Genomic DNA, 132112 nt, shown 5'->3' with positions numbered 1-132112 from the left:
ACTGGTAACAAGAGCAGTGGGATCATCCGTGGCTGTTTGCAAAACACCATGAGCATGGAATCATGGAAACACCAGTGCAATAGGCCTTGCCTATGGGCTATTGCCTCCCCTGCAACCTCCTGTTCTCTCCTTTCACAATGTAAACCTGCAAGCCTGCCCCAAAATTATGCTCAAATAGAAGGATAAAATGTCAGTTAGCAAGGACTACAGCTGATCTGGCAAGCTCACAAATGTCCCACTCCCAACCTCTCTCAGCTCTCTCTTTGGCAAACAGTGGGAAACCCATTAGGATCAGTGGATTGAGGAGGAAGCAAAAAAAAATTGTTAGTTCAAACGTTTAAGTACTTGTTCCATCCTCTCTGTTTCTCTTTTTGACTACCCACCATTTACATCCTTCTTTAGAAGCACTGCAGAATAACAGATCCTGAATAATGTAAAATTTCCTCTTGCACCCACTGGCCAGAACAAGCCCACCACTCCCAGGCCTGATGACAAGACAAAATGAGGGAGGAAAAAAAGGATTCCTGGCCTGAAGAAGAAACATAAAGAAATGGCAATTTTAGTGCTGAAATACATAACAGACATTGCAAAACCAAGGCATAAAGACTTGATTAGGAAAATAAGCTTTTTCACATAGGTCTACATGAGTAAAGGTGTGAGTTGTTACCAAAGAGCCATTCTGGTAAAACAGACCTCTCTCAGTTTGTCCACATCTTTCACAGTCCCACCAGCATGTGCCACTGCACAAAAACTTGTTCCACAGCTTCCAGGTGGTACCAAGCCTGCTCCTTGACACCTCACCAGGCTACAGCAATACTGAGAACACCCTCAATACCCTTAGTATTGACTGAGACCCATGGTCTTGTGCAGCAGCCTCCTAGAGGTGTAGTAATTAAGTAAACAGCCACAGGGAAAACACTGCTTGTCTCCTTGACCAGCCCAACTCCTCCTTTCTCCTGTAACACTGAGGAGAGTGGACCAAGGGCTGTTTGTCACTTGGTCATCACCAGATAAGACCCCTAGGTGCTACCACACAGCTTTCTTTGATACTTACAGAAACTTTCAGCATGAACCTCTGTCATAAATGCGACAAATTTACATGGCTGCTTTCCCTTGACTTCTCAGATGACAAGAGGAGGTTCAGGGATTTCCTGGCATGAGAGCTTCAGCAGAATGGCCACAGCCAAAGTCACAGCATCCATGCAACTGCCTGGTTTTGGGTACCACTGCTGCTCTGACCTGTGGCATCTGAAAAGGCAAGGCAAGCTCCAAACCACACAGAGGAATGAAAGTCAGCATCACCCACAGCCCTCCCACTCAGAGAACCAGCTGCATGTCCTTCACAGTGAGTGCTCTAAAACCAAGCTCAGTGATGCTTTATATTTCCCCAAGTGGTCCTCCATCTGCACCACATCCCCACACTCCCTTTCTGTCAGTGCCCTTCTCTGGGGACCTGCTTCCACTCTGACAACTGCTGGCTGCGACAAATGTTTCTGAGCTGCTGCAGCTGCGCACCAAGAGGCAGAACCCCTTCTGCAGGCCTTGTGAGGATCCAGAAGAGGGTGACAAAAAGGGAGGAAACCAGCAGCAATGCAAACCAGCCTGATCTGCAATGCAGGTTGGTGGATGCCTCACTCGGGCAGCTCTCCTCTCCCCTGTGGCTAATCCTACCCCTGAATGCCTACATGCCCTCCATACTGCCTTACACAGTACTCCCAGTGCCATCCACTGTTGGGAGCACCATGCTTTTCTCATTTGGCTCCCTCACTCTGCCAAACTTCCTTGTTAAGCAATTTCATGGAACTATAATAAACTATTCCAAATCAATTTCACAGCATTGCTAAGCTTGTGCCTTCATCAATTCAAACTTGAGCCTTCCATGAAAAATTGCTGGGAGAAAAAAATACAGTTCTGTAAAATGAGTAAACTTCTCACTCTAGACAGTCAAACTGGAGCCTTTTCCGGAACTCTCATCTTTCCACAGCCACCAGAGAAACTGTGGCTTGGTGCTACCTCCAAGGCACTTGTTGGAGTACCTCTTTCGTGAGGAAAGACTGAGAGAACTGGGATTGTTCAATCTGGAAAAGAGAAGCCTTTGGGGTGACCTAATTGGGGCCTTCCAATACCTGATGGGAACTTACAGGAAAGAGGAGGCAAGACTATTTACAAGAGCATGTACTGACCGGACAAGGGGGAATGGGCTCAAACTGAAAGAGAGTAGGTTTAGATTATGTATTAGGAAAAAATTCTTTACTGTGCAGATGGTGAGGCACTGGAACAGGTTGCCCAGAGAAGCTGTGGATGCCTCACCCCTGGGGGTGTTCAAAACCAAGTAAGATGTGACTCTGAACAATCTGGTCTAGCTGAAGATGTCCCCTCCCATGGCAGGGAGTTTGGAACCAGATGATCTTCAAGGTCCCCTTCCAACTCAGGCCATTCTGTGACTCATCTGACCTGTAGTCTCACATTTACAAAAAGCAAGACCTTCTCCATCTCAAAGCTACATTAAAACCAAAATAGATCTCCAAGTAAAGCCCCCTGGTATCTCAGCTACATGCCTGCAAGGAAAGGAAAAGGAAACTGAGACAAGGGCAGCAAAGCATGCACAACTCTGAAATAATGGTTCTGCTGCACTTCCTGAATCTGGGCAAGACAAATGCTGGGAAGCCCAATATCCCACGCTGCCCTGCAGAACAGCTTTCTGACATGAACACACACTAGGCATGCTGAAGAGCATTTGCTAGATGCTCAGATTTATTCAGAGGCTGTAAGCATCTGTGTTTTGCACCTCAAAGTCTTCACAGTCCCTTGGTGATGCTGAAGAGCGTTTTGTGATGGCTTAAGTACCAGCACTTGTACGCACTCACCATGCCATACGTCACCACTCAGATGCAGAAGGACAACATCAGCATCTTTGTGAAGAAGGTAGAAAGCACTGCTTGCAGCAATCCGTTTGAGGTACCTCATGTCACTCACAGGGCCTAATCTGTCAGTGACATATTATTTTAAGGGGGAAGAAAGCAATGAAAAGTATCCTTTTGGGAGGACCATCTGTTTTATATGACATCTATTACCCATGTGGCTAAAACCTCTCAGAGGTTCATTGCAGTCAACCCTTTTGCTCTCCATCCAGTTCTGGTTATCACTTGTCTGTAACCACAGCAGCCTTGCTGGATATCTCCCACTGCCCAGGGCTGTCTCCAGGGGAAATAAGCACATAATCAATGTAAAAATCTAGATCTATCAGCTCAAAACATGTCATTCTCTTGGGGATGAAGGAGGTCACTGAAATTAGATATCATTTGCTCTTGAAGTCTGCACACTGGAAAAGCAGCTAACCTCCTCTGTGACACCACTTCTGGAGCTGCTGGCTGCCTGCTGCATACAGGCATAAGAGAGGCATGTGTGGCACTGCCGCTAATATCTTGCGCTCATTAAACACCCCCAATGTCTTGGCGAAAATCCACCTCTAGTAAATTCATTCTGCCCGCTGAAATTCCTCGTGCAGCTCCAGTGAGGTGCAGTATTCATCTCCGATTCATACTACATTCTGTTAAACAGTTGCTCTATTTCACCCCAGAGATGGCTGCTTTTTTTTTTTTTTTTTTTTTTTTTTGGTGAATTAAGCCTTCCCCTTCTACTTTGTAAAGTGCTTTGGAACTGCAGATAAAAAATGCTAGAGCCTGTCATAAATAAATGTAAGTTGCTGACACTGCTACTGGAGGTAGCCATCTTGCTGAAAAATGATTTCATTTGTGACACTAATAATACAGGGAAGAATACTGGGCAAGACACTAAAAACTCATTTCCATCTCGTTTTAATACAGCTTCAAAAACCAAGAAAAGAGAGTCAGCTTCGAGTCAGCATTTGTGCACTTTTGACCACTGTCAGGTTACAGAGATTCGCAGGTTTTCAGTCCATTGTGGCAGCTCTCTTCCACCATGACCACGCCACCAAGAGGGTGAACTCTTCATCTGATTATCTTCTGTCTCTCCAGATCCTTCACAAAGACCAACACTGAGTTCACCAAAGCTGTTCTTCCAGCGTTTCTCACGGTACATTACTGCAGAGGGGAGGCCCAATCACCTTACCATCTTTATTCAATCAAGACAGTGCAGAGACCTGTTTGGTGCGATGCAACAAGATCAGAAATCTCTCCACAGCGGTGGAAAAGAGCTTTCTTTGTATGAAGATGGCTGGCAGCACTCAGTCTGATTGATCATTTCAAAGGCAACTATGGTTAGATTTTAATATTCATTTTATATTATATTAAGATGCTTGCAGGCTTGAGTTAGGACATTTTTATTACTTAAATCAGGAGAGATCATACTGCAGAAATGATAGAGCAGGGTGTGCTGAACAAGCTGACAGGTCTCTGCTATTTCTATTTTCTTTGTTATTATTTCACTCACATTCAAGCATTCTAAACACCACATTTCTAGATTCTATTCCATTCAAATACTTCAAGAAATATAGTGCACAGCGAATGTACAATAAAAAAAAATTACGCTAAGGTAACATACATCACCCTCAAATGTTTATATTCAATTCAAAATCACATTTTCTAACCTTAGCAAAGCAGGAATCCCTTGTCTAACACTGCAAACCAATTTCTGAAGTTTGAAGTGAAGCTGGCTTTGAGTTATTTGTCCACACTAACAGAAACCCCACTGCAGGCTAATTATTTGAAAGCAGAACAAATTCATCCATTTCACACTCTCTTAACTCAAAATTGGATGAACAGGGATTTTTTTGCTCAGATTTTTCAAAAAATGTTCACCTTTGGATTGTGAATGAAAATAAAATTTGCTAAGTAAAACAAAATGCAGTTTAAAAATTATTGCTACTTGAAAATAGGCCATGGAGAGATATGTAGACTGCAGAGGGAGGTCTGGATTCTGCACAGGTAACAGGTATGTAAAACCTGTTAGCTGTGCAAACTTTGGTAGAGTCCCTTTCAGATAAGTATTCAGCTGCCCCACAGATATGCAGATGTAGGACTCAAGTAACCCTTAAATCAATGATTTTGAGAGGGATTTCATCAGCAGCCTCTAGTCAGGAGTGCTCTAAGCCTCAATTCAGAAAAGCACTTAACCGCGCACAATCTCTTGGCCAAAGCCTAGATGACAAAAGCCACTGAAGAGCAGGTGCTTCTGCAGGAGAGCAGGCAGCTGTTTGACAGGGCTCAGCTCCATCACACAAGCGTGTAATACAGAAAGGGGAAAGGAGCACCCTTCTGAAAGTTAAACCACAGCAACAGCGTTAAATCTGCAGAACGTTAAAACATCTCATCCCAGACACACCAGGGTTAACACCTCCACTCTTTTCCAGGAGAGGTCACCTGACTTAACCTTTTTCCCTTTTTTCATGAACACAAAGGCTGTCATCGTCCATCCCCCCCTCCTCGCCTTCCAGGAGGGAGCACTAGGTGCAAGCAGCTCCTGTCAAACTGAATCGGGAACCCAAATTGCATCAAAGAGAAGAAAAAGCTGCTCCAGAGCTGTACAGGGAGCCATAGCAACGCGGCAGTTCCTATTTTTAAAAACTTGAAAGATAGTAAGAACATTAAGTCTGAGGGGAGGAGAGAGGGGAAAAAAAAAACCAAAAACCTACGTTTCTAACAGAAAGGAAAAAAAATGCACATGTTCCTGATAGGGACCAGTGATGAAACTACATATGGCCAGCCACCAGTGTGCAGGTGTGCAAGCCAGAAAATATCCATTTCCCCATCAAGCCAGTTCCTGAAGGAAAAAGGATATTTCTCACCTTCCCTCCACTGCTCTGCTAAAGCAGGTTTTGAAATTCCCTGCAGCACTTTTGAGCCCACAACACCCTAAATGCGTTTTGTGATCAGAGCAGGATCAGCAATGGCATAGCTGGTGCTAAACTGTGGCCCAGACTGGGTTTGTGGTTTCCAAGCTCCACCACAGAGGAGGATTTTGACTCACTTTCCATGAGGAGTGGAGAGAGTCTGAAGGCACACATTAAAACATATTGTCACCAGCAAGTGAAGCTGCCACAGTACTAGCACTAATTGGACTTGGCTACAGAGCAGAAGATGTCTCAGAGGGCTGGAAGCAGAACGCGGACATATTCCCATCTGGAAACTGATGGTGCATACCAAAATTCATTCCCAGCTGGTGGATTTTGGAGGCGTTTACGAAAGGGTATGTCCTTTAATCAAAAGATAACCCTTGCCAAAAACCCATTATTTTACTTGAACCCTTTTATTGGCTCAGTTGGTCAGAGCAAGGTACTAACATCAGCGAGGCTGTAGGTTCAATCTGTTTACAGGCCTTTCACTTAAGAGTTGGACTCGAAGATCCTTATGGGTCCCTTCCAACTCAGAATATTTTGTGATTCTGTGATCCTATTTTAATTGCAAAGAGGCTGAAATACCCAACTGTCCACAATGAGCAAGTACCTACTCTCCCCCTCTGACAAAGCCCAGCTATGCAGGACTAAGGCATCCTGTGGCGCCTGCTGAGGAACAAACACTTTTGCTGTGCCATCACACACTCCCACTGAGAAGCCAGGAATCTCCAGTATCCTACCAGCATACAAGTTAGTTTGAGGTTTGTCCTTCCACTGTAGACAGCTGCAAACTGCCCTCAGCACTCCTCTCCAGTGACAGGAAATAAAGGAGTCAGAAGAAGCCAACACTTCCTCCAAGATGTGGTGGCACACTACTGTTCACCTCCTGACCAGGCAACATGACTATCCAGTGGCCCCAAGCCAGCAAACCCAGCACCTTTCACCAGCACTGCACCCTGCAGAGCACACGGGGCAAACGAAATGCAAGATAGGGACAGAAAAATGTGATGGCAGTACACACAGAGAGCGAAGCGAGATGGCATACAGCAAGGGATGCAGGCAGGCAGAGAGACCCTGACAGAGGTAGGAGGTACAGGCCTGCCCCAGCCTCCAGCTGCTGCTGGAGCAGTGACAGGAACAAGCAGATTTCAGCAGCAGGGATGTCTAATCTGTCAGCAGTGCTCACGCCACGTGCTGCCACTCTGCACCAGCCTGACAGCAGCAGGACACACCAACCAGTGGGAACATAATGAGCTGCTAACTAGACACGGGCCTGAAGCCTCCAAAAAGGTCAAAAGTTACATGTGCTCCCTCACCCTCCGAGTCTCTGAAAAGGGCAATTTCTGCATCCTTGGGAACATGCCAGTTATACCTTCTCTCACCACCTCCCCAGCATTAAGAAGCAAGTCTCAGCGCTGTGCCTGCCACAGCTGGAGTGCCACCGGATTCAAGGGCTGGAGCAGGGCTTCCCAGCCAGCTGCCAAGCAGGTCGATGTAGCCCTGCAAAGTGAGAGAGACAGGGCTCCTGTCTCTTAGTACAAGGGTAACTTGACAAACCTGTGAATGGAGAAAGAACATGCAAATGGTCCATTGTCCAGTGCTGCTCTCAGCTCCCCTACTGCTCTCTGTGAAGTTGTGTGACCCACTCAACCAGGAGACAAGACAGAGTGGCTCCATGGCAATACCTGCACATGACATATGCTGTCCCCTGTGTCTGGTGTGGAAGGTGATGGCTGCCATTGTTAGAGAGGAGAGGGCAGGAGGGTAGGTTGAGAGAGACCAGAGAAACAAGGAAAGGTGTTGCCTGGGCACTGTCCTTGACACTGACCTGGGGAAAACAGGTCTGGGGTGCTATGGGTATGGTGCTGCCCACAAGTATCAGGGTGACACAATATCCTGAAAGGGCACTGCACTTTTTCACACATATGTACAGCCCATATAGCCTTGAGTTTCCAGGGAAGCAATTTGTTTGTACTACCCAATTTCAAGAACTTTCTCTGCTCACTGACTCACTGTTGAGGTATCTAAGCCCCAGCAATTCCTAGTTTCTATTAGGGAGATAAATTCATGAGAGAACAGAGCTTGCCCTGGTTGTTCCAGGAAAAAAACTAGTTGCCCAGCACTCATCAAAGGTTCTTCTGCATTTCTTATCTGTTTGGCAAGGTAAAACTACAGATGAATATTACTTCCCCCAGAGTGGAAGTGTCATGTCCAAACAAAGCACTGAGCAAGCTTGCCAGCTGTTTTCCCAGTTGAAGAACTGAGGTACAGAATTGAATCTAACTTTGTTTCCCTCTAAAAGAATTTCTTTGTAAAGGTGGTATAATTCCACATTTGTATTTTAATTCCAAAGCAAATGCTCCACTGCACTTTTTATTAAAATGAAATCTGCTGTGTGCAGCCTGGTGTTAAATGAGAGACTATTAAAGCCAATCAGTGGAGAACTCATTAGAAGCCCTACAACAACAAACTAGTAGTTATGGCCCGGCATTCACAAGCAGCCATGACAACAAGGAGAAAGAATCCAGGTCTCATTGAAGGCTACAATAAAACCACAGCTTATGTAGCCCAAAGACTGTGAATATCCATACAAAACAGCTGAGCTTCCATTCCTCAAATATGTGCCAGAAATTATGTTCTCTTCTCATGACTCATCTCTGAATTCCACTCCTAAGAATACTCCTGTCATTTAGTTATTTCTTCCCATTTCTAAAATGTAATGAGAAGCACCAATCCAGAGCTCAAGGAAATCTGTCCCATCAATTAAAATAACGAAATAAGCAGAAGGCTGCCTATAAACACATCCACCTCTGCCCACTCACTCCTCAGCAGCCATGGTGAAGGGAAAAAAGATGAGCTTTGCAGGATGCCTGGAAGCCTAGCAACTCTCCTGGGAAGGGCCAAGAGGTAAGAACTCCTCATCTGAGCATTTCCTTCCCAACCTTTGAGATCTTCTCATCCAGTAGAAAAGAGCAGAGCCCACTGTGGTTTTGCTGGGTGCCCAGAAGACCAGATACTGGGATAACTATAAACTTGGTAGACTGAAATATTCAGATCAGATTTTTTTCTGGGACAATGAAGGAATAAATTAATAGGTAATTATTACAAACAGAACAAAGAATTAAAGACTGTAATTGAACTGGGAAACAGTATTTGGATATTTGGACTCCAAATTACCACCTAAGCCTATTATCAGCATAAATTGAGATAAATCCCTCACTAGAGGAAAAATTCCTCAAAAATCATTCAAAAAGATAACTAACAAACCTTGTAGAACAAAACTCTCTCAAAATACCATTTTACTACTCTTTAATGGAGTTATCTCATCAGCAGGTTCACTTACTGGACAAAATCCAAAATGTTCAATGGTCGTGATCATACTTCTGCAGTTCCAGTCTAACACAAAAGAGAACCAGTTCCAAAACAGAAACAGTTGCTATGCGACCATTAGTGATACAAGAAGATGCAGACCAAACACCTACATTGTCAAGAAATGGCATTTAGATAACAGTCTGTCTTGTTTCTTTTTGTGCTTACAGCCATACTTCAAATAAAACTTTGTTTGCACAAGTTCTTGTGAAAATGAACAAGTGTTAGGGTAAAAAGGAGGAAAGAAATGGAGAATCTAAACAACATTCAGTTCATTTTCTCCTTACTCCATTATATACCCAGATCAACCACTGACACCATGTTGATCAAGATCATTTGATTTTAGCTGCATTCAGAACAACTGCTCTTTTAGAAAGACAAGGGGAAAAAGTAAGAAATGGTCAGAGTTCAAAGGAAGATCTTGGGAAATGACTAATTCACAGTCAGTGTACAGTGTGCCCCAGCTGAACTAAATTACACATTTTTTTAGTTTGAGGTGTCACTCTCCAAAGAATAAAATGGGAAAATTCCTTTATTGCTTTGCCTCCCCAGCTATGGATTTGAAGTAAATTGGACCCCTTTGGATTAGCTTCAAGGGTTTCTGAAAGAGTAGATACATGGTGATGCTTTATCTGAGGTCACATACACATACACTTTGTCTCCCCAGACATCAAGCCCACGTCCATGCATTTCTCTACTCTGTGTAGGCATGTGGAGGGGGAACTTTAAGTTACAGATGGCTGAATATAGTATTGCTGGGTCCAGAGCAAGGCTAAAATTAGCTTTCCAGAACTTGCAGTCCAGTCCAAAATGAGCCAAACCAGGTTCCAGACATGCAATTATTGCTGCTATCTGGTGTGCACAGTGCACAAGTACTGTGGGACCCTAATAGGTGGAAGGGGTTAGGGAAAGCATAAAGTAGCCAGGTCTGCAGAATCTGTAATATCCCAGACAGACAAAGCATATCATGAGAGTTTTAAAGCTTAGCACATAGTAAATTCCAGTAAATTCAATGGAATTTGAAGGCATGAACACAGATTACAGCTATTATTCTCTGTGGGTTTTGGCTCAGTGAGGCAAACTCACATCTTCATGATTGCCTCCTTCCACATGTGCTTCTCCTCTACCTTTTCTTCTCACAGACTTCAGGCACGAGGCTGAGCTTGAAGCCACCCAATTTCTATCGAACCCTTGGATTTGTAAAAGCAACGGCTTATTTCAGACACCGCTAGCTTTTAAACTTCAAAAGGTGCCTGGAAGTAATTTGACTTAAATAGAAAACTAAGCACCCAACTCACTGAGGTCAAACTTGTTAACCATCTCACTTGGAAATACAGAGAGTGTGGAAACATGGGGAAAGGATGCAAGGTCAGAGCCCCCTCACAGGCCAGCACCATGCGAGGCAAAGCGAATACTTGCACTGTGCTCACAAGTAACGACAAAAGTATAATTATTTCTGAGTTAGCTCAGGTGCCTGCAGCTATCTACACAGGGGCAGAACAGAGCCTGGCACTGACTAATTTGACTGTGCTTCTCAGTGAGACTGATGTCAGTACCCAAACTGAGCTGGGTGTATCTACACGTATTGGCACTCATTCCTGTGAATGCTGTACCCAAAGCAGACAAGGGAGCAGAAACAGCAAGATTTGGGCCATGAAGGTGAAAAGAAAGCTATGATCTTCACAAGTGACAGGAACTGCTTTCATGTGGGGTGGCGAGGCTTCAGGGCATTTCTACACAGCACAACAGTGCTGGCATATCTACACTCAAGAGTCTCTGAGCTGGTGACTTCTAAACAATGCAAAGAGGTGCTATGCAGAGAGATTATGCTGGGTCCTCGAAGCAGCATAGCTATATGGGTGTGATGTTATGCATAGGCAAACAGTGTCAACAGAACTCATTAGCAGAAGGTCTCTGCAGAGGGCTGCATCACATAGCAGGGAACGTTTTGTTTTCTAGATAACTGCTGAAAAGACACAATAGAGCTTCCCCCAGAATCCCTCTTCATTTGGAAAGGTAGAACAAAAGCCTGCCTCGATGTTACTTCTCATTACTTTGTATACACTATATATATTTTCCCTGCTTAATCATTTCAGTGATGACTCAAAAGAGCAGCAGAAAAAGCCCTTACTCCCAAGCCTAGCTGGGAAGGAAAGAGATAAAAGCTTTGGGCACCTTTGGTAGTTTCAAGGCCTGCATAGAGAAAAAAAACAGCATGGGGAGGTAAAGTAAAAGCAATGAGACCTGGCAATATGCCAAGAGATCATAAAGACAAAGAACAAATTGCAATATGGGTAATATATAGGGCCAAAGAATAAAGTTCTCTCACAGTCCCCAATGTTTAGGCAAAGCAAAAATCTGCTTCCTTGTCCCTTTGTCCCTCTCTCTGCTTAGTAAAGTTGACAGCGAGGGGTCACAGCATATGGACCAATCCATCACATCTGCACACTCAGTGATTCAACATGACAAATGATCAAAGACACTGAGCTCTGTGTGGCCTGATGGCTACTGCCTGGATTCTTCTTTTCTCACCACAAAGGATCTAACATGTCCAAAGATTTTATATGTAAAACATCGGACAACGACAGCTGAGCAGATCAGGGGGCACCTGGATTCCATGTCTAATTATCTGGGTTGCTTTGCTACATGCTAAAACTCCATCTGGGACAAAAAGGAACATTTAGTAATCAGAGTGTTGCTCTTGAGGTTGTTCTACCACAAGCTTCCTCTACACCCTTAAAGAGATACCTTAGCACTGTTTCTTAGGAAAATTTGAATTTGGATAAAAAGAAGATGTTTATTCAAACAGGTTTTCCCTGTGTTTAAATACCCTTTTCAATGTGGAAAAACGTGCTGTTCTAATTGAGGTACTAGGCTTTCTGCATAAGGTACACAAGAAAGAACAGCACCCAAAACACCCAGCAGACAACAGCCAGTGAAGTGCCGAAGAGCAGGGTGACAGCACAAGCCCTCCTCCGAGGTAAACCAGATTTTTAAAACATCCAAGGTCTTTAAAGGCTTTGAGTATGAAGCAGGATCTGAGCAGAGTTGATGGCTCTAACTCTTTTTGCAGCTCTAGTTCTCCACATCTCTCTGCACTTTCTTCTATCCTGTAATTCAGGGCTAATGAACAGCAAAAGGACACTTGGTGTTCAGACAACAGTTGCCATGAAACTATTCCAGGTAGGTTACACAACCACCACCTATAAGGGACACCTGTTCACATAGTGCCAGTGCCTGGAACAGAAGCTGGTGCCTTCTAGACTTCAACACAAACATTCCCATTGCTTGCAGCAAGAACCCACCTGAGAGCTGCAGACCCAGTCATGCAAAGACACCCCAAGAAGTTCAGTGCTGTTATGAAAGCCAAGATCTGTGCATTGAGGGGCACACTCAAATTGTTGCACTATGCTTTCGTTATTCCTTTTCTTCATGCTGACTTGCCCTCTGTGCTGCATGAAGGCTTTCTAAGGGGGTGACAACACTGGCACTCATGATGTACAGCAACACAGGTCCCACCCTCAGCTCACCTCCCCTTGCCCAGCTCTGGCCAACACCACCCGCTGGCCCAAAGCACCACACGCCGAGCAGGAATACTCTGGTACCAGAGGTCATCTTTGTCTGCCCTTTTGTATGGCTGGCCTAGCTCTTCCTCTTACCTGTTGAGCATGTTGGACTGGTAAATCCTTTTCTCCTGGGTGTTGTAACAGCTGCTCTTGGGCTCAGGGATGAAGCTGTGTTCAGACAGCATATCAGAAGCAGCCGTGGTGATTATGGCTATTCCATCCCTTACTCTGGCAGGAAGACCGTAGTCCCATTCATCATATGAGACAGAGATGAGCCCGGTGGGGAACTCGGATGGCACTGTGTCTGTATCCCCTGCCACCAGGCTGGGCACGATCCACGTGTAACCATAGCCTGTCAGACCCACTGAGTTGGCCACCTCAAAAATGTAGGTGGCCTCTTCCTTTGTGCAGTAGAGGAGGATAACAGGGCTTTGGAGCTTCTTGAGCTGGTTCTGGATCTTTGAGTCCCCGTCATCCAGGGACATGTCCAACAGAAGGACCTCCTCCAGTTCCCAGCCCACAAAGCTGTGCTCAATGGTACTGCGGATCTTGTTGACAAAGTCCTGGTAACCAGGGAAGTAAGTAGTGACAATGGAGAAGATGTACCAGTCGTATTCTTCCATGATGTTGAGCATGACAGAAGCTTGCTGTTCTATTGATGGGCCAAACTGGAAGAACATGGATGACTCATCCTAGAATAGGAAGTCAAAGGAAGAGAGAGAAAAAGAAAACAAGAATATGTCAAAGGAAATAAACAGAATTCCTAGCCAATCCATTGAGCATAAAGGGGTAGGCACACAGTCAGAATCTTACTTCATATCTTGGCCAGAGCTTAAAGATTTTTAACTTTTTAAAATTTAAGAGAAGCAAGTGAGAAGGAAGTAAAATCCTTTTTATGACCAGCTGTCCTTACTTTATTTTTAAAGGCAGGTTGCCAAAATTACTTAAAGGTTTCAACTGTTAGGCCTGATTCTAACAGACAGAGAACAAGTGGTACATAAGTGAGGACAGAAAAACAGAATGGGTACAAAATATTTCATGAAATTAAGAGCTTTAATCACAGGATTATCATAACCTTATATGTAGCATAAACAGGATACACAGCAGTTTTGGTATGGATTTTTGGGACAGTCACTTTGATACTGAGTTTGGGACAGTCACTCTGGTTTGAATATCCAGACAAAAGTACAAATAGAGTAGGCAAAATCATTGGATACAAATAGCTCTGACAATCTCTACTGCTAGCTCCTCCCAAAGCAAGCAGCAGCTCAGAGTTCTGTACAGTTCTCCTCAGTACAACCGTGAAGGCTCAGTCTCAGGATAACATAAAATACATTAAAATAAAACAGAGATTTCTAAACTATGATGAGGATTATTAACACCATGTTTTAGAGAAATATCAGCTCAGTATTTCTCTTGGTATTGCTCTCATATCCTTCTACCATACTAAGTTAATCTTTGCAAAAATTAGAACTTGTACCACTTTACAAAGACTCCAAGGAGTTTTATACAGATCTCAGCTCTCCAATGCCATAGTGTAAATCTCTTCTGTCCTGGGATTTCATCAGATACCAGGCTTTCAATTTATGACGTCCAGAAAAATGCAAATCCCTGCTTTTGCCCCATTCATGAAGGAAAGGAATGGAAAAAAGTAATTGCCAATATGCTCTCTTAGGGCTATATCTTCTATCTTTTAAAAGCAATTGCAAACTCCTCCTGACTTCTATAGAGTAGGATTAGATCATAAAAGAAAACCCAACCACAAATTAAAAAAAAAAAAAAACAAAAAACCATAATTAAATTATATCTCTATGTGCAGAGATTCCCATCATAAAAACAAAGTTCTCCAAACCCAAACACTGCCTTAAGGAATGAGAACAGCCCAACCTCCTTTTAATAAGCCTGGAAAACTGGACCAGAGATACAAAAGAATATACTCAGGAGTTTGAGACCTGGGAAAACTGATTGTGCCTCAAGACATTACCTCAAGATAGTCACATTTAGAACAGTTCTCTACCAAATTGAGTCTCCTACAGCCTGGCAGGTAAAGCTGTTTCTCAGCAGGGATGTAGTCAATCAATCATCCATTCATCCTTTAGTCATGGTTTTGATAACCTATAGCCACTTCCTATATTGACAAAATATGCTATAGCTCAGCAACTCCAGGAAAAAAAAAAAAAACAAAAAAAAAAGGCCTGATTCCATAGCCAGCCTTAAGCTTCTTGTTTCTCTTTCCTGAGCTCCCTAGGGGTCACATCCTATACAAAATGCCTCTCTTATGAGGTTTGGTGATTAAACTCTGTTTGCTTCCTCCATACAGCTCACCACCCACATGTGAAAGTTCTCTTAGGGCTGCTCTTTGCTTAGAGGAAAAATAAATGGATGCAAAAAGAAAAAGGAAAAGACAACAGCAACAAACTGAAGACAAGTTAAAAAAACAAAAGCCAAAAAAAAAAACCAAAAAAACCAGGAGCAGCAACTGGAGCCGCTCAATATTTGGAAAACAACTCAAATTTTTTATCATTGGAATTCACCCCCTTCTCTCTAAACTGTGCTTGGGAAAAGAACCTACTCTTCTAATAAAAAAGATACTTTATGTCTTTGAAGCTTATGCAGAACATTAGAAAAGACAGAGGGAAAAAAAAATCATCCCATTGTCACCGCTTGTGCCAGAATTTGAAAAAATCCTGAACAAGCATCTCCAACACCCTTCATTGCACAGTGCCTTTGAAAGCCACTTGTAGCAAACTGAATGCTAGAGTGCGAAGACTCAGCCTTACTGCAACACGAAAAGGCAAGACAGCTTGCCAATGACTAGTATTTATTTTTGTATTAAGTTCAACAAGAGCCTTTCTACACTTATGCATAAGAGCCTCTGAATTGACTGCAGTTTTTCACCATTTCTAGCAGAGAGTCCAAGATCTGAAGGGCCTGGTTATTGAATTACAGGAACATTTGACACACAGCGTCTGGAAGTCTTGTCTGGTTGCTTCCTCAGTGACAAATAGGGGACACTAGCTGGTAAATCCACTGCTATTTCCAGGCTACATACACACACTCTCAGGAGTTAGGAGGCACGATAGCAAGGTGCAGGAGGTAATGCCCTCCCAAGGATTTAAACAGGGTCAAGCTAAAATGCCTGCTGACAGTTCGTTTCACATGAGTGCACCGCCTAACTGTCAGAGAGAATTCAGCCCCAAAAGACTCAGGGACAAAACTCACAGCTCCTCACTAACAAGAATGTATGAACATCAAAAATCAATACACCAAATAGAGAGCTTTATCACAACCCAGCGAAACAATTCCCCTCCACTGAGAAATGGAAGTACCCCACTTTACCTCAAGCACAAGCCCCTTGGCTGCGCACGCAATAATTGCTCTTGAGCAACTGTTGGCATTTCTATTACAGAAGCAGCAAGAACAGGCAACTTATATTCAAAATGGAAGCATTAAGGAGGCACAAGCCAGTCCAGATTTTGGTTTGCCAAGATGTCTTTTGGCACTTAATCACCCCAGTAGTTGGGCTAGCCAAATGTCCTTCATTCCCTGAGCAACTCAGCACTCAGAGAGGGGTGAAGAAGGAAGGACAGACAATAGTAGACAAGAAAGTGTCCCTCTCATAATAAATCAGGAGAATTGCTGATAGAGTTGGATAGAAATCTCAGTCACTACCTTTTGAGGGGGACAAAAAGCAAACTAAGAAAAATGTCCAAAAGCCACAATTTTCTTCCCAACCTTTTGGGCATGCCTGATGAAAAGTCAAGGAAAAAGAGAAGGAGCTAAACTGATACAGAACAGTGAGGCTACCAGAGTATGAATTTGACCTCACTGTAGTGCTACAGTGAAAGTTTTTTAATCAGGAGACAGATCTAAGGTGGTTTTACCACCTTTACACACATATACCCTACAGAATCACTATTGCTTTATTACACTCTAAAAACAAAAAGGAGTATTTTGCCCTTCCAGACATTATGGGTTTTTACAGAACATTATAAGTTCCCGTTTTTTCCTGAAGAAATTCCACATTTTCCACCTTCCTATTTTACCTTGAAACAGCCAAAATATCTTTCAGCATTGCCACTGGGAGACAGTTTTAAGTTTGGGACAGGGATAGGTCAAGTTTTAATCAGAAGTCCCTTACATCACACATCATCCAGGTGAAATACAATCCCCTGGACACAGGAAAAAGCTTATCTTCCTCCTTCAGCCCTTTCACCTGCAAGCTCAGGCTTTCCACTACTACCTGATGCAAGAGACAGCAAGATGCTGCAAGGTGTCCCTCACACAGTCTGAAAGAGCAGAGGCTCCATTACAGGATCTCAAAGCTTCCAGAGATCCCAGTACTCCTCCACTGTCACCCTACAAGGTCAGGGATCCGTAGTTTGCAGAGCTGAGCTGGAGGTGGAGCTGATCAATTGACACAGCACCACTCCCCAGTTGACAGATGGCTTCCCACAGAAAATCTGCTCTGAGTTTACCAATGCTGGGACAAGTATTGCCTCCTCCTCCTGCACGTTTAACCCTTCAAATAAGAAGGCTGGATTGCACACAGTGACGGTACAAACACACTCACCATGAAGCCTCCTCTTGCAGACTGGTGGCTACTGAGTTCCTAGGTGGATGGAAGACAGTTTGCAGAGGTAGGACAAGGTTTAAAGTACTATCACCAATCCTCCTAAGTTCTTCAGACTTGCAGATAGGCCAGGTCTGACCCACACCTCACTGAAGATGTGAGCCCTTGGCAAGGCTGCAGGTCACTCTCCCAGGAGCCCTCCTCCAGCTGCACCATTTGAAACCAATCACTGCCATTTAACGAGCCATTTACTTCAGATGTGGAAGGAGAGGTCCTCAGAGAGCTTTTCTCACAAGTTCCTTCCTAACAGACACTCTAGATTCCCCAGGCAGGCAAATACAATTACTACCTTAAAAACAGGATCTTACAATCCAGAGCAAAACTGCTTCTCAGCATGGGGCAGACTGGGGAACATCCAAAAGCAGGGGAATGCAAGATCCCCAAAAACAGTTGCAGTGGTGCACTAATGCTGAGGAACTGGCTCAGCCTTGCACTGAGCCATGGCATTGACTGCTGCCCTGGCAGTGAGTGAGGAGATCAGCATGCTATGCTCCCTCTGTGCAGCCCACCTGAAAGTAACCTGGTTCTGTGCTCCACACACTGGTGGCTGGTCCATGAACACATTTTTGCTAGGGGTGGCAAGCTCCTTTAGCTTCAGTCAAAGTGCCAGACCCCACAAAGGCAAGATGTGTCAAGTTATGCACAAGGAATTCAAGTAAGGAGCAAGTCCAGAGCACTTGTTTGCTTCCAGGATTTTGAGAAATATACCATGTCACTGCCAAATGCTGTACTCTGCTGTCTCCACACAGGTGCAGGACAAACACAATTTGTACTGCTAAGCTAGTAGCCCCTTTTTATTAGGCTTTTGGGAACATCTGTATATTTAACCCCATTTGCTGCTTCACTAGGCTTCCTGTGCAGCCATAATTTAACAACTGGGGTCTTCCCTTCCTCTCCAGCTCACAGAGGGGATCCTAGCAGATCCTTATGACTCAGGCCACTATCACGTTCCAAAGCCCTCTTCTCACTTCCTGATTTAGAAGAAAAGCTGTTCATGTGTCTTTAGTACAGTCTTGATTTGTAAAATCACTCTATGACCAACAGCCAAACCACACAGGGCTGCCTCTTGTTTAGATTTCAGTCCTGTCTACCACATAATTTGGAGGGGGCAAAAAGGAGTGAGCAAGCACCAAATAACTTCTGGGAAAACACAGGCTTTCATTTGCCTACCTATGTATTTCTTTTCTTCAAAACTGAGACACCGCTGTGTAGCCTTTTGTCACAGTCCTGGTGGGGTGCTTGATTCACTGGGAGTTTTACTGCTCATGATGGGAAATGCCACTACAGTTCACCGTCTTATAATTTAGTTTCCTGTATGTCTGAGTCCTGTTTGTTATAACATATCTGACAGGAAATCAGGATCTTTGTTGCTTAAGTGTTCATTTACTTCTGTTTATCTTACCACAAATCCATTACTGCCTCAGGCTAGCCTACAGTCAGGATCCTCTGTCTGTTTGGTTTTTTCTGTCCAAATTTAATTTTTTTATTTAGTTTTCAACAACTCAATACAATATAACTCTGGCTTTTATGTTGTATCATGCTGTGTGAGCCCTTTCTTGAATGCTCGCAGTAGGGACCATGAGAACATGGTGACACTACAGACCTAATATTATGTCCTCCTGGTGGAATTGGCATCTAAAACAAAATCTCTGCCTCTCACACACATATACACACTCACACTTCCACAAATACATTCATAGCAAAACCTACTCAATGTAAAGTTGGAGCACGTTGAACTGTGTCATTTCCTAATGACTATGCCTAGTTTATACTATTTAATAAGATTTGAAAACTTTCCTGTTTTACTGAAATAGGTTCCCTGGGTTACTAATGATTTTGACTTGCATAGCACATGACCTCCTGCAATCCTTTTCCCACGTTCTGATTCACTGAGGAGTGAGTGAACTTCTTAGTGAAAATCCTCCAAGCTGCCCTGGGAACGTGCTATCAGTGGGAAGTTCAAATTTCTTAGATGAACAAATGTGGTTTATATAACCATATCATTTATCAGCTCCCCCCCTCGTTCTTGCAATAATTACTGAACACACTAGGCTTATTTGACAGAAGGATACATAGCCCAGAGTTGATAGTTACAGGAATTGGTGGATGAGAGACAGCAAGAGACCCACTTCAATGTCACCACTGATAGAAAGACAGGATACACTGTGATAAATTAATTAGGAGAATGGCTGTCGACTCTCTAGGTCCTCTCTGGAAGCCACAATCTCTGATGGCTACTAATTGCAATGAAGAATATAGAATTGTTAGCACAGTTCAATTGTTACCCTGGTAAATGATAACAAATATACTAAATTCACATGTATAATGACATTACCTACACATAAAAGTTTCACCATAAACACAGACCCCAGTCATGGATTGGACACTAATCTCTCTGTAGCAGTGGAAACAGGTCTGCTGCAGAGCCCTAACCCAGGGGCAACAGTCCAAGTGCTCCAGCACCAAGGAGCTCCTGAGAGCTGCAACAAAAAGGTCTCCAATTAAAGATGACTCAAGGGCTGAAAACAGCTAAGTGATTTCCACTTTCTACTTAAGGGTCTGCAGAAATAATTTGTTCAAAAGACTTTGCAACAGAAGAAACACAAGATAACCTAGATTCTATAATCTTGATCTTGGTGCTGTTCCACTCTATACCACATGCAGTTGATAAAAAAGATGAAGGAGTCAAACATACCAGAGCCATTGCCTGACATATACAATTCAGAAAAATTCAGTTATTTGGCTAAAGAGACAGTGAAAAAATTGTGACTTTTATAAACAATGACTGGTAAAAGCAGGCTAATGTATGATGGTATGTTGTACCAGCTTCCCAGAGCATCATGCATGGATACCAGCATTTTTCCACAGAGGAGAAACAGCAGTTAGCAAGCTGCCAGGATAAACAGTTTCCCACCAGGATTGTTACATTTCCATTTTCACCTCTGTAGGTGTGTATTTCCTTGTTAGATGAAGCACATGGACAGATTGGAGCACTGGCTACACTGAGCAGAGCCCACCCCCAGGTGACAGTACACCATGCAGGCAATTTGGGCAGCCCAGAACCAGTTTCCCTGTCCCAACTCAGGGAAGCCCACTAGGCTGGCCTATTATCTTGACATTGCCAGCCCAAAACAAATGAAAGTCAGACTGCCCCATTACTCATCCATCTGATTACATCATGGTGTTTGCCTGGCTCTTCTTTTCTGGCTGTCTTACCCTCCAGACTAAGGACTGAATTTTGACTGTAAGCTGAATGGGATGTCATTTGGTACAGCCCTATTAATCAAGAGCAGCCATAAAACTATCCAGCACTTTTAAAAAAGTCCAGTCACAGTATCTGGCAAGATGTCATTGAATAAATTTCTCAAATCAGCTATCCTGGGTGAAATACTATTTCTTTTTATAATTTCTAAATTAACTGCTCTCCCATTTCATCAAGTATACCTTTGGTCTCTTATTATGAACAAACCTTCATATGAGCTGAACCTCCAAAGGTTCACAGAGTCAATTTACATAAGTCCTGGAAGTTCAGCATTGCATTCAATGCCCCCTGAGCCTCTCAGGAGCTTAAGATCTTTTCTCACTATGGTCCAGCTGAGGACAGGTCAGAATGTGTCTGTTAAGTGCCTCTATTCCTCTTTTCTCATAAAGCAGTGATACCTCCTATCTCTCAAATTTTGCCTTGCTTATTTAATTTAATCATTAACCTTCTGCAGGCTAAGCTGTTTGTTGTTTTCTCTGTCCTAAGAGATGTCACCTGCAGTCCTCATGATGCCAAGTTCTAGTCAGCCTTTATGGGCAGAGTGAAGTTGGCTGTGCATATGCTCTAAGATAGACAGCTGAAGTAAGGCAGACAGTTTTAAGTAATATTGTGCCAGGATTTAATCTTTTCTCACAGGCTGGTATTATTAATGAGTTTAGGTAATTTTTAACACATCAATATAACTTTCATACCCTTTGGATCAGAGTTGGCTTGCCTTAGAGTACACATGAGTGAGCAGCTGCATGCAAAGTCTGTGTAGATGTGCCCTCTGCTTTCCTTAAGGCAAGGAGCAATAAAAGGCTTCAGCCTCATCCATCCTGGACAGCAGTAAATGGGCAATTCTGTCACTTGAAGAAAAAATAAAAACCACTCAAACTCGGAGAGCTCTCTAGCAGGTGGACAAAACCAAGAGCTGAGGTTTGACTAGATTGCACAGACTCCAGATTTCCCATTACCTCATACCTGGCTGCCTCTTCTCTAAGAGAGTCATAATTGATATTCTGAATATATCCCAAAGGAAAAATAAATTAAAAAAAAAAAAATAGAGAGAGAGAGAGACAGAGACACAGTGAGACAGAGAGGTAGGCACCCGTCCTGCCCCACCGCCCTGGTCCCAGTTCGGCAGCCAAGTTCCCTTGGCAACTGCGCACATGAAATGCAGCTGCGGCCGCAAGCTCCCGACCGCCGGCATCCCACCGGGAGGCGAGGCACGGCCCGGCACGGCACGGCACGGCACGGCACGGCACGGCACAGGAGCTGCGAAGGCTGGGGCTGGGCGTCACTACCCAAATCACAGCGCGGGTTTCATCCCCCGACAGCCTGCCGGGACTGCAGAGATGCTCGGGAAGGGGAGCGGGGCTGAGGGGCCACTCGGAAAGAAGAGAGGGCACTTTTATCCTCCTGAGCCCGGGAGTGAGCAGTCACCATTTCACACTCACAGCTTTCTGGGACAGTGAGTAGCCACAATTCCCTCCACCGCACCTTCCAGATCAGATTCCATCCCTTTGGATAGGGGGTGCTGCTTGCTCAGAGTACAATTCCTTGTTGCCTTGAGCTCTCCCAAACCTTACTCAGCTCACTTCAACCTGTGTTTTACAGCAAGGGCTGGGACAGGAGGAATGCCAAATCATTGTTCTGTATACGAGGCAAGAAGGCAGCTCTGTGTGGTTTTATTTTAAGAGAGATTTTACCCCCTGCCTTATACTTTCAGAAGAGGAGGAAATAATCTGGGCAAAAAAAATGAAGAAACAGTACCCTGGTCCATTTTTGTTTGGCCATGCTGCTGGCAAGCAGCTGTCTCATTAGCACAGAATGTGTATGTCTGCACCAGGCAACAGGAGGCACAGAAACCATGCACTGCCCCTAAGGCATCTGTTCATCAGCACTGTGTGGAAGCTCCAGCTCGTGTCCAGTGGAGCTGCCAAATCAGGAGAGCTAACTAGTTCAAATCCCAGCCTGTACCATCCTGGTGACCCTTATTCTGGTATTAGATCTAGCTGGGGACTCTCCAAGTCTGAGGAGAAGATGAATTCTTCTCCTGGCCCATTGGACCAGGCCTCTGGATTAAGTCGCTGCTTTGGAAAGCTACCGTATCACTGAGGTGGTGTGTTGTAAGAGTCCTTGGCTGAAACAAGGATTCCAGTGCTGTGGCCATAGTTAGTTACCTCTTGTGTTCCAGGATGAATGAAAACTGCACCTACCTTCTCTACCCAGCTCTCCTTCCTAACCAACCAGCGAGGAGTGCCCCTGTAGGGAAGCTGCTGTCATGTCTGTCTTGCTTATCAAATTGATTCACAAAGTTTTAAATGATTATTGATTCTCCTCATCCCCAGTGGAAACTCTGAGACCAATGAAGTTATTTACACATATTTTAGACAGGAAAGAAGCTCCCTTCTCAAATCTTCTTGAGCTCCCATCTATTAAGTCTTGAAAACTCAATAGGAGGTTTTTTGCAGCTTTACAGATAAAACCACTCACAAATACATGAAGTCTCCTGCATGCACAGATGCCCATCCAAACATATGCAGCATCTTCTGCCAAATCCACAGCTGCTGCATTATTTTTTTTCTATTATTTTTGTTTGGGATCATAGCTGTTTCATTTCTTTTCTTTGCCCTGATGATTAATAGCTGTATTTCACGGCTCTTGTTGTTATGAGACTGAGGCACAAGTTGTGGCAAACTCCCTATCGATGGAACAGCCATTTCTGAACTCCAAGGGATTGGAAACTGTTCTTGGTAAAAGACTGGAGACCACAGGAGACTTGTAGAACTAGAGTCTGAAATCATCCCCACCATTCCTGAAGTACCTAATATTTACAGTTGCAACAGTGATTGCTGCTGTAAGGACCTTTATATCCACTTCCATGATCTAAGAACATGAACATTTACACTCCTCAGGATTCGATGAAGAGGACCTGAAAGTGGGAGTTGGTCTGTCTGACTTTGCAATAAGGGTGATACAAGTTTCAGTTTTGTATATTTTTTTCTTGGACAAGGAAAGTCAAGAAGCCCATTTCCAGTCAGCTTAACTCTGTGCCGAAGCACACATAATTGAATTCAGGTTCTTTCTATACCTACCTGCACATTAATATATATCTATATATTCAATATGCCCTTGACATAACTTGAAAGCAGCAGCATAATAAATAAGATACTTTTTATACTTGAATACAAATTTTTCTATCTATATTAGGCTTTGTACTTTTTTAAACAAAACCCGAGGCTGAGACTGAACTGCCATATCTTTTTCAAGATCACACACGCTCATGAGAAACTGAGATTTCTGTCGAGGATCGACACAGCAGAGAAAGGGAATGATAGAGCAGCAAAAGAATTTGCCTCTGCTGGTCATTAATAATAAGAGTAACAAAAGCATCTAAGAGAAAAAAAACCAGAGTGAGATGTGTTAGGTATAGAAATAGCTCTTTGACTGACTCAAAGGCAAAGCTGGTGCATCTTGTTTTCCTGCATCTCCTTGTCCGTCCTCTTTCTTAACCACACGCTCTGGCACAATGGGGGAGTGGGAAGGAGATGGAAGCATCAGCAGGGACTGCAGCAAGCAGGGGAGAAACGAGCTATTCAGTCTGAACACTGCCTGGCCAGGGCCTGTGACAAAAGATAAACAAATGACCATATGAGGGGAGAAAAGAAAAAGTCGTGTCCAGCACTGCACTGGCTGCAAGGGAAGAACCATAGGCTGTGGTGTTTTGTCTTTCCTTCCCCTTTGTATCACTCCAAGTCATTCTCTGTCTTCCTGCACTCCTGGTTTCTCACTGCATGCAGGTGTGTGTCTATACAGACATAAACGTGTCCATGTGTACAAAGGCAATTACTTGCAGGATGCCTCAAAACAGGCAAAGTGTCTCATCCCCAGTATGGCAGCCACACTCCCATGCAGGCTGGCAGCACCTGAGTTGGCACCTGACAATGATCCCTATGAAATCAGGTGATGGTGCAGCCCAGACTTACTGAAGAGCAGTGTCTGCAACACCACACATGCATTCAGAGCTGATTAAGCCTCTGGTTTGTGTTCTCAGGGAGAAGCCAGGGTTCACACAGGCTGCTTCACTACACATCCCTGGCCACAGCCCAGAGGAAGACAGATGCCTTCAAATCATGGGTGAAAACACTCAAGATATAGTTTTAACAGACTTTATTCCTTCTGACAAAATACAGTCCTTCAGGACTTACCTTCCATGGAGGCAAGTAGTCATGTAAATAATATACATCAAGAAGATCTGAGTTAAAAAAAAAATACAAAAATGAAAAAAAAATCAAAATTGTTTTTTCTTTAGGTAGGTCACACGAGGGAATATTTGCGGGAAGGGTTTAGCCACAGGAAGGTTTATTTCAGGGTGCAGCTAAGCAATTCTGAAAGCTGATACAAAGACATCACTCTGGTCATCTAGCTTTAAGATAATTTTCTTTTTTTTGCTAGTAGGAAGTGTTTTTTCTCTTTTTTATATAAAACTTCTGAATATCTCCTCCTGAGAAGCACCAAGATGAAAAAATTTTCCTTCCACAGTGGTGGCTAGTGCAAGGAGCTCAACCTTTTCATTATCTCAGTGCCTTCAGGATGTGTACATTCCTACACTAGGCATTTGTCTGCACTGCGTAGGAGCCTGCAGCAGTAGCTGTGCACCCTTTATCTCAGAGGACATTCTCCTTTTCTGTGTGCTAAGAGTAGAAGGAGCAGTGTTGAAGAACGATGTACATTTATTATCTTGGTGTTGGTGCTCTTCAAGGCATGCAGCCTTGCAGACTGGGCAAGCTCAGTGAATGAAGCACACTGCATGGAAAACATCAACCCAGCGTTCTACAGCTCATTTGGTGTCCAACTGCTCCTGTTATGTCACCCAGCAGTTTCTAAGGGCTGACAGTAGATCTCTGTGCTTTTGCTCCTCAGGCTAATCCCACTAACTTCATAGTGTTAGCATGCTCTCTAAATGGAAGTGAAAATACGGTCAGGCTCCCTGTGCATTCTGCACTAGGCTATGGACAAACCTCTCTATTCATCAGTGGAAAAACATGGCCTTTCCTCACTGGCCTTCCTACTGAATCTCTCTTTACACTGTAACTCTAGGATATCCAAGGAAGAAAAAGTAAGCAATATTTTCACAGATTTTTCTGCTTTACAATGTACATATTCCATTCCTATATAAAGTGCTGAGGATGCTAAATCAAGGGCCATGCATTCCCCTTCAGCTATCTTTGGGGGTTGAGGGTGGGGGGCTGCACAGCCCATTGGTAATTTGTGTGTTTCATTGCTATGCATCAATTGTTGGGTCCCCAGAAGATTTCCATTTCACTCCATAAGCACCAGCATGTCTGTTTCAACAGAAATTAATCATACAAGACCTCCCAGTCTCGGACTCCGTCCTTCTCGGGGCAGTTTGCTTCCTTACACAAGGTCAGTTGTGTATCTTGGACTTGGGCAAAGAAAGTTCTCAGTTCTCTGGGAATTCTGACAGCAGCATTTTAACAGGGTACAGTGATGCTGAGCAAGTTTGCAGTCTAGACTTAACATGAACAGCATTTCAACAGAAGTGTCAGGAGGACATTAGGCAGGCTGATCATAATCCTTCCTGCTGGGATATGGACATATCACCATTGATAGTGAATCTTGGCAGGGGATTTTTCAGGACTGCAAGTGGGCAACATCTTCCATCCTACAGCTTCCAGCAAACCACCTCCTCAGAGTTTATCAATTATCTTGCATTCTTTACGGACTCTAAAGGCAGATTATTGCCTCTTGAGGTGTCAAGAGCTTTTGCTACAGCTTCTGGGTTTCCCTGAAATGCCTTCTTCTAGGTATTGATTGAGCTAGGTATTGCAACTGAAAAGATTTTCATTTAGCAAATTTTTCTTTGCACTCCTCACAGTGCAGAGGGAATACATTAAGTGAGATCTCTTTGCTCACCCATTTTTGCATAAGCTCGTTCTAAGTGCACTATGCAATTGCTTTAATTCCCCAGCAACAGCCTCCTCACATTTTCAGACCTCTCAAAACCATGTCTATGTTGTATAATGCCACATCCCTACCTCAGAAATGCCAGAGCTAACCTAGAAAGACCGTAAGGCACAGCAACAGCTTGCAGAAGTATTACCTGGGGTCCTTGAAGCTGCGGAGTGGTGTCAGTGCAGTCCCTGAGCTAAATTTGTTATGATACAATTGTGCCATTCTTCTAGGTAGCCTGTTGGGTGCTATCTAAAGGTCCACACATGATGCCATGTACCAATGACCTTCTCAAGACTCATTCCCTTCCTGCAGTGTCTAGGCACCCCAATATCTCACAGTGCTCCCCACCACAGCTGCCATACCCTTGCTGCCTGCTCCTCAGGCTCCCCTTGCCCCCAGCACCTCAGCAGAGGTGTTTTCCACTCCCAGGAACCAGGGAACAACTTTAACCTCTCTCCTTGGACCCTTCTCCTGCACCCTCAGCCCCACAGAGTCCCTCCACACCAGCTCCCCTCCCACCCACTTGGCACAGGACAGTCACAACCACGCTGGCACTGGGGCAGCAGGAGATGAGGCCAAAAGGCCAGCAGACGGTGGATTCACATCCACACGCATCCCGATTAAGGATCCAGCTTTGTTTCCATGGCAACGTGCAGAGCCACGGCAGCACGGTCCCTTCCCGCAGCGGCCGCGCTCCGTGCCCGACGCCGCTCAGCCCTCCCGCCGCTGCCCTCCACGGCCGGGGCTGCCGGCAGTGACCCTTCGTGCACCTTCCAAAGCCCGACAGATTAGGGCTCACAGATTTCCCACCCACCATGTGCCAGCCAGAAAGAGGCAAATAAAGATGCGCCAACTAATAGCAGTGACAGAAATAACACCTCCCATCGCAGCTGAGCTGTAAACCCCTTAGAACAGCATTACAGGGAAATAAATGCGTTTTCTTTCCTAGAAGCCAGCAAGCATAAGCAATGGGATGCAGTTCAGGGAATTAAAGTATTTTTTTTCTACGTTCAGGTAGCACACAGCTAAACAGCCCACACTCCTCTTGATCTCAGCCAAATGCTACTCACAAAGCCCACCCAAGCCCACCTTTCCGAGCAGGTGATCCCACAGAGCACACCTTCCCATGGGACAACACTAACACTCTTTCCAAACAAGGGTATCACCAGGCTGCTCTGCTTGGCCCCCACAGCAGGAAGGAAAAACACCAGAGAACAGCCAGGACACTGAGCCTGGGAGCTTGCACCCTCCTCAGCACCTCTCCAGGGAGAAGCATGACGTGGTCAGATGTTTCTTCAGGCCTTCTGCAGTCAGAAAATCTACTTTCCAGTTTAGAACCGAAACACAAGCAGGACTGCTCAAGATTTCTTTGCCATTTCTACAACATCTAAAGGGTCATCCGATGAGAAACGGTTGGGAAAATTAATCCAAATTAACTTAAGTTGTGAGTTTAGCATGAATTCATTAAATCACATTAGCCTTGAATGGACACAGTTCTTCCAAATTAAAGCAACCCTTAGAAGAAAATTGAACCAAACTGAATTAGGGTCCTTTCAAATCCAAAGAGCAGAGTGCCTACATGGGGTTTGATATCATTAAGAAACAGCAGTCTGGGAGGGATGTCCCAGAGAGTTTTTCCATATTACTCTTTTCAGGAAGCAATGATGCTCTCACTGGAAGGAAGCTAGGTTTCTCACTTTCCCATGTGATTTGAAAGTTGCTGTGCTGATGACTTTCTGCTGAAGCCCTTTCCTAGCCAGTCAATACCTTCAGCAGTAGCTCTTTACCTTGACGAGCACTATTGCTGCCAGGGTATTTTCACATCACTCGTTTTAGTGGAAGGCAGCCTTTTCTATTTTCTCAGACTGCATTTTGCCAGGTTAGGTAAGCTACACTGTCTTACTCTCCTCCTGTAAAATGTGTTCTTCCCTCTCTCTACCAACCAGATACTTTTCTGGCTCCACTTGCTTTAATTGGAATAACTGGAATTATACACAGAATTATACACAGAGGAAATTACAGTAGAGACTTTTACAATGATACTGACACGTCCCTGCCTTGGCAGGGAATATCCTGCCTGGCACCTAGGAATATAATTGCCTTTTATGCTGATGTCTCATATTGAAGACTCAGTTATCACATCAGTAAATAATACTCCCACTTTTTATCTTTTTCATTTGCTTATAACTGGTAGTCCTATTGTTTCTAGGATCAATTAGCAGGAGTAACAAAGAATCTTTCCATACAGACTAGCAGACTGTGCAAAGTCTTCCAGACCAGTTAGAAGAAATAGAAATATGTTAGTGCTGCACTCTCCAAAATATTTCTGCTGCTCGAGTCCTTAAGATCTAGTGTGGGTCCTACCCAAAGCAGGGCTCCAAACCAGGCACTGTAGTCACATGTCTATCTGCATGGTCCCTGACTTACACTGGTGCACTTCAGCCTTCTTCTACATTGTGGTCCTGCAGAATGTCCCGCTCTTCCTGTTTGCTCCCTGATACACTCTGTGTTGATCACACTACATTGCTTATTCCCACGTGTGCACAAATGTCCTTATGAAAATGATCTCTCACACTTCTACACCATAAATCAGAGCCAAACATTTCGAAACTTTTGTAATTCTGTTGTTTAGAAAGTTTCAGTTTAGCCACACTACATCTTTTTTAGATGGAAAGAGGGAGCTGGGGAGACAGGTTGGAAACAGGTAATTAATGGAAGTGAGAAAATCAGGTCTCCCATTCAGACAAATACTACCCATTGAAGGACACAAGCACATTTACAACAAGTGTCACATGAACACAGCCAGCTAAAAAAGAAACAGTCTTCATACAATAAATGTCCAATCTTTCCTTTTACTACAGGAAATCATTGCACTGATCAGCAGAAAGAGGCAAAGAGGAAAATTATCAGGTTCTGATTCAACATTCCATTATTGCCATTCAAGACGGTGTTTACCAAGGACTAGGTTACTTTGCAGAAAAATACAACTTTTTGTCCTGGTAATTTAGGCCCTTTAAAGATATTAATTTACTTTTTTAATGCAAAATTACTTAAGCCTAGCTTGTCTGTGTTTGTTTGCTGTCAGTGCTCCCATATAGGAGTTTTATCTGCATATTCATGTATGGAAATTTGCAAAAACTTGCAGAAGTGTACATCTACCACGTTCATATGCAAGTATTCAAGACAGAAGTGCTTGTGTGCTCATTCAACAAGGGAATAGAAACAATACCAAATAGATCTCTCTGACCAACCATAATTAAGTAAAGAAGCCTGTATCAATCCATAGAGTAAATATTTTCCAAGAAGTTCACTAAGTAAATTCAAATAAATTTGAGGAAATTATGATCTGCACAATTGATATTCCATAAGCAGAAAAAGCAGCTAAATTCACTGAATTAATTACGTGTTGTGAATTAGTCCCCCAGCTCAGCAATTACTATGGCTGGATTACTAGAATTAAGGAATAATTTAGCATCAATAATACTACTTTATTTTATAGGTACTGCTCAGCATCAATTAAAAGACAGATTTTTGTTTAATTTTCTTTGTTTGGCTTTTTTTTTTTTTTTTTTTTGGTAGGTTTGAGGGGTTGGATTGGTTAGGATTTGGTTTGATTTATCTCTATATTTTACAGAGGAGGAAAATAAAGAAACAACCTTTCTGGTGTCAGCGTGTGTCAAAGTTCCCAGTGTGCACCAGCTCAGTAGACTGGAGGAAATACAACCCACACCCCTGAACAGCCAGCTAGATCCTCCTTCCAGCAACAGCAGAAGAACTAGTTAGGACATGATCCCTCACACACATCCCTTGTCCCTCTGTAGGAGAAGATGGCAGCATTTGAGATGCAGGAGGAGCAGGGATCCTGTTAGCTTGAAGCAACAGGCAATAGTTCCTGTTTGAAAGTGTCTCACTACATTTAATGGACTAGTGAGCACTAGATTTGCTCTTTTAGAACAGGTCCTTTGGGAAAATCCATTATTAATTGTGATCTCTTCTGTAGTGTTCCCGAACTATGATGCTCAGCAAACACCGCTCCAGTCTGAGGGGTAAATTAGTTCATTCATCAACTAGAAATGATATTGAAATCAGTCTGTTACCACGAAATAATTTGGGAAGCAAGCTGCAGGGTCTCCCGCTGAAACACCGCGTTCAGCACCACTCACAGAGCTGCCGCAGGAACAGCAGCAAACGCTGTCGCAGGAAGGCAAAGGGTTTAGGAAGTCTGAGCTGCTCGCTGCCTCCTGGGGGACTTTCCTGGAGCAGGGCTGAGACACCGGCCCGAGGCAGGGCAAGTGGGAGGGCAGCTGCAGGGCAGCCTTCTCTTGCGATGTGCCTGGCATGGCAACTAAGAAAATAATTTTGTGCTGCAAAAATCATCAGTTTGGCACCGCGAACCAGCATCAGAACTCTTCTGGTTAAAATGAACGAGGCAATTTCCTGATAACTTCACTAAGCCCTCCCAGTTCTGATGTAAAGCCACGGGTTAGTGCTCGTCCATTCCTCCCTTCCCCAGGTGCTGTGCTGCTGCCACACGCGAGATTAACAAGGAGGTTATATTTAAACTTCCAAGAGGAGCTGCTGTGCGATTATGGGTCTATTTAAAATCCTCCGGGCAGCTGCAGTACATAATAACAAGTCAGCGGGAGGGAGGGAGGGCGGGAGGGAGGGATGGAGGGAGGGAGAGAGTGGAAGGAGAAGAGGGAAAGGAGGGGGGGTCAGGAAAACATCACGGATTGTCCCTGAAAAATCGATTGCCAGAAATGGCAGGGGGTGCAGCCCTGCTAAAATGCCCCCAGCGGGGAGCGAAAGGGAGAGGGACACGCGGGAGAGGTGGCAGCGGCCGAGGAGAGCGCCGACAGCGGCAGGGGGATCGGAGAGACCCGCATGGAAAGCTGCCAGCCCCGAAACCTCACTGCCTCGGGCAAGGACGTCATTCCCTTAAACCCACTCCGCTGGCTCTGGAGGGCTCTGTCACACGCCACTGGGTGCCCGTCCAGGCTTCCTCAGATCTCAGGCGTTTGAATGAGTAAATAGCTATTATTAGACTTCTCCTGCCTGCCCACGCACACACCTCAGCCTTAGGCCAGCATAAAACTACCCCCAAGAAAAACACCACCTCTACCTTCTCCAAAGGGCTTTACCCAGTCCTGAGTTCTGCTACAGCACTTGGAAATGTGTTCCCCTGCCAAAATTACAACTAAAGGAGGAGCGCTTTCTCATGACACCAGAGCGGGGTCTCAACTCTTCTTGCCTCACCATAAATCACATTTTCTGGGATTTCTTCCCCAACCCTCTCACCAGCTGACTCCACTCTCTTGTGTGATCAGGGCAAAATGGGCTAAGGCCCCCAGGGGATCACTGACCCACACGTTCTCAGCTTACAGTGATACCAGAGCTCAGTGACATCATGTCTGGTGAGGTTCCACAGGTAGACATGGGGCAGGTGGGATGGCAGCAGCAGTGGCCAAGCAGATAAGTGAGAACCATGCACAGCACTGCAAGAGGCACCAGCCCTGAACTGAGGAAAGAGGCCCTTGGCGCTCCGTATCGCTGAAGGATGAAGACTAATTCATTCTTCATTGCAGGGGTGAGACCTTTGAGCCACAGGTGTGTTTCAGAAAGGTTCCACACCATCACACAGTTTCACGTCTAATGATTTCCCTTTGGTGGTATCACAGCCTCCTGCCTGCCTTCTCCTAAGCAGCTGAATTTCCATGTCCTTTCAAAGACTTGCTGCAATCCAGCCAAGATGACTGCATTTCACTGCTGACTGGAGCCTTTGCGATGCAGTCTATAAAACACTCTGGGAGCTTTCCAGAGGAAAGATGCTCAAGAAACATCACTCATAGCAGTCCACACACATTCACTGACACTGTCCTATGTGACCCTTTCCTACTCTTCTTTCTTCCCCATCCTCCCATCCCTGCACAAGCATTTTCAGTACTGGAGGTTGTTGGTATCAGGCAGGGAAAGAGTGTTTCTCCAGAATGAGATTTGCCTCAATTTCCATCAGCAACACAGAAGAAGGGAAAAAAATGTCCAAATTAAGCTGCTTGATTACTGAAATTAATCTTGTCACTTAGCATCCCTGTTCCACAGAATGGGGCCTTTGATTAGCCTCCTTGTTTCAGAATATTACAAGCAGACGTTTATTAAGCAGAAGGCAATTCCTCTGCAGGGGGAGAGGGGCAGCTGATTCCAAAGGGAAGGCTGCTCTCTGGATAAGAGATGCCCACAGCTTTGCCTGCATCCCTGGCAAGAGAGGAGATGCTGCTCTGACAACACAGCCACGGCCCCCAAGGATTCTCCAAGATCCTCTCCCCAACATATGACTAAGGACCATCCTGTTATTACTGTCATAGGTTTGGTATTTATAAGGCTGACAGCTCTTGCAGCAACTTATCTCTTGTTATTACCATCATCCTGAGAGCCCTCAAAGGTTGTGAGGTGCTGTGTCCCCCTGTCTGGCTCCCTCAGGCTGCCAAGGAAACACAGAAGGATGGGGAGCATTCCCCAAGGCAGCCAATGGAGCACGTGGGACCTTCAACACCCACACTTCCCTCTCTGCTTCCTCTCCACCTCCAGGCAGCATCACCAAACACACAGTGGTGACTCTGCATGACCGTGCTGTCACAGGCAGCTTTGTGCTTTTCCACTCCACAGGGCACGTGCTCAGAAGCCAGTACCTCCCTGTAGGCATGGGCTGCCCTTGCTGAGCTGATGCAGCGTGCCCTGCTGGCTGGGATGGCAGAAGGGAGAGCTCTGGGAGATCGGTGGGGGACCCACGGATGCTCCTGCAGCTCCCTGGGAATTTAAGATGGACACACCTTAATACAGCCTCCTAGGAGGTGACATCCAAGAGCTCCAGGGTCCAAAACTGGCACTGCTGGTACAGAAGAGGGATGAGAAAGGGTAGAAGATTGCCTCTTGTGGCTTGTTCTGCCTCTGCCAACCAAAAGGTTTTTGGACTTTGTTACTGGCATAGGGATATACTCAGCGGCATTCCAGGCAAATTACTGACAAATTTTTAGTAGGCTAAACTGATTGCTGGGTTTCAAGCTACACTGGTCAAAGTCAGCCAGCACCGAAAGGTTGTAAAAATCAAAGATCAACCTTTATGCTATCTTCCTTTTTCTTTCTGTGCAAGGGATGTTTCTGGTATTGCAGACCTAATGATCCCAGTATTACTATTAAAATTGCTGTATTGCAGCCTCCATCCTGCAGCCAGTGCTCCATCCTGCAGGAGAAACACAGATCAGAGGGAACAAGAGGGTGAGGCCTGCATAAGCTTTATGCAATTTTTTTTTTACAGGCTGTTGTTCTGAAAGGGGGCAAAAATTGGTGTTATCACTCTCACCAGAGGGCCTCAAACTACTTTCCAAATATTAGCTAAACAACTTTCACAGTAGCCCAAATCCTGCAAGGACTTGCTTGCACTGACTGGTGAAGTCAATCTTGCCCAGCCTATGGGAAGGTATCATTATCTTCTCTGTTCTACAGATGGGGAAACTGAGGCACGGAGAACCAAAGTGATTCAGAGAAGGTCATGAAGATAAACCAAGAGCAGAAGAGAGCTTTCCTTGGTTTGGGTCTTCCTTATCCCTCTGCTTCCCCACTCTTTGCAATACACTCAGAATCACCAAATCAATTAGGTTGGAAAACACCTCTGAGATTACCATAAAGTTCAATCTATGAAAACCACCTCATCATCCAGCCCACGGCACTGAGTGCCACGTCCAGTCTTTCCTTAAACACCTCCAGGGACAGTGACTCCACCACCTACCTGGGCAGCCCAGTCCAATACCCAATCACCTCTTCTGTTTAGAAATTCCTCCTAATGTCCAACCTAAACCTCCCCAGCACAACCTGAGACTATGTCCTCTCATCCTGTCACTGGATGCTTGGGAGAAGAGGCCAACCACTACCTGGCTGCAGCCTCCTTTCAGGCAGCTGTAGAGAGTGATAAGGTCCTCCCTGAGCCTCTTTTTCTCTGGGCAAACAACCCCAGTTCCCTCAGCCATGCTGCATAGGACCTGCCCTCTCCCCCTTCACCAGCTTTGCCACCCTGCTCTGTCAAAAGCCATTCCTAAACTGAGGAGTCCAGCACTGGCCACAGCACTCAAGGTGCAGCCTCGCCACTGCTGAGTACAGGGGAACAATCACTCCCCTTGTCCTGCTGGCCACACTAATCCTGATACAAGCCAGGATGCCATTGGCCTTCTTGGCCACATGTTCAACCTGCTGTTGACCAACACCTCCGGGTCCTTTTCTGCTGGGTTGCTTTCCAGCCATTCTGCCTCCAGACTGTAGAGTTGCCTGAGGCTTCCAAACTGCATTCAGCAGCCTACATATAACAGCAGATCAAAGATTCTAGAGTTGGTCAAATTTATATGAACCTCCAGAACTATTCTGAGGGGCCCAGATGGAGGTGGGGGGGACAAGGGTGTAACAAGCTCTAATTTTAGCTGATTTGTGCTTGCTCGTCCTTTCCTCCCCCAGGGCAGCGGGTAGGGTGCACAGACTGAATGAGAAACTGTGCTCTAGTGAGGCATCTACAGGTTTGGTGGGGTTTTGTTTGTGGGTTTGCTGTTTCCTGGCTACCAGGGCTGTGTGAAGCATTGAAATTCCACCCTGAGCAGCAGCGAGCAGCAGAACCTGTTTCCATAGCACTGCCATGGAAACAGCACTCTGTGAATCTGTGCCTTCAGGCCCCTCTGCGGCTGAAGCATCTCACTGCTCCTCCCCAGCGCTCACCTCCACACTACAAGCCCCCAGACCTCCTTGTGTGCTTCTGGTGATTAAAGGGTGCAGTACACAAGAAAAACAGGACCTCCCGTTTGGCCTTTCACTGAATCATAATGTGTAAAAGTATCCTTTGAAGATAAATACTAAAAGCATGTTTCTTTCCCCCTCTTCCATGCATAAAAGTAGAAAAAGCTACAGTTAAAATTCAAGTTGAATTGCACCAGTAAAATTTCACCTGGCAATATATTAAGGTGAAAACACAGTAATCTCATGCAATGGGCTCTTTTCTCTTCCTTTGTCTGCCAGGAACACCAGCTTCCAAAAGTGAAGGGTTTAATTAACTGTTAGAATGTAGAACAGGCTCCCCTTAATCTTCTCCTCTGGTTTGGGGTTTCTTTTTGCTTCCCATCCCATGGTTCATACTAAAAAATACTCATGGCAAGGGCACCATAAAATGGAGGGATAAACCAAACAATGGATGTATGCAAGACACGTGTTGTTTCCTCCCTGCATCCACTGAGCGCCTGAGGAAGCACAGACCACAACGCACACGCTGCTGGTATTTCAGCATCTCAAAGACTTACAGCCCACGAGTGTTAGAAGCCATCTCCACTCGCTGGAAGACCACAGGTCCACCTAGCACCTTGATAAGTCAGTCCTTAACAGGCTTGGTAATCATGAGGAGTTTTAGTTGTAGTGGTTAGACTCCCTATCCCAGGAATGGGACAGGGAAACAGTCTAAATTTCAGAGGGACACCACCAGAGAAGCAAGGGAGAGTCAGGATCAAACTGACAGGCAGCAAAATGCTAAAACTTCTTACTAACCTCCATCATGGGTCCTGAGGGAGGGATCACACCCAGAGCAAGATACAAATCTAGCCTCTCTGCTCTACCAACACCCCATGCCTTCCACAGCTATGGCAAAAGACACTGCGTTACCAGGATAGACCAGAAAATTCTGTTCCAAGTGGGGTGGGTATCACCCACAACCAATGCTACAGAGATGCTCTCTATACTGTAAAAAATGGCAGCTGTCATCTGACAGGCGTGGAGCAAAGTTAGCCCCCAGATGGGAAAAGGATCGGTTTTAACTGGCTTAGGTCAGAGACCATCAAGGGCACAGACCCTCACCTCTTCCTTTCCCAAGCAATTATCAGAGTAACAGGAATCAACAAATATCAACATAATACCAAATTTTGCATATTTATAACCTGCCCACTGCCTACTCAAAGAAGTACCTTGAGTTACTCTCTGAGGCAACCTGTGCTATCACGTGAAGCAGCTCTTCTCCACGTGCAGAGCAGTGTTGAGTCTATCATCAGTCACATCGTGACCAGGGTCACATCTCTCACCTGCTGTGGCTGTAACTCATCTGAAGCCTTGCTGAGCAAAATGACTGATTTGCTGCATTCCCATGCGGAACGTGAAGATTGCCTGTCTTCCATGATATGCGTCCACCTGACCTGGCAGTCTCCTACAACAGAGTATTTTCCTGTGCTGCCAAGCCCACCCCTAGCTGTTCTTCTACAGCACATGTGAATAAAATAATTTCATGAAGAAATGAAGCTTCTCAGAGTGCAAATGCTTTGTGATTTTTGGTTTGCCTTACTTGTCCCTTCATATAACTAACCACAAATCCCAAGTCACTTTGACCCCAGTTTTTGACTCCAGTTTTCTGTTGAACAAAAAGCCTGCAGGAGGCATCTCACCCTGTAGATGCCATGCTGTGACTTAAAAGAGCTTAATACAGATCAAACTATAACCCACATCCCTTTCACTGTGTTCTTTATTATTTTGATGAGGTTTTCAACCCATCTCTTAAATCATGGATGAAGAAAACTAGCAGTTACACGTCAATATCCATGCAAACTACTTCAAATTCATGCCTACTTAGCTGGCCTATAGTCAGATGTTACTAAGTAAGTCAGGTGCATGGTGTCTGGTAAAACAAATTTCGTATGCGTGATCACCTACTTAGCTGGAGTGTCTTCTAATAAGGTTAACTCGAGGAAGTGAGACTAATAGCTTAGGACAAGTACATACTGAATTGTTTTATTTTTGTGTTGGTTGTTTTGCTGCCTTTTCCAGGCAGCGAGGGGACAGTTTTCCTTGTACCACTAACTCTTTCATTTGACGTGGCCTACATTTTACATTCTTGGTATGCGTGTGAAAAGCTTTGACAGCCTCTTCAATATCACTGCTCTTCTGAGTTCAGGATAAAACCTCTCTGGCCCCTCTCAAGTTCCTTTTAAATCCCTAAATTACCTTCACATAATCTTCAGTTTCTCATCTTGTATTCACTGGGCATCTTGCACAGAAGTGCTCTCAAGACCTGGGCTGCTGGAACTAAACGAGGCACTGAAATTTCTTACAAAGTTATGGTACTTTTTCCTTGTCTCTGGGGCAGTATTGGCAACACTATGATCTACCTGCATTAACAAATCTTCACAGTATGTAATTTACACTTCATTGGTACTAGTTCCTCACAAAGATCTGGTAATGGCTTAATGGAGTTTAAATGCAGCTCAAAATTTCCACTGCCTAAATGTTCATGCCCACTGTCTCAGCATTCTTCCTCTCACAGTAGCAGGAACTGATCTATTTTTAAACCTTTATTTACTCTTTAAGATTGTATGTGTCCAGCTTTACACGCTTCATCACCTGATGATTTCCAGAGGAATAAAATCTTTATTTACTCTCCACTGACAACCAAAACGGAATTTTCTAGGGTTATGAATCATGGGCTGACCTGACACCTACCACTCTACCCTATAGCTAGGCAGCTTCCCTCACCCCAGGAAAGTACCTTCAAATGGCTCCTTGGAGAGAAGGGTTAGCTGGTTTTGATCCTTACAGACCATTCCTTCTGAAGTTTGTTGGGCTTTTAGCCACTTCCCTTCAAAAGACCAACCATTCCCATACATCCTAATCTTCCCTGCTTTATCACTTCCTTCCATTATTTTTACTTTTAAGGCTAAGTCATTTTTTCTGGCATCAGACTAACATTCTCCTGTGCAAGTTCACTTCAAGAAGTATCCCACTTCCTTTGACGCCAACAACAAAATAATCTTCTATTGCAGAGCTCTTCTTTGCAGCTACAAAGAAATGCCCAGTTTTACTGATGCTGAGGGCATCTTCATTACTATATTGGGACTGCCTTTCCAGAGAAAGCACAGCGCTGCAGTTCTTACAGCATTTCTCAAATGTCGGCACTGTCTTGGTTATTGCTGTTTGCTGCAACATTAGCACATCTCTGTCATTTCTGGTGGACGCTGACTTTGAAAAGGGAAGGTGGCCAAATAGCTTTTTGCAGATTCCTTCTTTTGCAGCATATCAGGTTCCTTTCCAAACCCATGCTTTCGCCGGACTCAGTGATTTCTCCCATCAGGAAATTCAGAATACTTTTCTGAGGGATACCAGAGAAAATCTTGTGCTCACGTTCTCTCTCTGGTCACACTTGCTGAGTTTTGTTGCCTCCTAGCACCATCCAGTCTTCCATGAGGGACTGGTTTAACATCTCAGAATTGCCAGATATGGAGGACTTTGTCCTTTCCACCTTCACAAGCCCTCTTGAGTTTTTTGTCTTCTTTTTTTACTCTGGCTGAAAACCACAGGATGAACTTACACTAATTCCAGGATCATGGAATTTATGTACTCCCATTCCAAATGAAAGCTCATATGAACAAAAACCCTGAGAAAAGCCCATGCTTCCAGCTACCCATGTTTTTCATTTTGCTTGCAGGTTTAGGGTCAGTTACCATGCACGTGTTCTCTTGCATCACCTGCACTTCCAAAGCGACTCAGCTATGGCAAGGTTTTTGTCTGCTCTGTTCTTCTACTCAACATGTTTTCTTAGCTCATTTTATTCCTGGTGCTGTGTATTTTCCAATATTCCCTCAGAGTCAAGGGGCCACCTTCATCCAGCATCCATTCACAGGTTGCTTCACAGGAGTAAGGGAAGCATCCCTATAACACGACAGCTGGCTACAGCTGGGTCACGCCAAAGCATCCTGGAGAATGTGTCCTCTATGCAAGGGCTTCTCAGGCAGCTCAGAAATGACTAAGTAGGCAAAAGCCTACTAAAACGAAGCACACACTGCAAATCAACATTACCCTTATGTGTGGGATTTGACCATATACAGTCTGGTTTAGAATACATTTCTGGGGATGGACAAACCTTTCTTGGAACAGTATGGTGATCACTCTGTTTTTCAAGGGCTTCTGGTCATGCAGAAACAAAAAGAGGTGCTACTGAGAGTGACTAGCCATCCTCATTACAAACTGGAGGCAGATTTAGCCACCCCCACACAGCTTCAGGATGCACTCCCTCTAACAAACATGTTCAGCTCAGTTATTTTTTCAGCCATGCTCCTCACAGAGTTTTCACTTCTGCACGCCAGTAATCCCTGGATATTATCCATAGCAGTGTATTTTGGACTGGCATTGCTTTGCAGGATGACCAAGAAGATCTGCACCCGGCTTACAAACTGCAGATTAGTCCAATTGCAGAAGGTGAATTATAAGCATCCTGGACAATCATCACACGGAGTCCAAGCAAGGCACCTCTCCTACCCACCGTGCTACCCACCAGGACTTGGAGAGAAGAACATAGACCAACATGGGGAAAGGCTCTGACTCTTTCATTGGTGTGGTTTAGATATGCCAGGCCCTGGACAGCAGCGTGCTGCAGAAAGGTCAAAAAGCTCCTTTTTTCTTTATCTAGAGCCTCCTGGAGATGTATTTGCCTGCATAAGCGTGCAGACACGACATCCTGGACCCGCACAAGCTCCCACTTAACGCAACAGCTGAGGATGTTACACAAGAAGTCAGCACTGAGCACTGAGCACCGCCCCTCTGCACACAACGTGTATGTGTCCTCAGAATGGAAACCTCTTGCTTCTCAGCCTGTCCTGCCCCCCCATCCCATCTGCCTTCCCCAGATTTCTGACAGCTTCGGCTCAATGCCCCTTCACTGTTCCTAGTAAACACAGCCTTTCTTCTCCTCTCCTCAGAATTGCTGTTACAGACTGTGTCACCCTGCTCTTACAAGTCCCCACTGCCACAACTCCCTTCTCTGCCCCTACAAACCCCACAGGCCCCCACTGCCTCTCAGAAGAAGGGACATGTGTCCTCAGCAAGTGGGTGCAGTGGAGACTGAGATGGCTTACATGAGTCCCACACCACAGAGAGGACTCACAGAGGAGAAAGAAGCACTGGAGGAATCATCCATAAAAATCTCTTGCCTCTCTCCTCCATCCTCTATGATTTCTGTAGGGAGGTAGCTCTTCTCATTTGCCCCATCCCACCCTATACTCTGCACCTAAATATGTCTTCAGGATGGGGAAGCATCTGTGCAGTGGGTGGTGATGCGGGGGTGCAGCCAATAAGGCTGCAGCCTAAAAGGACTGAAAGAGAGATTTGGTAGAGATAGAACCTGCATGCCTTGAGCTTTGGCTGAGAAGGAAGGCACCAGAGCAGCATGAGGGGCAGGCTGGAAGTGGATTTTGTCTGAAGGGGTCCATTGGGTCTGAACGAGTTCATTTCTGCCTTAGCAGCCCTCACAGCGCTGTGCTTTGCACTGGTAGCTGGAAGGGTGCTGATAATTGTGCTGCATATCTTGAGCTGGCAAGAACAGGATTGCTGTTCTGTTCAGAGTCAGAGAGCAGAAAGTACTCTAACATGTATGAAAAATCAAATCTTTGAGAGAACTTACAGAAGACAAATACTTGAAAAACTTCAGTTTGGGAGATTGCATTTTTAGCTTGTCACCTACTCAGCTGGCAGGCAAGGGATCTGGAAGAGCTGCACAGACTCTCTGCAGACCAACCAACCTGCCTCATTTCCATCCACAGTTGTGACAGGCCTGACACATTCACAGTGGACTTTTCATACCGTAGAATCAACAATTTCCAGCAGAAAATTCTTCCACTGGAAAGCTTCCAGGTAGTTCTACTACACATTTAGAAACATTTTGTATATACCAGTATGTTTGGCGTATATTAATGTGCTATCCAGATATTCTATAATCTCCAGATACTTGAAGTGCCTGTCTGTAAAGAAAAGGTAGAACAAGCCCCTGAAAATGCCAAACACAGTTAAAATGATGAATGATCAGCACAAGGTTTTGCAAGAGAAGCTCATAGGTGGACTCTAATTTTCATTCTTGCTCTGATCATATGGTTGACTGAAAAGCAGCTTCTGCCATGCTTGTGAAGAGCCTCACTGGAGTCCATAAGGATCTGCTGACAAGCTGTAGACACAGGCATTCTATCAGCACACAGAACCCAAGTGTGCCATCCCTGTATGTTTTCTGTCACACAGAAAAGTGTGGATATTTTGCCTGTGCATACTGGATTGCAGACTAAACTTCATCTTTTTTTGAAAGCTCTCCTCAGCCCCATGAGCTCTCTTGTGTGTGATTCTGTGGCTGGAAAAATTAAAAATTTGTTTCCTTTAAGTGCTATAATTCTGCTTTTCCTAGAGGCAGCTACAATTCTTTCTCTGTGATCTGAAATTGCAGCAATAATTATATTTCCTACTTTGTTCACTGTAGTTGACTGTTTTGGCAGTCATCCTGTAGCAGTAATCCACACATAGTCATCTTGCATTTTTCAATCCAATTTAAAGGGAATTGTTTCTCAAGGAAAGCAAGAGGGTGAAAATGTTCCCCTCTGGCAAAAATTTCAAGCACTTTGGTATTACATGTGAGAATTTTACCTACCTGTCTTATTCATTGTTGCATTTTACAAGCACTAATTTAAATTCTTTGCACTTCTAGGAAGGCCTGACACTTTCTTCATGTGCTTTTTTGCTTAGTCCTCCCATACTTCTCCCAGACATTCAGAAAGAGAACTTCAGTTTCCTCTTTCCTGATGATGCTCAGAGCACCAAGTGCTCTTGTTTTGTTCTTATTTTCTTCTGGGGCTATTTGTTCATTCTAGAACAGGGGAAAGGATGCCATAGAAATTAATGCAAGGAGGCAAGGGAATAACTATTTATTCTTACCATCAGCTCATTCATTTGGCTTGATTTACACCAGTTGCCCCAAAGTTTTCCTTCCAATTTTTCTCTGAAATACCCAGAAGCCTTTAATAATGGCATTTACATGTATAATGTAGCATTATTAATGTTAAACAAAGCCTTTGAAGTCTCCTCTGTTCTGCACACCCCATACCTTTTCAGAACAAATTATTTTCACAGTAACCTCTGCCAGGTACAAACACACACACACACACCGCTGCTATTTTATTAATTTCAGATACTTCTTCCTTTTTCCAACACATTTTCAATCCCAATAATCTATAATCTATATGAGCAGCATAAGAATGAAGGTGCTGTACCATAAACAGTACAGTCGGGGCAGACAAAGCAAGGTGACTAGAGATTCAGCCTTTAAATCCAACAGGATTTATCAGGCAGGACAAGCAGCTGAAATAATAGAATAGCAGTACAAGAAAGAAAAGTTTCAGGATATCTTAGAACAACTAGAATAAGAGAGTACTGAAAGTTTAGAACTGTTGTTTGGGAAGCATCCTACCACCCATCCCAGCACATCTCATGTTTTCAGCCAGCTTACACCACCAAAACCTGCACTTCACCTGAGACAGCTTCAGACACATCTGTTGCAATTACAGGAACTCTTAGGAGCTTTGTTCTTCTTTTTTTTTTATTGTTGTTTTAATGGGCTTTTCCATCTCCCAGGCATACAATGATTCAGGCGTCAGTTGTTTCTACAAGACCTCTGCTGCATCCATCCCTGTGACCCAGCTGCTGCTCTGCTCAGCAAGCCAAGCTCACTCCAAGCCCTGTCCCAGCCTTTGTTCTCTGCTGCTGGGGCCTGTTTGAGCATCCCTGTGCAGCTGGGCAGGCGGGCTGGTGGAAACCCCAGGGCACTCCTACAGCAGTTACTCTGCCTGCTGCAGCTTCCCAGGGATACAATAACTGCTCCCAGCTGCTAAAAACCCACCTGCTCAGCACTGCAGCCCAAAATCTTGCTGTGTGCTTCCTGGAGGAATGCAGGAAAGGGAAAAAATCCTAATAGATCAATGCCAATTGAAAAAACTGAAATCAGAGGGGGAAAAAGGAGTCACAAAGAGCTTTCATACCATACAGGCAATCTTAGAAATTTTCTGCATCTTACACTCATGTATCATCACTGGGGCATCTCAATGTCACTTCATGGCATCCCACTGAAACATTGGCAGGACAGGGTTGGAAGAACCCCCTCACAACAAGGCCATCACCAGCAGTAGATCTGCTTGGCTGTAGCTGACTCAAGGCCCTTTCTCCAACACTGTACTACCTTACTATTGAAAATTTTTTCCTGTTGTCCAAGGACCTGCCATGGCCTTCCATGACACTATCTGGCACTACCAAGCACAGATTGGCTCCATCACCTTCATAACTACCCTTCAATCAGGGATGGATACCTGCACCTCTTACCCTGATCTCAGAGGGCAGAGCCAAAAACAGTCCCTCAGGACAGCACAGGACATGTTGTGTCTGTGTCAGGGCCAGCCCACTTAGACACTGCAAGTAATTCCCACAGCCTATAGATCTTCTCATTTCCAGTGGAGAGTCTCTACAAAATACCTGCCCACAGAGAGATGCAGAAAAGGCAAAAAAAAAGGTATGAGGATGGATGAAACAACTGGAAAACCCCTCCTGATATTCAACTAAATTACTGTTCTCCTGAAGGAAAGTGATAGCAAGGACTTCTAAGGTCAGGGCTGGATAGAGAAAGAGAAGAATGTGTAACTGTTAGGCTACTTTTTTTTCCTGTCAAAGAATGAGGGGACATAAAATGAGAGTACCAAGGAGCAAGTTTCCAACAAAGACCTTCTTCACCCTATGAGCAGTTAAGTGATGAAACTCCTTTGTCTCTTGGATGCTAAAAACATGCCTGGGTCCACAAATGCCAAGAATTTGTATGTTGGTAAGGATATGGAAGAAAAACCCATGAAGCAATACTAAATGCAGAGACACGCTGACTGTCTTAGAGACTTCCAAGTCACAACCCATGGGATGTCTGGAGAATATTCTGAGGAAGTATCTCCAACTGATCCTCTATCAATTGCTGTCGGATGTAAAATCCTGGACTAAATTACCTTTTGATATAAACAAGTTCACACATCATTACAAAAATGTTTCTAAAATAACATTTAACATTACTGGATAAGTTTTAAGTCTATCAGGACAGTGTAGAAAAGTTCCTACCACTATCAGTCAAACCAATATACAAGTTCACTCACCTCTTTTTATTTAAAGACTGCATCATTAAACAGAAAGAAGGCTTTTGGCTTCCTGGAGAAAAGGCAGGACATTACCTCTGTCCCAGGGCAGCCAAACATGCAGAGCACCTGGGTTTGAGCCCAAGGACTTCAGCCATGGAACATCACTCTGCTTTGCTCTTCACTTCACAGCCAACTGCCCCCAGCTTCAAAGCATCTTTCATGAAAAAACAGCAATGCTGTACCATGGCTAGGACAGAACATGCTCTGAGGCCAATCACTTTCTCAACCTACATTTGTATATTCATCTCCACACCAAATACTCACTATTATTTTTGTCCTCCCCTGATTTTCTACCCTCTGCTATATGTAATACTCCTAAAATAATCCACAGGGTTAAAAACTGGTCTTGGGATAGTAGCCCATTTGGCCAGGGGAGCAAAGAGCAAGGAAACCTCATCACCTTTTCATTTCTGTCCTGATGGGTAGAAAATGCTGGATTGTACTGCTCTGCCACATATCACCTCACACTGTCAGGATGACACTCCTCTGGGACAGCGCATCTGCTCCCAGTTCCTGACAATACTCAGCCACCCGATATGGGCATGCCTCAATTTCTGCAAATTTCTAGTGCTGCCTGTGCCAACTCTTTTCCTACTCCCTTGGGTCAGAGGCATAGCCCAGGGAAGTCAGTTTGGCTGGGGGCATCCATGTGTCAGACTACTCCCAGCTGCCACAGGGGCCCTGGGAGTCTGTCAGCAGCCAGAATAAATTGAGGTGGGTCTGACTCATGCCAAATCCAAAGCCAGCGAGGGGAATATACAGGTGCAGAAGTGGTACAAAGCCAATTGCCTGCTTCAGCACGCTGTCATGTACCAGGTACAGCTCAGTGTATCCAGGGGACAAGATCCAGCAATCACAATTCCCCAGTGAGACAAATTACTCCTATGGCCCTCCAGCTGCAGGTGCCAGCCCCGTGGAGGATGGGACCTTGGGGAGCCAAGGCTGTTTGAGAGATCTGTGCATGCAGATCTAGCACATTTACATTCACCCCAGGTTTATTTATTACACTAGCTTTTCTACTCCTAAGATATATTTTAAGCTAAGCAGCCCTCACCTCAGCACCCAGCTCCCCACAGCCCTGGCAGCAGCCAGGCAGAGATGAGGCAATGCTGTACCAAGCAGGGAATGAGCACGGCACGGTCACACGCTGCTGTCCCCTGCTAACCTCACCACCTTTACACCTTCCTACCCTTCCTCGCCCTGATCCTGATCCTGCAGCAGGTTCATTGTGGAGCACAATGTCGGTCCATGCCAAGCTGGCACAGGCTTCAGAGGAATTAATTTAGACGGGTAAAGTCTGATCCCTTTCAGGGAGCGTGCGAAAGAAGAGGCAGCACTCGGCACTTTAGACATCAAGGGAGAGTAAGAGAGAAAGAGATGAGAGAAAGCCTCGCACAGAAAAGGCAGCAGGAAAAATGTCCTAATTTGGAGAGACAGGGCTCATTGCCATGGCAACCCAGAATCGCCCCAGAGCGGCCAAATACGACTTTATATGTGGTGTTAAACGATTCAACCATTAAGAGAAAATACTAAGGGGAAAAAAATAATGGGACTGTGGAAGGGAAAGTATTTGGCAACAAAGAGCTTTCCTCTGGGGGTACTCTGGAAACAGAAGTGAGCCTTTTGAGTCTTAAGTTGTATTTTTTCCCCCCATCCTTAGGTGCAGACACATTTTTGTGCATTTGCTTGTTTGGGGAGAATGAGTCACTCCTTACTGCCTGCACTGCCTTCCCTCTCCAGCCTGGTGCTCATCAGCAGTGGGGCCAGATCCTGCCTACTGGGCAACAGAGGGAGGAAAGGCAACTGGAACCCCTGTTCCTTTCCTAAAGTTCCCTACCAAGACCTCCCAGGACAAGGCAGAACTGGCAACGCATGGCAAATCACACGGGGACACTGCAGGGTGGCAGCACATGTCACCAAAGAAGCAGCAATATGATACAGGGTGGCAGTGACCACCAGGAGCCCCAGCATCCGGTCCACAGCCTTGAGAAAGCACATATGGGATCTTTGTAAGAGATCTGGGATTGCTGAGCACATCTGGTCATGGGCTAAGTGAGAGAAGCTGCAGGAGTGATATGCTCACTCTAAGTCACACAATGCACATACTGCTGGCTGAGAGAGGTTGCAGTTGTCAATTAATTATCTGATCTCACCCTGAGTCCTTTCTATCTGCTTTACTCTATGAATTACTTTAAATATCAAACTTCCTCATCCCACACCCTCGCCTCCTTCCACCCTCACACTTGGGATACCCTTCCTCTGCACTGCGGCCCTTTGTCAAACACCCCTATTCAGCAGATCTTCCCCACTCTTTTCTTACCCCTGGCAAAGTTCTGTTACATTTTCTCAGTCTTTATATGAGGTTCCACCAAGGCTGCAGGGGCTACACCTCACAGGATGATGGCACGCGGAGGTGGAACAGTGTGAAGAACAGCAAGACCAGGTGAGTAGCAATGAAAATATTTTATCTTCTGGAGGTTATCTCCTTGTAACTGAAGGTACTAATCCCAGTGGATGAGTTCCCAGAGGACCATCCCCTACAGATTCCTAAGTGCAAAGCAATAATTTGATTGTCAAGGCAAGATCCTCGTCACTCATGTCTAACCTACTCATGTCACCTCATTTCCCTATCCAATTTATTCATCAAATGCAGCAAAACATTTGGCCAAAAGGATTCCTTGAGAGCAGAGATGGATTCAGTGTTAACGACAGGACATGCTTCTGCACAAGCATGGTTACACAGAGAAACCACCATGTCTCCTACTTACTGTTACCCATTCCTATACTAAACCATTTCTTCCTGGCCACAGAAACCTAAACAAATCAAGCAAGATAATCCTCTCCCTAGTATTTTAGTCTAGACTAGACCAGGAGAGGGAAAAATTGAAAAACTACACTCACTCCACTATTACCAAACAGAGAAAAGCCTTCAATGTATGATTCAAGAGATTTGTGTATTGGGTAGCAGCAGAACGGCATGAGCTGCTGGCTGGCTTCTGGCTCTCTGGCAGTAAAAAATGCTTCCCCACAGCTTGTACTGTGTATTACTGAGTTTTATTATAGGCACACCTCAAGACATAGAGCAACAGACTGCAGGACCAGCATAGTGACCAGTGAGTGACATTGTCAGACAAAAACCTGCTCCTAAGCACAGCAAGAGACAAATATCACTCACAACCTCTCTTTCTCCTCCCAGTGGTCAGTATCACAGCATGGTTTTTGCCAGCCTCCGGTGAGAAAGCTGCCAGCCACAGCTTCAGTTTATAACAACTAAGCAGTTGAAACCTCAAATCCACATGTGCACATAAAATCTACCAAGGGCGCTCAGACAAGGGCAGAGGGATCAAACAGAGAGAATGGCTGGGACAAGTCCTGGTGAAGATGAGCCCTGCGGTCTCACAGCAGGACGTGGAGACAGCAAAGGTTAATGGCAGCATGGCTCATTGGGGGAAAATGGACCATGGGCACCAGCACAGCCTGGTGAGGTTTCCAGCCATTGCCTAAATGAAGCTGTTCCACCATCTGCAGGCGAGCACACTTTGGCATTAAACATTTTGCATGAAGGCCTATTTAATGGAGCACAAAGTGACTTATTAAATCCAAATTAAAGAACCAATTGACTCTTAAAAAAAATTAAATCTCTGGGTAGGCAATGGCTGTGTCAAGTATTTGGATGCACCCAAAACACATCAAAACTAACCTCACAGTTATACAACAAAATAGAAGCTGGCCACATGGGTTTGGGGAGTCTCTCAGATGACCAAAATTCACAGAGATGACTGACTGGTTCATCCTCTGTCCAGTTCCACCTTATCTCCCTCCACTTCTGCAGTGCTGTCCCCTGCAGACATGCACACACTCCAAAACTTTGTCAGTCCCATTACAGACCATTTCAATGGCCAGACTGCAGCTGCAGAGATTAGCCCAGGGAGCCACAGAGGACTAACTGTTCAGAGGTACAGCCCAAGTTTGCTGGCCACTTCCCTGCCCTGCATTTCATCTCGTTATACTGTTCAGATCTCCCCAGCTCTCCCATTCCCAGGATTTCAGCCTGTTCAGCACACTCCCTCATTTAGATCAAGGTAGCCATCCTCCCTTATTTTCATCACCAGGCTGGCCCCTTCTCAGCCCACCCAAGGAACGCAATGATTAGAGCCAGGTGAGGAACTCAAACCACCGCAGTTTGCTGTAGGCTTGCCACAAGGCTAAGAATAAAGCTAGACAGAAATCTCAGCCAGTCAAAAGGAAGGGAAAAAAGTGGGGCAGAAAACAGATGTCTGCTTGACAGTTATGAAGGAAAAAAGGCAGAATTCACATTTTAAGTGCAAGTTTTAAGTCTGCATTGAGAATACAGTTAAAGGCATATGTCTTTCTCTTCCACAGAGGATACTAACGGAATAATCCAATTACTGCTGCTGTCATCAGGCTAATTTCTTTTCTCATGAGGTCTGTCGTGGGACAGAAATATTAAAATCTCCAAGCCTCGCGCCATGTTCCCCTTCAAAATCTCACCGATAGCAGCATGCGACACTGAGCCAGCGCGTGTCCGTGACCGTGCCTCCCTTGCTGCCGCAGCCCAGCGCGCAGCGTGAGTCACAGAGCACACACATGTGCGCCCCGTGCAAGTGCGAGCGAACGCCCGGCCCCGGGAGCCCGCAGCGCCCGCCCGGCCGAGCGCAGGGGCTGAACCCCAGTGAGTCACCGTGGGAGCGCCCGGAACCGGGGCAGAGCTGCGAGCGCGCTCGGGACACGCTCTGTGTGCTCGGGACACCCTGTGTGCGACACGGGACACCCTGTGTGCGACACGAGACACTCTGTGTGTGCACACGGGACACGCTGTGTGCGGCACAGGACAGACACCCTGTGTGTTCTCGGGACACGCTGTGTGCACACGGGACACGTTGAGTGCGGCACGGGACACGCTTTGTGCAGCAGGAGACACGCTGTGCGCGTTCGGGACACGCTGTGTGCAGCACGGGACACACTGTGCGTGCACACGGGACACCGTGTGTGCGGCACGGGACATGCTCTGTGCACATGGGACATGCTGTGTGTGCACACGGGACATCCTGTGAGTGCTCGGGACACGCTGTGTGTGCACACGGGACACCGTGTGTGCGGCACGGGACATGCTGTGTGCACCCGGGACACGTTGAGTGCGGCACGGGACACGCTTTGTGCAGCACGGGACACGCTGTGTGTGCTCGGGACACGCTGTGCACACGGGACACTTGTGTGCTCGGGACACGCTGTGCGCGCCCGGGACACTCGTGCCGAAAGTTCAACTCCCAAGACGCTCCGGCGCAGCACCGTGCCCACCTTCTTCTGTGTGCGTTTTTAGCTTGTTTCTTTAGGAAACAAGACTCCTGCAAACCTGGGGAGGTGTGTGTTTGTGGACAGGTGAGTCAGGCCTCCCAGTAACACTTGAACCTGCTGGCCAATTTCCACCTGATTTGACAAAGGGGCAGAGGACTCAAGGAGAATTAAATTCTTGGAGTGCTCTACAAAATACAGCCTGCAACTGCATGCAGTCCCAAAGCCTTGGTCTGACTCCACAGCAGTGCATATGATTCACCCACTCACAGTGAAAGGCTCGCTAGGCAATCAAATGGACTTCATCCCGAGCTGGCAGCATGCCTGTGGTGGACAGACCCTACACACAGAAGCCTCGGGCCACCACAGTACAGCTCTCTCGTAACTGTGCCAGCCAGTGACTACAAAAGGCACAGTGGAAACTGGGAGAAAAACAAAAGGAGATCTGGGGAGAATGGTATTTTTGTTGGGAGGAGGTGTAGACAGGTCCTGAAAAATGGAAGCTGCTGTGAATGCCCTTATTTGGACTGGTCATCTTCTAGTTGATAGGCAGTGGGTGAAGAAATGAGACCCTTTTAATGCCCCTAGTCTTCATCACTGGGGGAAGGATGAGTCCAGCTCTTCTGAAATATATTCACTCAGCTCAAGTTCTGACCTCTGTGGACACTCTGGTGTCTACCATGGACTAAGCTCACATTACTGCTTTAGTATATGATTCAGTTAAAGAGTCAATTAACTGTGAGATGTGAATCCAGTGAAAACAGGATTCATTCATTTGGGAGCTGACAAAATTACTTGTTCCACTGCCATTCCGCTCGCTGTCTTCTCAACAAGCTGTTCCAATGTTAGGTCATAAAATTCACTTTCAAGTGTTTCAAATAAGGGGAAAAAATAAATAAAAGCCTCTAGTGTGCATTTGCAAAAGCAATGAGGGAGAGACTCAGAGTGTCCATTCAGAGATACAACATGAAAGACTCAACTTGCAGAAGATGGAGACGCCCAGCATTTTCTCAAATGTAAGCTGCCTTAACCTGTCTCATGTTGGATGTTGAAAAAAAAGAAAGACCTATTTTCACTGTTCACACTTAAAACACTCCAGCCTACTTCTTTGATTGCCGTGGCTTCCTGGGAGGTGGGCAGAGCCCATTCAGATACCAGGTGTCCTGTGCCTTGCAGCTTGGCAGCCAGTGCCGCGTGGAAAAGGCGCCACACTCCAGCAGCCTCGGTGCCACCTGTTCCCAACCCTCCTGCCGCCCACCCAGCCCTGCCATGTCGAGGAACAGTCTGAACCTGGCCCACAGCCCAGGCCATGAAGGAGCCCAAATGGAGCCAGGCAATTTGGAGACATGGAAAGCAGGCACTTCTGAGAGATGCTCTCCCCATACACCGTTATCTGACAAATACCCCATTATCCAACAAAAGCCTCTCTCTCCACTTCCCAAGCAACTGTCTCCTCTGTTAAGAATTCACTGACCCCTCCTTTTTATCTACAGTGCTGTCAGAGAAGAATCTTTTTCATTACATTTCTCCTGAGCTCACAAGGTGGTTTGTGGGGCTTTTTTCAACAGTCTCTGGTAGATAACTAAAAGGTATTGGTAACCATCTGCTCAGTGCATGCCCTGAAGGAAAGCATGTACTCTCCTTGCTCAAACTCCTTCCATATTGCACCAGAAACAGGACATTCTCTGCTCTTCACAAGTCTTTGTGAACTGGAAGCGATGGAAACACCTCATTTCCAATGGCAGGAGTCTCAGCAAGATGAAGCCATCCCCTTCAGAGGGAAAGCTCATTTACCTAAAGAGGGTCAGACCCACACATAGCCACCAGCAAGAAAGAACATTTCTGGCAATGATGATTTTATCTCACACTCTGACCCCACGCAGAGCGTGTGAACAAACTCTACCTTCTGATCTGGCAGGCTTAAATAGAAGTTAAGAAAACAAAACCGTGCCAGATCTCTGACCTTTGATAAATGTGAAGAGCTGGTTAATGCAGCACACCAAATATTGAATCTTCAGCTTGAGCAGGTTTGTGTTGGAGGTAGCCCGTCAGCTGGGAGCCATGAACCATCACCGCACACCACTTCCTTGGGGGCAGCTCTGCCCCAGCTGAGGTGACACCACACACTGCCCCAGGCCAAGCCCCTGAGAGAGCAGCAGCCTCATCCCTTAGCCCGGGGGAGTGACCAGCAACACGCAGGGCTGTAACAAATCATTCCCCGAGCTTCGCCTCCCCTTACCCGCTCAACCATGACATGGACGCCAGTCTGCATGTTCAGCTGTGGTGAGAGGATCAGTAGCTTGTCAAGCTGGTGATGTGGAGAACAGTATTAACTGAGTAATTAAATCATTTCTGTAATTACTCTCACACAGCTATAAATAATGTAAACCCACACGTTCTCTCTGGAAGCCACAATAGCAAGAGAAGAGAGAGCGAGGGATGCTAATTAAAAAGAAGAAATAATAATAATACTTTACATTTATACAGCACTCTGCATTTTCAAAGCAGAGTGCAAACAAGAATAAAGAAATGGGTAGAGTGACAGGAGAGAGCGAGAGGAAGGGAAGCAGGAGAAGGGAAAAGATAGGAATGAGGATAGGTACAGAGCAGGATTTGAGACCCAGCAGGGCTGGTGACTGGGTGTATGCTCAGCCCAGCCCCGTGGCAGGGCCACGGGCTCTTCACAGCCCAGCTCAGTACTGCTGCAGGAGCCGGGGGGCAAGGACAGAGCTCTGCCTCTGCAGAGAGCCGAAGCGGGAGCGAGGACAAAGCGCTGCGCTGCAGGAGCTCACACATGGAGGAGCTGGCAGCTCCATCATGGAGCTGATCCCCTCCAGCACAGAGGCCTGACACTGACTGTGCTGGCCCCAAGCCAGGCAGCTGGTGGAGGCTGTGACAGCCTTGCCCCCTCCTCGCAGGAGTGTTTCCCCAGCCCATGAGGCCGGGGCCCTGGAACAAGGCGGGCTGGCTGAAGGAGTGCACGGCCGAGCCAGCCCCAGGCAGACTCTGAAAGACCCGCTGGCCTTGCCCCAGCAGGGAGCACTGATGCCAGTGTCCCAGTCACCCTGCAGAGTCATTTCTGCCTTCCTCTGTGGCTCAGGGCAGAATGGGAAGGGAATATTTCTGCCCAACTGGAGGGAAGCAGCACACTCAAGGAAAGTATCGCTGCCCAATCCCACTGTCCTGTGCCTGCTCCGGCCCAAATCTTCTCAACTACACTGTTTCCACCTGACAGGTTTTCCACTCCCATTTCATATTCCTCATCCCATTTGTTCAGCAGTTCTGCCACCCCCTGTGCTCCCTGGTTGTTGCTCCTGCAGCCAGCAAAGAAGCATAACTTAAGCAGGTTTCTCTTTCCCTCTCTGCATTTTCCCATCCACCATCTCCTGCTTTAACTTGAGCAGGTTTCTCTTTCCCTCTCTGCATTTTCCCATCCACCATCTCCTGCTTCCTACCTTTATCCAGTTCCCCTGCCCATTCTCTCCTTGTATCAGGATCTCTTCCATACTCTACTCACCCTCTCTAGTGGCTCCTAAGAACACCCTGCATGTCCCCCACCCCACCCACATTTCTGCCCAGATTCCCTGCTGCACAGCACATTCCTGCTGGCTGGATCCCACCAGGATCCCCCAGGAGAGCTCCAGCACAGTCTGTGCAGCCCCCAGGGCCAGGTGCAGTTTTGAAGCAGAGTTTGCAAGGGCAAGTTCTTTGCAAGAGAGGTGGCAAACATCTAAAAAGACTCCAGGCACATCTGCAGTTCCTTACTTGTATAACAAGGCCAAACTCAGAGCAGCCAAGCAGAGGTGGCAAAAGCACATCTCCGGTTACAAGTCCTTCCCTGCAAGACACTCCTGCTCCAGACCCTGCTCCAGACCCATGCCCTTGCTCTGAGAACATGTGGTGGTCAGGCAGAACCTTTGGAGGAAAATGTGACAGCATTGTGGTATAGATAAATCACATATAGTCTTGGGCCACATTTTCAGAGAGAGATGTTTTATTTTCCAAATAAATATCAAATTAAATCAATCAGCTTGAGGCATACACCTGGCATAGGAAACTTAGCTCAAACAGTCATAGTCTGGCAAAATTACAAGAAACCCCCAGGAGAATTTCATAATGGGGAATGCTGACCAAGCTTACAAGAGATGGTACTATCAGCTCTGCATAAAATGAGTTCTCCAGCATGATGCAGCTATTCAGCCACCACCTCTAATGGGGGGTTAAAGTTTCTCCTCCAGGAGTCCAGATTTTCATCTCAAGCATTGTATTTACTTCAGTTAGAAAAATCCAGTAATTGTTTCCTAGTAATTAGGTCACCTTTGTCTTTTATAGAGCTCAAACTTCACAAAAACACTGTTATGGTCTTCTTGTAAAGGGCAAATTGCTGTAGACAGCAGTTGAGCAAGTGTCTTACAGCCATGTTTTATAGCAGAGCTGCAGTGAGGACGAGGGTCTGTTAGAACTGCTGGATTCTGTTGGCACCTTTTAGATCAAATCTCCTCACTGCATGTACCTGCCTCCTTTACTTTTCTGCCCACTCACCCTTGGACTCTCCACGTCCTTCATTCCTGTCTTCCCCCTTCCTCTGAAACCTGCATTTATTGTTATTACACCAGGAACCTCACAGATACACAGCTAAAAGCTATTGCCAAGCACAGAGAAAAATTGCTTCCACAGAGCCTTTAAGGTATTTTTTTTCTTACTCTCAGAAGTTACTCTTTTTTTTCCCTTAATTTTCTCCCCATGATCCTAGGTTCAGGAGATGTTTTCCTAACTGTCTTTCATCTTCTTTATCCCTTTTCTCCTCTCCTTCATCTATATAGCATCTTCTCTAGCACTTATTTCAATCCTATTTGAAAACAGCTGAAGAAACATGGTTTCCACATTCTTCCCTATGAAGTCTGGAGCACTTCCTGAGAAAAGGCAGTGACTGAGCCTTTTTCTTGATACATATATACATATATATATAAATTAATATTATCATTTGATGTATCATAATACGCCATTTAATATATTTCCCTAACTTTATCCTGTCATTCCTATGTCTGCTTCTGGCAGCTACATTAAGCTTTTTTTCTCTAATCTTAGTCTACCTCTATTCATTGAGTATATAAATCACACCCTGACTCATTGTTCAACCAATCTACAGCACACACATACAGCTGTTTCACTCCTTCTCCATATATCAGCTCTTCCAGACTGTTAACAGGGTCACAGACTACAATTATGTCTTCTTCTTTACCCTGTTTCTTCCAGCCTGTATATGTAATTCCCTTAGCTTCCTTCATAATCCATCCCCTCCAAACTTGGCTAATGAGGCAAATAAGAGGCAAAAAGAATAAGAGATTCCCTGGAAAGAATTGTTTCTCTCTGTCCTGCGGTTACTGGGGAATGACATGCAGATCTAAAGCAGCAGCATCGGGCAATTTCACACTCGGTGTTTTCAATTTCATTTTGAGGCCAGTTTAGGGTAGGGACAAATTTGAGTGTAATTAATTTAGATTTTGTGAGACAAGTTACTCCTTGGGGTTGTAATAAAGGACTGCCTGTCCAGATTGAAGAAACTAATCTCCTTGTCTGGCTGGGGATGGCACAAATTGATTTAAGACCTTTTAGTTGGGTTTTTTGTTTTGAAGAGAGGGGTTGTGATAAAGATTATAAATAACTATGGGTCAGAGCTCATCAAGCTTCCAGATTTTCTTCAGGTAAGTGCTTACAGATTTGGTGATCTGCCTAAATATCATTAGTGTGAAAATCAAGGTACAAATTATACTACCCCAGTACCCCCTAAGAATAAAATTACTAACCTAAATAAGTTCCCAAAACAATTACCAAAAATATATTAACTCATTTGTAAAAATAAAACCTAACAAAACTTTCCTTTAAAAATTCAAAGTAGCCCATATAACATCAAACAACTCACTATAATAACACCTAGTGTCAAAAAAACCTTTAATCCAACAAGGCCCAGGTCTAAGCTGGGTGGAAATCAATGTGTTCCTCACAGAGACTTCAACAGTTCTATTTCCAGGTAGACAGTGGCAACATCACATTAAAGCAATAGGAGTGACAAGGTTAATTCACCTTTTCTTTACCTCAGGTGGGCTGCAGAAGTTGCGTGCAGAGCTGGGGAAGGAAAGGTCTTCTGTCCCTCAAAAGAAAACATCACTATAACAACAGAAGAAAACTAACACTCTGTACTCCTGGAGGAAAAAGCCTATGACCCGAAATAAAACAGCTTATAAATAGCTGCAGAGGGCTGATGTGAAGGAATCAGACTTCACTTTTGCTTGACATTTGTTGTCTGAGACAACTTCTGCTAAAGGAAAGCACCCACACCTCTGTGGGTGCCCATCCTCTCCCTCGGCACTGCCCCTGCCCAGAAGCATCCCAGGGCATGAGTCTCTGCCAGGCTTTCTCCTTCCCAATTCTGTGCCACCCAAACTCGGTAACACCTTCAAGCATCAGGTGTCCAAGGCTCAGGGCAAGCATGAACTGCATCCAGTATAAATTATTAGGAGGGAAAAAGCAATAGGAATATTTCATGGGAATTTACACTGCCATAAGAATTGCTTTCTTTGTTTTTTTAAAGAGGCTTTCTTGTTGCTTTTAAGCCATAAACCAAAAAGAAAGGAATCAACTCCACTTTTTTTTTTCCTGTGATTCCTGAAACAATACCCCAGAAAAAAGTGAAGGCCTTGAAATTAAGTTCCTCCCAAGAAAATAGGAGATGAACTTGATGAAAGCCTTAAAAATTAAAAAAAAAAAAACCCCAAACACAAAAAAAAACCCAAAACACACAAAAAAGCACACTATTTTAATAGGATAATTAATAAAAGAAACTATACATTTCTTTGAAAAGTCATATTTTCATTGGAATAATACTAATGAGAGTACTTGAACTCTTGTTTAGAAAATAAGTGTTCATATGTAAGGATTTAATGGCCCTCGGGAGGGGTTAGACCTCACAAAAGTTCCCTTCCAGGTTTCCTAATATCTGAGGATTTTTAAGTGCTGTAATATATTGGTAAAGTAATAAAAATAATTCTAGGGGAATTCTCAGGTGCTAAACTTTCAAAAATATGCTGCCCATATTGCCTTTCTTTACACGAATAAAAGAAAATGTTATTTTGCATGGGTTGATTAGACACAGATGTAAACATAAATTACAGACCCACCTGGCTTTTTATTACATGTGCATAGGAGGGGAAAACAACACTGGCATACAGTACTGGCTTTTATTGCCTATGTCTCTGTGACTTACCTTTTATTCCTCTTCCCCAACCTCTGCAGTAGACTTGTAATTGGAGGACACATTATATTTAGTTTGTTATTTGTGAGCTACACAGAGCTTTATTTGGGTGGCAAAAGGAAACAACAGAGTACCAAAAGCAAAATAAGTGGATTAATCATGTCCTTAATAAAATTATTAAGAGCTTGGAGGGAAACTGCTGATTTATTTTTATTTTTTAAAATCAAACTCATCTTTGCTAATCACTAGATAAGTTTAAGAAACATTTAAACTATTACTATCATCAAATGCAGTTTCAGAGAAATGAAAACACTTTGTGAAATTACATGAACTGAATATTAATTTGTTTTGCAGGAAAAAGGGATAGAAATCTTTCAATGTCTGCAGATCAAAATGTGCCTTTTTCTCCCTCTAAGCAGCATTTCATTTGGAATTTATTTTACTTCAATTCATATAATCCATTCAAAGGGAACTTTAACTCTTCTTTTAAATTTCTTTTTTTTTTTTTAACTGAATTTCCTTCACACAAGGGCTTGAAAAACTTCAGATGTCATCCCTAAATGAAATGAAACAGATTTACACCCAAAAAATGAGGTTTTCATTCCCTATGCATCCCTATTACTTAACCTTTGAAAACCTAAGTGTGAAAGTGCTTTCCTTTTAATTACAGATGTTCTGCTTTTAGCAGCACTGTCCCAGTGTCTTTGACTTTGTCCTGGTTTCAGTGTGTATCTAGGTGCTCAGCTTATCCAACTAGTTTTGGCTTCCCTGTACCTGCAGCATCACTTTGCTGCACTCTGGCCAACAGCTACTCTCCCTCCCCGGTGCTTTACTCCCACTGTCCAACTTTGGACTTGCTTTCCACCAAAATACCAAAGAAATGAAAGAAACAGCTGCAGCAGCATGGACCAAACACGGAGTGATCACAGCAACCTTTGGCGCTGAAGGAGAGAGACAATGTGTCTTGGAAATTTTACCAGAAACCAAACTAAAGGGGACAGGGATTTATGAAGTGGGGATACAAAGGCAGAGAAAACATCATGGCTTTGGTATAAACAGAAAAAAAGAACAGGCTAGTGGAGGGAGTGAGAGAAAAGCCAGCTCCATGCTCTGTGAAAAAAAGGAAGGAGAATCTGGCCTAGAACAGATTTTAAATTTCAGGTTCATTTTATGCAGCTTTTATACAAATTGTATTACTGGCAAGCTGAGTAATAGATCACTCTTTCCTACCATTTTATTTCCATCAGCATGCTGATGTATACTGCGTGTATCCCTGTGTGGGCAAGCCCTGGAGAGAATAGCAAGGGATGCAGAGACAGAGAAGACTGATTTTCACCTGGGAAAACACAACCATCCTCTTCTTCCAAGACTTTTTTTCCTCTTCTGCCTGTGCACCATTGTATTACTATAAAGCTGCACAGGACAAGAAGCTCTGGCAAAATAACGTGACTGCTGAGAACTAATGAGGAATAGTTCCAGCAAAAATGATGGCCATCAGCTGTGCTATAAGAGAACCCTAAATCATTTTCTGTTCTTACCTTTTCTGCATTCATTATCACCAAGTTGCCTTTCCCTGTTATTTTAAAACAAATAAATAGTCTATCATTATAAAATGGACCAGTCAGCCAAATGGTGTGGTCATTTTTTAGGCAAGAAGCTAAATCTTTTCCAACACAGTAAGCTCTGTAACTCAGAATAACAATTCACCCTTCCCTTGAGATACCTATAAATGTACATTCATAAATGTTATTTCCTTTTTTCCTTTTTTTTTTTTACCTTGTGATTGCTCCTTTACCTCCTAGCTCTGGGCAGAACTGATTTTAGGTAGTATAGAAACAAAAATGAAGAAAAGCCTAGTTCAGATTTCCAGTTTCAGGTCTGCAACCCAGGATATTGGTTTGTGTGGTTATCTGAGCTGAAGCTTGGTTTGCAGTCTTGAAGATTTACTTTCACCATCAGTCTCCTAACACAGGGCATCCTAATGCAATTTAATTTCTGCTTTCAAAACAATTGGGGAGATACAAGAAATTATCTTCAATGCTGGAAGGCCAGCAGATATGCTCTCTGGTCAAAAGTGGATTGCAGTCCTCTAGACAATAGAAACTAATGCTTAAAATCAGGAAATACAAAGCTGCTCAAAGTCATGTCATTGCAGCAACATCAGCCAAACTGAAGGGACCAGCAAGCTTCCACGAGCAAAGGTTTTGGACCACAGAAACCTAACACTGGTGGTAGTGCCCATTTCTCTCCTCTCCATCTCATGTAGTTTGGATTAAACACAGACCACCAGTGATCGATGCTATTGCCTTTCTAAGCCCAGGTCCTGGGGAGATGATGCTATTGCCCTAGTCCTTTTCAGGGAATCAGCACCAAAATAAGGTGCTTTCTTACAGAGATGAAACAGTGGGAGCACTCTTCTACCCCATCCCAGAGCTAGAGCCTTGCTCCCCTGAGAGGAACTAATTTGGGGTCTGTTGGACCCCTTAGCCATCACTCCCAGGCCACCCAGCCCCAACAAAAGGACTGCTGCACCTCACTCCATTTGGAGTCACTGCTGGCATGCTTATCCAGCTCAAGGGACCGAACTGGCTGTGGCAGAACCCTCACTCGGCGAAGGGGCCTCTCCAGAGCCCGAGTGAGGCACATCGTGTGTCTCTGCTTCACCGCTTTCCTGGAACTAAACCCAGATCACAGTGTGCACACAGATCATCTGGTCACATTCTTCTTATGCCAGATTAGTCAGAAATTAAATGTAACACTCTGTAACAGGTAAGCAGGTGGAATTAGAGACACGAGCACCAAGCGGTAAAAACAGCAAAAACATGTAAATTCCCGTATACTTATTTTTCAGAGGAAAAAGGCAAAATACAGGGAAAACAAACTATATAAACATTATTTACAAAATCCAATCAAACACAATACTAAAGAATGTGAGTTTGAAAAAACTCAGGAAAAAAGGATGTTACACTTTTATCAAGATACCTCCACCTGCTATGTCGCACCCAGGGCAGGATTCATGGCATTTAACTTGAGACATCATGAACACATTGAGGTACAGCCTTCTTCAGTTATCAGTGGGGAGACACAGGATTATCCCATTGAGCATTTCACTGCACCCTGAATTGGGTGGGGTGAATTGTCCTCAGCTGGTGTCTCCATTGCCACTGATGCCTAGACCTCCAGCTGGTGGGTAGCAAACTTCTAGATGAATATTAACTGAGATGAAGCCAGTATATAGTGCACATTATACAATATTGCTGTATTTATATACAGGACAAAAGAAAATTTGGGCTTGAAATCCTAATTTTTTCTTCTTGTCTGCCCTTTTGTGCCTCAATTTACCAGCTGCATGATACATTAAAAAGCCCTTTTTACACATGACCCACATTTCCTGACAGAACACTTACTAAACCCTCACTGAAGGTGAAACAGAATTTCACATGCTGCTCCAGGAAAGGTGGTTTGACTGGGGAATGTTTTTGCATTAAACTCCAGCAAAGAGGGGTTTATCTGTCACACCAAGACATTCATGGTTTCTAGCATTCCTTAGGTTTGCATTGGCACTACTGATCACAAACACACGGGGAGCCTAACAAAGCTGTAAGTGCAGATCTGAACCTGTGAAATGCTGAGCAAGTTCAGTCACAGCTGACTGCTGTGGGCGTTGAGGGGATGCTGAAAGAAGCATTCCATGCTTGCAGGATCAAACCTCAGCCACACAACTCATCTGCAAAGAACATGACTAAGAGTCACTAAAAGCAAAGCCTCTGTCAAGACCCCCTATGGAAAATAAATTCCTGAAGGACTTACCAGGCTGACTTCAGTATTTTTAGTAGAATTTCAGTGTATTTACACTCTACCATATTTTAATTCAATTCGTCAAATAAATATTATCCATTAAAGATTACACACCTGTGGATCAGAAGTTGTAAAGGTCAGCCTTTTCAAATTATTTTTCAAAGAAGCCTTGGCCTTTCTTAACACTGCAAATCTTTGTACATAACCTGCAAACCTCCTGTCTGCAAAACTACCAAAAAAAGAAGAAAAAGATTGGTAAAACAGAAGCCTCCATTCATAAGGCTTCCACCTCTGAGCTCCCCATGGGCTGCCTGCCTGCCAGAACGCTCTTTAGAAGCGAGCCAGTGGGGTACACAGGGCAGTGGCAGGAGATGCTGCCTTCCCAAGGAGAGACTAGGGACAGGTAGAAAGAAAAATCTTTTCAAAGTCCAACAGGCCAAATTTCTCTTTGAATTACAGCAGCATAAATCTGATCTAATCCTGCCAAAGGCAATGGGGCCGTGCTGGATTTACACTGCGGGAATCCGAAATCAGAATTTGGCCTGCCATGTTCAAAGTCACAAGGACTTTTCCCAGTGCTTAGGAGGTCTTCTGTCAGTAACTCTTACACTTGTTCAAAGATATAAGATGTCACCCCAAGTGTGAAATGCAGCGCTTGAGCACTGCTTCCAACCCTCCTTCACAACGACATAGATAACACAGCGGGCAGGAGAGCATCAAGATGCAGCATTGCTGCCTGCCTGCCCTCCAAAGCAAAAAAGCTTCACTGTGGGTGGCATGGGGCAGTGGGTCTTCAGCACATGTGCAACTCTTCAAGGAGTGAGAGAAAAAAGGCCGTGATTATTCGGTGACTATTTCAGTTTAAAGGCCAATACGAGAAAATAACACTGCACACTAACCGTGTGTTATTTGGCAACTGAACGGTGGTCAAAAAGTGAGAAAGTAATTTTTTAGCACCTTCAATAGCCTGCACTGGATTATTTACTTGCAAGGTAAATAAAAGAGAATGTGCCTGGATTTCTCATCTCACTAGATCTCTTTCTGAGGAAAAGCTGCCATAGTGGCCAGGTCAATTCTCACCCTTCATTCAATTAGGCCTGATTCTGCCTAGTTAAATGTCTCAGACTCCCTTAAGAGCCATCTGTAAAAGAAAAAGACTGTCAGCTTCTGTCCCTATTTACTTCTTTGGGATGCACAAAGAATGGTAAAGAGGGTCTTCTCAATAAAAGCCTTGGCCTTGACTGTCTGGCTTCAAGCCTGTAGGAAAAGGGACAGCCAGCTTCTCTCACATGTTCCCACTGGCCAAGAGTAGCCCCAAGGCCACTGTTAGCTACACTGTCTGGCCAAATGCACATTCAAGTGTGAATTGCTGCATGTCCTGTTTGTGGAAGACTTGTATCAGGTCCACCTGCACCCCATGGAGGATTCACTAAGAGTTATCGGCTGGCTAAGGGTGCTACTCCCTCTCTACATCTTGCCCTGTTCAAGAGCAGCAGCAGGATGGCTTGCTTGTGTAGCAATTCTTTAGAGACTGGCTAGGGCCTGGGAAAAACAATGTTATGTCTGTGGCATGAAGGAATAAAGCAGTGCAGTAGAAAAAAGAAAGATTTAGCTGGACTGGTTCGGACTGCTTAGTCACTTCAGCTAACACCTATTTAACTTCAGGAGCTAATGAACACTTTATAGAGAGGATAGCTTTATTAAAGATTCAATTATATTCCAATTAAGATGTAAGAGCTGTATTAAGCATCCCTGAAAATACCACAATGTCCTCCAGCTACATGCAGGAAAAAACCCAGGCTATGATCCCTGGCTCTTCTAAAGTAAAACACAAGCAAAAATAAAACCTTTTAAAAAAATTACAATTGTCAGGGGCTCTTTGCCCTTCTTAAGGAAGAAGAAAAGGGCTGATTCTTTTATGGGTCTCTTCTACCTACTTCTTTCCCTTCTCAGTTTTTCTCTGTTGCAGATAATTCCACATGATTAATAGGCTCTTCTCTAGTAGTGCTACACACAGTTAGCTCTTTGAATCTGTCTTTGAATCTGAAGCTGTCTAATCCCCCAAGCCTTCGGCCCCATGAGACACCACCTGAGGATCACAGAATAAGATACTTCTCTTTGTTTTAAGTTTGGATGCACGGGTCTGCAATAGAAGGAAGCTCATTTAAATTTACCTTATCTGCCATGATCATAGAGGAGCCTCCATGGATGCCCAGGATGGGAGTGAGGGTCTGGGCAGAGATGAAGTCCAGGATCTGGGCAATGGCTTCCTGGTCTGTGTCATCGGCGAATACCACCCCTTGGATCTTCCGGTCAGACATGAGGTCACAGATGCGGGTGATGATGCTCTTGGGATCTGTCTCATTCATGGCCACCAGCTCCACCCGAGGCACCACTGAGAGGTGGTGGAAGTCATCTTTCTCGTGGGCATCTTTGATGGCCACTTCGTCTGAGGTCCCCACCAGGATGACTGCAATGCCAATGCTCGGGTGGCTTTTCTGGGCGTGGGCCCCGCTCCCTGTTGTTGCGAGGACTGCCAGCACCAGCCAAAACCTTGGAGAGTAGCACTCCACCCTGGGCCTCATCTTCGGCTCTTACACTCCCTGAGTGAGGAAGAAAAAAGGGGGAAAGTAAGACAAAGTGATTAATTGACAAGTCAATCATGCACTCAGCCTTCAAGGTAGATCCATTGATCTTGCTCAGCCACTAGCTCTCCTCCCAAGAATCCTTCTAGTCTGATGCCAAGCCCTTTGGCTACATGCAGGGCTCTGTCAAAGTTGGGGGGTCTGACCAGTCCAGCCCCTACGTCAGAGTCTGGCATCACTTAAGAGAACAGCTGTCAGCAGAAGATGGGATCATGTCATCTCTCAGGTCCTGTGTCACTTTGAGACCCAAGTCAAAAGTGATAGAGAATTGTCCTTTGACAGCTGATCAGCTGTCTTTGTGAAATTAATTGCTTATGTCAAGCCCATGTCAGAGTGCTCACCCTCAACACAAAGGAATGACTGGTGCCTGCAATCAGTTTGGACTTGTGCTGGAGGTACAGGCAGGGAGACTGAGGAGACAGGCAGATAGGGACTCCCTTTTCCTTTCTCAGCACAGTCCTTCCAGAACAAAGTGAGGACAAATGGGCAATCATTGGATGTACGTGTATGTGTGTATCCATTGCATACACCACCAGGACACGCACAGCTCCAGTGTGTAATACAGTCAGCTATATGCTTTTCACTAATACAGGATTCTTTAAAAAAAAAAAAAAAAGAAAGAAAGAAAAACAGGAATACAGAATTTCCCAGCTGTCCTGGCCAAAACTGGATCAGGATCCTCCAAGTCCATACGACAGCTGTGTTTGCACAGAAGTAGAAATGCCAAGAGAGCTTACAATGGTTCACCCTCAGCTACTACAGCCAGGCATGCTACATTAATCTTCTCCCTGAGCATGTCCACTTCAGTTTGTAATCACAACAGCAGAAATGAAAAAAAACCCTGATGAGGTCATGTCTCGAGCCCCTGCCTGAGTGGGACAGTTCCCTACGGGACTGTTCCTCGCTCTTTCTTTATTCAGTCCCGCTTTAATAATAGTTCACATTTCCACAGCACTTTTCATCCTCAAGGCACTCTACAAACTCTAATGAACTAATTCTTACAGCACCCATGCAGTGTAAATATCAGAGACAACAGAACAGTGTTTCCCCATCTGCCCACCACACCTGTTGGAGGTAGCACTGCTCGGTGTGCCCACCCAGGGCCACGATGATGTCCCAAAGAGTTTTCAGGCATTTCAAACTAAAGATTTTCCCTCAACACAACAGGTCCTGCTTAGCTACTCATGGCCAGAATTCTGTTGTTCAGCAACCAGGCACACTTGAAATAAATACCCCAGCCCTGCACTTCTTTGTGCTACGCCTCTGGTCTTGGGTGTCCAAGAAAGGGACCCTTCCATACTGTTCATTGCTTCACATGCCTCTATCAAATTAAAAGAAAGCCACAGCAGCAGGGACAAATACTGGCAAAACTTTGTGGAAGCAGGAAGTCCAAAAAAAATCCTCGCTGACACTAGCCAGCCCCAGGGAAAAGGCCCAAGAGGCCCCATCTTGCCCTGCCCAGGAGAACACACAGGCTCAACACCTGCTCCCTCATTGTCATGCTAAGCAGAGAGGATGTATCCTGCATTGAGATTACCAGATAAATAAGCAGATAATAAAATAGATAATAAATATGCACCAGAGAAACCAAATCCACTTAAGAAGCTGAAAGGGACTGCGGGTGTGAAGCACCAATCGATTCTAAGCTCTCCAAAGGATTCACTTTCTGAGAGATGCTCACAAGGAGAACCAAGAGACTTTGAGAGTTTGGCAAAATGAACAGTTAACTTCATTCCAGTATGACTGTTATCCTCCAATTACGAGTCACTAAATTAGATTCCTTCACAGTGAAATGCAGTCCCCATTTCTGCAATGCTTTATTAACTTTAATGCACTCTATACGTTCTCTGTCTCTCACTTTCTTGCTCACTCATTTAAATGCTATATTTGTTCTCTTAAAATATGTCTCCTGCAGTCCCTCTGCATCGACTCATACAGTGTCTTATGGTTGGTTAGGCAATGGCTGGTTGTGATGCCCAGGCAGGAGAGTCTAGGTTTTTCCCAGCCCCTTTCGCACCAGCAATAATTTATTGGCCCTTCCAACCCAGGGCTCAGATAGCATTCAAGCAGGAGCTATACAGGTAGTCATGGCAGCTGTCAGCCTTCACACCCAAGCACATGCTTCTCCCAGTAGGAAAAATGGCAGCCAAGAAACCTATTCCCTACTCTTCACCTGCATTAAAGCCAATAAATCTCTAGCATCCACCTCCAAGCAGGAGAGGAGAGCCCAGATCCTGAAGAGCACATGGGTGCCAATCTGTTGGGCGTCTGTGCCCCACTCAGGCAGATTTTTCCATTCAATACAAGATGGAGTTATCTGCTCAGTGCCAATCCTCAGGCTTTGGCCAGATGTGCAGGCAGCAGCCAGGGCTAGGAAGAAGCTCATTCAAAGAGGAGGTTGTCTGTGGCTCAGGAGCCAACCTGCCATCTCCAATTTGGATCCTCAGCCATAAGCCCTCTCTGGATCAGGCAGAGCAAAGCTTGGGTAGCCTGTATCGTACCAGCCAAGACATTTCTCTCTCCATCTCTCACTCACACATCTGTCATGCTCACAATGTCTTTCAGGTGCTCCACGGGCAGTCTGTGTGACAGACAGCAGTGTTCTAAGAGAATAGCAGGTACCAGGTCCAGGCTGTGCTCCCTCATAGGATGGGAGCTGGGGATGTGATGGGGCAGGAGAACATCAATAAATCATACCCAGCCCAGGGCTGAGCGTGGTTTTCACCATTCAGCTCCCACAAGGCAGCATAGGGGTGAGGTGCTCAAAGACTAAATCAGGGATGCTCATGGTGTTAACAATCCCTTCCCTCCTTGGGGCTGACTTGTGTTCACATCAGTAGCCACTCTTCACACAGCTGCTCACAAGCATGTGCTGGCTGTGAGAGAAAGGGACAGAAAGGACATCCCAACACCAACCTCACCTCATGTTCCCCCTCTGGTCTGGCTCACTGCAGGCGCCTTTTGAATGTGTGCTAGTAGAGACAAGGCAGGCATGAACCACCACAGACTTATTATCAGATTAAGGGGACCCCAGAACTACTGTGAAAATGTGTTTCTGCATACAGAGCAACAAGCTTTGTCCTTGATTTCCACAGTGTTCAAGTGCAGACATTCATGGTACTCAATTAAGAAAGCACTGGAGGCAGCATACAGGCCCCCTTCTAAAAGTGTGTTCCTGTTTCCAGTGAAAAGGGGGATGGAGAAATTCACACACAAAGAAATTCATAAGCACCTGACAAGGCTACAGCTGTAAAACAGGGCATTTACCCTTTGTCATTTCAAGAAATTTTAATAATTTTACAGTATCATTTCACCAGTCAAGAATGATTATAAAAACACGCAAGTATATTTTATTACCAAGTATTTTACATGAGCAGATTTTCCTTTAGAGGTGGTGTGGGGCAACACAGTGTTTGAAGTATTTTGTGTGATTATGGCACTCCGAAACAATTTAGTAAATCCCAGACTCCAGACTAGTACGTAAAATCCTTTACACATTACTGCACACTATTATATTGTCTCTGACTCCCTAGAAAATAATATATGGTAGGACCATTAGATAAAGTGGTTTTACAGACATATCTATATTTAGGTATAAACATGCCAGTAAAGTCATTATACCTCTATAATCTTATTTTACTTACCAATAAAATATATCTACCACTGTAGGGGAATGCAGCGTGTACTTACTGCAGAGCAATGTTACACAATCACTTTCAAATTGGAAGTGAAAGCTAACTTCTCCAATTGAAAATGCAAGAGGAATGTAGGTAGTCAGACAGTAATTATTCCAATTGGAATTTAGCCAGGACCAAAGGTTAGATTGCTTAAAAATATCATGAGAACCTTACTTGACACTGCACTTTTACGTGGATCAGACCTAAGATAAGTATTAATAGAAAATTATTAGGCTGCACAGGCAAAATACAGCTCAGCATTAAGAGATAGTTCTGGATGATATTTCAAAATACAGAAAGTACACAAATGGGTCACTGTGCATTCAACCAGGCTAACTGTAAACAGACTATTACTCCAGCAGTGTACAGCAAAGCCAGGCCACATTCAGGTCAGGTAAAGAAACTGAGGCAGAACAAGGGCTGGTCACAGGTTTTTGGGGGTAGTTCTGCTGTGTGCTGACATCATTACCTCCTCCTGCTGCCTTCTAGGTAGCCTTGCACAGTACTCTCCAGGAAGGGTGTGTGCAGGCTCCCCAAACAAAATCTCCAAGCTCAAGACAGCAAGAGAAAAGGAAGTCATACAATACTGCAGTTCCAGACAAAAAAGCTGTCTTGAAGGCAGCTTTCCTAATTAAGAGGAAGACAATGCTTGGGACAGGAAGCTGAACAATGCCTCTAGCCACCATCAAAGGGAACTTCACAGGGATACTGGCTCCACATGGGAGAATGAAAAGCCTACCTCCAGCCTCCCCCTTCTATGCTCCATTGGAGAACCACAAGGAAGTTCCTATCCCAGTGGTTTCTGGGCTCTGCTCGCTGAGAGCTCTGATGCTCTAAGCACTGCTTAGACTCCAAACCACAGAATCTGAATTCAACAGCTAATTTTGTATCTGTACCAGCTGCAATGCTAATTCCCAACCCTAATCTCATCACTAGCCCAATTCCAGGCCTCACCACTGTCACCACCCTCAGTCCCATTACTACCTAAAGACAGGTGTCCTGCCAGACTCAGTGTGAGACATCTGCATTCCCCTTTGGCATTTGCACACCTTTGACAGCAACTTAATTCACACTGCCTTCATTTCTCTGACAGTTTGAGCAGTATCAGACAATGAACCCAGGAGCAATCATTATGTTTCAGGATCTAGTTGGAGGTAGGAAGAAATCCATCTCGCCTGTGAAACACTTTAAAACCTCAAAGGTGCTTTGGGTCTAGTATCCAACACACCACCAGAGAACAAGTGCACTAAAAGAAGCTGTGAGGAAATCAGCATTGCACTAGATGGCTACTGGGCTCTCCCACAAGGAAATACAAGTATGTCCAGATCAAAGAACAACACTATTTCTGTATTTACCAATGACAAAAGAGTGGTGACATGTTGATCTTTTTGTCTACTGCCTGCCTTAGGGGCAAACTGAAGGAGCTAAGAAGACCCATGGAGAAAAAAAAAAAAAAAGAAAAAAAAAAGGGACAGGACAGACTGGAACCTCATCAACTGTTACTCCAAAGAGCTGGGATTTAAAGCTATAAACCACACCACAATTCACACCTACATTTCTCCATCTCTTTGATTTTTGATGACCCAGTTTCAGCTTAGGACATCCTCTCAATCTCATGGTTACTCTGCAATGTAGACATGCTGCATATTGCATACCTCTGAAGGGGCATTCCTCTTCTTCTAACACTGCTGTAACTATTGTCCTACCACACCTTCAGCCCAGGCTATTTGTACATTGACAACTCTTGTGCTGCTGTTTCCTGTGTAACTGCTTACCACATAGGCAACATAAGTGCCCATAAATCTTCTTCTGGCTCACAGCCCTGTTGTTCCAGGAATTTTGTCAACAGACACAAAGAAGAGGAAGATGGATCTGGGGCACGATAGATGTGTCTTGAAAGCACCTGCACTCTTCAGGTGCTGATAAACCGAATGAATGATGCTGCAGGAAAATCTCCATACATTCAGAGCAGGAAGATGGCAGAGACTAGGGACAATGGAAGTGCCATACACAGTGGTGAAGGCAACAGTCCAGTACCTGGACCAAAAAGGTTTATTATGGTGACCCTGAGTAAACAGCCCTCCAAGGGCATTTCAGTAGTTTCAGATGAAAACTGATATGGTTTAGTTTATTTTAACTAGCTTTGGGCATCACTTACATTCTCATTCTGAGCTATAAATGCTCCTACAACAGTGGCAGAAATATTCCTCCAGGGTCTTTTGGACAGGTCTTCTTTCTATTCTTCATAATCACTCCCTCTCCAATACGTACCTCTGTCCATGCCTGTAACATCCCACAGATCCATTTCTATTTAACATACAAAATGTTTCCAATTTTCCCTTATTTCTCACAAGTCAGCCTTGTTCCTTTGGGGGATGCATGACATACCCCCAGCCAAAGCCTTCAAAGCCCTTGGAGCTCCCTCATTACCTCATTGTTAGCTCTCTTTCCACAGACACTGGATGGAAAATAGCATATATGATTATTCTAGTCTCTATTTATTTTCTTCAGAGCTGTTCTTTCTTTATTAAACCAGGTACAAACTCCTGCCTGACCTGGGACATCAAGGGCTAATTTGCCTCTGTCTATCCAACAGGTGTATGCAAGAATAAGGTGAAAAAGTGCTTTGCCTTCTCTACACCATGCAAAGGAGAAGAGCAATTCTCTCCCTGCACTTAAGGCAGTACAAAAAATGCTTTGATCATCAATTAGACCCATATCATTCCCAATAGATGAAGAACTATGTCTTATTATTTTAAACTTGCCCAAGGGTAAGTTCCCAGTGTCCTTCCCACTTCCTCCCACCCACATATTTTACATATCACAGCTGATAGCTTATACAGCCACAGCCTGCAACCTTCTATTGAGACCAACACCAAATGATTCATAGAAATCAAAAATTAAAATCCTCTGCTTAATAGTCTTGCCCTTCCCCCAGTCACTTCAGGATTACTGTCTACAGCACCTGCTTTAGCACACTACCTGCTCTGAAACAACTCAAACAATAAGATTACCACTGCTAGGAGATGGATCATATTTTGAAACATATCCCTAAACTCAGCCTAAATTTTCCCTTTGCTCAGCTATCCTGGAACTTTAATATCTCCTTCATTCAGCCTAAACCATTTCTCCCTCTCAACTCACCGTTTCCACCGTGAAAATGCTTGTAGGCGGTTATCTGATCACCCCTTGAGACTTTCCTCTGCTGTAGGAAAAGTTCAGCTGTGTTTATTGCTCCTCATAATTCGAGTCCCCTTGGATCTTCATCAGGATGTGCGGGGGAGAATGAAGGAAATGGCTGGGCAAGGGAGGAAGGAGCGGGTCTGACCTGCTTACCCAGACTGGCACACACGTGCAGAGCTGCAGGACTCAGTGTCACACACACAAAAGCCATTAAGAGAGACAGCAGGTCAGTCTGGCATTGCCCAGTGCCAGCTTCTAAATGCCAGAGCAGAGAGGCTTGGCACAGCCACCCCTCTCTGCAAGCCTGGCTTGAGGAGCCAGGCTAGAGCCACTATTCCCCTGCCAGGATCTCACCCTTCCCCCAGCATCCTGCTTAGAGAAGTTTAGAGGGTTGAGACAGGTCCTCCCTGCCAGAGACTGAAATATCCTCACCACCTGGAGGGTTCAGTTGCCACAGCTGTCACTCCATGCATGTGTACGCTCCGCTTGAAACAAGGGATTTCAAAGCTTACGAGGCACACACCATTTCCCACTTGCAACTGTTGTCTGCCCCAGCTCAGAGCTGAATCTCGGCCCAGAGCGAGGCCATCCAAATTCGGGGACACGCTGCTGCATGTGGGGGCCCTCCACAGGATTTCAGCACAGTTGAAATTTAGCAGCTTTGCTTCCTGAAGTGCAAGACTCAGTTCAAACAGGCACAGAATGCTGCACAGACCAACGCCAGGCTTGCTTCTCAAACAGAACTGAAGCCCTTGGAAAATCCATTGGACAATCCCTTCCTTCCTTCCTTCCTTAATTCTCCACTTCCAGTTTTCATTTCCAAGCAGGAATCGACAGCACATTAATAACACGAGGATATTAAAGACCTCAATTTCCAAAAGCTAGGGATTTAAATACCTCCAATCCATCAATAACCATGAGAAACGCACATTTAACTTCACTTGGATGGTTTGGAATAGCACATCCTTGGCATTTCTCATTATTTGATGTATTAATTTGAGGTTTTCTATTCAACTTTAATCAACTCTGCATTCTGTGCATTGACAGATTGATACAGTAAATTTCAAAATTTAAAAACAAGGAGAATTTTAATTTCCAATGGTGGAAATTAAATGGGAAATTTAATTTTTCTCAGGCTCTCTCTCATGCACCTCGCTCAGTACCTGCTCATTCCGTGCATCATTTCCTTAAAGGGAAAACAGAGCAGGTAAACAGAGTCTGCACTGGCTCCCAAAGGCAGCTGCCAAATTCCACACCAGTGCCAAGATCCCCATTGATTACTCAAAGTCTCACATCAAGAGACAGTGTTAAATGATTTGGACACCAGACATAAACCATGTAAAAGCCAATTCATAATCTTTTTTTTAAACATACCATAAGCAGGAAAGAAAATATTTTCTTTTTTAGGCTAAAATTGAGTGATTCCTTCTTCTACAAATCTGAGACTTCTAGAAGGGGCATCTGAATCAGAGGGAGACAGCCTCAAACTACACTTGCACTTTGGACACAGTCATCCTGTTTGCTGCCTATCTTCTCACATAGAATGTATGACACAGGATACAGTTTTAAAGCATAAAGCTGCCCATCCCATCCCTTAAAAAAGATCCTCATGGGTGCACATTTCAGTTTTGGAGCCCATGCAGCAGGACAAGGTAGGAAAAAATAGGCACTGCCTCTGCTCATGATGGCACTGCTGCAGCAAATCTGAAACAGCCCTAAAGCAGAGTGCCAGGGTCACCAGGCCTGATCAGACTCTGATGAAGGTGTTACAGACAGCAGAAATGGCAGAAAAGGTCACCTGATGCCTGAAGCACCAAGATGTGATGAGGACAAAAGAGCTGCTAAGTGGAGGTAGTGGGGTGGAGAGAGAGTGCATCCTGTGAGCTGGTCCAGGACAAAGCCGCAGTGCTAAAACGTGGATGGGCCACACTTCACAAGCCACCAACATCCCTCAGGAGCCTCATGGCCTCTTGTTCTCCACTGCTATGTAGCATTTTGGGAAGTGAGGTTTAGTCACCAAGGGACCCTGTGACAGTGCCAGCCTTGTTTATGAAATAAGACAGGGAATTAATCTGGAAGTGAAAGGGACCGAGATAATGGGTTTAGCATGTGTTAACAGGCATGACAAGGCCACTGAAGCCAAGAAGAGTCAAAGGCAAGCTCTGGTCAGGCCACTAGAAATGATAGAGGAGTACCCAGAAAACTTTGGTTTGAGTCTCCTTCTTTGTAATTGCCTGTCTGTTGATCCCTCCCTTCTCCTCACTCTGATCCTTGGTAAAGGACTTTTATGTTCCCGTTATTATTACTTATGGAAAAATAAAACTAAGTCTGCTTAGGAGAAATAGAAAGGCAAGACAAATGTGTGACACCTAAAAGGGTGCAACTGAAGGTATTTGGAGCTGTACACTCCCTATCCAGAAACATCCCAAAAAACACGTATCGCTCTAGAAAAGCTTGATCCTTACGATAAACACTAAACCCAGGATAACTGGAGAACTGATAACTGCAAATCAGAAAAATTTGTGATAGAGGAAAAGGAGAAGAAAAATAAGACTTTCTTCTTCCAACCCACCTCTCCTCCCTTTCCCTAACTTTCTGAGTTCAATGACCAGTAAGGGACCAGCCATCAAGCAGCTGGGTACAATATGCTTTCACAGTACATTAGTGCTGTGCACCAGACCATGCTGTGCCTGCAATTGTATGACAGGTCAGGGCCAATTCATCTTACTGAGACCTTCAATCAGCAGTGTCCAGAAAGCTCTCCCCATTGGAGGGACCCAGCCCAGCAGCCACTGACCTCTTCCTCTGCTCAGCACTCGATCATATTTACAGTGCTGCAGTGAAGGAAAGATACACAGGCAAAGCCATGTCAGGACCACAGCTCATCACTGCCTGTTGATGCTTCAGGGACAGGGATGGGAAGACCCAATGCAGTGCAAACAGACCAGATTTGGCTCAGCTGAATGCCACTTCCATGTGGGTTTTTTGTTTTCTCCAGCCTCTCAAATTCATTGATGCTGGCTACTTCAGGCACCTTTCCCAGCAGCTCATTCCACTCTTCATTCCTCCTCATGCCAGTGAATGTATGTGAGCAGGTACCAGCCCATGTCAACTCCCAGACCAGCTCCACCACTGACTTCATCATGGTGCAGTTCAGCTCCCTTGGACCACATCTGCTTTACACAAAAGTCACTATAGCTTATGTTTGCACCAGGAAAAAGAAGCATTACAGCAAGAGAAAGAGATAACAGGACCAGAACACAACAATTGCCACAATACTGAATACCAGTAAATAAAAATCAATACTATGGATGAAGTGTAGCCCTGGCTCATTAATGCTTTAAGATCAGTTTAGTTTTAGAATAGTATAAGAGGGCTTAGAAAAAAAAAATTAAGAAATCTAGTATTTCAATATTCCCCATCCACTTCCTTCAAGCTACAATGTGTGTCCTACTCTACCACCCTTCTCCATCCATCATTTTTCTCCAATCCATTTTTTGTTCTTCATGGCTCCATTTCTCACTTTAAGCACTGTCATATTTTTGGTCCATCCTTTTTACCTCTTAGCTCACTTGTATTCACACCATTCATTGTCTGGGTTTAAATCTTAAAAGCATGGAGGAAACAAACCACAACAAGTGAAGTCTTGTTCTAATCCTTCATATTACCATCTAAAACCAATAAGCATTTTTTGAAAGTGTAAATGCCATTGGTTTTTTTCTCATCCTTTGCCTTATTCTCCTCATCAGAAAGATGGAGATGCATCTTCTCTGCTTCATAGAGTTGGAATGTTTAATTATTTATGGTATTTAAAGTACTTTTGACTCTCAAGCAATAGAAGCTACAGGAGCTGAGATTATTATTATTGCTTTCCACTGCATTTACCCGAAGGCAGCAATGTCTTCTTGTGAGATCATACCCAACATTACTCACAGGATCCCAAGAGAGTGTATTAAAACCTGTATGTCCAAGATCTTGAGGACAATAAATCCTAGTTTAGCTAGGAGCAGAGAGAAAGGAAATCCTGTAATACCACAAATACTTGGCAACTGCCAAGCTAATTCTTGATACTCAATATCGACTTTGCCACATTGACTCAAATTGAAAACACTGCTGACCTGTAGTTTTTGATGAAACATGTTAGCAACTGCAGGTTTGTTAAGCTTACGCTCACAAAAATATCTAAACTCATGATATATTTCACCTAGTGCCAAGCCTTGCTGGCAAGGAAGAGCAAAGCAATGCAGAGCTTTGGGGAGGGAGGCAGAGCTGCAATGGGCAGCCAGCCTTCAGGGGGGGAGCTGCAGCTCTGCTCAGCACCAGGGTCCATCCTCCAACTTCAAACCAGACCTAGGAAACTCCTGTTTCACCAAGAGATCTGTCCTGAGGGTCTGACACAGATCCAGGAGGTCTGGTTCCAGCAGCTCTTGGGCAGTGGAAATGTAATGCCTAGGTCCATTTCAATTCACTTGCAGAAACTCAAAAAGGAGATCTCCTAGGCATGGATCTCCAAAACGGAGAGGCTGGATTTAATTTGATCTGGGGGAAGGTGGGCAGACCAGAGTCAGCAGGCTACGCAGTATGGACAAAAAATCTTGGGAGCTCTAGCTCATTCCCAAACAAAATCCAGGAGCCTGCAGACCCAAGAGTTCTGTCTGGGGCATCAGTGTCAGAGGTGCCAAAAATCTGGGATTCATGGAGAAGTCCTCACATGTCATTTTGAGGCCCCATGCCCTTAGACCAGACCATGAGTTACAGCAGCCCACAGCCAGAAGCCCTGGAATCCAGGGGAAGAAATACAGCTGTGACAAGTTCACCACAGTTAATTAGTGACTCTTGCAGGTACCTCTGAACTTGCTGTATCCCAATATTTGCTGGGAAGGGAAGGGAATTTTGATACTCAGCTTGGACTAAAAAAGTTTCAGCCTCTGAAGGTATCCCCCTGCCTGGAAAAGCTTTTTGCACCCTGCAGGCTTGTGATTCTGTCAGACTTCACAAACTGCACTGCCTGAGCACCTGAGTGACACCTGGGGGGTCACACAGAGGGTTTTGAGGGGTTCTGGAAGCCACAGGGTAGCTGCTGTCATTGACAAATTTACAGAGAGAAATTGCTCTGCTTTGGAGGATTTTTCTGTTGAGCAGGGACAAATGGTGATGGCTGGAGTAGTCCTGGAGTCAAGAGAAGAGATGCCCACCCTGACTCAGTTTCTTCTTTCAGTTCCCGCTGTTTCTTGGGTTACACTGCCATAGAGCAATGTTGAAAGACTTGTGCATTCCCACTGCAGAATTAATTATAAGATAAAATAAGGGTGTGTATGTATTTTTTACATGCACACACACACGGTATATATTTATATATATACCGTGTGTGTGTGCATGTAAAAAATACATATATATATTTATTTATTTATATATTTATATATAAACATAAAGAGTTTGTTGTCATTGTTTATTTTCATATAAATTTAGAGGATATATATGCACTCCATCTCATCTTGAACTAGGAGACAGGTCTGCATTTCTTCAAAGATGGAAAATAGGTGAGAGAAGCAGGTCTTTACCCCTTTCCTGTCAGACCTGAAATGGCACCAGTTCCCAAACACACTAAATCCATGTATTCCTGAAAATGGGAAAACTCAAAAAACCCCTGGGACTGAAAAAGAAAAGGTGGAGACAACATTCAAGTTTCATCTCTATTACATCTAGGATGGCGCTTGAAGAAAATCAGCTTCTAAGTCAAAAACTCAAAAGTTATTGCTACACCAGAGGCCAGCACTCAGCACAAAGCAGCTGTTCTCCCTGCCAAGGGTGGTTTCTGGGCTGGAAGAAGAGGCACCACTCAGACAGTGGGTGGGGGTTCACTGGCTATAGTGTCAGGGCTGTCCTAACATTGCCCATCTTGAACTCCTGCAATAGCACTGAGGTGCCAGTCCTGCTTTCTGAAGGACTTTTATACAACCCTGAAGTTATGATGTCAAATAACCACCATGTTACAGCAGTCAGTTAAAACAGTCTTTACTTCAGTCTCACCTTTGTTTGTATACAGCAGTAGCAGTATTGACATCCTGAATAGCTAAAGATTATGTGCTGCAAATATTACCCATCCCCAAAATTATGCAGATAAAGCAAACCCAGTTATCTACATGAACTGCCTCTCCAAGTGCCTTGAGCACACCACCCATCCCCCTCTAAGCTCCTGGGGCTATGCTCACTTCGGGGTTTTCATGTTTCTTCTACTCAACATAGCTTTGATTCTTCTCCAGGCCAGGTCAAGGCCACAGTGAAGTGAACTTCAGCCCCATGGGGTCCCCAGTTTCAAATAAAAGAAAATATCAGCCCTTAGACACAGCCTGCTTTGGTGTACTGTTCAGGATGACATTGTGGCAGGACCTTGACTCCAAGCCAGGAGGCGTTTCTGCACGCAGCCGTGTCAATTGCTATATTTATGAAGATGCCAAAGTATATTAAAATTTTCAGAGGCCTTTTGCTATTCATTTCCACTACCACTGTGCCAGAGGGGTGTAAATCCCCTTTGATCTGATGTGGCAGCATCTACTTTGCTCAGGTGTTAGCACCTTTGTGAGGCACTGCATGCCACAGGAGGGGGTTCATGATCCACATCCAGAGCATACATCCAGAGAGAAGCCTCATGCCACACTCCTGGTGGTATTTGTCTCAGGGGAGAAAGGGAAAATCTGGAACAAATAAGACATTTATGCATTATCAACTGACTACACTGTTGGTGTTCTGGGATCCCCCTTCCTCTTGTTTATGCTTTATCTTCAGAGCCTGCAAAGCTTCAGGGACTCTCCACCTCCCTGACCATATTCCAAGCACAGCCCTGTCATCACTTCATCCACAGTCCCGGGGTACTTCAGCAGGACAAAAAACAATACCCATTTGTGAGTCCTTCTTTCCTAATTAAAGAAATCAGAGGACTCAACAGACCTGGAGCTGAGGTGAGTCGGTGGGCAAGCTGTGCAGCCCTTCCAGGTGATTCATCTACCTAGGCTGGCCTGGCATGCAGCTAAGGAACCATCCTCTCCAGATCCATCTGCCTTCCAGCTTCCCCCCACTCCTATAATTTTTATTTATATATAAAATACAATTGCCTAAAATCATATATTTAAAGAGGGAAAAAAAAAAAAGAAAGAAAGAAAAATCACCGCCTCATACCTAAAATATCAGATACCCAGACACTGGGGAAAGAAAATGCACTCAGGCAGTGCATCAACTCCCTAAGGGAGGTACTCAGGTTTGAGTTACTGCCAAGATGACATCTGTAGGGAAATAAGCCACCAGATGCAGGGAATGGACTGCAGGGGCCCAGAGCAATGGGAAGGGGAGGGAGGAAAAATAAAAAAAAGAGCAAGCAAGAGAGAGAAATAAACCAAGAAATTAGGCAGTCCAGTTTGTTCATCACTAGCTATTCTGCTTTACACAATTTGCAGGCGTTTTCCACTCCCTATCTCTGCTAAAGCAGTTTCCCAAATGCCCCAGTACCTGCTTCAGACCATCTGGCTTGCCACACCCCAGCCCAGCAGATTCTCAGCCAGAAAGGTTTCACTGCCCATTGGAACAGAGAAAAAGAGACATCTTCTCTGGGTATTGTGATCTATGGGTTCCCTCACTTCTTCCCTCTATCCAGAGGGTCCCCAGTCCCCTCATAAAGAAAAATAACCTCATACACATTCCAGCTTTCAGAGCAAGGCAGCTTCCCAAGCATGCCTTTGGAAACATTGGTCCTGTCTCCCTCATGCCTTCAAGCCCACTGGTGTGAAGAGGGGATCTGTCCCATGCCAGCAGAAATGGGAAAAGAAGAGGCTGATGTTTCACCAGATGGCTTCAGACTTGTCACAGCAGGGAGAGAAACATACTTGAAAAACCTGGCCCTGGCACCAACCCTCATCTCCTGCACTGGCAGTGCAGGGCAGCTGGAGCTGCTGGGGCTGACTACCAGATGTGAGATGACAGGAATGCAGAGCAGCAGTCACACAGGGCAAACATGGAGGCAGTAAGAACCACAGGCTCCCTCTGGGACTGCAATGACATGTTCAGCAGACAACACATTTAGAGCAAGAGCAGTGGAAAAGATGCATGTACCAAAGAGTCAAGGGAGCAGGGTAATGAAGAGTCAAACCATCTATCTGACCACAGCTTACAGTGAACAGCATCAAAGCAAGACAAGCAATGTGTGAAAGAAGGGCAAGGTCTAGGGAAGGTTCTGCAGCATAAAACATGCAGGGCACCACCCTCCCTACAGAGTTCACCTGCCCAGAAGACTTTACCCTCCCCAACCCAGCTCAGCCCAGAACGACCACTAGTAGCAGTTCTAATCCTCATTTCACAGAGCCCCTCTAAAAGTCTTTAGACATCATGACTGAAAACACAGATCCAGACCACCAGACAACTGTGCTTTGTACATGTGAAATCTTTGTACTTGTGAAACCTGTACCTGTTCTCCAGCAGCTGCAGGAAGAAAAAGAAGGTCCTTGTCTTTTCCCTACTGTTTGCTTTGGTCCAGGAGACAACTCTCCGCTATTACAGAAAATATCATCTGATGCTGAAACCTCCCCTAGAGATACCCCTTTCTTTTTTTATAACTTTCACTGATTTTTGGTTTTGATGGGCCTCATCCCGCACCAGGGTGTCAGCCAGATGTCAGCACAGCCGAAACAGAAGCTGCTGCAAGTAGACAACTGGTGGGACAAGGGGATCCCATGGGGATGGATGCGACCACACTTTCAGTTGGATGACTGAGCCCATGTTCCCTTTTCCTACAAAAGTTTCAGCCAGAAGGGGACTAAAAGGAAAAGGACTGCCCCACAGTGACAGTCACAGAGCAACCAGCAGATGTGCAAAGAGTAAAGCAGATAGTTCTTGCAGATAGAGCTGCATCATAGAGAGAGGGATGACAGAGATCCTTTGCCTTTTCTTGTCTTCAGGTGTTCACCACTCCCCAAAAAGCCCACCAGCCTGTGCCCTTCCTCTAGCAATGCACCCTTCCAAGGAGGTGGCCATGCACAGTTAGGTGCAGGCAGTCCCTCCACTCCATCACAGGCTGACATCCGTGCCAGGTGCAATGCAAGCACCCACATACTCTGATCTCTGAACAGTGATCAGAGAAAGTGGATAAAAGCTAAGGGAAAGGAAACAGCAGAGCAGAGAAAGGGAGGACAAGAAGAAAAGGAAGAATTGAGAGGGACAGTGAAAAGAAGAGATAATAATTGGAGAGAAAGGGGAGAGGGAGTTACTTTGAAAGCGGTAGCTAAAAATCTCCCAACGTTTACAGCAAATGATGCATGAAATACACTGTCAGAAATGTGATGCCCAAAACTATTGCTGCTAAATATTTAATCTGATTGGCAGGGAGCCGCTAAAACCTCAGAGTCTCGATCTCAAGCTTCTACAGAGCAACAGTAAAGCAAATACTTCAACATGTAGTGATTTACCGTGGGTGTCACCAATCCTTCCAACCTGCAGCACTTGGCAGGGAAAAATGTTGTCAATGGATATTAGCAACATTAGAAACAGGCTAGAGGAAAGGTGCTGTTTATGGACTTTGGCTCCCACTGCAACCTAGAGAAAAGGGGAAGGTGGATATGCCAATTGTCTTCTTCAGGAATCAGAACACACATGCTGCTGCGAAGATCTCACACAATGCAGTTCACGTCCCTCAAGCACTAGAAAGTCATGCAGAAGTGTGGTACATCAATGCTGCAGTTCTACTGGCTCACACTGGCTCACATACATCCCTGCATGTAATCCCTGAAGCCAATCTGCAGGCAGACCAAAGGCTGCCTCCAGCAATCAGCTCCCACCGCCTGTCAAGCATGAAGCAGGTGAGGACGTCCTGCACAGGTGTGTCCTAATGCCAGCACCAAGGATGCAGCAGGGCAGCTGGGGTGCAGGCAGGTGCACAGCCCTTTGGGGTGGGAAACCTGATTAGCTGCTGCTGCAGCATGGTGGGGGGACACAGGGCAGCCACCTGCTACCAGGGGCTGGCACACTGCACAGCCAGGGCCGTGCCCCACTTTGCTGACTATCCATAAAGCTTTCAGAGGCACTGCTATCCATGTTGCCTCTGGTGTCCCTGAGCCAGCAGCTGAGCTGGGTCTGTGTTCCCAAACAGTGGCTTCTTAGAGCCTTGCAAAGGAGGAGGATTGTGTTTAGACAAAGCTTTTGCAGTTTAAAAGTACAACTCCATTCTGATTTAGAGTCAAACCTGACCACTCAAGAGGCAGTCTGGGAAACGAAACAGATTTTCTTTTCAATCATTTTGTATTGTTCAAACCCACTCATTTCCAGAATGAAGCCATTTAGAGGGTTGTTTATTTAGGTATAACGTCACATTTTAGATTTTCCAAAACTAACAAAGGTAAAAATATTCTGCTCTTCTATATAGTGAATTTCAGACCAAGTTCCTCACCACCATCCAATACTCCAGCAACAGGAGTACAGCTCTTCCTAAGAATTCTACAGGTCCAGGGCATGTGGTTGACTCAGTGCTGACTGGCACTGACAACTTACAAACTTCATGAGCCAAGTAGCTACCTTCCAAAAAGGAATAAATAGATATAAGTAAATACATAAGAAGCAGAAAGCCATGACAGAAATCTAGGGAAAAACCAATATACTCCATACTTGTTTAAGAGGACATGGGATTTTACTGTGTCCAAAACCCCATATCACATAAAACATCTGCAAGTCCAACACTGGCTGCAGGGCACTGGAAGTCTGGGATGAGGGCTTCACAGGTAAGACAGCACTGAGATCTTCTCTAGGCACAGATCTTGCAGATCTTCTGATAGATTCACCAGCATAAATCTCCCATCCTATTCCCCTTTCTGTATTTCTGGCTGCTTTGCTGTCCCTGTTGCAGCTGTTCAAGGAGCTGACTTCATCAGAATATGCTTTGTGAAGTGCTTTTCTGCTCTGTATGGTGCTTTTGCTTGCTTGCTTTCTTTCAGTAAGTGCCAAATCACTGAAGAATGCCAAGGCTAGAGCTCTGAAAGCTAAGACCAACTAAAGAGTAAGTATGATTCTGAGGCATCATCAGCTGAAAGGTGACACCTCACAAGCACAAAAGGAAGTGGGACTTTTGAGTACAGCTGTACAGTGTTCATCATCCCAGCTCACAGCAGCACAAGTAGGCTGAGTGATTTGCTCACGGGCTCTGACAAATCCTGCTACTGCTTAAGGCTTGTCCAAGCCCAGCTTGCTAGGCTGGTGAGAAGGTATTGTGGGCAGCTGGCAAGGCAGAAGGAGACCTGTGCCTGTGTTTCAGCTACTCCAGCTGACAGCCTGACATTCTATCCTAACCACCAATGAAGGTGGGCTTGGCAGGCCACTGAACTGCTGCAGGAAAAAATGGCTGGGGCAAGGAAGCAAAATGACTTCACTGACCACAGCTCTCGATTAACTAAATACGAGCCAATTCATGGAACAGTCAGATAGGAGGACCCTGATGATATGTCTCCTATCTTTACCAAAAATTGGGTCTTCTTTTTAGCCCAGGACAGCACGGCCCCACACTTGCACAAGTGCTTCAGCCTTTGCCTTAAAAAGTGCCCTTACAAATTTGCAGCAAGAACCCATTTCTCTGATGCTGGGCTCCTATCATTCTTTGAAATTCCTCTTAAAATTGCCCAGGAACTAGCTGTGACACCAGGACACAGTCACTGTCCTACAGGGAACTATGCTGAAGCACTTATTTTACAAATGGCCCTGCAAACAGGTATCACAAAAGAATATGTTTAGGATGCTCTTCACATCACAATCACACAGCTATTCACCCACAGAGGCTGGAGCCACCAGCTGAGATACTGCACCAGCTAATGGCTCTGTTTCTTATCATCACCTCTTCCTTTCACTTGGAAATGCACTCAGTCTTTAAAGCAGATCAGGAAATTAACATTTCCAGGTATAAAATAAATCCATGTATGAAATAGCCTTGCTTGTGAAAATGGGCTTTATATGAAAAACGTGCACATTTTTTTAAGCACATCTGGATGAGACATACTGTGAGAAGAGTTCTTGCTTCAAATTTTCCCATGCCTGTCAAAATGAGGAGATATAGAACTGCACACTTTTCTAAAACTAATTAGGCTATTTTATTCTTAAAAAAAAAAAAAAATCAAAACAAAGGGGCAAAAAAACCCCAGCTAATCAACACTTTGTTGGAACTAACCCCTCATTGCATTTTTTGTAAGAAGTGTACATTTCCTCCACAGACCTTCCATTGCAAAAGACAGCACTCAAACAGATCCATAATCAAAAAAAAAAAAACCAGAAATATTAATAAATATGTTGATACACATAATATGAATAAAAAACCTGCAAGAAAAGGCACCACAGGTCTATCTTGTTCAGAAGCTCAAGAAGATTTTAGAGGCTCCAAAATCACATGAAAATTTACTGAATCAAGATCAGTTTCCCAGTGCCTGTGTGTGTGATAAACAAGTGTCTCATGTCACCCCTGGCCATCTACATGCATAACAATTCCCCCACCCTTTCTGGCCACCTTGTCACCCAACACTCAGGCTTCTTCTTCATACAGGTCCTGCTTTTCCCAGCTTCAGCCAAGGGCCCACTTTCTTCTAGATCAGCCCTTAGTGACTAAAGGGAATAATTGGCCCCTGTCCTTTCCTAATAGCAGTCCTTTACAGAATTGCTGTTTGGTTTCCACCCACAGTTATCTTTCCTCTAGACTGAACATGTTTGGCTCTCTCAGCATTTCTTACAGCTGTCATCTACCCCATCCCTGTGCTTGCTCCCACTCCACCCTGCAAACACTGCACCCTGACATGGATGCAACACTACACATTCACAGACAAAAGGACAGGGGAGAAATTATCTAAGGGTCCTGCAAATCAGAGGGGGAGGACTTCTGTGGGAACACTACAGCCTCTTCCTCCTCCTCAGGAGAATTCTGGACACTGCTTGTAGCAAAGCTTCAAGAGTCTACCATCACTCCCCTGGAAACAGTACTTTAGCCTCTGCCACATTTCACAGCAGGAACTGTGCAGTCTATTCAGTGCTTTCTTTTGTTCATTTGCTGCTATTGTTTGGCTACAGCTACTTCTCAGTCTCTGGTTCTGCTCCTACACAGCTCCAGTAGCAGTGCAGAGCAGGCACCTGACCAACAACCACTCCGACAGCATTAAACAATCCCTCCTTGGAGTTCTCTCTCCTCTCTGTTTACATTCTTAAGCACACACTTTAAGGCAGTCATCACATCTCTCTTTTAATTGTCATTTGGCCAAGCTAAATGTAATTAGTTACTTTAATCTTCCCTCTCGGATCAATCCCTCCAGCATCTTAATCATTTTTGTTGCTCCACTGAATCTGTTCTAATTTGCTGCCATCTTTGGGGCACAAAGTTCTCCAGAAATTAGACTAGGTACACTCAGATGAGGCTCCTGAAGGAAACATGAACTAGAAACACACAGGAAGCATTTCCTTGCTTCAAGACACAACAGTTCTGTTTATGCAATCCAGAAATCACATCAGCCTCTTTGCTGCCGCATTGTACTGTGAGTGCATCTCTCAGCTGCTAACTGGTATGACCCCAGAGTCATTTCTAGCATTACTGCTTTCCAGGGGTGTACCTCTCCTCTCTGCTTTCTTTCCAAGCACAGCCTGATTTTAACTCCTACTATTCAATTTACTATCCACTCTGTTAATCCCCAAATCCTATTCTGAGGTATGACTGCTTAGCTTGCTATGTATCTCAAATCTCTTTGATTTCCAGTGGAAATACTCTCACAAAGCAAAGGCATGGGGTTTGTCATCAAAGTCAAGACATATCCCTAAATTCACAAGACAATATGGATTCTTCACAGACATGTCCCCACCATCTGTCCCTCATCAAAAACTGCCAAAAGGTTTTCAAGAGCTTCAGTTTGCTTTGGTGGTGACCAATGCTGGGCTGCTGTGTGACAGCCTTGCTGCTCTCTGAAGAAGCAGTGGGCCCTGGAGACCAGACACCCAGGCAAGGCTCTGTGACAACAACTGGGAGCACTGAGCAGGTGCTGCTGAAGCATCACTCCAAGGTACATTTCTGTACACTGCCTTTCCCTGTGCACACCCTCAAAGTGGGCACGGCACCTTCCCAATAGTCTGAACATCAGCTTCCTCCAAACAGTGGTGCCTAAGCCTTCCCTCCTCCTTCATTCCAAAGAGGAGGGAAGTGGGAGGCTACTGCAAAGCCTTTCTGTGAGACATCACATTTGTGCAAAGCACATCAGATGCTGCCTGAGCAGCAGTCATAGAAGCAGGACCTGGGTGCAAAGAGTATTTTTTAGGATTCAAAAGGAAAAAAACCCTTTCCCTCCTCCAAAACTTCTCCTTCTGAAATCTCCTTCAACACTCTTCCCCTGCCCCTCCAGCTCCCAGACATCAGAGCCTCCAACAGCTCCCAAAGTAGTTCAAAGGCACTGAGACACTGGCTTTGCCTCCCCAGCCACACAAACCGCCTGCAGGACTGCTCCAGCCCAAAGCTGTGCCTCATAGAATGAAGTCCAGTTGGGCTTGTCCAGACTGTAGGAGGAGAAAAGAAGGTGGAAGAACAAGGGAAGGGTGGGGGTGGGTGGGGAGCCTGCCCTGGGCAGCATTGATTCACTGTCTCCATGGCTGCTCAGCTCCTTGGAGGAGAGGCTGCCGAGCCCTGTCCAGCTTCTGACAGCCTCAAGGCAGCTATGGCTCAGCAGTGCCTAAATGAAGTGGGAGGGGTCCCTGACACGACATCTCTGACTGTGCCTGCTGCCTTTCTGCTTTGGGACCCAGATGAAGGGGGCACATCTACCACACCAAGTGGGTTTAGCATCAGCTTCCCTCTTCAAAGAAAAGAAGTCCAAAATAAAGCTACTCCCTCCCTCCCACCCTCTCCCATGAGTATGTACTGCCAGTGTGGGTAAATGTGTCAGCTCTCTCAGTCCTTCACAGTCCAGGTTTTAGCGGGACCAGAATGCAATTTACAGCCAGGGAAAGTCCAACAAGGTGTATAAATCTGTCTTCTGGCCATAACCTATTCTCATAACCCCTGTCAGCCTACTTCCCCCTCACCAGCATCAAGAGAAGGTTTTCTGTTTAACTTTCCAGACTCAGAAGGGACAAAGGAAGCTAAGCACGACTCAAGTCATTTAAAAAGCCACAACATGTGTGAATTGGCTGGATTCATGACAGTTGTTAGCACCATGACAAAGATCTTTAAAACAGAATCCATCTCAGCAGAGAGAGAAAACAAAGTGGGTTGCATAAAAAAACAAAACTCTGTCCTTTGTATGTTCAGAAAACATGAGACGGCACAGATGCACACATACACCTTCTCCACACTTTGCACTTACTTGGAGCCCAAGGGTCCTCCTGCACGAGACCAGTGTGCTTCTAGTTGAAAAGAAAGACCAGACCTAGGCATGTATTTAGCTCCTCTAAAGCAGAGGAGCTCCATCCAAACCACCTGTGCCTGGAGATACAGTCATATCTCCAGGCACAGACCAAGGATAGCTGCTTTCTGCTAAATGATGATCAGCATGTACTACACCAGCTCAACCAGGATGGAGGTGGTCAGCTTGGCTTCACCTAGCTGGGAGATGACTATGGCCAAGAGAAAGCTTAGTGCGGCTTTTACCTACCCAGTCTAGCACACAGCAAGATGATTCCAAATTACATCTTCTCCAAGCACTTCAGTTTTGCACTGAGGAACTCCATCCATCCATTCAGCACACCACAAGTTCTGGTCAAGGTTCTACAGCTGTTCCCCAGTATTTTCTTGTGTTTACTGCTATGAATGTTTCATGTCTCACTGCCAGTTATGAGAGGCACAGCTTAACATCCTCCTCCCAATGAAGCTTACCTTCTCCTTGCATTGCTATTCTAATCTTCCATGCAACATGTAATCTCCAGATGATTTTATCCAAGTTCTGTATTTCTTTGGCTGCTGTAATAAATGTGGCATTTCAGTAAAGCCAAGATTCAAGCTGAGTCTTTTGCATACAAACTCTTTAAACCCCAAGGCTTCCACTAAATAACAAACATAGGTTTGTTCTGTGCAGGAGGAGCATTGGACCAAACATTTTTGACACTAAATATTTAGACATCCTATAAGGAAGTCAGAAATTTTAAAGGGAATTTAAGTTTTGAATGTTTTTTTCCCCTCTCCCTCTGGATCTCTGACCGTAAAATCAAGTTCTAGGCTTTTTCCATCAAGTTTTGTCCTGCAGCTTTAAAACCATTTTATATCACTCTTTCAAAGTAGTTCAGAGTGAGAAAACACAATTAATTGTGAGAAAACACAATTAATTTGCTTTAAAAGTCTCAAATTTTGTTCAGATGGAAATTTCAACTATGCCAAATACAGTCATTTTAAGCAGTTCTACCAGAGAACATTGATTTTCCTCCCCCAGGCACAGTCCATGAGGATTTGGGAGAGCAAACCTGATACAACTTAATCTGATCCCAAAACTGAATGTCAGCTAGATTCTATACCTACTCCTGTTTCATACTGCAGGAAAAGCAATACATTACACAATCAAGAAAACACTTAAAAACTTATATGGGAAAGAATTGTTTAAGAACCTGTTGGATCTTTATAATCATGTTATTTGACATTTGAGAAAAAAAGAAATCATCAGACACAAGGACAAAAAATAGCACCTTTTGTATTAACATGAAGCATTAATGCAGCATTCATTGCAGGCACTGAAAGAGCAGCCTAGACAGTTCCTAAATAGCTCTTTATGATGTCCCTCCAGTGACAAAAGTGTACAAGTTTATAAACAAAAATACTTCAAAATGAAGTTGATTCAAATAAATATTGGAAGCCCTTGTGTCTTGCACCACACAGCAGACTTCCAAAGTCAATCCTGTCTGACGCTGAATCCACAACCAATGCCAAGATTCCCCATTTTGAAGGGACAGTGGAGCCAGGCTCTGGGCTGCAGCTGCACCCATGCATAGCTACATTGCAACTGGTCCTGCCACAGTTGCTGAACTGCACCATCACAGAAGACTGTCACTTCAGAGGACACACAGATTTCTGTATTACCCTGTGCACTTAAAAGCACACAGACTCTCAGGGCAAACCTTCTCTCTAATTTTGTGTTTTGTTTCATTTTTATGCTTCATCATGCAAGCAGTACTTTCTTAGGAAAGATGTACCTTGATGAAGATGGGCAATGTTTCTAAATTCATGCAGGAAAAAATGTACGAAGACATATAATAAAATCATTCAAAGTCATTCTTAAACTAGTTCCCTCCTGGGACACAGTGATGTTACAAGCAGCAAGCCCTGGCCCATCTCTTCCTATCCTGTAACATCCAGAGAAACAGGTCTCTGTGGGGTGCCACAGACCAGCCCCATACCTGGTCATGTCAACAGACCTCATGCACCAGCTTACCACTGTCTGGTGTGAAAGCAAGGTCTGAGAAATCCATAAATCATGGCTCAGCTCACCTAAGGGGACATTGGTGTTACTTGCAAACTCAAATCACATTTAAGAACCATTTACATCGGGCACAGACTAAGGAATCTCCAGGCCTTCAAGTTCAAAAAGAGATGGATTATCAGGTACGCAGTCTTCTTACAGAAGAGTAACACAAGACAAAGAAACAGGCATTAGGAGATTTTGGATTCCTCATGGAACATGACTGTTTTCCAAACTGGGTAGTGATAGAGTAACAATTTAATACACCTCTTGTCTTTTCTAGCTCCCAACCCAGTACATCCTTAAAATGCATACACACAGAACAAAAGAGATAATTGAAAGCTTTTAGAAAGCTCATCTACGTAGGCTACCTTTGACCTTAGTCAATAGGGATTAGCTTTTCTAGAGGGCAAGCTGGAGCATGCCCATGGGGCTCCTGCTCTACACTGTCCTTCAAAGAACCTGGTCTTTCTTCACTGACTCCCTGGAGTTCTTCTGGAAACAAGTCTCCCACAGCCAGTGTTCACTTCTGGAAAAACTCCCCTTTCCATATAAGTCAAACATCTCACCAAGTTTATAAAAGCAAACGTATAACAAATGATGAGAGGGGATATACTGAGGGATATGAACTGCAGGAATGAAAATCCCAAGCAATTTTAAAGATCTGGAGACAATTGTAAAGAGCTACCTGCACATTATAGGAAACGATAAAAATTTTCATTGGAGCAGTAACTCTGGTTTCCTGTCACAGAGTCCATAGTTCTCATCCCTCATCCTTAGTTTAAGAGCACTTGCCTGAGGATCAGGTCTTTGTTTCCCAGGAATTCACCTCCTCCTGTCACTTATTCCCCACCTGGAATCAGCACTGGAGCTCAATGCTAAATGAAACATTTTGTTTTCATGTCACTGGGAAAAAACAAATGCATCCAAAGCAGAACAAGAACAAACCTGCACTGACTAATTTGAAGGAAGAATTAGCTCCCATGTCTCCTGCATCCCAGAGGACTCCACTGCCTCTGGGCTACAGAGCCTGTGCCTCCATTTCTTTCAGGCTGAAATAAATCCTCTTTTTATAAGTAATTACTTTGTATTGGGCCAAAGAAACAAACTACCTCCACAGCCCAGTCGTTAGAGCACTCCCTCTCCAGCACAATGAATAGGCATTTATATAAAGTAGAACAGTTCCAACTGGAAAAGTTCCAACTGAGAAAGCATTACTGCAGAAGACCCAGTAGTCTGAGCCCTCATCTTGGCTAGGACACCTCAGGGACTAGTCCCCACTTGGAAGTATGCAGACTTAGGATGTGTCACACAAAACCCTGTTAGTTTTCTGTCCACCAGGCTGCTGGCTATTCTTTTCTCTGCTTTTTCATGAAAACACATCAAGCACTCTAATTAAGTTCAGAGCACAGCTAGCAAAATCTCTGAAATTACTTTGTTGTTGTTGTTGGGCAGTTAACCCATTTCCAAACCTCTTTTGTCAAAAACGTTAATCATCTTCTCTAATGTCAAAAGCTGAAATCAGGAATCAATCTGTCCTAACAAAAAACACCCTAACAAAAAGACCATACAAGACTATCAAGGCAAGGCATGTCATTAAACAGCCCTCATCTATGCATCTCCTGGTGTCTGGAAGTTATTATGCCCTCCAGTAAGAAAAAGGCCATTGCACGGAAAGGGTTGTTCATGTATGATACCCTCTGTGACATCCAGCTACTGCTCCAGAGAGCACCGAGGCGCAGGCATTCAGATCCTACAAAGTTCTCTGAGTCCTGAAGTTCAGAGAGACTTGGAGCCCCTTTACATAGAAATGGTGCAAATTAAAAATGGTTAACGCATGATCCTCGGCTCCCTCTCCGAATCCCTGGTTTGAAAGTTCACAAACTTCCAAACCAGGGATTCAAAGTGCTTTCTGCAAGAGCCACTGTATCTTTCAAGGCAGCCATCCCACAGCTATCCTCTTTTTCTAAACTACTTAATTTTGTCTCCTGCTTAGGATACCGGTGCCCCATCACTTAATGAAATTATTGCAATGTCTCTTCTGAGATTCTATTTATACTTTCATGGCATTTACCACTGTTACTTTCAGACTGAGTCTTAAAAGCCTCCTTCCAGAAAGACAGTACCACAGACCACATCCACGCTGATTTTATACTTTGACTTCCAACACTTCAGGACACTATCTATATAATTTCAATTATATATGATAGTCACCTTTTCAGTCATAAATTAGAGGGTAACTTCAAGTTGCACCAAAAATGTGGAGAGCTGAAAGGGAGAGACTATGAGAACAGATTATGTCATTCTGTCGCTTTCATTAGACTCTCCCTTGGGGATTGTCAGCCTCTGATGTTTCAGTTTGCCTCTGCTGAAACACACGTCTGACAGGAGGGAATCTCCCCTGAGATACTTAGGCCACTGACTACAGCAGCCAGCAATAATAGAGAATTATAGAGGAGGAGAGAGAGGGGGTGCAGGGAAATGCAGATCCTTCCCGCGTGCTTGCCATACAAGCGTATGCCTACGTGCAAGTAGCCGCGAGTTAGGGCGTTCTAGTGCATTTCCTCTGCCACAATGCACTTCAAATGCATTTCTAAGCAAAGCCCCGTGACAGAAATTCCCCAGCAATCCAGCTGTGTACAATTAAACAACATCCTGCTTTACCTGGCACAAAGAGCCAGCAGCAAATTTACAGCAGTGACCCTTCCTCCATCCTCCTCCTGGAGCAGGTGGCAGCATCCTGACACCTTTCCATGCAGCAGTGGAGCCATTCTTCTCACTGCACGGCTTCAAAACCACTGCCATGAAGAGCTGGGATTGCCCTTGGCTTTAGGATCCTAGAAGTTCTTCTGCAGTTCATTTCCAGGTGGTATTGACTTAGGACCTTCACCTTTCACATTCCAAAGAGCCACTGTGTATCTCCAGTACCTCGTTTGCAGCTGTGAGTAGCAGAAGTCTCAAGTGACACAGGGAAACTACTGTGTCCCTTGCTATGACAGACTTCAATCTCTGACCTACTCATGCCCAACTGTACCCTGCTCATGGCCCACAGCCAGAGGTAACAACATGGGACAACTGCAATCTTAAGCTACCCATGAGGCTATTATGCCTATCACCTGAAAACAATCTTCTGTTCATTAGGCATCAGCTGCGATGTAGGACATGGCACTTGCACTAGTAAATTATCATCAGGTTGGTGACACCAGATTTTATCTGCCTCAACTGGCTTCAAGTAGCCATCTCACCTCCTAGTCTGTTTTGAAGTAGTGAATTTAGTAGTTTTACATTTGTTTCCTTTCCTCCAAATCTTCAGAGGTCACACATGCAAGAAACTACATCCATGTGAGAGAGTTGTATATATTATCTCCCAAAAGAGCATGGCAACCTTAACTAAGAGATTAGGCAAAGACGCTAAATAAAAATGTGAAATCCAAGTATAATAAGGGAGTGTATTGTGTCATTTCCTCCATTTGAGTCTGAGTGTGCCCTGGGCACCTGCATAGAAAATTCCCACAAAAAAACACCAGAGGTCAGGATTACTTGCTTGTCACTCTTTTTTAAAATCGTGTAATCCACCAGCAGGGCTGCACCACAGTCTCCATTTCTGCTGATGCTCAGGAGGATTTACACTGGTACAGGCCTTAGGCTGCACAGCACGCTCCCGATGCTGACCAAAGTCACAATTTCAAAACAACCCTTTCAGCCATCTCAGCCTCTGGCAGGGGAATCTCTACTGACCCGAGGTAGGAAGATCCCTCAGAGAACCCAGTGACAGAGCTGTTCATCCAAAGCCCAAGCAGGCACAGGAAGCTCGTCCAACTCAGAGCACAAAGAAATGTGACTGTGAAGGCTGGCTAGTGGAGCGATGATCCTCAGAAATCACAATGCTCATGGCTGCCCGTATCCCATTTTATCTTCTGGAAGCAGCAAAGAGGAGTAAACAGAATGCGGTTTTAAACTGTATCTCATCTTGCAAGATAAAGGAATGACATCATGCAATAGCAAGGTGTGAATTTTCACACCATTCAGTGTGTGACGGTCAGCCTCCCCTCCCCCTGCAGTATCAGGTTTTGGCACCGCAGCAATTCAGATGCTGTGATAGTGTAAAGCCTTGAAAGCAGTGGCTGCAGACAGGTGAGGATTCTGAATGAAACAGACATGGTCTCCATCTAAACAGCCCAACTTATCCCCAGATTCAAGAACTGTGCAAATGCTAAAGCATCGTTCACACAGGACATGTTTGTAAGCCTCTTCTGCCCGATTTCTACACTGCAGCTCTTGCCAGTCCCCTGGACAGAATGAGCTGTCACAACCTACCAGAGGTTTTGTAAAGCAGGCATCTTTGGGGAGCTCCTGGTACATGCAAGCTGTGCCACCAGTTGACACCATCATTTTGATTCCTACAGGTACCATATGAGATTTGTTGCACAGAGCCAAACCCAATCAGGTTCCTCCAATGGGACAGTCTCTCCCTCCTGCACACAGGACAAACCAACCTCATTATCTTTCTTCCAAAGTTGTTTGGTTTGGCATGCAAATATCATGATCCAAGGTTCACTGGAGACAGACTTTATTAGATACAAAATCCTGATAGTTCAGCACCTACATCTAGTTTTAAATATTTTCAGTCACAGCTAATCTGCCAAATTTATCAGATCTTCTACTGTCTCTAAAACATTAGTGCAGTAAACATTTAATTTGATGTTTAATCTGTATTCTCTCTGCTTCATCTTAAAGTCATTTATTTCCTGATCTGTCCTCTGTGACTAATGAGAATAATTGGCCCCTGTCTTCTTTCTGTAACAGTCTTTTATGTATTTGCAGACAGCTAAGGATCCACCCACAGTTGTCTTTTCTCCAGACTGAGCTTCCCTAGGTCTCTCTCATTCTTTCTTTACAGGTCTTGTTTTCTCTGCTCTGTGATCATTGTCTTAGTTCACTCCCGCTCACTCCCCCCAGTCCTTCCTCTCTTAGAAGTGCTGCCCTCAAACAGAACATAGTTACCTAAGCAGAGCTAAACCACATCTGTAAATAGGTTCTAGACAGATCATTTCACTGTTTTGAACAAACAAGGATTGTATACAATCTGTATTCTGTATACGGAGCTCACACACGGGCTGGACAGTGGGTTTGGATGGTGGTAGCTACGCTGCTTAATTCCTTGATCCATGTTTGAAAATCCAGACTGGAAGTACAGTAAGCAAGAACTGTTACCATAACTAAATAGCTATGGGACCAGCTATGGGACTACACAGGCAAAGTAGAGTAGGCTGACTGCTACCTTGAGAAGCAACTTAAAGAGTTTGTCTCGTGGGCAGTTAATTGGAGGTGAGCTCCTACAACTACAAAATGCAAGGGGTGTGCAGGAGTGGCAGAATAATAGCCCATGGATTATTCAGGCCAGACAACCTGGTGGCCCTGCACCTGTTTTAGTGGAGGAGCAATCAGTACAGAGAACCTACCAAACATGAAGATCAAATTCACATTTTTCCCCTTTAGAGCGTTTCTTTCCTATAAATGTTTCAGCACAGCCTTGCACACCAATATTGTAATACTGTACGTGCTTTGGGAATACAGAAACATCTTCAGTATTCAGAGCTAGCAACCTAACCTTTTACCTCAGCCACTTTCAGTGACTCTTTTCAGTTCTGAACCTTCCTTGTGGATTGGGTTTGAGGTATAGGGAGCGAATGGTGCAGAGATCTCAGGCTAGTATCCCTTTCACTTTGTGCCAATAGCCACTCTCATTCAAAATTTCTTTTCCCCCAGATGTTTAATCAATTCATTGATTTTGATATATCTAGATTATGTATATTGGTGTAAAACACGGTCTTTGATTGCTTGTGTTAGAAAGGGAAGAGAGCCACCCAGCATACTTTGCAGTCTAAAAACACCAGCTGTATTGGGAAGATGAGCTGGCAGTGAGTCTCAGAACATATACCCTTTAACTCTTCACTTTTTCTGGTGACCCTGGGTATGGAAAAAGAAGTGTTTTTATTCTTCTGATATGAAGGATATTCAATGCATATGTAAAAATTTTATAAAGAGAAGTCTGTCCCTTCTCCTGCCCAGAGTCAGTGTTCTCTTCTGTTTCCAAGAAAACACTGAATAAAAGGCAGCCTTGCCTCTAGAGGTCCAAATTAGCCATGGTTTGAATTGAAGTTGAATTTGCACGGTTTGCACACTGCCTTGTGCCATACATTTGTTTCTGAGTGCATAGAGAGGGAGGTTTTTTCTCTGCAGTGACCTCAGGCACATGGAGATTCGCTGCTTGGTTTGCACAGATCACCATCCTGCACTTGGTCAACTTTTACACACACCAGTTCACACTCCGATGTACAATTCTAGCTGGGAGCTTGTGGTTTGCAGCTTAGGGAAGCAATGAGCTCCTGAACAATAAAGGATGTGTTTGCTTGGATTTTTTTTCCCCAACATGAAAGGTAGGTTTAACATTTAACCTGGTCAGATCAATCTCCCAGTTCCCAGACGCTTAGTACCACGGCACTAATTTTGCCAGAGTGAGCACCAGTCCATACATGCCAGGAACCTTCTTTCCTGTCTTTAGATAAACAGACAAGCAAGAAAGGTAGGTCAGAGGGATGGTGGAGCCCCCTTTGTGGTCGGAGAAATGCAAAAAAGCAGAAAGCAGAAAGACAAAACTCCTAAGAAGGGACAAGGCAGTAGTAGCAGGTGGGCCATGCTTAGCTTCAAATATTTTATTTTCCCCTGATTCCCCTTCTACATATTTCAGTGCTGTGATCTTCAAACTGCCATTTCATTTTACGCAGGGAGGTACCCAAGGCAGCAGCGAGTCTGTCTGACTGCAGCAAAGCGACAATTAATAAGTTGACTCACTTTGGTGTAAAGAGTTCTTGTGGATGGGTGGACACAGGACAGATCAGGGTAAAAGCAGATAACTGATCAGCCATGCTTCTCCCAACCACTTTGTGCTTTTCTCTCAAGTATAAATAAATATCAAAGAGAGCTAATCACAGAATTGCAGAAGAGTCAGGCAGGCCTAGAGCCCTGATGTCAGGCAGAGTGGATACCATGAGCATTCCATGGTGGATTAGGCAATCACAATACCCTGAGCCATTTTGCTCAGAAAGATCATCTAGTCCATCTTTCCTATTAACTAATCCTTTTTTTTTTTTTGTGATTAATTGCAGCTTACAAAAAGAAAACTGTAAAAATTCAAAAAACCCTCTGCGTGTTCTCCAGCTGCAAGATAGCTGTCTCATCGCTGCCCACCACACCACACTGCTAAGTAGAGAACAGGTAGGGTACAGCTGTGCCCTCCCTAGAGGCCAAGAAGGGGACCAGACCTCAGTCTGGACTCTCTCATAGGCAGCTTTTGTGCATCCTAAGGATGGGAATGTGGAATGGAGCCCATTGCAGAAACAAGCAGTGCTATCTGTACAGTGCTCCCACCCTCTGCCAGCTTGGGGGAATGAAAAACAGCACCAGGAATCACATCCAGACCTCCCACATGGTGCTGCAGAGAGACCGATTCCTGGTGCCAAGCCAGGCAATGTGAGTCCAGTGTGGGAATCCAAGCACAGCTCCACAGCTCTGGCACCGGAAGCGAGCGGTGCCAGAAGCACCTGCCCTCTTCCAAACCAAGTGCAAGAAAAGGCCCCAGCAAGATGAAATATAAATTCATTCCATCATCTTTTTCCCCTGTAGGTTAGGGTTTGCAGATCAGGTGCTTGTTCACAGATTGATAGACTAGATAGATAGGGACAGTTGGAAATCCAAAATGAGGACAATACAAGTCAAAGCATCAGTTATTAGATGGGGATGGCAGCTTCGGATTTTTGCCCCTGTTCTGTATTTTCCACCTCTGTGTGATCTCTTGCATGATGTTCTGGCATGTACAGGTGCAACACAGAACTCAGCAAACACTCTTGGTGTCCTGAGACCCTTGCCCAGAACAGGACAGCTGGGTGCTGACACCTTCCTTTGCTCAGCAATGGTCTCACTGCACTGGGATCACAACAGGCACCAGGACTGACACAGGCTGAACTGGCTGGTGCAGCAGGTGCGCCAACAGGTCAGAGCCCAGGGTCCCTGGGAAGAGGAGCTGTGGCTTTCACCATGCTTCCTTCCTTTTCTCTGCTGAGATCTGCCCCTGTGTAATGATGAGTGAGCCAAGAGGAAGTTCAAGCAAATCTCACCATCCCCAGGCTGTTTCCTGACTCTGCCCTCAACCTGTTCCGTCATATCCCAACCCTCTCAGACCTCCACCCAGGACCGGGAGACAAGCTGGTTGGGTGAGGGACCATAGAAAAGCAAGATATAGGGAGGTGACAAGAGCTGCTGCTTTGGGGCGGCGTGGGTGAGCAGCTGAAAATTGCCCACACCCACACCTCCCCTCTTGCAGAGCACCCTGCACCCACGAACAAACTGCTGCTCTCTGCAGAGCTGCAGCTGGGGCACACCAGGTCACCCAACGCAGCAGGGTGCTGTGTCCCTGCTCTGCTCCCCAAGGCCTTGGGGGGTGGGACAGCACTAGCACCCCATGAGCTGGGAGTGCTGCATACCCAGCCCTTCCTTCCTGCCCAAGGGGCAGCTCAGGAGGGACCAGCTGCATCCATACACTTCTTGCAAAGGCTGAGGTAGCTGTGCTCGGTGGTGGGGAAAACAATGGTAGTGGACAGCTCTTTTTGCCCTTACTGGAGCTTGCAGAGAAGATGAGGAAGTCACAGGTAAAGGCAGCAGCCAGAGAGACTGAGTGAGTAAAGAGTGAGGATGTGGGCCGGTGCTCCTGGCTCCCACGGCTGAGCATCAAAGCTTTAAGACCCCTCCCCAAGTCCCACCTCTGCACAGCCTGGCCCTGGTCACGGCTGGGAAGGGCTGTGGCTGGGATGCGGCACCCGCTCGGGCCGGGTGCCCCGCGGGCAGGGCTGGCGGCTGTGGCAGGCAGCGGGCAGAGAGCCGGGCACCGCTCCCGAAGGAAGCAGGCAGCCTGGCCCCGCTGCCGACGGCTGCCACCCTGGCCAGCACCCGAGAAAACCTTCCCCTCTGCCGTCCGATGTGCCTGCAAAACCCAGAGTAGGGGCAGAGGGGCAAGGACAGAGCCCACCCTCCTCTTGCCGTGCATCCCCCCCGGGGTTTGTGCTTTTAGGGGCTCTCGGGGGTAAGCGACGGCCGATGAAGGGGGCTACAATCCCCCACCAGTCCGGTGCTGGGATCCTGGGAAGACCCGGGAGCTGCGAGGCCTGAGAAATTCCTTGGGGAAACGGGTAAAGGCTCCCACACGCCCTCCTCTCCGCACAGGTAAACTTTCTACTCCCACTTGCGGCGAGGGAGGGAGAGCTCAGGCAGGGAGGATCCAGGCGCGGATACCCTGGGAAGCCTTAGATATTTATAGAAGCACAGCCAGAATATGTCAGGAAAGGTGGCTCTCAACCCCTTCATGCGGAACCGCTCTTGGTTTTTAACAATAGGCCGACAAAACCCCCCAGAAATGTAGCAAGGAGCTACTGGAAGGAGGCAAGCAAAGGAGGTGGTAGGAAAGGCGCGCCCCCGCCTCGGCATGCTCGGGATGCATCAAGGGCTCAGAGTGCCTCAAGGCTTGCCCCACCCCGCAGCGGGGCTGGAGGATGACCCCCCCTTCTTCCTCCCTCTGCTGTGGGGTGCGCCTCCCGCTCCTCTTGCCGCCCCCCACCCACTGCCAGCCTTCCGGTCTGGAAGGGAGAGACGGCTCGGGGCGAGCCTGGGCAGGGGGCTGGCGATGCGGGTAAGGGGGCTGGGGGTCCGCCCCCGGGGGGGCTGTGCAGCAGCTCACCCCTGCCCCCGCCGCTCCCGGCGTGGGGGCGCGCAGACCCACGCGTGACGGGCGAAGCGGCGCGGCGGGCACGGGCTGAGGCTTAAAATAACCCCGAGACGTTCAACACCTTGTGCCCGGCGCTCCCGCACCCCCCGGCTCCCTTTGTCTTGCCACCATCTTACGGAAAGACTCACATGTCACGTTACGGTCGGGATGCACCGGTATCTCTCGCGTATCTACAGCCGAGCGGCACGATAGCCATTTTGCATCCCTCCCGGGTAGGCTGGGGAAGGGGCTGCCGGCGCGGGGAAACGGAGTGCAAGGGGATGGGGATGGGGAGGGGGAAGGATGGGGCGAGGCGGAGAGGGGCCACGATGCCCGCTGATAGCACCAGGGGGACGGGGATAAATTAAAACACGTGAAGTTGCCTGAATACAGCGCCTCGTAGGTTCAGGCTAAGTCGCTTGACGTGCTTGGACTTAAAATAGCCCTCCACCTCCACGCAAGCAGGCGCACTCGCCCCGGCGCTGGGCGGGCTCCTGCCGCGGTGCCAGGGGCGGCCCCGGCCACTCCCCGGGCCCCGGCCCCGGCCCCCGCGTTAGGCCGCTCACGATCGAGAGGCCGGCGTGGGTTTTCAGTAATGCACCACCCTCCTCGGCAACAAGCGGGTTTCTACGTCCTGTTGTTCCTGACCAGCTCTGCTTTCACATCAAAGCGTGGCAAGGAGCCGCTGGACCAGCGAAAAGGAGGAGGCAATTTGCGGGTGGATGGATGAAAATTATTTTCGTTTTCACCCCTTTCCAAAGCCGTGTTCCTCCTCCCGTGTCTCCCCCGACGCCACCTGCCCACCGCCCCCCGCAAAAAAAAAAATCACAAGAGACTTTCCCCCAATTCACATCGTAGTACTTAAGTCAAACCCTTTCGCCTTCTCTTCATGTCCTATTTGATGAGCCAAGAGGGAATCAACATGTCTGGTGAATGTTGGGGGGGGTTTTTCCCTCTATCTGCTTCGAAAAGCAGCATCTCTAAACCTTTTGTTCTACCGCGAGCGATCTTCCCTGGACAAACCCGCTTACCAAAATGAGCTGCAGGCAAAACCACAGAAACAGGAATTTCCCTACCTTGGTTTGTAGAAGCAGAACCTCTAGACGGACAGATCAAGGGAGAGAGCATGTTGGGAATGTCCAGTCTCCTCTTCTTGCTTGCATATCCACATAAGAAGAATAAGGGTCGGGGGCAAACGTGGGGGAATGAGTTAAAAAACAATCCTATTTGGCAGTAAAAAAAAATAGAGGTTTCTTTGTGGCAATCTTGCGTCTTGAAGCGGTGCAAATTCAAAAGCTGGAGAGAATCACTTCAGAGGATATTCAGCGCGAGTGGTGAGGATCGTCAAATGCAGGTTCCAGAGTAAGCATTCCTTTCGCCTTTTTAACGATTATTCTTATAATTATTCTATCTTTTTTTTTTTTTTTTTCCTGGAGCCCTAGTGGAGGAGGTTGTGTTTAATGCAACTGGAGGTCGGTGCCGTTCTTCTGTGAAGCATGATTATCCTCAAAGCGTCCCCTTCCTGAAGGGAAAAATAAGCATCAATTTTGTATTAGAGGGATCTGAAGGGGATAGAAAACGCTCCCCAACAAAGACATTAATATATTGAGAAGAAAGGAAGGCAAAACGCATTTCCCAATAGTGCACACAAGCGGAATTTAAAAAAAAAAATTAAAAAAAAACAGCTGGCACGAGTCTATAAATAATTCAGATACGGGCTGACTACACCATTCCCGGGATAGGCATGCATACGAGACGAGAAAGCGGGCGCGATGTGAATCGCGGAGAGAAAGCGGCTCCCCCCCCGCCGCGGCCCCCTCCCCATGCACGCACAGCATTTCGCCCACCCCCGGGCCCAGCCCCCGAGGGCTGGCGAGGGCCGTGCCCACCCCTCTGCAGTGCTGCCGGCACCGCTGCCCGCCGCGCTCGGCTCCGCGGGCAGCGCGGGGCGCGCACACACGCACACGCACCGCCGCGGGGCTGGGGGCACGGGGGGGTGCTTCACCTGCTACGCGCCCCCCGCCTCCTTCGGCCCCGGCAACATAACCCTCGGCTCTCCGGGCTTGGCTTGGGCTTCTTTTTTTCTTTTTTTTTTTTTTTTTCTTTTTTTTTTTTTTTTTTTTCCTAGGGGTGGGTGGATGGCTGGGAGTGTCCCCACCACCACCTCCTCCAGCATAGCCGGACAGGCCCTACAGCTATGCAGGCATTTATTTAATGAAGCCGCAGATATTTATTTATTTTCCCCTCCTTTCTCGCTCGGTGAAAGATTCACACTTAGAGCTGTCATAGAATCCAGACCCACATACATACCAGCAAATCCTGCTTCAAGCACTCGGGCTGCTCTGAGTAGCTACTGCCCCCCTCTCTGCCTGCAAGGCTGATCCGCCTCAGACATGCTCAACTTCTTCATTCTCTTCACTGGTACTGCCCGGGTGGGAGATGAGGGGCGGGGAGGTGGAAGTGCTCAGAGCATCACTCTAAAAATACATTTAAAAAAAAAATTCTCTGCAATATAAAAGCTCCGAGAATGCTTCCCGGAGGTGGGGAAAGCATGGGAAGGTGAATTATAAAGCAGCTTAATAATTAATAATAATTAAATATACCCGCGGAAAATGGTGGGGAGGGGGAAATATCAAGGGGCGGGGAGGGGAAGCTGTGCGAGTGAGCAGTGTGGGAAACGGGGGTGGAGAAGACGAGGAGGAAGGACAGTACGGGCAACGGGAGACCAAGCCCTGGCCACTGCCGGAGAGAGCAGGTCTCGGCCCCGGCGGGGGCGAAGGGGGAGCCCGCGCCCGGGCGGCACCTGTGCCTCCGGCCGAGCCGAGCCGGGCCGGGCCGAGCCGAGCCGCAGCCCCGCGGGGACCGCCCGGGGCTCCCTGCGTCCGGCGACCTCCCGGACCGCGACCCGCGTGTTGGGAAGCAACGGAGAGTAGGAATGCTTTAAAAAAATGTATTAACAATAACCATAAAATAGTAATAATGAGAAGAAAGGAGCGGGTGCCCAGCCAGCAGGCAGGCAGCAGAATTGGATCCGAACAAAAAGAACGAAGTGAGAGCAGAGATAACGCTAATATCCAAATTGGATACTCCACAATTAAGCCCAGTGCTTTAATTGCTATTCTCAGAGCCCCTTGGAAGCTAAGAAACGTGAAATCAGCCTGAACAGAAAGGAACTCGTATCTTCATCCTCCTCCTGCCCTGCCCATGGATGCCTGCACCCTTGCAGCCCATGGTGCTCTCAGCCTCACTGCGGCAGGCAATCCACTCTGTGGTCACAGATCCATCCCTGTCCCCTCCTGTGCCATGGGTGGCCTAAACAGAGCGTGCCCACCTACCCCTCTCAGCACCACAGAATGGCCCTAGTGGTATGGTAAGTCTTGAATGGTAAGTCTTGCCCCCTTCCAGGAAAAGCCAGAGTGGGTAACAAAGCAAACCCCTTCCCGGTGGAAGTGTCAAGTGCACCATCCTTCAGGATGTGTCGTCACTCTAGGGTTGCAAACACCCACCCTGCCAATGTCTGAGTCTTGGCAGGAGATTTGGAAGAGCTCACATGGTCCTTGGTGACATCCTAGAAATGAGAGCACTGAGGAAAGCCCTCCCCATGCTTCCCTGCCAGCTACAGGAATTTCCTGTCCTGCAGGAAATCAGACCCCAGGCCAAACATGTCTGTTCTGCTTCAGTGCTGATGCAGACTGCACTGTCCAGCCTTTGCCTCCCTCTCACTGAAAGCACCCTCCAAGGAACACACAGTTGCTTGGACCTACCTAGCATTCTCTATGTCCAGGGGCAGTGAGGAAGATGCTGCTCAAAAGACCAGCAAGAAGGGCTGGATCCCACGTGCCAAAAAATTGTGTTCCAGCAAGCAGATGGGCACTCAATGCTGGACCTTTGTTGCAGGTACGTATTTGCAGGGCAAAACATTCGTAGGGCCAAGGTTCCTAAGCCTCCTAAAAGAACCACAGCTGCTGTGGACTCTCTCTTAACCCCCAGGTTCTTTCTCAGTTTGTACTTCAGAATCGATCCACATGCTCCAAATAGAGTTTGCTGGTCTGTAGGGAAGGTTATGGACAGCAATGTGGCTGCAGCACTGCGTGCATCTATATCAATATGCCATCTGGAGCTTGAATGAATTTCTGTTTCCATGTGTAGTGTGTGTACAGTGATATTTTTTCATGTAGCTGCAGTGACCACAAGCAATACCAATCTGTGCTTGAGCTCTTTGACAAAAGCAGACACCAATATTTTCATTTTGACAGCCTGAATCTTCCTGAGGGTGCTGGTAAGGGCTGCTCTCCTGTACGAAAGATTTTCATAACATTTTTAGGCACGCTTTAAAAAGTGACTATGATATTTTGCATTCTAATTTCAGTAAAAATGGAAGACATATTAGCCAAAGCCTAAAGTAATCTGAAATTATCTCAGAACAGTTGGAGAAAAGAACTGTAGAGTGATACATACAGAAGCTGCTAATAGCTGAAGAGATTAGTCATTTGACTTTGCCATTCCTTTCACTGATAACAGTGATACAGGAATAGCAGATACAATTTGGCCAAGGGATGTTTTTTCCTTTCTGTATGGCAAGAAGGGATAAACTATGACTCTACAAGTCCTCCTTCATTCTTCTGGATGAAACAAGCTGACAAGGAGCTTGACAAAAAGAGAGGGAGTGGTTTTCATCCAGCATATTACTTAGAAACACAAAATGGAGGGTTAAGTATTTCTAGGAACAATTTCTGACAAGGGGCTGCAATCATTTTAAGCAAGCCAATGATATTTAAGGTTATAATTCTCTGTGATCTTAAGATGAAGGAATTCATCACCTGTTTTTCTTTATAAAACTACACAACTCCACAGTTACATGGTACATGAAAGTCTTGTTTACTTTTAGGATGAGACTAGTTGCCTTTCTAGTTGATAGATGTGTATGCACATCTTACATAAACATAATACATATGTATATTTATAATTCCTTCTTAAATAAATCATAAGGGCTAAGTTCTCTGTAGTGATTGGGGCCTGAGTGTCCAGTTCAACAATTTTTTTCAGACAAAATGGGTACATTCCCCTTGATCAAAGAAATCAGGCTCAATTACAAGTTTGAAATCAGGCACATAAAAATGCCAATTGCTTCGGAATTATCCTCTCAATATTTTGCACAGCATTTATTATTTTTATATTAAGATGTAATAGTTATTGTAAATAATGTGTGTGGAGGTTGGCTCCAAATAAAAAATGTTGCACAATCTACAGCAGCACAGTACTGTGGCAGGGTTTACTCTCACTAGCTGGGGTAGGCCTTTTTTTTTTTTCTCCAATCAACTAAGATGAATAAACTGCATAAAATGAAACAAATAGCATCTCTGATAGGAAATGGTTTTTCAAACATCTCTTCAATTCCAAAACACTTAAATGTTATTTGTAAGACAAATTGAGGGATTTATTTTAAACAGATCCATGTTTACTATAAATTTAGGGCTATATTATTTTTGTCCTGCCTATGATAAAAGAATGTGAATGAAAGATCTTATATCAAAAGCAACCAGGGCTGGATGAGGCAGTGATGATGTTGGGGATGATGCAATCCAGCAGAACCATTCTGTCAGAACAGAACAGCCTCTGCCAGTACTGACAGGGACCAAAGGCCCTACAGTAGCTTTGACCCTTAGTCAAAGACCCTTTGACCCCCACTGACTTCATAAAATCAGAGCCTGTTTCCAGGGCTCTAGATAAATGGGGTCTGCAGCTAAGGGAAAAGATTGCCACTTCATAGGTCCTCTGTTCAAACACAGACACACTTGCATTAGTAGAAGAAAAGCCATGTCTATGGAAAACAATTTCTTATAATCAACTAAATGGATCAATTGTTCTGGATAATTCACACCCTAAAAAGGTTTTCCACAGTAGCACTCCTTTGGGTGTTTGCACATGGGCTGCAGAGCATGGTAACCAGGACTCCAGCTGCTTTTACACAGTGCTCTGTGCCCTGCTCTGCTCAGCCAGTCGGATTATAAGGTGGCTGAATACATCTATGCTCTTCTCCTGTGTTCAGATCCAGGCCTGGGTCAGTTTTGGAAGATCACCATAACATTGGCCACACAGGCCCACAAACAAGGATGCCATGTCATGATGCATAATAATGAACAGCATGGAAGAAGTTTATCAGCTAATTAAAAGGGAAAGCAAATGGAGAAACAAGCATACAAACCTGAGAGTGGCACAAGCACCTGGCTGAAGGACTCAGCTAAATTTTGGCATGAAACCTGTTTTCCTTTCTTTTGCACAAGGTTCAGGACCAAGAGATGCTAGAGCAAGATTGAGCCAGAAGCCACTGGGTGGGGAGATCTCCTCAGTCTTTTGCAAGGACACCTGGGCACAGGGAGACGGATCACTTTGTTTGCTACTCGGAGGACACTCATCCAGCCAGCAGCCCAAGAGAAGGGAATTGTGCACACTGCTGCAGTCCCTTTGAAGTGTTACACATGTTCTCTCAGCTGTCATACCAGGACACTTAGCTGAGCTCTCATCATTTTACACTGCAATAGTAGCAGCATCCCCTACTGTCTCTGCCATGGTCAGTCTGCCCCAGAAATCCTAACTAGCAGACTGGTTTTTTGTCATGCAGAATCAAAAACAATGTGAAGCAGATTAAAGGAGAAATAGCTTTCTCTGTCTCTTTATAGACTTGTTTTATTATTTTGAGTATGGAATGTCAGGCTCACTGAAATTGGTTTTCCTGGATGGTCATTTATGCATGAAATACAGGCACATTAAACTAAGAAACTGTGGAGTTTGTTCTTTCAAATGGAAATGTGTTATTTTTGAACTGCAGAAGTACAGACAGGATTTCAAACTGACACTGTCACTTCTCTAAGATGATACATGGCTCTTCTACCTATAGCACACCCAGACTGAAGAACCTATCTGTCAAAAGGCACCACATCTATCTAATAACAAATAGCAATTAACATCAAATGCTGTACTGTATTTCATCAAAGCATGGTACAAACATTCGCCGTAGACGCCGTCCCTTTTACCCTGCCATTCAGAAGCAGAAAGGAAAGGCTGAAGCACTCACTGCCTTGCATCACTCTGAGGAAGATGCCTTTCTTCTCCACCTCTGGGGTGCAAAGATCATTCCAGTGGCTGGAGATTTTGTACCATCTCACTGGTTTTAACAAGATACAGTCTCCTGACACACTTGAATGAATGGGAAACCACAACCCTCCCAGCAGTCATCTCCATCTCGTTCCAATCCTAACAAGACAAACAGATTATCTGGGGTTTTTTTCTAAAATCAACTTTCTGGTTGATGAAAATCTTACTGGTTCTCTCCAGATTCAAGTGATGACTCTCTTCACTGGAAGAGCTGCAAAATGGATTAGGCAGATTGCCTTCACGGTTTAAAGGAAACTGAAAAACCGCTTTCAGTAAAAGATAAAGTGTGGCTTTTGCCAGCTTATTGTGATGAAAAGCTAAAGAAGAGTTTCTTCAGGAAAGCACCTGCATTCACCTATTCTCCATACAGGGCATACAGCAGCCAGAAAAATCACCCTTATGTCTGAAAGCTGTCTTTAATGTTCTAGCAGATGATCCATCAGAGCATTCAAAACTAAATTAAAATCCCAAGGAGAAATAGGGGATTTAATTCTAGGATTAAGCTTTGAAGTTGCTCCCAGGAAATAAATGATTATTGGATGAGAACCAACATACCAATTATCGAGTTTACTGCTCATGGTACTGAGAGCTGCTGCAAGCACCCTCAGGGATCCGCTTCACCTAGATGGTCTCATCTTTAACACAATATCCATATAAAGGCAAAAGCTCAACTAGTGCCAAGAAACTTCCCAGCCCCCAGTATTAAAAGGGAAACTGCCCACTACAGATATACAGGGCAATAAGTTTTCAATCACTTAAGTTCCCTGGTTTTCACCTTTTAACTTGCTTTCTTGTAGATAATAGTTAATAACATGCCACTTCTTTGCTCTGTGTGTTACAGTTGGGTCAAAGTTCTACAGTAGTGGTGCTATCAAAAACAAGCACATTTATTTTTCTTACCCAGAAGGCCTACATGCTAGTGAAGTGCCTAGTAAGCCCTACTCCATTTTAATGGCCTCTAGACAAAACAATGGGACATTTCTAGCTTTTTACTTGCCATTCCACAGATTTCTTAACACTACCCAGAATACCTCAACTTCACATATGCAGCTTCAAATCCTTAATGGTTGTTCACCGGGACATTGCTAAAACATGTACCATTTCCTATGAAAAGAATAAGAAGAATAAGTTAAATAGCTCCAAGACTGATAAAAGTGTCTGGAGCAAAAAAGAGCACAGAGAGACATCAAATGGTACCAGTTAATCAGTGCTATTATAAACTCACTTGGAACATTAAGTTACTACAGGTAAAAAATAAATCCTTCACTTTTAAAAATACATGTGTTACCACTGAGGCCAAATCTAACAGCAGCAGTGTCCACAAATATTTGGTTTTCTCCTAAAGGATGCATTTTCTGTTTAAACACCTTATGGCATAAAAATACTGTCAGCAAAGCATCACTACTATTTTCCTCCCAAACACATGATTCCTATCTTTTCTCCATAGATTCTTCCCAGTCCTTTACACAGGGAAACAATGTATGAAAAGCAAAGAAAAAACCCCACCCACCTCCTATGCCCTCCTTCACCTGCAAGCTCTGTCAGAACTTTTGATGCCATTTATTACACACCAGACCATATGGAGAGGGTATATCTCACAGAGGGATTCACTTTAATGTCAGTGTGGCATAACCACGCTTGTTAGTGTCACTGGCTGGGCTCCCTGTCAGCACAGTTCTGAAAATCCCTTAGTTCACGGCATCCTAACAGCCCCTGCTTTTGTTCAGAAAAGTCTGGGGTTGATAACAGCACCGAGTCTCTCTCCGTTCGTCTCATTTCTCCTTCAGGTGAAGCAGATGGCATTACAAATAACTCACCAAGAGGGTGCAGGGGGAGAAATGGTAGAGAAGGGAAATATTATTTATACTGTCAAGGATTCTGAAAAAGGAGCAGCATGACGTTAGAAAAGCAGATCACTTTTCTAACACAGAAATATGGGCCTGAAAGCCTTCCTTGAAACAGAAGTAAAAATGATTTCACCAGCAAGCCAAGACCTGTGAGCTGGAAATGTTCTCACTGGGTTTGAGTTAGGTGCTCACTACAGCATTTATTGCACATTTGCATTGACCATCTAATTTAATACAAATGTTTTCTTTAGACACACTTTAAAGTGAAAAATTAGTTCTGTTAGCATGCAGCTGTGATCCTCCAGGATAGCTCTTTGCCCAGGGGCAAACAGAAGAGAGATGTTAAAGAGCTTAAACGTAGCTCTGAAAATCTGTCCATGGTCAGTTGAGAGCCTGCAGCATTAGGGTCACCTGCTTCTCTGCCCCTTTATTCAGTAGTCTCATTAATTCAAAAGATGGAAAAGCATGTGCTAAGCCTGAATATGCACAGACCTGGGAGAGAATATCTACCTACAGCAACTGAGGTTATCCTGCTGCTCCATCACCACCACACCTTCCTGATAAAATAAGACCTACCCTTGGCAAATTACTTTATGCAAATGGAGATAGATTTCTTTTGCTTGAGCTGTTTCCAAGTGAGCCAGCTGACTCAATAATTCAGCCCTCTGGCTGGAAGAAACATTAAGATTTCTGTCAGATTACTCTATATTCTAAAGAAAACTGCCACCTTCTTTTCTCCTTTACTTAGACATCTAGGAAGAGGCAATAAGCAAAAGACCTCTAGTACACTTCAGCTGCATCTTTTAATCCACCATCAAATTGAAATGGAAGCATTTGTCTCAACAGCTTTGAAGCCAAGCACCCCATTTTTGCTGTCATGTTAGGTCTGACCCAAACTCAAACCTCAGCATTTGAATGGCATGCACTAATGTCTCATGCTCTGATGTTTTTCTCTTTGTTTGTTTATTTTTTTTCCATACATCAGCTGTAAACCTGACCCCAAAACCAGGCCTTACTCAAATATAAGTTATCTTTTACCTTCACAGTGATTATGAGCTCAGAGCCAGGATTATCTTCAGCTGACCAGCCTCCATCCTCCAGCAAGTCCGTAAGTATGTCCTCTACCTGCTGTGTTCCTTCCAGGATGCAAGCGCTGATTGTGTTTCTATGCCCTGGCAGTGGGAAAATGTAAAATATGGACCCTTGCTGTGAATGAGCTAGGCCTTTTCCTCACTCCTTATTAAGCACTGAATTCAGAAAAGCACACGATGTTCTGTCCCTCTTCCCTCGTCATCTTGAGAAAATGTCCACCTAGAGCCTTGGCCACACCCTGGCAACTTTCCCAGCCCAAGGACGGAGGCTGGGCATTATAGCAAGGCAGCATTTATTGGAAGGACAGCTTAAAGCAGCTCACAGTGAAAATCTTGGCTTCCTCTGGCCCTTGTAGATAGGTTTGCCTGAGTAGAGGGAAATCTGTGACTGTATTCTGTGGGTTTACAACAAGGCCATTTGTCATTTGTTGTGCCCTTTAAGCACAAGTACATTAAACTACCGTGGAGTTATGGCTTGTTCCCCTGGCAAAAATGCAGCTGGACATCTCTGCTCCAGCCCATATGTCAGTCAAGAGTCAGAACCCTGGGCTTGATGCGCTACCAGGCTTTCTCATGCTGACAAAGAGGGAACCTGCAGGCTGTTGTGCCCTTGTTGGTCATGTTCTTATCCTAGGCCAAGGACAGCCATGTGTTTTCATGCTGAAGAAATTGTAGTTTTTGTCATAAACTGACTGGTGTCTCCTGCATGACTCAACTTTCTTAGGCCCCCATCTTTTGCCTAACAGGTCTTTTGTTGTAGCCCACCCTCTGCAGAGAACACTGTCTCAGTGTCACAGACAACAAAGGGACAGTCCACAACCTACTGAAGTAAAAGCACAGGGAAAAGGGGTATCACAAATGCCACTTTTCCCAGATATTTTCATCTTCAACAACATTAGAGAGGGTCTGTGTCTCAGTTATATTGTTCCTTGTGGCAGCTCAGGAGATGCAGAGAGAAGAGAGATGCTGGGAGGGGGTAATGAAGAGATCAGAATTTGGCAAAGCTATGACTTTATGTCAGTGGTCATTTAGGTGTCACATTAGGAAATGGTTTCTCACCCAGAGGGTGATTGGGCACTGGAACAGGCTCCCGAGGGAAGTGGTCACAGCACCAAGGCTGACAGAGTTCAAGAAGCATTTGGCCAATACTCTCAGGCAGATGGTGTGACTCTTGGGGTATCCTGTGCAGGGCCAGGAGTTGGACTTGATGGTCCCTGTGGGTGCCTTCCAACTCAGAAGTCACCAATACTGGTGATGTGGCTGGGCTGAGCAAAGGGAGGTTGGACTTCAGTAAATCCAGTGTCAATGAAAGGGCTCCTTGTTGGCCTCACTGTCTTGTGGTGTTCAGAACAGGGTACAGAAATGTCAGCAAAGCCTGGGATGCTGCTACAGGTGACTGAATGAACATGCACATTAAGACAAGTGAACAGGACCTGAAGGCATAGTGCAATGTCCGTGATGGCCAGAAACAGCTAGAAAGAGATGCAAGAATTAGGATAAACTGCATCATTTGGAATGCAGGTTAGTGGCTATGTGCTAGAAAAGTTACTGTCCACAGGCAGAAAAAAAAGCCTCACCTGGCCATGACGACAAAGAGAACTTCAGACTATGTAGGCATCCAACACACACCCAACATTGCCTGCAATAATGCCCATAGAGAAGGGCAAACATCCTATTCAACCATTCATTACTCCCTATGTTATAATGCCATAGTACTCCTTTTTCTTCATTAGGTGAGCTGTCACCTCAGGCTGACAATTTGTAGAGCCATGGGCCCAGCAACTGGAGATTTTTTTTGACTAAAACTGTTAGTACTCCCTTTGGGACACTACAAGGTGTGCAGTGACATGGGGCACATCAAGATGGGATAAAAAGTGAGCACCATGACAGTGCTTCCCCCTTCTGTGACAGACTCAGTGATGAACTGAGGCTGCTGCCCATCAACAGAAGCTGACAGCTGTCCCTCTGCACCCTTGGCCTTAAAGGCTGCATGCTGGCAGTCTTGGATGGATGCAAATTCATGGCACAGCAACTCAAAAGATCTTCATGTATATACAAGCACCGGTACCTGCTGCTGCTGGCCTTAGCAGATGCAGAGAACATCATGAACCCATAGAGTGTCTCCCAGAACTGATGGTCTGCAGCACAGAAGCAGGAATCAGGGTCAGTCACTTGCAGCTGGGAAAAAAGAAATCTAAATAGTGCCTCAAAAAAACAAGGGGGGCTGAATTGCTTTTTCTCTCTGCACAGATATACTGGGTCCCAGAGTTGAGAATAGACAAGATTCTGGAAAAGGCCTTGGTACCAGACCAGGTCCCCACCAGAAGAAAAGGATCCCATATCAAAGGATCCCTGACAAAAAACATGCAGTAGGATAAGATGATTGGGGCTGGGTGCAGGCATCCAGGTAACAAAAAGTTAACAGCTCAGTTCAACTTCTTCCCTGTTCCTCAGGCAATTCCCACTGTCTCCCTCAGCCTTTATCCCCCAAAACTGCAAACTGAACAATTTTCCTTTCTGAGGATACTAAAAAAAGACTAGGGGACCATAACAGCTGCAAAGAAGTCTGATTTCAAGTGTTATTATTCCAAACAGGTAAATCTTCAAGGAAAAAGTGAGGAGGACTGTGCAAGTGGCTGCAGGAATCCCCATCTGAAATGGCCATACTTGGTAGAGAGCACCAGACACAAGTGGACGACGATTCTGGTCACCTGATGCTGGAGGCAGGCTGGTATTGAGCAGATCTCCACCACACAGGATAGCACTGTTTCAAACCCCAGTGCTGTGAAAGGACGGCTTACCTAAGAAGCATTGGTGCTCTTGAACATGGTGCTGACATGGAGCAGAGTTAGGTATCTCCTGACTGGTAAGGAAATGAGTAGGGAAACTGGTTATGATCATCTGCTTCTACAGTAATCCAGGAAACAAGTCCTTGGCTGTAAATAAACCAGCTCACAAAAAAATAAACCAAGTTGTATGGTTTGAGTACAACTGTAATCCCAGCTGCTGGGGAGGCTGACCCCGACAGATCGCTTGAGCCCAGGAGTTCTGGGCTGCCGTGTGCTGTGCCGAGCGGGCGTCCAAGCCAAGGCCACCGTCAATATGGTGACCCACAGGGAGCTGGGGGACACCAGCTTGACTAAGGAGGTGAACCGGCCCAGGTCGGAGACGGAGCGGGTCAAAGCTCCGGTGGCACTCAGTGGCGGGACCACGCCTGTGAATAGCCATGCCAGCATAGTCTGGGCAATACAGAGACACGCGGGCTCCCCTTGGGGGGCTGTGCCTGTTAAACAAACAGGTTCTTTCCACTTCTCTCCCAGGAATCCTTCTCGAACCAGTTGGGGGGAGGGGCCGTGTGGGTTTGCTTTCTGGCCCTAAACCAGGACAAAATTTGGCGCCCAACGCATGGGGCTCAAGAGAGAGTGGAAAAAACCCTGTTTTGAGTGCATTATGGTTGCCATTACTCTGTGTTCATATAAAACACTTAATAGCCATGCTCTTTGGATTCATAATGTCTCTTGGGGTGAAGGCTTGCATGCATTTCTGGTCCCTAGGGTTTTTTGAGATCTTAATAACTCTATGGACCCTAGGTTTATTTTATTTTACAGAAATAGCTCTAGTATTGTCCCTAATATGTAGCTTTTACAGCAGAGGGGCAGTGACCAGAATAGCTATCCTGCTGGGCTTGGTGGTAATGATTTGTAAGAAGTTTATAAACATGCTGGGGTCTGCTCCAGGTATGAATGGTCCACGGCTATGGTTATGCATCCAGTTTGTTAGAGGAGGAGCAGGGGTGAAGCTTTTCAGCCTTTGCTTTCCTTCCTCTCCTCTGAATCTGTTACATCACTATTGAAGAATGTTCAGTTTCCCCTGAATGTTAAAGAGACCATCTTTCTGGTATTCAATCTGGTAAGCTTCCTCTATACAGTCTGCTACTTCTCTAGAATCAGGGCTGAGATTTCTAGATGGGCTGATGAGACCCCTGACCCAGGAGTAGACCCAGGTGTGGAAAATCCTAAGAGGTGTGGGAAATGGGAGGATATGGGCCAAATTCTGAAGGAATTCTCTGACCCTATAGTCTGGGACTTTCCCCATGAACAAATCCAGAACCCAACTGAGGTGGGGAAATTCCTGAAAGAGAAGTACCAGGATGACCCTAAGAAGAAAAAATCATTGCAGTGAGCTGGGCCCCAGCATATGCTTCTCACACACTGCTAGATACTGTTGGGCAGCAGAGAGAAGCAGGGGGGCAGGGAGATAAACCAGCAGCTATCCCGGTCACTCAGGCTGCAGCCAACACCTCAGGCTCAAAGCCAGCAGCCAAGCTAGATAGTGAGCCTAAGCCAGCAGCTAAACCGGACAATAAGCCTCAACCAAAGGCTGTTGCTACCAGCACTAGAAGTGGGAAATGCACGGACAAGACTAATCGACCAGTGGGTGATGATGATGATGATGATGATGCAGGAGAAGACCCTCAACACCTCTTGACATAAAATGAGAAGTCAGAGCAGCAGGTGCAAGATCAGAAGCCAATATTGAGTCCTTTTCCTTGAAGGACCTTTGTGGCCTAAGGAAGGATTACACTCGAAGATCTGATGAATCCATAATTAGTTGGTTAGTCCGTCTTTGGGTTGCTGCAGGTGAGGCCACAATTCTGGATGGCACTGAAGCCAGGCATTTGGGATCCCTGTCACATGATCCCTTCATCGACCAAGGAGTGATGAGGGGGGCTAGCCCTCACAGCCTCTGGGCATGGGTCTTGGAAAGTGTTGCACAAAGATACCTGTGTGCAGATGATCTTTATATGGAGCAAACCCAGTGGAAGACCATAGAGCAAGGGATCCAATGCCTGAGAGAAATGGCAGTGGCAGAGATTTTCTTCTCAGATGAGAACTAGGAACCCAGACTTGGTACCATGCACGTCTGTGATATGGCGGAAACTTGTACGACTCAGGCCACATGAATATGCTTCTGCCTTAGCCATAATGAAGCGGGATGAGAGGGATGAGACCATGCTTGATATGGCAAAGAAGCTCCGAGTATATGCAGACGATGTGCATGGCCCAACACATGCCAGAATCGCAGCAGTAGAAACACGTCTGCAGAAGTTAGAGGATAAGATAGAGGAGAATCACAAGAAGCTCAGAGAGGAGATTAAAGAAGACCTTCTCCAAATCTCAGCAGTACAGATCAGAGGTTCTGGTGCCCAACACAGATGTTCCCCAGATGGAGAGAGAAGGTACACCCCATGAGCTGAGCTGTGGTTCTTCCTGCGTGATTGTGGAGAAAACAGGAGATGGGATGGAAAACCTACTGCTGTTCTGGCACAACAGGTGCGTGAATTGAAGGAAGACAGGACTCAGATAGGGAGTTCCACCAAAAGGGAAGCAGCTCCAGTTGCCCGTAGCCGAACTGCCAGATATGATGATGATGATGTTGACATGTCTGATCCCTTTGAGGGAACATCCAAGACATATGCCCAGGGAAAGAAGGATGACCAGGCTTAGAGGGGCCCTGCCTCTAGCCAGGTAGAGGCTAGGGAAAATCGTGTTTTCTGGTCGGTGTGGATTTGTTGGCCTGGCACATCGGAACCACAGGAGTATAAAGCTTTGGTTGACACTGGTGCGCAATGTACATTAATCCCATCGAGACATGTGGGGACAGAGTCTGTTTCTATTGCCGGCGTGACAGGGGGATCCCAGGATTTTACTTTGGTGGAAGTGGATGTGAGCCTGACTGGAAATGAGTGGAAGAAACATCCTATTGTGACTGACCCAGAGGCCCCATGTATTTTGGGCATAGATTACCTTCGAAGTGGATATTTCAAGGAACCAAAAGGACTCAGATGGGCATTTGGGATAGCAGCTGTAGTGACAGAGGACATCCAGCAATTGAACACCTTGCCTGGACTGTCCAAGAATCCATCTGCAGTAGGACTTCTGAAGGGAGAAGAGCAACAGGTGCCAATTGCCACTTCCACAGTGCATCAACAACAGTATAGAACCACTCGAGATGCTGTGATCCCCATCCATAAGATGATCCGAGAGCTGGAGAGCCAAGGGGTGGTCAGCAAGACCCACTCACCCTTCAACAGCCCCATTTGGCCTGTGCGTAAATCTGAAGGAGAATGGAGATTGACTGTAGACTACCGTGCATTGAATGAAGTGACTCCACCACTGAGCGCTGCCGTGCCGGACATATTCGAGCTCCAGTACGAGCTAGAGTCCAAGGCAGCAAAGTGGTACGCCACTGTTGACATTGCCAATGCATTTTTCTCCATTCCTCTGGCAGCAGAATGCAGGCCTCAGTTTGCTTTCACCTGGAGGGGAGTGCAGTATACCTGGAACCGACTGCCCCAGGAGTGGAAGCACAGTCCCACCATCTGCCATGGACTGACTGATCCAGACTGCACTGGAAAAGGGTGAGGCTCCAGAACACCTACAGTATATTGATGACATCATTGTGTGGGGGAACACAGCCACAGAAGTGTTTGAGAAAGGACAGAAAATCATCCAAATCCTCCTGGGAGCTGGTTTCACCATTAAAAAGAGCGAAGTAAAGGGACCAGCTCATGAGATTCAGTTCCTAGGAGTGAAGTGGCAAGATGGATGGTGTCAGATTCCTACAGATGTCATCAACAAGATCACAGCTATGTCTCCACCAACAAGTAAGAAGGAGACACACGCTTTCCTAGGTGCCATAGGCTTTTGGAGAATGCACATTCCCGAGTACGTCAGATCGTGAGCCCTCTTTACCTGGTCACTTGCAAGAAGAACCATTTCCACTGGGGCCCTGAGCAGCAACAAGCCTTTGCCCAGATCAAGCAGGAAATCACTCATGCAGTAGCCCTTGGCCCGGTCAGGACAGGACCAGATGTGAAGAACATGCTCTATTCTGCAGCCGGGAGCCATGGCTTGTCCTGGAGCCTTTGGCAGAAGGTGCTTGGGGGACTCGGGGTCAACCGCTAGGATTTTGGAGTTGAAGCTAGAGAGGGTCCGAAACCAACTATATTCCAACAGAGAAAGAAATCCTGGCTGCCTGTGAAGGAGTCCAAGCCACCTCAGAGGTGACTGGCACGGAAGCACAACTCCTCCTGGCACCCCGACTGCCAGTGCTGGGGTGGATGTTCAAAGGCAAGGTTCCTTCCACTCACCATGCCACTGACACTACATGGAGCAAGTGGATTGCCCTTATCACTCAGCATGCCCGTATAGGTAAACTGAATCGCCCTGGGATTTTGGAGGTAATTACAAATTGGCCCAAAGGTGAGAATTTCGGTGTCACAGATGAAGAACCAGAACCAGTGACACATGCTGAAGAGGCTCCTCCATATAACCAACTCCCAGCAGAGGAAACACGCTACGCTCTTTTCACGGACGGTTCCTGTCGCATCGAAGGGATGAACCGGAAGTGGAAAGCAGCCATATGGAGCCCCACACAACAGGTCGCTCAAGCTACCAAAGGAGAAGGTGGATTGAGCCAACTTGCTGAACTCAAAGCTGTTCAGCTGGCCCTTGGACATTGCTGAGAGAGAGAAATGGCCAAGGCTCTACCTTCACACTGATTCATTTACATAGCCAATGCTCTGTGGGGATGGCTGGAGAGGTGGAAAGAGGCCAATTGGCAGCGTAGGGGAAAACCAATTTGGGCTGCTGATGAGTGGAAAGACATTGCTACCAGGGTAGGGAAGCTATCTGTGAAGGTCCGCCATGTAGATGCCCATGTCCCCAAGAGCAGAGCTAATGAGGAGCACCAACACAATGAGCAGGTAGACCGGGCTGCAAAGATAGAAGTGTCAAAGATAGACCTAGATTGGGAACACAAGGGAGAGTTATTCCTAGCTCGGTGGGCCTATGATGCCTCAGGCCATCAGGGCAGGGATGCCACCTATAAGTGGGCACGAGACCGAGGAGTAGATTTAACCATGGACAGTATTTCTCAGGTTATCCACGACTGTGAGACGTGTGCTGCCATCAAGCAAGCCAAGCGAGTGAAGCCCCTGTGGTATGGTGGGCGGTGGTCCAAGTACAAGTATGAGGAGGCCTGGCAGATCGACTACATCACACTGCCCCAGACACGCCAAGGCAAGCGCTATGTGCTCACAATGGTAGAAGCCACCACGGGATGGCTGGAAACCTACCCTGTGTCTCATGCTACTGCCCGGAACACCATCCTGGGCCATGAAAAGCAAGTCCTGTGGAGACACGGAACCCCTGAGCGGATTGAGTCAGACAATGGGACCCATTTCAAGAACAGCCTTATCAACACCTGGGCTAGGGAACATGGCATTGAGTTGGTGTACCATAACCCCTACCATGCACCAGCTGCAGGGAAAGGAGAGAGGTACAATGGGCTACTAAAAACCCAGCTGAAAGCCTTGGGTGGGGGATCTTTCAAAAATTGGGAGCAGCATTTAGCAAAGGCCACCTGGTTAGTTAACACCCAAGGTTCCACCAGCTGAGCAGGTCCTGCCCACTCTGAGTCCCTGAATATAACAGATGGAGATAAAGTCCCAGTGGTACATGTCAGAGGTTTGTTAGGGAAGACCGTGTGGATCAATTCTGCCTTGAGTACAGACAAACCCATCTGTGGGGTTGTCTTTGCGCAGGGACCAGGTTGCAGATGGTGGACAATGCAAAGAGATGGAGTGACACGATGTGTACCTCAGGGAGATCTGATTGTGGGGTGAGAATGATATGCAAATATCACTGTTCGTTGGATGTCACTGCCATTGTCTGTACATTAAACTGTACAGACATGAAATAGAAGGAAATGTGTAAGTGTCGAAGGTCTGAGCAAGTGAAAGATGGAGAAGGAAATGTGTAAGTGTCGAAGGTCTGAGCAAGTGAAAGATGGAGTTTTGAGTGAGTTAAGTGAAAGTGGGGAATCCTGCAGCTCTGTGGAATGGGGCCTGGATTCAGTGGTTCGGTGTGGAGATGTGATGAGGGCATGATGGGTATTGCTTGTAATTTTTGGGGGAACGTATGGAAGTTTTATGTGAATAAATGCATAATGGGTGGCAGTATGTTGACGATATGGGGATAAGGGGTGGAATGTCCTAGGGTGATGTTAGGATGCTTGTATCCCCATTCATGTGTGCTGTTTATGCTGGATATTATGTTCTGTGCCTTCAAGACTGGCTCGGAGTGTGAATGTTTTGTTTTGGTTTCTTACCAGCTGTTCCCCTACGGCTGATGGGACGTACAGACGGGACAGGACATAGTGCTGCTTTTGCTTTTTGCCTGGCTTTTTGCTTTGCTCTTGCTTCTGCTTGCTCTTGCTTTTTGCCTCTGCTCATTAATTAGCTTAGCTAAACAGTCCAAATTTCTTTCTGGACTGTTTCTCCTTTCCTTTTTTGGACCTACTTGAACCCGCTTTGGACTGGGACCTGGGAGATACCAAAAGTTTGCACCTTGTGGCCTGGAGCATCTACCCCAGTGCCGGAGGGACTGATAACAGAGCAACCATCCCCAAGAGAGACTTTCTGAATTTGTCATCTTTTTCAGAGCGGTGAAAGAGTGGTGTCATCCAGTATTTTTCATTTTGTGTGCTGGGGGGTGCTGTGCCTGTTAAATAAACAGGTTCTTTCCACTTCTCTCTGAGGAATCCTTCCCAAACTGGTTGGGAGAAGGGGCTGTGTGGGTTTGCTTTCTGGAGGGGCTCCCTTTTGGAGGTTTTCTCCCAAATTTGCCCTAAACCAGGACACTTTCCTTAATGGAAACAGCATGATGAGATCACTGATACTAGCTAACTTCCTGGGACACAGAAGAACAATACTAGGCTGGTAACAGCCCCATCCTCCCAAACTGTCACAAGGATCTGCATTATTCTTCTCTACCAGCAGTTCTACTGCATAGAACTGAAATAACTAATCACACAGCCTCACAGATCTCAGTGTCACAGGTTGTAATGATAGGCCCCAAACTGTAAGATAGCAAGAATCTTGCATATGTACAGACAATAAATGTGCCCTGGAGTTACTGCTCAAAAGACCACTTTGAGAGTTTTCATCAGAAAGGACTGTCTCCTTAAAAATCTCTTCTTTCTTCTGAAGCTTGACAGAGTTCTGCTTGGTGCCTCTGTGTGCTGCAATGAAAGAAGTGTAATCTCCTTCGAGGGGGTGATTGGGAACAACAGGCTTTGCTATTAACTACATATCTGACTGTCATTGCATCTGTGACATTTTTGTTTCCAAGTTTCTCTTGGGGGCTGCAAAGGTTGGGAACTGCAGAGGTGCTGTAGAACTTCAGGCGCTTGGCCTGAAGTCTGTGGGCATCTTACAGCACAAAGTAACAGCAGCCCCTCCTCACCAACCAGGCAGTCATAGGATCACAGGATAATTCAGGTTGGGAGGGGCCTCAGGAGGCTCTAGTCCAATCTCCTGCTCAAAACAGGGTCACTTGGGAGACCAGAACCAGTTGCTTTCATCTTTAACCAGATGAGTCTTGAAAATATCCAGGGATGAAGACTGCACAGCCTCTCTGGGCAATCTGTCCCACTGCCTTCCTGTCCTCAATCAATTCCTGCAGAAGCATGGAAGTATGCTCCACAGGGTCTTTGAGCCCAAAATTCTGAGAAAGACCATGTTGGCTGAACAGAGCAGCATGCCTTCACAAGGGCATGAGGAGGCCTGCTCCACAATTCCCACACACCCACGTTCCATGTATCTCTTCAAAACCCTGGTTGGTACCAAGACAGGGAGCCCATCCTCCTCGCCACCTGCTCTGCCCACATCCCTGCACAGCATCAAGATGCTCACCAGCTCCCTATCTCCACCGTGGTTATTGTACCCACCTTTGTCCCCCAGCTCCCCCTTCTCCTCCCAGTCAGTATTCACCAAAGTGTCCCCTCCTTGGATATTGCATCTGAATGGTGACAACAGGGTTGCCAAGCAACATGAATCCTCCAAGCAACCAACCATGGCAGATCGCAGCAGCCCGTTGCAAACTCACTCCAAAGCTTATGGGCCTGACACCATTTTGTCTCTTAGCATCTCTTTCATCCAGCCATAGCTCAGTTCCACTCAGATCCACCCTTTTCTCTTCCCTCATCAACCAACAGCACCATCCCAGGCACTCCTGCCATTTCCAACCTAAATTATCATTCTGTGCAACATACTAAAGGTCAGCTCCCTCTCAACAGACCAAGAAAAATGATTCAAGTGCCCACTCCCTGCCTTAAGCTCTCCTTCCGCTCCACAGGACTGTTGCAACACACAGAGTATTTCCTCCAGGCTCACCCCAATCTTTGAAATGAAGCAAAATATTTTTATCTGCCTTTGGAAACACACCTTGTCCTTGTAAGCCTTCAGAGATGCAATGACATGATCATCCTGGTTCAACCAGCCACCGGGGCCACAGGGCAGGCAGACCCCAGCTGGCCACTTTTGGAACAAATTCCTTAGGGGCTGTAAACCACAATGGCAGGAGACAAACACACAGCAGCAAGATCCAGAAGTGGCTAATTGCTGCTCTTTATTCTTTCTGCTTTTCTTCAGGTGCCAGTCACAGCACCTCCTGGGACCAGCACTAGTAGATCCCAAACACCAAATCCCTTGTCTCACAATCACATAACTTCCTGTACAAGGGAGATGGAGGCAGAAGGTCATTTCTCTGCTTTGCTCTCCTGGAGTTTTTAAGCAGATACTGTGAGCAAATGAGAGGCAGTAAACTCTTGGAAGACATTCATGGCACTCAGGAGAAATTGAAGGCTTGGCCTTACTGCCTGCAATCAGCTGAGTTTAGAGGGGATGGAGATTTCAGGATGAGCCAACTGCTGTCTTCACTCAGAACAGCTGAGAAAGAGGCTTGCCAGGCTGCCTTGGGCCATCTCAGAAGTCACCCCAGGAGAAGGCTGAGCTCAGGGGCTCACGTGCTGGCACCATGAGCCTGGGATGTGTGGCTGTACGAGAGCAGCCCCAATAGCTAAAGGGCACACTGTTTTTACCAAGTGTATCACCATTAGGGGCTGGGGTCACCTCCATGGTTTGCTCCAAGTTGACCATCTAGGGAGAAAAGACTTAGTGACCACTTCCAATGCACATTGCCTTTTGTCCAGAGAGACATGGAGATGGATGTTGGTTTCCAAATTGATTGTTAGGTTTGATAAGGCATGCCTACACTGCTCCATTGGTACAGTACACTGACATTAGAAAATCCTAATTGTGGCATATAATGATGCCAATAATCAGCCCATGTGCACTAGTTTGCTTATAGGAATTCTGGATTTGCTCTGTCCAGACCTAGGTTACATATATCCACCTCCATCTCCATTGGCTGTACAGCCATGCCCTTGTAAAGATGTATTTTAACCAAAGCTAACTGAAAAGGGTTCAGATTAAGTAAATCAATCCTCCCACATAAAGAGGCTGCATAGACTTAATTAAATTGATAACTGGGCCAACCTGAACTAAACTAGCACAAATTTGGGTATAGACAAGGCTTTATTTTTCTTACTAAAATCTTCAACTAATCCAAGCTTTTAATTGGCATTAACCGCATGGTAACGAAAGTGAATACTCAGTCCAGTCTTCTAGTGTCTCTGTCTCCATCTATATATATACACCAAATATAATACTTGCAAGAGCTGGACACACTCCTGAACATGCCCTCAGAATCAGTATTTATTGTGTTCTTACCTGAAGCCCAAAGGACTCAGTAAAATCGCTGCTTTTCCCATAAAAATAACTTTATGGAAGCATCTATACAACCATTCTTCACGGAGGAATCTGAGCAAGTCTCGCTCTTACAGAGAAGCTATAATTTCTGAAGAAGCAGCAGTTAACCAAATAATTCTGTTCCAGCATCTCATCTATGGACCCTGTATAGGGATGATGGTATTATCCTATTTTTTCTTTCTCAGCTAGTTAATAGGAAATCCCCTTTCAAAGGCAATTTCCATTTTAAATCACCCACATTAAGAGAGACATGTTTAATACCAATAAATCCGCTTTCTTAAAAGAGACATAGAAGCCAGGCTCATCGGCTGACTAAATCCTCTCCCCCACCCCCATTCCTGCCTTGCAATCTGTAGATCTTGCAGAAGGGTGATCTAAGACAGCTGTAGTTAGCTAGCTACACTTCTGAGCACTAAGCTGCTCCTCGCTTTGTATTCACTCTGTGCCAAACCAAGGTCACAGGGACACGAGGAGCTAAAGTGGGAGTTGCAGCCAGAGATGCTTGGAGGCTGGGTTTCCACACACCTCCCATGGGAGCCTCTCCCTACATCAGTCTCCCACTACAAGTCAGTGTGGGGTGAGTGCTATCTAAAGCCTCTGCAGATGAAATTATTTTTTCTCCTCAAAGCTTTTTGTAGCACACCGAGGAGAACCAGCCACCAATTCGCTGAGGGATCACGATGCTCAAAACACATGGCCTAAGGGTCCCTCCTCATCTATGGGGACCCTACTCCATCTTCACCAGTGCTTCTCCTAATCAGAGGGATTTATAGCCTAATTGCTCTTGCAGACAGCAGTACCACACCTTTGGCAGAGAAGGGGGTGGCAGCCTTTCCAGGTCTCTTGTGTGCCTAGAGCCACAGCCAGCAGTGGGGGCAATGCTAAGGCAATGCCCCATCAGAAGCCAGAGAATGGTGACTTCAAAGGACCCCCACAAGGTCAGGGCTGCAGTGGCGTAGGTATCTCACTTGTCTGACAGGAAGAGACAAAGCTGAATTAAGTCCCTGTGGCTTCCCCCTGCTGTGACAAGTTTAAGGAGCAAAAATTACAAAGTAAGATAAGGCTTAAGTGGGAAAAAAGCAAAACTAAGTCACAGCAGAAAACCTTGGTCTGGCTGCTCTTAGTACTGCCAAGTACTGCCCCAAAGCCACCCATGTGATTTTGCCCTGCCTCATCATGCAGCTCCCACAGCCAGACCTTCTGCCTGCAGGTATTGTGCTGTGTCCCTGCAATGCCTCTCATGGGAGACAGCTCCCTTCACTGAGATGAGATCGTGACACAGCAGGAGGAATCCCAAAAATTACTTTGAACCTTCTATCTGAAGCACATGTAATTCATCGTGCATTTTCCCAGTTGGAAGTCTGAACTATTTATTTGGCAAAACAATCCATGTTTGTTTGATAGCAAAGGGGTCCATTTGCTCTGGACACATCCCTGTTCCCCCATCAGGCTCCAGCTCTGCAAGCATCCCTAGAGGTGCTGTAGTCATGCACAGGCATGCCAAAAACAGCATCACCATCAGCAAGTACCCACCTGTGTGTGTGCAGGACCCTTACAATCAGATCCTTCCTTTCTGGGACCATGGCTCCAACAAAGCCTGTTGATAGAGAAACATTTCAAAGAGAAGTTTATTTCTTTAAGGAGCATAAAGGTAAGAACAGAAGACTCTTCTTTCATGCTTTATCGTTCAAAGAACCTTGCCCTCATTTTGTTCCATGACTCTGAGACTGTCTGGGCACTGCTAAGCAGCAAGGACAGTCCTTCTACTGTGGGAAGCTGCCCTGCCTTTACTGGAGCAGGAAGCCATCCTCCTCCTCCTCCTCCTCCTCCTCCTCCTCCTCCTCCTCCTCCCTCGCAGCACTCTTTCCAGTCTAGATAGCATGAATAATTATATCTGTTTCTATGCTCTGCTTAACCAAAATGGTGTTTCTCAAACAATTCCATAAACACAGACAAGAGCACTTTGGTTTCAATCTTGTACTTATTTTCCACATGATAATAAGATCCATTCCTTGACCTGAGAGTGCATAAACATTTAAAAAATTACTTAATCCTGTAGTCAGTAGAGAGAAAGAGGAAGGGCAAAAACTTGAGTTGGGGGAGCTTCATGGCTTTCTGCTCTGCAACTTGTCATAACAGGTCATAGCAGTTAGGTTACATTACAACACAAGACCAATTAATGATATGTAGATCAGGGTAAAGCATACAAAGATTAATATAAATTTTATGCAACAGCTGTCTTAAATAATGCTTCTAGGGAAAAATAAGTTAAGAAAACAGTGGGAGGGAGAGCACACAATCCTCGTTTTCTGTTATTCCAAGACAATTTTAACCTGTTCAGTGGGCAAAACTCCTTGCTTGACCAAAATATTTTTGCTTTAAAAAGATGAATTAGTACCATAAGTAACTTCTACCATGCCCCAGGGTGGAGTTAGGTGCGTGCTAGAATGTTCCTATCTGTCTGTATCTGCATTGAACTGTTAAGCAGATGCTCACTGAGGAGAAAATAGACTGCAATAAACTGGCACTGACACAGATCTGGATCGCTGGAACTGCTTAGAGATAAAATTCATTTAAGAAATGTGGTTTCCATTTCCATTTTCCTTTAATAAAAAGCTATTGAAACATTAAAAATATCTACTATTTCAAGCAGCATACTGTACACATAAGTAAGAGAAGAAAGAGAATTCATTTTATTATGTAAAATGTAATACAGCCCAATACTGCACCTCATAGAAGAGCCAAATTAAAGTCCTTTTTCAGAGCAAGGAACAAATCCTGTTCTCATTTACAGAGCTGACCTACAGTTAAGGTCTGGTCCATTTTCAAAGCTACAGTCCATGTATGAGGACACACCACAGATCCCAACAGGAGAACTGCACAAGGGAAAGAAGAGAGCGTAGAGTGCAACACATCCAAGTGGAGATCTCTAGGTATGCTGACAGTGGACTGCCCTTCCTCCCTCAATCAATCTCCTCTCTGGTCTTACTCTCAGTGCTCTCTCCCAGTCACTACACAGTGTGAGCCAATACACGCTCGTTACATTAGCACTGCTCTTCCCAGAATGGGGCAAAACCCTAAAACAGGCAATTCTTTAATCTTCATGCAAATCTCCCCAAGTTCTGCCCAGGCTGCTTCCACAGCATGTAATGAGCTCCTATCCTGTGCAATGAGCAGTCATGACAAAACCCCAAAATTACACAGATAAATCATTGTCTCCTCTCATGATACCAAGAACGGTAATTATTCTGCCAAATTAACCTGCCTCCAAATCAAGCCTTTGGTCTTGCACTCCAGGAAGATTTAAGAGTAGGAATTTGAAGTACTCTTAGTACTCAGATGAGATCAGAGGCAGGAGTGGAAAGCTATAATGGAGAGCTATATGCCCCTCCCCTGCCCCTGTGTAAATCAGGCTAACAGCTCCAGAGCTGGTGGTTGTCACACCAGCCTTCTAGAGATCTGTGAAACCTGAACACACAGCACCCTTAATGCTTGTCACTATGTACATTGCCATGCTAAGCTAACAGATGAACAGGACTTCTTTAACCATATAACCAAAGATCATCATGGACACTATAAATTGCTGCATAATTTCAACTCTGAAGAAAAATCAGAAGAGTTTTAAATATCATTTTTACTGGCTATGACCCCCCCACACACATTCCACCTTGTATATTTCTCCTAGGAAACATTAGCATCACAGTGCCCAAGCCCCATCTCCTTCTGGTCCCTTGTATTCACTGCCTTGCACCACCCTGTCATAGCAGAAACATGGTCCAAGGTGAAACATCCTCCTTGTTGCTGCAGAAGGTTTCCAGGTCACTAGCAGAGAATGGCAACCCAGGATTAGCAAGAACATGAAAACCGACAGAAAATTAGCACAAGGCTCATAGCTATACTGAGTTTTTGGTCTCCAGGAAGAAGCTAAGCAGCCATTTCATTCTAGCCATCCTTTGAACGCTCTTGCAGTGGCATAAGGAAAGCCAAAAAAGTACCAGTGCTCTTTTCAAGAATGCCTTGAAAAGCATTTGTGATGGAGAAGAGGAAAGTGCTGCATTTGGCGGTGGTCCCTGATACGAGACCCTTTAGGTTCTCAGGGAGCAGAAGAGGCAGGCTGCTCCACAAGGAAAAGCGAGAAAAGCTGGGCAGGCACTGCAGGACCACAACATCACCAACACAGGCACAGCACCTGAGCAAAGCCAGTACAGCAGTCACCTTACAACCACAAATCAAGTCCAAGGTCAGTCCGGGAAACACACCAAGATTCATCAAAGCTGTGCTGCTCACTGCACAGCTCAGGCTCAGAGCAAGGCTGAGGCTAGAGGGCATCCCCAGGCCACGGAGCAGCCAGAGTCAGTGGGTGGGGGTTCCAGGTGAGGTGCACACAGCAACCGCAGCCCCCCAGAGCCGTGGGGCTTGGCAGCAGCTCTCAATACTCAGTTTCCCATGTCAGGGCCGTGAGTCAGCTTCCATGGCTGCTGCTCCAAGTTTTTCACCTAGCAACAAGACAGACGGATGGATGGGGGGGTGTTAGGAGAGATGTTGAAGCAAAATGAGATGAGAAAGACAGAAACTAAATTGTCAGGGAGATTAAGAGAAAGATGCCGTGCCTGAAGCTATTCCAGCTTCTAAAGGACAAAGTTTGTGGGTAGCAGAGTCCCTTCTGCACTTAAGCCTTCCTGGCATGAACACCTCTCATGGGGTGAGGGACACATCCAGCTCCCTCTTGAGCCACACTGCATGTCTGTGGGCTCCTGTGCTTTGATCTGCTTGTCAAAAGCTCTGCACCAGCTCCTCTACGACCAAAGGTTTTGTAATTTGCAGTGTATGAGCTTACCCTGATTCTGCTTCTCACCAGGCAGCACAAAGTGCTCTGTCAAGGGGTGGCCATGAGGCAGTTCTCACCGTGCCCACTGAGGAACAGCAAGCAAGCACTACCCTAGCTGACTTTCAGCTGGTTGAACTGAAGCCACTGGGAGGGTTGGAAGGCATGACGCCAAGAGCTGCCCAGGGGATGGATCCCATCCAGGGCCAGAGCCCTGCACCCTCCCCCAGTACACACCATGCTGCAGCCTTTCCTGCTGGTGGCAGGCTTAGGATCAGGGAGAATAGCCAGGCTGCTGCACCACCTCTTCCCAGAGGAGAGGGTGCTCTCAGAGACTTGAGGGTCAGCACTAGGGAAGGCTGTGCCTCCTCAAGCTCTAAAAAAAGGACTTTGTTCCCACTCAGCAATTTTTTTCCCATCTGGGCTAAATCCACTCTTAGAAAGAGATAGCTCTATCTCCAGGGAAACAGGCTCTCTGTGCTCACAGGGACTCAGCCAGCTCCCCGTCTCCTTTTGCTATGGGGTCACTCGGCAGCGAGGCTGAGGCGCCACGGGGCATCGGGCTCATAGGGCCACCCCACGTCCTGAGCACTGCAAGCACAGGATGCTCCAAGGCAGCACGTGCTGGGCTCTGTGCTGGAGCCACACAGCACCTTTGTGAACTTGCCCTGCTCTGGAGAGCTCACACAGAAGTGACTACAGAGATTGACCATGCTCAGAAGTCTCTCATTACTGAGAGTGACTCGTGCAGTCTGCTTTGAATCTTCTTATTTGCCCAAAATAGCTTCATGTTCTCAGCACCAGTTTTCTTTGCAAAATCATTCACTGCCCTCCTTCCCACTACAGAGAGCCAGACATGTCCTGCTCACCAAGAAGTCCTCCCTAGCTACAGTACACCATCCCTGTCCCCCCTCACAATCACCTTCCCATCCCCTCCCCTTCTGGGTACTGCAAGTCCATGGGCTGCTCTGGGCTAGCCAGAGAGACAAAACAGCTCAGAGGGAGTCAGGGTGACACGACAAGAGCAGAACTCATTGCAGAGCCCCACAGGCTCCTTTTCCAGTTAGCTCGGTCCAGTTATCACCTCCTCCCTATGCCTGCCTAATCTCTGGGAAAACAATTCATGTCACAGTGGAGGAAGGTTTCACCTAGCAGTTTTTGGTTTTCCTCTCTCTACAATCAACCCTCAAATCTGAGACCCAAGGAAATTATCCCAGAAGCTACATTTTAGAGATCTGAGAGAACTGTTCTCCACTAGCATCTGAGCTAGAAAGGAAACAAGTCTACAAGGGTCTTCTGAGCTACAGTCCCCCTACCCATGCAGTACCCTCTCCTATGGGTACTGTCCCAGGTAACTCACCCTTCCCTGCTTGGGGACCAATTTCCAAATCTATGACCACTGCTTCTAGGCTCAGAAGCAGAGACAGCCAATGCACCACACACTGTGCTCCAGGAGAGTTATCCCCAGGTTTCCACACAGCCCTGCCATCAGCTCTGCCCTGCTGGGACCCCAGTCAAAGAGGAGCACACATGGGCAGCAGCCACGCTGCCTTCCTACCCCCCAGGCTCTCGGGCAGAGCACAGTGCAGGAGCTCAGCCCTGACACGATGCCTGCCCAGAGTCAGTTGCAGGATCTGTGCCTTATCTCGCCTCAGCATCTGAAAGCAGACTTTGGCTAAGTCCTACATGCTGCTATTTAAAGTAAGCCAATTTGTATTCATTCTGCCTGCTACATTCACCAGTTGTTCTGAATTGTGTTTGAAGCTGAAGGGAAGAGGAAATGTACAACAAGAAAAAATTATACACTGGTAAATTTTGTGCTAATCCCTTCTCCTCCCATTATCGCTTCCCCTTTTTTTTGGGTTTCTTTTTGTTTTCTGTGGTTTATGTATTATTAGCTTTAGCATAATTTTGACTGAGAAAATACGTAGCTGATAGGATGGACTAATTACACTACCTAGAAGAATTAATTACACCATCTGTGACTGACAGTGGAGCCTGACTTGTTGCTTCCTGGTAGATGGAACTACACCACCAGCTGCCCTGAATATTTCCCTGTAGAAGGCAAAAGAGGAATTACTGTTGGAAGCACCGTTTAAAAGCCATTACTTCTCTTTTTGAACAATTTAACGTCATTGGGTGACCCAGCCTGGCTGGCCGAGTCAGGGATGAGGCTCATTTGCCTTCCCTTGTGATCTTTCTACTGATATTTCTACACATATCCTGGCCCTCTGTCACTAGCAATTAGGGGGCTCAGTCAATCCTAAGAGCTAAAATGGGCCCATTTTCAAGGCAAGTAGTACAGTGTGGTTAATGTCCCCAGAGCCACCCTCCTCTTCTACCTCTTCACATATCCTGGAAGCACTTCTCTGGATAAAGCCATCCATGAGCTGGAGCCAGGCTTTGTCTGCAAGTTGGCACAGCCTAAATATGTTTTGGGGGTTGCACTAACAGTGTTGTGGTCAGGATCATCATAGGACATCCAATGCCCTGACTCTGCCCAGTGTTCTCACAGAGACTCCCAAGAATAGTGTTTATTGCTGTTCACCAGCTATGGGGGGGATGGGTGGGCAGGCCATTCCCTCAGCATTCACTGTGCATGGAAAAGAAGCCACCACACCTCAGGGGAAGCAGGGACCTGGAGGCAGTGAGATTTTTCCTTCCTGGAAAGACTGAAAGATCTCATATGTGTTCACCCACAGAGTCCCATGTACCTGCTGCTGCCCTGCCATCCACAATGGACTCTGGCTGCAGCCATGAAAGGACCATGGCAACTCTGGTGTCTGCAGCCAGCTGAGGATCTGTCCTGGTTTATATTCTGTCTGACAATAGGCCTGCTGAAGATTGTGATGGCTGAATGTGGGTGATGGAAGATCTGTGCAGATGCACAGACTTGAATGTGTGTTTTCAGCTAAGGGAGAGGAGTCGTGCCCACATGGGTCAGGAAATTTTAAGTAGTCATGCTTTAAGGTAGCTGTTCCTGCCCTTTTTGCCTCCAGCTCTGCTGCAGCTCTTTTCCTCCCACTCGTCTTTTAAGCCCACTCAATTTACACAGGGTAAGCTGCAGTTATGTTAGAGCAAACCTCCTGCTTGCATAAACACATTCCTAAGCAATATTCAGCATACAACTGTACATATACCCCCTTGCTATTGTTTGGCAGGCACACATTACATGGACAAAAACCCTCACTCTCCAGCCCCTGATCCCTGTTTTTAACCAGGGTTCTGGTTTCTCTCAGTGCTGAACAACTTAGTGCAGTGATCCTTAGCCTGAGAAACCTGAATTCTTCTCCAGATAATCAAGGAAGAGCTCGAGAGATCCACTGAGACCTTATGTTTGCCTGACTCAGTTTCTGCCCTGGGTCTTGAACAGCATGCAAACCATATATGGGTTAAGCCTTGTCTTAGGTTGCAGGATGTGGCTGGGGTGTGTATTCTACTGCCATCTGTGAGAGGTGGGCAGTTTTCTTCTGTTAATTGGGCCACCTGTTAAAACCAGGTAGGGCAGTTTTCTTTATCTCTTCCATGACCCATCCTGCCTCTGGGGAGATATTTTCTGTTAATGGGCCATTGAGCATCACTGCATGACCGATAAAATTACATTATCCCATTGTGAGATGCTCTGCCCAGAGGGAGGAGCCAAACTTTGCTACCTGGGTATAATCTGAGATTTTGGAGCACCAGAGACAGCCTTTTCCCACTGGATTCCCAGAAGACAAGCTGTCTTCTCCACTGGATTCCCAGAGCAAGACCAGGCCCATCTACACTGGACCTGCAGAGGAAAACTACCCCCTTCTACAGGATCACTGCTCCAACAGGACCACACCTGCCACTGCAGGAGGACTGCAGCCACCATTTAATCAGATTGCTACCAACACCCTGACCAACAGGGTGTCAGGTTGTATTCTGATTCTACCAGTGGTTGGGTTTTTTGGTACTATTGCATTTGTATTTTTCATTTTCCTAGTAAAGAACTGTTATTCCTATTCCCATATCTTTGCCTGAGAGCTCCTTAATTTCAAAATTATAATAATTTGGAGGGAGGGGGTTTACACTTTCCATTTCAAGAGAGGCTCCTGCCTTCCTTAACAGACACCTGTCTTTCCTAACCAAGACAAGGCTCTAGGAAACACACACTAGCAGGACACAGACAGATCCTGGGGAATTCCCAAGTGCTCACAGGGGAGGTAAGCTTTATCTTGAAACTGATATTGGGAAAGGTCTGTGATGGCAACAAAGGACTGTCAGTACACAAAGATGCTCTGGCCTTAATCTGTAGGCAGGGAGTTGAGAACAGCCCCCAACTCTCTAAAGGGCTTTTTTAACATCATGAAATTCCTTGATGGGTGCTGAAATACCAAGGTACTAGCCCTGCACTGCCAGAGCAAGGACACTCATCTGGCTCATAACAAATATTTGCACAGATGCATTTCACATGGGACAAACTTCCTGAAATCCTTCTTTTATGAAAAACTACAGAATTTGGTGGCTTTTCTTTCTTCCTCCCCAGGTAATCCTTGTGCTCATTCTCATTGAATGAAATTCTCCACCTCCAGCTTGGGAGTGCTTGTTTTTGCAGCCTACGGCCACTCCCAACTCCAAGGACATGCCACCAGTTTCTCTTGGAATGACTATTTCCTGCATCTTGCCAAGTTCTGTATGTGTGGGTAAAGGGTGGAAGAAGAGCAGGCTGGAGTAGAGCTGGAGAGCAGAAAGGAGACGTGGCAGCAAAGAAAGGAACAATAAGCCAGAGAGGGTCTAAGGGAAGGGTGTCTATATGAAGTAAAAGGATGTCTGATTAAGGGGAACAGTCATTGGAGAACAACAGGAAAAATCCGGGGAACAACAGCAATGCAATGAGTGAGCAAAATGAGAGAGTTAAAGAGGAGCAGATGCACGGAGAAATGACAGGGAGACGCCAGTCTGCTGTTTGCAATTCTGGAAATAGTGATGGGGTGAAGGATTTGGACCTGATACAGGATATTCAGGCACATGTTTCTCAAGAAGCTGTTCCTGCATTTTCAGCTGGGTATTTCTGTGACCTTGAAATGTCACTTTATTTCTTTATACCTTCACTTACTTACCTGTCATTTAGAGGTAGTGATAATATTTCAATCACAAGAGCATGGGTATACTTCAGCAAAAAGCTTCAAGATCGTGGGTGAAACTCCAAAGTATTGTCACACTCAGATTCCACTCATGTACAGACATGCTCAAATGACCTTGCACATTGTTAACAACATGTATGTAGATTCAAATATATCACAAAGATATGTATGCCTTATTTATTTAGGCCAAGCTGACATTTCATGGTTGCCTAGTTACCAGAGAACAATAATGAGAATCTGCTTAGTATATATTGGATGATGAAGGGAAGGGAGAGGGCAGATGGGTATCATGTCAGACACAACCACTTGTCAAGTAGGTTAGCCCTTTTCATGGGAAACACAGAGAAAGGCAAAAGAGATCAGAGCTGGAAGGATTTCAGAGAGGAAAGCAATGAGCTGGGACAGGAGGTATGTGTGGTTCTCAGAATTCCCATGGCACATCTGGGAGCATGAAGCAAAGCTCAGGTCACTAGAAGCTGTGAAATGTTCATTGCTTTCGTGATATATTCCAAGTCTCAAGTTAAAAAGACATTGGGAACATCATAAGTGGTTACAAAATTTGCCTTTACTTACACCAGACCTCTACCTTCATTCACCCCAGTACTGGTACTCTTTCTTCAAAACAAATCCCTTTGCTAACTGTAAGGAAGAAAGAGGTTTTGCTGGGGAAAAAAAAAAAAAAGAAAAAAAAAAAAAAAGAAAAAAAAAAAAAAAAAAAAACAGAGCACAAAAAAAGTGCATTTTTCCCTTCCAACTGCATTAATTTTCTCCAAGATTTGCCTCCACTGGAGCTCCCAACCATTTCAAAATTTGCCTGGCCTGATTTTGTAAACTCATGGAGGAGCCTTAAGGTTCAGAAACTCATCTGACTGTTTCATTTCATTGTAATGGTAGTCTGTGTAAATTTTCTGATGGGGAAAAATCTTTCTCAGATTGACATCTTGTGTTGCCAGATTTCATACAAGCCCAGAAAGCTTAATGAGGGAGCTTGAATTCATCCCAGGACACCCTGAGAATGGTTTATGGTTCAACATTCCCTTCAGAATAGAGATTCTGGAGTTCAACCTTCCCTGAAGGCACTTCTGATAGCAGACAAAGAGGTTAAGACAAAATTAAAGATACAGTATATTTGCCACTATCCATGTATTAAAAATAGAATTGCTAAGCTTAGAGACAAAAAAAAAAAAAAAAAAGCTTTTGCTATAGTTGAGCTGCCAGAAGTTCACTCTCTGTATTATCCAGCTCAAAAGATGCTAGAACACAGTCTTTGTACTAAGGATCCAAACCTCAGGCAAGACCCTTGTCCTGGGTATTTCTCAGATACATACTGGGTATTTTACTTACCTTAAATACACAGCTCCCTCACAAAGTTCCACTGAGAGTTAAGTCTTTTTTCCATACTCCTCAATCTCCAAGAACTCCCTATGACTCATAACATTAATATTTAATCAAGCTATGTTAACATTTCTTCCAAATGATTATTGACTGTCCTAACTTTGGAGACGCTGTTGTTGTCCCTTGATCATATCTAGGAACAACTAGATAGTTGTTCCTCTTTGCTGGTGAAGTTAAATACCAATGTTGAACTTAGCTCCAAACAAGCCATTTTAATGTTCTTAAAGAAATATTGCTAAGACTGTCAAAGCATACGTCTG

General features: G+C 45.5%; 1 protein-coding gene across 1 annotated transcript; it reads right to left on the bottom strand.

The window, feature by feature from the left end:
• Window positions 1-12839: 12839 nt before the first annotated feature.
• LOC132327415 (glutamate receptor ionotropic, NMDA 2B-like) lies at window positions 12840-70647 on the bottom strand. Its single transcript, XM_059846613.1, has 3 exons — window positions 70474-70647; window positions 63182-63610; window positions 12840-13442 (listed from the first exon to the last, which is right to left on the bottom strand). The coding sequence occupies exons 2-3, from the start codon at window positions 63590-63592 to the stop codon at window positions 12840-12842; spliced, it is 1014 nt and encodes a 337-aa protein (XP_059702596.1). The 5' UTR covers window positions 63593-63610; window positions 70474-70647.
• Between the last annotated feature and the right edge of the window lie 61465 nt (window positions 70648-132112).

Source organism: Haemorhous mexicanus, chromosome 5, assembly GCF_027477595.1.
Source record: "Haemorhous mexicanus isolate bHaeMex1 chromosome 5, bHaeMex1.pri, whole genome shotgun sequence".
NCBI classification, from domain to species: domain Eukaryota; kingdom Metazoa; phylum Chordata; class Aves; order Passeriformes; family Fringillidae; genus Haemorhous; species Haemorhous mexicanus.
The sequence above is the reverse complement of the archived record's forward strand: the minus strand, read 5'-3'. Positions and strand labels throughout refer to the sequence as shown.

Bases quoted from the DNA above. Each gene is read 5' to 3' on its own strand.
- LOC132327415 (XM_059846613.1), bottom strand. From the start codon at position 63,592: ATGAGGCCCAGGGTGGAGTGCTACTCTCCAAGGTTTTGGCTGGTGCTG. The intron at 13,443-63,181 runs GTAAATTTAAAT...TTCCTATTCTAG, and splicing joins CTATGATCATGGCAGATAAG to GATGAGTCATCCATGTTCTT.